The 144,179-nt window shown below is 40.5% G+C and overlaps 2 protein-coding genes and 1 long non-coding RNA gene across 4 annotated transcripts; 2 read left to right on the top strand and 1 right to left on the bottom strand.

Moving 5' to 3' along the window:
• Positions 1-54,920: 54,920 nt before the first annotated feature.
• LOC102550565 (uncharacterized) lies at positions 54,921-109,612 on the bottom strand. Of its 2 annotated transcripts, XR_010053423.1 has the most exons (4): positions 108,288-109,612; positions 82,640-82,805; positions 73,420-73,563; positions 54,921-58,173 (listed from the first exon to the last, which is right to left on the bottom strand). It is a non-coding gene; the product is annotated as an uncharacterized LOC102550565 (long non-coding RNA). The 2 variants fall into 2 exon arrangements; XR_593589.4 differs by lacking the exon at positions 108,288-109,612 and having other exon boundaries at positions 82,640-83,222.
• A 17,379-nt stretch (positions 109,613-126,991) lies between these two features.
• Positions 126,992-132,656, top strand: LOC134479743 (uncharacterized; the record flags this gene model as incomplete). The annotated part of the gene is made up of 2 exons (XM_063264441.1): positions 126,992-129,080; positions 129,267-132,656. Coding segments are annotated over 2 exons (3,432 nt in total), but the record flags the coding sequence as incomplete, so codon positions are not given.
• Positions 130,687-133,862, top strand: LOC102555324 (MLV-related proviral Env polyprotein-like). The gene is made up of 2 exons (XM_006231747.5): positions 130,687-131,950; positions 133,837-133,862. The coding sequence occupies exons 1-2, from the start codon at positions 130,687-130,689 to the stop codon at positions 133,860-133,862; spliced, it is 1,290 nt and encodes a 429-aa protein (XP_006231809.4).
• Positions 133,863-144,179: the final 10,317 nt, after the last annotated feature.

Below are 144,179 nucleotides of genomic sequence, written 5' to 3'. Positions count from 1 at the left end.
ACCTCTGAGAGGGAGGTTAGGTGTTCTTGGAGGTCAGCTAAAAAGTCTTTTTTTATTCTTTTTATATCTGAGTCAATGGCAGTTCTGAATTCTCTATAAGCCTTGCATTGTAGGGCAACAGCAGATGTCCTTGTGCTGCCCTTGTAGCACCTAGATAGCCTTAAATAATTCTCAACTCTCTTTTGTGTCTTATTAAGTCTTTAGCATCAGGATTTTAATCTGGACACTATCTGAACCTATACACCAAGGTCTTTTAGAACTTCTAAACTTATATAGATTGTGATCCCTGAGGCACAGTCTCAAGAAGTGTTAGGAGTACTAACATATGTAATGTTACATCATTTGCAATAAAAATCAAGCCTATCCCTATATCTATTCCGAGGGAACCCAGGGCAAACAGGCAAACATGAAATTCTTGTTTCTAAAACACACTCCTCAAGTGAGCATTATAGCAACCTCCCAATCACTAAGTCTAGGGAGCTTTTTGAAGATCTGAGTGTCCCTCTAGGTCCCAGCTCTCAGCTCCAACAGCTAGTACTCAGCTGGTGAGGGCTGAGACTTGATGGCTGTCAGGGTGGTCAGCAGCACCAGGTACGGTCCTTTCCAGCGAGGCTCGAGTGTCTGGGCTCAGTGTAGCTGTAGTCTCTAACCTGGAACTGATGGGATGTCTCGGGGGTCTCCAGGGCATAGGCTGCTGTCAGCTGTGAGCAGATTTCTTTCTGTATCACCTGTAGGTCTTTTAGCCTGGCATACAAATCATTATTACTATGACATGTTGGTTCAGTAACATCATCTAATATAGTCAGGGGAGCTGAGGCCTCATATAAGATCTCAAAGGGGGTAAAGCTGAATCTGGAAGGAATATTTTTTTGCTCTGAAGAGAGCAAAAGGGAAGGAGTGTCACCCAGTCTACGCCAGTCTCCATGGTCAATTTGGTCAGGGTCTCTTTTAAAATTTTATTTATTTACTCTATCTGTCCTGAACTTTGAGGTCTGTAAATATAATGTAATTTTTAATCAACCTCTAAATACCTGGCCACACCCTGGCTTACCTTGGCAACGAAAGTAGGGCTGTTGTCTGACCAGATTACCTTGGGCACTCCAGACCTGTGGAAGATTTCTTCTAGTATCTTCTTGATGACTATTGAGGCTGTCTCTTGCTTGGTGGGGAAAGCTTCTACCTATTCCTGAAAAGATATCTATAAACACTAGGAGACATTTATAACCATATTTTTCTGGTTTTATCTCTGTGAAGTCCACTTCTCAGTAGTATCCAGGCCATTCCCCACGGAGCCTCCTACCACAGTCAACTTTCCTGAAAACAGTTACCTTTTGGCATGGTATACATCAGTGTACTATCTGTTCCACGAGATACTTGAGACCTGTGACATAATATTTAGTTTTTGAAAACGTCTGGATGAGTTTGTTTACCCCTAAGTGAGTCCATTGATGTATTTGTTTTATCATGGCCTCTGCCTGTAAAAATTGTAGCAGGATCTTCTTTCTCGTTGAGGTGTACCAGAGTCTCTTCCTCGGCCTGGCTGGGTCATGGAGGGCCCTTAACATAGCCAGAATCTCTCTTTTTTTTTTTTTTTTTGCCCTCAGATGTCAGCAGGCCCCTCTGCTGATGGGCTGTAGCAAAGGCATACGTGCTGTCCACATAGATGTTAAGTCCCTTTCTCAGCCCAAGGGCTTTGGTGAGGGGAGCGAGCTCTACCCTCTGAGTAGAGGTGCCTTCTGGTAGGGCCTGAGCCCAAATGACTCTGTTTCATCTACCACTGCTGTCCCAGCCCATCTTTTTCTATGAACCAGATGACATCTACCCCCTCTGCTGGCTGATCAGTCTGATCTTTATGTCACTCCTGTGCTTTAGTGAACTCCTGCTGACAGTCATGAAGGGGGGTGTCTAGGTCGGGGTCCGGGAGCAGGGTTGCAGGGTTTAGACTCGTAGGGGCAGTCTGGAATCACAAGGAACAAGTGGGATACCCGGCCCACGCCAAGGTCCACCGTTCTTCGGGTAGTCCATGAGTATCATCTGTTGCCAGTAGCCCCTTATACTCAAGGTCTTTTGCTTGACACTAGCCCATTTGGGCGTAGGAGCACAGAGTGTTGGGCCCCCGTATTCACAAAACAACTGGGCAGGCTTCCCTTCTATCTTTGCGCATAGCCAGCACTCTAGGACCAAGAGGCTTGCCTTCCGGGCTGCTGGAGAGGTCCCTCTTGTTCTTCCTGGGGCAGTCCCTCACCCAGTGTCCTTTTTCCTTGTGATAGGCACACTGATCTTTAGCTAGGAATTTTCTTCTGTTGCCAGGTACTGTCTTCCTAGGTTCCCTAACTACTGTGGCCAGTATATATTCTTCTCCTATCTTTTATCCCTCTTTAGCTCTCTAGCTTCTTCTTTTCTTCTTTAGCTTCTTGTTCTTTTTACCTTCTTTCCTCTTTCTCTTTCTCAGTCTCTCTCTCATATCTTCTGCATCTTCCTCTACAGCCATTAGATGCTGTCCACTTATGTAACTACACTTCAACTTTACTTTCTCTGTAACTTACACTAACTCTCAGCAACTTAGCTTAACCCTTTAAATTTTTGTAACTTTTTCTCTTTATATCTTTTCCTTATCTTAGCCAGATTGGTGGGGCATTTTCTAGCCCCTCAGAGACCCACCCTTGGAGCCTGGTGGCAGACCTGGAGCACTCCCTACCTTCAGGGGTATTCAAGTCAACAGTCAGGAATGAGGGTCTTCTATCCATGTCTGGATTTATCTTTCTGGCCTCTAGTAGGATTCCGTCTTTCCTCAGTGGTAAAGAAGACCTGTAACAGTTACTAACAAGCATCTCAAATGGGATGGTGAGAAAACAAGAGAATCTTGAGAATAGAGGTCCACTGAAGAGGACAAATAGCATTTAGTCACACAGCTAAGCCAGGAGGCTTTCTTGGGACAAAAAGGCCATTGTAAAAATAAGCACAAGCTTTGTGTCTGTGAAACAGAATGGCAAGCAGAGAGGGAACTGATCTGTTACCGACTATCTCTCTGGACTTAAGAACTAATAACAAAAGGATGGAGAGATGGTTAGGACCTGGGTGCTAGATGCCAAGTGGCTGACAAAAGAATTGTAACCAGTTTACCTGGGACTTTCAGGACCTCAGTAGCAGCCCTTTACCAAACTGTCTCAGTGGGCTAAAGGCCCATGGAAAAGAAAACATTAATACTGACCTTGGCCACAGCCAAAGCCTGAATTCTAAATTTTGACTGGCAAAACAAAGTTCTTCACAGTTTGTTGTAGATTCTTTTTGAAACTATTTTAGGGGCTTCTCTGTCCCCCAACCTGGGGCATTTTGACCACAGGGGCAGGAACTGGCTGCTGTGGGGATAGGATCAAAGGCACTCTCCATGTCAATGATGACTAACAGGGAAGGTTACTTAATGTTGGAGATCAACTCCTCTCTTGGAATAGGGCCAGCAGATAAGGCAGGCTCCCTTAAAGAACTTCTCTTAATGAACACTCTCCTTCTGTGAGCAAGTGTTGAAGGTCTGGTCACTGAAGGCAGCAACTGGAATTATTATTTTTTTAGGGCCAAAAGTCTCATAAAACAACCACTAACTCTACGCTATCTTCTTGTTGTCAAAGCCGGCCGGCCTCATCACCTTGAAACTCCTCTTACGCTGACTTGGCCAGAGCTACGCCACTGCCCACGCGCAGCCTGCAGCTTGCTAGCAGGCCTGCATGCTTGTCACCCTCAGCCCCTACATTTTCCTACTCTGTGCTGTCCCTTCCTTAGAAGCTGTGAATGTTTAAGCAACAGGGAGAATTTTTCTTCAGGATCTAAGGTAAAGCTTTCAGGCTCTTGTTAATACCTGCTTCAGACAGGGTCACTCACTAACCTGGAGTTCTTCATACACAACTGTTAAAGGCAGCTAGACTGGACAAGGGGAGCAAAGGGAGGGGCATCTCTCCTTGGGGAGGAGGCCCAAGAGAGAAAGATAAAACTCCCCAGCAGAAAACAATTTTTCTCAAGCAAATTATTTCCAAGTTAAGCACCAAGAGGACCAAGTAAAACTCCTTGACAAACAAAGCAAACAGTTTCATGATTTTAAACACAGTCGTCTGTCCAAAGTCCAAAAACGAAACAAAAGTCAAAAAGACACTCGACAATACCACAGAAACCAACCCAGACAAACAAGACCAAGACAAAGCATCCTATAACCAATTTCTACAGATGTTTAAAGAAAATTAAGACACAAAGAAGACAAACAATTCCAACAGTCAGACAGACAGACACACCGCACGGCTTCGGTGTCAAACTGAAACCAAAAATTCAGACAGAGGCGACGAGGGTCCGGATCCTTCAGTGGATCCAGCTCTCTCTCCTCTCTCCTCCGAACCAAAACCACGTATCCTTCCGATACAGGCTGAGCCCCGAAAAACCGGGCTCTAAACACCCTTGGAACGTCTTCCAGGGCTGCGGGGGAGAAGTCCGAGCTCGTCAGCTCCTTCTCTGGCCTGCCCAAATGCAAACGGTATAGACCCAAGCCAAGTAACTAAGCATTTACAGAACAAGTCACAAAGCAAGACAAGACAGGACAAGACAAACACTGGCCAGCTTACCTCCTGGTGGGTGGTCGGTGGTCTCTAGGCAGAGGATCTCCGATCCCGGACGAGCCTCCATATGTAAGACTCTCAGAGAGAATCTTCCCTCAGGAGGGAGATCCTCAAGCCCCAATGACCAGTCCGAGTCCACCGGCTGTAATCTGTAAGAGGATTTTTATTGATCAGGATACACAGGTATCTGTGGGCGTCCCAGTCAATTTGGAAGACTGGCGCGCCTAGCAGAACCAGGGACGGATTTTTATAGTGTATTGGGAGCAGAAGCAGGCTTACAGAAGCAGATGTATGGTTACAGGGATGTGATTGGTGGAGTAAATGAGGCATACGTGTATGTTACCTATTTTGGCTATAATCAGAACAGTGAGTTAGCAAAAAGTACATGGTGGTCAGGGCTTCCGGGGGGTCAGGGACTTTTTCTTTTTCCTGTCAGGTGGCCCATGGAGCAGTGCCCATAATTTAGTCTGGTTTCTGCATTTTGTTTTCTTTTCTGGTCTGTTTCGTCTAAATGATGGGTCAGCTTGTCCCACATATCTAAAAACTTACTTTTTATTTCTATAGTTGAGGGCCTTGGCTTGTACAATTCCCTTTTTGGGAGGGGGTCTTTCAATAGGATACAGGGTGTCATTTCAATTTTCTTGCTAACTCTTGACCCTGACTTTATGCCCAATTATGGTTTAATTTTGAAGAAGGATTCATGAACTGTAGAGAAGTAAGTATATTTTTTGTGTGTGTTTGAATGAAATGCTCTGTAAATATCTGTTATATCCATTTGGTTTATGAAGTAAATTAGCTACAGTATTTCTCTGTTTAATAAGGGAATTTAAGTCACCTGTTCTCCATGTGTAATGATCAATATGTAAGTTAAGCTGTAGCAGTGGTTTTTTTTTTTTTTTTTTGTGAACTTGGGTGCCTGTACATTTACAGAATAAATATTAAGAATTGTAAAATCCTCTTGATGTATTTTTCCAATGATATAAATGTCATGCCCTCCCCTATCTCTTCTGATTAGCTTTGATTTGAAGTCTACTTTGTAAGATATTAAAATGGCTATATTACCTTGCTTCTTAGATCACTTGCTTGAAATATCTTTTTTAAAAATCCTTTTCACCCTGAAATAATGTCTATCCTTGATGTTGAGATGTGTCTCTTGGATGGATCCTGTTTTCAAATCATTTTTCTTAGTTTTTGTCTTTTTATGGGGGAATTGAGAACATAAACATTGAGAATTAACAATGATTTTGCTGTGGTCTGAGTTTCCACATTTCCTCTTAGAATTTATTGCTCTTCTATTTATTTTTGTGCCTTCTTGTGTGTGGTTAACCTCATCAGTTTGAGATTTTCCTTCTGTTGTCTTCTGTGGGGCTGGATTTGTATATAAATAGTCCTTAAATTTGTACTTTCCCCTCCTATTGTGATTGAAAGTTTTACTGAATGTGGGAGTCTGGACTGTGATCTTTGGTCTCTTAGAGTTTGTAGAACATCTGTCCAGGTCTTTCTGGTCAGGCTTTATATGTTATTTTGTCTTTACCCTTTGTGCTTTTTAATATTCTTTCTCTTTTTTGTATACTTAGTATTTTTATTATTATTTGAGAGAAATTCTTTTCTGGTCCAATATATTTGTTGTACTATATGCTTCTTGCACCTTGATAGGCACTTCCTTCTCTTTTTTCAATGGTTCCATGTGGAAGAGGTTTATTGGGGATGATGGAGACAAGAGGAGGGCAAGAGAGGAGAAGAAAGAAAAAGAAGAGCAGCACCTCCTCCTTTATGTTAAAGAAATATTCTTTTTTATTTTATTAAGAATTTTTTTGTTTTGACCGACATTTTTCTCCTTCATCTATTTCTATTATTCATGAATTTATTCTTTTCACAATGTGCCAGATTCCATGGGTATTTTGTGTCTAATTTTTTGGTTAGATTTAACATTTTCTTTTACCGAGGTATGCATTTCTACCATTGTGTTTTCACTGTCTGACATTCTCTCTTCTGTCTCTTGTGTTCTGTTGGTGAGGGTTACCTGTGAGATTTCTGTTTGAGTTACTAACATTTTAATTTCCAGTATTCCTCAGTAAAGTCTTCTTTATTGATTCTGTTTCCACTTTCATGCCTTAAACTATTTTCTTCATTCTATTTTACTGTTTGTGTGTTCACAGATTTCTCTAATGGATTTGTAATTTGCTTCCTTTTTTAAAAAATTTTTATTAGATATATTTCTTTACTTACATTTCAAATGTTATTCCCCTTCCTGGTTTCCTGTCCATAAGCCCCCATTCCCTCCCTTCCCCCTCTCCCATACGGGCCATATGGGTATTCCCCCTATATTATTCCCCCCCCCATATTCCCCTGCACTGGGTGTTCAAGGGCTTCCCCTTCCACTGGTGCTCTTACTAGGCTATTCATTGCTACCTATGAGGTTGGAGCACAGGGTCAGTCCATGTATAGTCTTTTGGTAGTGGTTTAGTACCTGGAAACTCTGGTTGGTTGGCATTGTTGTTTTTATGGGGTTGCAAGTGCCTTCAACTCTTTCAATACTTCCTCTAATTCCCCCCAAAGGGGTCCTATTCTCAGTTTGGTGGTTTGCTGCTAACATTGACCTCTATATTGGACACGCTCTGGATGTGTCTCTCTGGAGAGATCTATATCTGGTCCCTTTCAGCATGCACTTTTTAGCTTCATCAATCTTATCTAGTTTTGGTGGTTGTATATATATGGGCCACATGTGGGTCAGGCTCCGAATGGACATTTCTTGAGTCGCTGCTTGCTTCTCTAACATATTCCTAAAAGCTAATTTGAATATTCCATTGCTCACAGCCAAATGCATTAGGATTTCTGGTCTCTAGTGAATGCAGAGATTGTCCTGGATGTTATTGACTGTACCTTAACATTTAAGTTTGAGTATTTGGGCATGGGATTATTATATTTTCAGGTACTGATCTCAGGTCTTGTCTTCGCTGAACGGATGTCCCCTTCCTTGTTTTCAGTCAGCCTTTCCAGTTCTTAGAGTGTACTGGCTGTGGGTTGCCTGATAGGAAAATGCTTTTGAGATACTGCCAGGTATAACGGGCTCACTTCTAGTTCCTGGTAGAATATGTTTCTAGGTATTGGGGTCCTACACTTAGGAATTGGGACGAGCTAGAATGGGGCACTGATTGGGTTCACTGAAAAGAAGAAAGCAGGGTAATACCACCAAGATCTGTTTAATTCCCTAGGAATAAAGCCAGAGAGAGTAGAAAGGGGTAGAGAAGCCACAGCAGATGGTCTGCTACAGAACAGAATCAGGGATGAAGCTGGACAAATGGATTTCAAGGAAAGGATAGTGAAAATATAAAAATTGCCTACCTTCATGAGTACCTCACCTTGCATATTCCATTTTAATGTGCACACTTATACCCATAAACTTATCCCGTGGGTTTGGATATATTGTATTTTAATTATCATTTTTCTTCCTTCTAGGAATTTTTAATTTCTGTGTTGGTTCCATTAATGACAATTTCATTGTTTAAGAGTGTGTTTATTACTCTCATGCAGTTTGAACTTTTTGTGTTTCCTCTCCTCTTGATTTATAGTTTTATTTCATTGTTTTCAGGTAGAATGTACATTTATTTCAATTTTCTTACATGTATGAAAGTGTGCTCTGTGCCCCATCATGTGCTTTATTTTATAATACTCTGAAAAGAATGAATATTTGAATTTTATGTGCCACATTATGTATATTCTGCCAACTCCATTTTAACTGTCATTTAACTATCATGTTTCTTTTTGATGTTTATTTTGTCTCCTTATCTGTTGGTAAGGTCAGGGAATTGAAGCCACTCATTACTATTATGTTGAGGACAATCTGTAACTGTAAGTCATACAATTTTGTTTTGAGAAATCAGGTGCACCAATGTACATTGTGTATATGTTTAGAATTATTACATCTGTCTGTGTTACTACTCAACTACTCAATATGAAGCAACCATTTTTATTTCTTCTAATCTATATTTGTTCAAAGCATAACTTGCCAGGTATTAGTATGGCCACATCTACTTTTATTCTAGTTCTGTTTGTATAGAATGCATTTTTTCATTCTTCCAGCTTAATGCTGAGTCTTTCCAAATAAACCTTACTTCTTGGGTGCAAGAAATAGTTGGGTCCTCTTTTTAATACAGTTCTGCTAGTTCGTGTATTTTTGGCTGGAGAAATGAAGCATTTGACAAAGTCCAACCTCCCTTTAGCATGAAAACCTTGAGGAAAATAGGAATGGAAAATGACAAACCTCAAAATAAATAAAAGATTCTACACATAAAAATCTATAGTCAACTCTATGTTTAATAGGGAAAAACTGAAGCATTTCCTCTAAATATGGGTGGAAAAAAGAGTATGCCCTCTCTTCACTTGTGCTCAAATTCTTGCCTAGAGCAGTAAGACAAGAGAAAGGAATAAAATGATGCAAATGAGGAGGGAAAAGACAACTTCTTTCTATTTGCAGAGAAGTACCTAACTTGCACTTTAAAAGCCCTCAAGATCTCACTAGAAGAAGGTTCTGTTTAATATGTAGAAGCATATATGATCACCTGTAAGAATTTCTAGCTTTCCCATATTGCTATAAAAATATAGTGAAAATATAAAGAAAACAACCCTATTCTTTCTCACTTTGAAACAAACAATGAATAAGAATTTCCGTGGAATTGAAAAGCATCTATCATGAATTTAAAAAAAAAACTGTAGAATGAAATTGAAAAGTAGTAATACACTCATGTTTATGAGTCATCACAATTAATACTGTGGAAATTTTTTTATACTAAAGCAAATCTACAAATTCAATGTAAGCACTCGCCCACCAAATTCTAATGCCATTCTTCAAAGAAAATGAAAATAAATCCTAAAATTTATATGGAAGCAGAAAGACCCTGGGTGGCCAAAGAAATTGTGAAGAAAAAAATGATAGAAGTAATAATATACCTGATTTTAATACATTTTTTCAGAGTCACAGACATGGTACTGGCACAAGACCAGGCATTTACAGAATTAGACTAGAAGACACAGATATGAATGCACAAGTACAAATAAAGTAAAACAAAGAGCCATAGAAACCTGCTTTTGAGAAAAATGCTTTAAGAATGCATTAGAGAAACAGCATCGTTTTCAACAATTTTACAGGACAAACTGAAAATTCCCATGTGGAAGAATTAAAATAGGTCTTTATTTTTCAATGAGAAATAAAGACCTTTAAAGTATGACCTGAAACTATGAATATGGTTAGAGTAAAATGTACAAAAATGCTACAAGATGTAGGCATAAGCAAGGGCTCTGACATGAACCCTAGTAGTTTAGAAAATAAAACCAAGAACTGATAAATAGATTTTCATGAGACAAAAGGCCTCTGCATGCTAAAGAATCAGATAGTTTATGAATGTTAACTGTATATCTATCTTACTTGTAAGAATACAAGCAATCTGACCAATAAATACAATAATGAGATGAACGAATCTCTTAAAAGATGAGATATAGATGCCAGTGTAAAAGTTGTTGAAAATCTTTTAGGAGCCCTAAAACACTGAAATTCGATTTCACCTCAGTCCAAATGGATACTTACTACTAAGAGAACTAATGCTGGCAAGGAGAGGAGGGAAAAAATTTATTGTAGACTGCTGACTGGAACATAGACTGGTTAAGCCACAGTGCAAGACTGTGTGGAGGATTTTTAGAAAATGAAAAGTAGAACCCACTCCTGCTACATTCCTGATGGGCTCTAAATCATCCTCCCACAGAGAAAGTTGCACATGTGTTTATTGTAGCCCTATTCACAATAGGCAAGTTTTGGAATTGGTCAGCAGATGAATAGGTAAAGACATGTAGAATATATGCATAATGGATTTTTCCATATTTCCTTTATTGAATATATTTTTCTCATATAATATATCCTAATTATAGTTTCCCCTCTTTCTACTCTTCCCAATCTTTTCATACCTTCTCTCCTCTCTAGATTCTGCCCATTTCTGTCTCTCATAAGAAAAAAACCATGATGCTAAGAGATAACAATGGAATGTGACAAAATAAAATATAAGATAGATAAAGCCAAAGCTATCATATTTAAATTGGATGCAGACACTTGACATGAGGAAAGGAGGCTCAAGAGCAGAGTCAGAGTCAGAGTCCCATGCACTGTCACAGTCATGTGTCCCATGAAAATACTAAGCTAATAGCTTTCATAGATAGGCGTAGGACTTGGTGCAGAGCCAGCAGACCTGTGCTTGGCTGTCTCAGTCTCTGTGAGCTCATATGTATCCTGCTTAGTTATATATGTATCCTTGTTCTTCTGGTGTCCCCATCCCTTCTGGTTCTTATAAACTTTCCACTCCTGTTCAACAGAGTTCCCTGAGCTCTGAGGGGGAGGGATTTGATGGAGATCTCCCATTTAGATTCTCTCTCTACCTAATGTCTGGCTGTGGATCTGTACGTCTGTTCTCCAAGAGGAAGCCTTACCAATGACAATGAATAAGGCACTGATCTATGAGTAGAGAAGGATAGCATGATGGAATTTTACTTAGCCATGAAGTAAAATAAAATTACAGTATTTATAGGAAAATGGATACCAGTGGAAGAGTGACATATTAAGTTAAATAAGTAAGACTTAAAAAGACAGATATCATGTTTCAGCTCAGTTTTCACTCCTATTTTATATAAATACATAAAACCTGGCTGTGGTTATATATTTGTATAAATATATATCTCCCCGATACTATTATTTTCACCCACTCACACAAATGGTCTCACTTCTCCCTTCATGTCTTATGTTCAAATGATTGTATATGTGTGTGTGTGTGTGTGTGTGTGTGTGTGTACGTGTATGTGTATGTATTTGATGTATATATGCATTCCACTTATAAGAGAAGAGTTTATGTCTTCATTATTATTTATTTTTATTGGATATTTTATGTATTTACATTACAAATGTTATTCCCTTTCTCCCCTTCTTCAGCCCTCCCTCCTCCCCTCTTCTCCCTGCATCTATGAAGATGCTCTCACTTACACCCACCCATACCCACTTCAACACTCTGGCATTCTCCTACATTGGGGGAATGAGCTGAGAAGAGTTTTTTTGGAAAGAGTCATTTAAAAATTTTAATTATGTATACATAAATGTGTGTTTCTATGAAATGAGTACTTGTGCACCCTGAGACTGGAACTCTTGGAAATGGAGTGATTGTGAGATACCCCTCCTGCAGAGATGGATGCTGGGAACTGAATTCTGGTCATCTGCAACAATTTCATGCACTTTCAACTACTACTAATCCACCTTTCCCTCTTCAGTAAATGTCTTGAAAGACAAGTTGCTGAGGCAGCCTGGTCCTTTATTTTGCACTTTTTTAATCTATAGCACCTTTGATTTTCATGATAGCTGTCTTAGGCTAGGTGTGGCGGTTCCTGCCCTTAATCCCAGTACTTGGGAGAAAGAGGCAGGCAAATCTCTCAGAGTTTGAGGACAGCTTGGTCTCTATAAGTCAGTCCAGGATAGCCAGTACTGTGTTGCATAAAGAAACTCTGGAAAAAAACAAGTTATCTGTCTTATTCTCCATAAGGATCATTTTATCGTCTGCAATGAAGAAAGAATGCCAATTTAACATTGTTTCCCTGTTCATTCTTCAGGTTTTGTTTGTTTGTTTGTTTGTTTGTTTGTGTGTGTGTGTGTGTGTGTGTGTGTGTGTGTGTGTGTGTTCAGCTTCTCGGCTCCTCTGTCTAGAGTTCTCAGATTTTGCCATGCTTTGAAGGGACAGGTATTGGAGACTCATCCAATCAATTTCCCTTTCTGAAATGGCCTGAGTTCCCTCTCCCAAGGCAGCTCTATGATGCATCCAAACTAGTTATTTTTATAATTCATCCATCTCTTTCTTTATGTTCTCAGCAAGAATTTTGGAATAGTGTGATCTACTCTTCACAGCCAGAGGCAAAATGGGCTTGTTCATTTGGATTCGGCTTCTCGAGTTGAACCAATAATTCACTTAATTCCCAAATTGCTTGTTCTCATAAATAAATGCTATTTCCCTTTAAGTATCATATTAACTTAATCTCTTAGGTTTTCATTTAGTATTTTCACAGTTCTTCCAAAAGAGTTAACAATTTTCATTGTGATATTTTTCCTAATTCATGAGTAGTTAGACAGAAAGCATTAAAAAGATTTAGATACAGTTTTTGTTATTTCTCTTAAAGGCTATTTATTCTTTATGCATTCTGAAGTATTACAAATTGCTGTCAAAGAACTGCTTCCAGAGGGTATGAGTAACACTAAAGACCTCTCAGAAAGCCTACTACTGTAGAAGCTTCCTAAAATATACAAATACAGAAGGAATTGAAATTGAGTCATCTTATAATGGGGGTGGTGGTGGTGGCATTTTCCTGACTAGAAATCTTCTGCCACCAAGTAAATCTAGTGTCAAATACCAGGAATGAACTATATCTTGTTGAGTTGTTGCCAAAGAAGTCCCACGGGTCCCATTTTCTAGCATCATAGACAATTGCAGTTTTTATATTGTTAAATTTAGAGAAATAAAACTAGTACCCTAGCATCCATGGTGATGGGCAGCATTTTCCATGACCCTGGTGAAAAAAGTAATGAGCAATGTCACCCAGTCACAAATATGTCAACCTAAAACAATGACCCGCCTGTGAGACATCCATAGAACAGAGCATTGCTCAAGACTCATCCAGGAAGATTCTTCTTACAGTAAATGGTAATTACCAAAGATATTTACAACTGGAGGATGTATAGAGAGTGAGAGGCTTTGTAGCCCATAGCCCTTACTGGGATGCCATTACCAACCCCATTCCCAAGGCTCAGGGATCTATAGTAAAGAGAAGGTGAAAATATTTTAACAGCCCGAGGTATGAATCCGAGGAAAAAGTGTCTTGTAGATACAACAGGCTGATAAACAGAGACTGTGACAACATGCCAAGACCTTCACAAGTTAAAACCAAATAAAAATCCCAGCATGGAGAAGGGGAAGTGGAGACAAAGTCTTACTACTAGCCTAGTACTGATTTGCTATTGATACTTGGTAGCTGCTGGTAAAGGGAATATCACTTTTCTCAATGGGGTGTCATTGGGTATGTCAATCACACTACAGAACCCTGAGCTCAGGAAGAGTTAGCAAACTCAAAATGTACTCTTTTTTCTCTCTATTGTTTTGTTTTGATATTTTTGCTTTGTTTTACAGGGATTTTTTTGACCTTTGGGTTTTTATTGTTGTTTTATTTGCTTATTTTTGAGAGAGAGAAAGAGAAGAAACCATGAATTTGGGTGAATAGAAAAGTGAGGAAGATCTGGGAGGAGATAAAAAAAATGTGTTAAAAGAAGAATTGTCCCAGAACTAGTACCTTCTGAGAATATTTTAGAAAATCAGATTCTTAAACCCTGCTCCAGATGTGTTGACTCATTCACTCGAGGGACTGAGATCAAGTGTCCTGTAATTTAATAGGCTCATTAGTGTGTTCTTATGCACAAAAAATTTGGAGGGGGGGCCTACTGGTCCATGAAATATGAATTATTTGAACTTCTAAAGGCTGCCAATAGATAAACCATAGCTGTTTTGTGAAGTATATCAATACATAATGAAAACCTGCTATTCTCTCTCAGCTGGGTGCAGAATCTTACAATATATTAACTTACTCCTTCATAAAATGTCTCTACTTTATAGTTCTCCAATATTTTATTTCTGCCAAAAAAGTGCCTTATTCTTTGTGTGTGTTTACTTATTCATTCATGAAATGTTTATTGACAGCCACTATAGGCCAATCACAAGGCTGCTTTAAGGGAATCAATGGGCACCTTTGTTCGTATTATTACTGCTTATTATGAATTCCTATTTTTCCAAATATTAGTATTTGCAGGTATTCATTCTCTTTCCTAGAAATTTGTGTGAATGTGATCTTCTGTTCATGGATAAACTTATTCTTCTTCAGCTGTCTCTGGTGATTTTCACAGATTCTTGCTATTGTTTTGAGAGTCTCTATTATGATCACTGTTTATTCAGTCTTAACTACAAAATAGTCTTTTCTACTGTTTTTGTCCTTTCTGTGTGCCTTTCTCCTATTATCCTTAAATTGATAGTCACTTAATTAATTTTATTTTTCTATGATATTTCACTTTTGTAATATTTATTTATTCTACATGTGTACACATATGTGCTAATTTATATGTTGTGGTGAATTATGTACACATATGTACACATACATGGACATGGGAAGGCCAGAGATCAATATCAGGTGTCCTTCCTGAAGAGCCATCCATCTTGCTTGTAAACATATTGGGTCTCTTACTGAGACCTGGAAGTCATTGATTAGGCTAGCATGACTGGTGAAGCTATCTCAGCCTTCTCGGTGCTGGAATTACAGGCCTATGTTATGATGCCTTATTGTTTACATGGATGCTTGGTGTAGAACTAATATCTTCATGCAAGTATTTTACAGACTGAGCTAACTCCTACAACTCATATTTCTAATATTTTTGCATTTACAATATAATGTGTATGTTAATATATTTGCAGAGTCCATATGGCACCAATTAAATTATTTTTGTAGTGTTGAAAACTTAACTCTGCAGGTTATATCCAGTTGCACTTATTTACTCTTCACTCTGCTCTTCTCTTGAGTATAACATCAGTGGCCACGCTCAGGCTTTCTGCTAATTTCCTCATCCAAATCACTTGGAGACATTCCTCCGATTAACCCCCATACTAACCCAGGCTACATTGCATGCTTTATTTCTCTAGTGTGCATTTTTTATGGTATCTGGCCTTTGGTGTGTGATCCAACATATAATCCATTTGATTTTGCTCTAAAAGTGGCATTTTTATACAGAATAGAAAACTTTAAGGGAATCAACTATTAAAAGCCTAAACATCTTGAATTTTGCAGGTCAATGAATGGCAGTTGAGAATATCTGTTCATGGATAAACTTATTCTTCTTCAGCTGTCTCTGGTGATTTTCACAGATTCTTGCTATTGTTTTGAGAGTCTCTATTATGATCACTGTTTATTCAGTCTTAACTACAAAAACAGTCTTAACTACAAAATAGATGTTTGCTGAATCCTTCATAAAGAGATTCCTAGGGACAATTTGACACTCAGATAGTTTTTCCATCTAGATAAAATCCTGGTCCTTCAGGGTATTGTTGTTACAACTCTTCTGTTGAGATAAGCACACTGATAACATCTATGCCTCCAAATGGTTTGGCGACCCAGTGCTTTTCATTTCCAATAACTCTTTTGTCTCTAGACAAAAGGACACAGACCAAAATGTTTGTTTGTTTTTACTTATTCACTTTACATTCCACTCACTTTTCCCATCCCTGTTACCCCCTTCCTCTCCTCATTTCCCCTGGGCAGGTGGGGGCCCTCCTGGATATGGCCCCAAACCTGGCACTTCAAGTCTCTGCAAGGCTAGGTGCTTCCTCTTCCGCTGAGGCCAGACAAGGCAGGCCAGCTAGTAGAACATCCCACATACAGGCTACCGCTTTTGGGATAGCCTCTGCTCCATATGTTCAAGACCCACATGGAGGTCAAGCTATACTTCTGTTACATATGAGCAGAGAGGCCTAAGTACAGCCCGTGTATGTGCTTTGGTTGATGGTTCAGATTCTGAAAGCCCCAAGGGTCCAGGTTAGTTGACACTATTGGTCTTCCTGTGGAGTTCCTATGCCCTTTGGGACACACAATCCTCTCTTCTTTTCTTCCATGAGAATTCTGAGCTCCATCTACTATTTGAGGTGGGTGTCCATATCTGAGTTAGCTGCTGAGTGGAGCCTCTCAGAGGACAACATGCTCCTGGCTCACTGAGGATGATATTCTCAACTGCCATTCATTGACCTGCAAAATTCAAGATGTTTAGGCTTTTAATAGTTGAATAGTATTCCATTGTATAGATATACCACTTTTTTATCCATTCTTCAGTTGAGGGATATCTAGGTTGTTTTCAGTTTCTGGCTATTACAAATAAAGCTGCTATGAACTTAGTTAAGCAAGTGTCTTTGTGGTATATTGGAACACCTTTTGGGTATATGCCCAGGAGTAGTATAGCAGGGTTTTGACGGAGAAATATTCCCATTCTTTATTCTTTATTTCGTACTCTACTTTCCTTTGTTGTCATTAACCAGAATAGCAGGCCAGACAACAAGGGCTTATTTTAAGTATGAGACAAGGTATGTCAAAATTCAAACTTCATGGCGAATACTTGATAGGTAGCCATTGAATTCAGATGTAGAACTATCAAAAATGATATTGCAAAGAGTGAAAATCACACTCTGAGTTTAAATAATAAAAGCTTTCTGATAGGTTGTGATTATGACATTCATGGATTTATATTCTAGTTTATAAAACAGAAAAATATTAACCAGCATGTGGCCAAAGAGGGGGTTATTGAAGCAATTACTTAAAATGGAAAGGCCCAGAGGCTGGAGAGCTGACTTAGAGATCAAGAAGACAGTAGAGGACCCTGGTTCGATCCCCAGCACCTACATGACTGTCAGCCACCATCTGTAACTTCAGTTCCAAGGTCTCTTATGCCCATTCTAGCCCTCAGGGCACTAGACTAGCATATGGTATAGACATACATGCACAAAAAAATACCAAGACACATAAATAAAAAACAAACAAATTCTTAATATATGGCAAAGCCTAAGTCTTCTATCTTCTGTATGGTTTTTATTCAAATATGCCATGTACCACTAATTTTTTGATGTGCATTGTCATATACTTGATTTTGTTTCATCTGAACATTTAGAGCAAAAGAAAGGTACCTTTCCATCACACACACACACACACACACACACACACACACACACACACACACACACACACACTGCTTCTTTCCTTTTAAAAATCTTCCTTTCTGCTCTAGGCTCAAGTGGATTAACTACTTCTGAGCATCAGAGACTTAGCTGAATCCTCACATGGAATCTCATTGCAGATGGTTGGAACCACGCTGATTAGAGTGTTTACTGTTCCAGCACTAAGGCACATTTAGAGGTGAGAAAGATAAAATTATTTCTTGTTTAAGCTGAGGATTTCCCAGAAGGTAATAGGAAAGGAATCTAAATCAAGGTTAAAACATGAATACATTATCTGTTTGATGTTTACCCATTGACAGGTCTTCTACATTAAGAAGAAAACAACACCTTTTAGGAGGGTTTCATTTAAAATCAGTTATCAACAAAATTGATGGCACTGGGTGTTTGCACTAGATAAGCCCAGATTCTCCAAAAGCCCAATTCTCAAAGTCAAAGGTTTTATATTTCCATTACTTTCCCACTAATATTAAAAAATAAATATAAAAAAGACCTGACAGGCTGAGTATGTTGTAGCGGTAGCCACCTGTTGACCTGACATCTCAGCCAGTTTCCATAAACTCTGTAGGTATTCCCCCTTCTTTCAAACACTACTCTTCTATTCTGTTTTGGGTCCCTGATCCTACTGCCCAGGGCAATTTCACTAGCTCTACTACCTCTAATATTGGTCCTCCTGTCCAATCCCCTGCCTTGCCTCTACAATTGTAATCCTTTAAAAAAAAACATAGGTCTTGGACAATGGAAATGATCTTAAACCACCATCACTCTGTTGGACCCAACTGTCACACATAAGCCCTTTGGTTATATTGAAACAGATTTTTACATTAGTTGCAATTGCAGACAAGTGAGAGCCCATGGAATCCCACTGCGTAGTATGACCCTTCTCAGTCTCCCTATAATCACTTCCAATGGCAAATGATTCACCCCAACAAATGTGTGCCAAAGCCAATGCTCTTCTGAATCACTTCTGATTCAGGTTTAATGACCCTGATGATCAGGAGTCTCTCCTGACATAAGTACATGAAAGTGGGGCTGTTCTATACACATTGGGCTATCTATCCGTGAATGGAATATAGGCCTGAAGTATAATTCATAATGAACATTGGTATTCCTTTGTTGTCATAACATGATCTAATTCATAAAATTTTGAGTGCTCTCAAGTTAAGAGGTTTCACTTCAAACATCTGATTGCTCTCGTTATTGGAGGAACTATTGAATATCACATGCTGTGTTGGAGCAATCAGAAGATGACTCTGTGCTGTGACTGTTTCCTATACACACTATACATAAGACGACTGGTTGGCACTATCCTCCTCCTAAGGTCTGTCCATCTGACTGCCTATTCTCTGTAACTGAGTTTGTGGCTTCTGGTATGTCACAGATAATGCATAGTGATAAACAAACAAACCTGTCTTGATTTCTCCGGGTTAAAATTTACCACCAACTAGATAACATCGCACAACTTGCACTTGCTCAATAATGTCATTGTGGTCCAGTCCTTATATGACTGTGCATCCTGTGCTCTCTGCCAGTAAGGCCTTCACCACCCTATTTTTGGTAGATGCTTCATTTTTTTAATATCCACCTAATGCTTTACTTCCTCAGGAAATCTCTTCTGCATCCTTCTTGCTTTTCTCCCAACCAAAAAAACCCCTCCATTGTTGTAACTAACCTTTTGCTCTGTCTTAGTCATTTAACCATCATGCCATAGACTTCACAGGAACATACCCGATTTGTGCTACTAAATTTGCTGCTAAATTGTGGAATTTATTTTTCTTACTTCAAAGTCATGTGTGCACATGCTAAGTACTTGGTAGTGCATAGATGTTCAAGGTGAAGTGAATAACTGCCATTTCATCTCAGCATTTGGAAACAGCCTCTACTGATACAACTTCTGATTTTATCCTAATGTTGCATAGAGTTAGACACTTTGTACCACTGGTCTAAGTCCGGAACTGAAGCTATATTTCTTGATTTATTTTCTTCCTTCTCACTATATCCTTTTCCAGATTTTGACAGGGCCATTGCTATGCTTTAAGTTCTACTGGCTGCTGGAACTCTAGGAAGCTTAAAGTCATTATTTGTTTTGATGATGTTTATTAAATATATCTTTTTCTTTCATATCTTCCCCCTCCACTCCCATGGCTTCACTCTGCAGGCAACATCTTATGCTGCTAAAATGTTCATATCTACATTATAGTCTTCATCTTAATATAGTCTATGATTTATTTACTCAATCTCAATTTATTTGTTATAATTCAACAAGTTGCCCATTCTGAAAACACTCTTACATCTATCTCCTGACTCTTAACTCATGCCTTCCTTTTAGCTCTTTATTGTCTGACCTGTCCTACAAAAGCAAAGGCAGCCTCTCCTTTGTTTGGAAGGACATCTTTTAGCAAACTCTGCTTTTTTTCTTTCAAGTTTCCTTTCTTTACAATTTCCTAAATCATCATGAAAGAAGAGTAGCTGAGAGCTGACTCAGGGACTGTCCTCACTCTCTGTGTATAAAAAGATATATTGCCGTGCAAGTTAAGTAAATCAAGTGGCAACATTTTTCTTTGTAGACACAGATTAAACATAATAAGCTGAATTAGTAAATTCAGAATTGGACCTGTCTTGGAGCCAAGACTATCATTTTTGCAACAATAGGGTGTTTGTAAAGCATCATTCTTTAGACCGTAAATCAGAAGTCCCAAGCTTACTGGAAAACTGTCGCTGCATAGATCGGTCAGAAAAACAAAATCACCTTGATTTTTAAATAGCAATAGGAAAACAGAGAATGGTAGGACTCTTGGGTTCCATTCAGCTTTACAAATCTTATCATCATTGCCTAGACAAGCTAAAGTAAGTTAGCCTAATCGTTACAATTCTCTAAAATGTTGAGAAGTTAGTATGAAAAAAATCACTTCTATTTTCTCGAATAGGCAATGATGTCACTCTCTAGCAGACATTTATGCTCTCCTAACGGGACTCTGGTGGTATCTTATTGAACATGTATTGCCTATTAAGAAGGATGAGTATACAGATAGAGAGAAATTGGGTATATTTCATCAGGCCTTCATATTAATAAAAGAATTATTGAGGGTGGATAAGCAGGATCATAGTTCACATAAGCATTATGCACACAAGATTTATAGGATTCGTAGATTCATAGTTCACAGTCTGTGGTCAATACCTGGTCAAATATATATATATATATATATATATATATATATATATATATATATATATATCATGACTGAAATTAACTCAATCAATGTTATATGAAAACCTAGACCTAGACCTAGAAATTATATGTTTGCCACATTTGAATGCAGAATCCTTGATTATGGGAAATATGTTTTCAGTATCTTGTAATTAGCACAGTCTTGTCCAGAGTATCATCTGAAAAAATATGTTGACAGGATTCTATGATTATGTCTATGTAGAACACATTTATCAAAGAAATAGATGGTCCCTATCAAGAAGGAGTATGAGAGATAGGCATGAATGACAACTGGCTAAGAGGAAGGATTAGGGGATTAGGACTGTAGTGTATGGTGACATAGAAATAAGAAGGTGGGGTAGAACTCTGAAGACAATTGTAGTGAGTAGCATGGATAATGAAAACTTCAGCAAAGCAAGAAGAAATGGCCTTTCTGGGTTTGCTCCAGATGTGTTTACCAAGTAGAACATGCCTAAGAAATAGAATGCAGGGAGAAGTACTTGTTGCATTTAATAACAACAACAACAACAACAACAACAACAATAAAGAATGTACCTTCTCACACTAGCACCAGCTACTCTCTGGCCCCAGTGGTCTCAATGCCTCCATGGTTAGCCCCATTGGTCAGCGACCACCCATCTCGTGGTTAGCTGTCACAAATTCCTACAACCTGGTAAAATAAAACTCCCGAGACTTGTAATTTATCAGCCAGATTTATATCAGTAAATTCTCAACTCACGAAATGTCCAAATAAAGAACTCAGAGCCAACTGATATTGATATAAGCCACCTACTGAGATTAGACAAATTGTCCTGTAATAATCCATCCCTTATATGATTTTCATAGCTATCTTTAGCTATTTAAAGCCACATAGATCTGGGTCGTCCTTCTCTATTGCTGTAAAATTATAAAAAAAAAAAGTGCTGTCTTTTATCCCACACTAGATCTATACCATAGTTCCCCCAAGATCTGGTAGATATCTTCATCAGTCAGTAAAGCATCTCAGCTGTTTTGCTCTATCCCTTATCACACTGGCAATGGCTACTCTCTGAGCCTGGCAACAATCTCTACCCATCTAGTTCCCAAGGCGGATTGCCACCATGATGGACAAACTCATCCCAATTCCGTGGTGGCCCAGTGTCTCCAGCCACCACATACTCTCTTGAATTCAATTAAATTGCCGCATGAAAGAACACACAACACAAAAACCTCTGATCCAATTGATAATATATAATTGCCCACCTAGACATACAAAGACCTATGCATATCCATCCCTTAGGAATATTCATAACAACCTGTAAATATGCAGCAAGGAATCTTAACATCTACCTCCATGTTCTTTCAGCTGCTCCTCTCTTCCTCTCGCTCTAGCCTCCTCCTCTTCTCTAAAACTTTTCTCCTGCCCATCCTTCCTTCTCATCCAATGACAGGCCTTGTTCTATCTTGTACCTGCCTTCACCTGCATAATGACATCATCCTACATTTCACCTTTTCTGTCTAATTAAAATTTTTTCTCTCAAATATAAGCTGAGTACAACTATTATCATTTTGTAATTAAAAGTATAAAATATTCCTGCTTCCTGGTTGCTGCCGCTGCAGAGAGCCCCTGGGCAGCACCCCACGAGCGAACTTGAGCCTCGGGACCACAGGTAAGACCAAATTTTCTGCTGCAAGAAAGCTGCCTGGTGAGCTTGGGACACACGGAAGCAGAATTTCTCTAGAACCGGGCACGTTCTGTGTTTACCGGAAGTCCCACACCCGCGGATCCCAGCACGCAGCAGCTCTCTGCTCCCAGACCCAGTGAGAGAGAGACCCAAAAGCCTGGTCAGGTGGGCACTCCTGAGGCTGCAGAGCGGAAGAGACCACCAACACTGCTCACCCCTGCCCACATCCCTGGCCCAAGAGGAAACTGTATAAGGCCTCTGGGCTCCCGTGGGGGAGGGCCCAGGAGCGGCAGGACCCCTTCCGAAGACACCGCCGGACCCTGAAGGAAACAGACTGGATAAACAGTTCTCTGCACCCAAATCCCGTGGGAGGGAGAGCTAAACCTTCAGAGAGGCAGACAGGCCTGGGAAACCAGAAGAGACTGCTCCCTGCACACACATCTCGGACGCCAGAGGAAAAAGCCAAAGACCATCTGGAACCCTGGTGCACTGAAGCTCCCGGAAGGGGCGGCACAGGTCTTCCTGGTTGCTGCCGCTGCAGAGAGCCCCTGGACAGCACCCCACGAGCAAACCTGAGCCTCGGGACCACAGGTAAGACCAAATTTTCTGCTGTAAGAAAGCTGCCTGGTGAACTCAAGACACAGGCCCACAGGAACAGCTGAAGACCTGTAGAGAGGAAAAACTACACGCCCGAAAGCAGAACACTCTGTCCCCATAACTGACTGAAAGAGAGGAAAACAGGTCTACAGCACTCCTGACACACAGGCTTATAGGACAGTCTAGCCACTGTCAGAAATAGCAGAACAAAGTAACACTAGAGATAATCTGATGGCGAGAGGCAAGCGCAGGAACCCAAGCAACAGAAACCAAGACTACATGCCATCATCGGAGCCCAATTCTCCCACCAAAACAAACATGGAATATCCAAACACACCAGAAAAGCAAGATCTAGTTTCAAAATCATATTTGATCATGATGCTGGAGGACTTCAGGAAAGACCTGAACACACTTAGGGAAGCACAGGAAAACATTAATAAACAAGTAAAAGCCTACAGAGAGGAATCGCAAAAATCCCTGAAAGAATTCCAGGAAAACACAATCAAACAGTTGAAGGAATTAAAAATGGAAATAGAAGCAATCAAGAAAGAACACATGGAAACAACCCTGGATATAGAAAACCAAAAGAAGAGACAAGGAGCTGTAGATACAAGCTTCACCAACAGAATACAAGAGATGGAAGAGAGAATCTCAGGAGCAGAAGATTCCATAGAAATCATTGACTCAACTGTCAAAGATAATGTAAAGCGGAAAAAGCTACTGGTCCAAAACATACAGGAAATCCAGGACTCAATGAGAAGATCAAATCTAAGGATAATAGGTATAGAAGAGAGTGAAGACTCCCAGCTCAAAGGACCAGTAAATATCTTCAACAAAATCATAGAAGAAAACTTCCCTAACCTAAAAAAAGAGATACCCATAGACATACAGGAAGCCTACAGAACTCCAAATAGATTGGACCAGAAAAGAAACACCTCCCATCACATAATTGTCAAAACACCAAACGCACAAAATAAAGAAAGAATATTAAAAGCAGTAAGGGAAAAAGGTCAAGTAACATATAAAGGGAGACCTATCAGAATCACACCAGACTTCTCGCCAGAAACTATGAAGGCCAGAAGATCCTGGACTGATGTTATACAGACCCTAAGAGAACACAAATGCCAGCCCAGATTACTGTATCCAGCAAAACTCTCAATTAACATTGATGGAGAAACCAAGATATTCCATGACAAAACCAAATTTACACAATATCTTTCTACAAATCCAGCACTACAAAGGATAATAAATGGTAAAGCCCAACATAAGGAGGCAAGCTATACCCTAGAAGAAGCAAGAAACTAATCGTCTTGGCAACAAAACAAAGAGAATGAAAGCACACAAACATAACCTCACATCAAATATGAATATAACGGGAAGCAATAATCACTATTCCTTAATATCTCTCAATATCAATGGCCTCAACTCCCCAATAAAAAGACATAGATTAACAAACTGGATACGCAACGAGGACCCTGCATTCTGCTGCCTACAGGAAACACACCTCAGAGACAAAGACAGACACTACCTCAGAGTGAAAGGCTGGAAAACAACTTTCCAAGCAAATGGTCAGAAGAAGCAAGCTGGAGTAGCCATTCTAATATCAAATAAAATCAATTTCCAACTAAAAGTCATCAAAAAAGATAAGGAAGGACACTTCATATTCATCAAAGGAAAAATCAACCAAGATGAACTCTCAATCCTAAATATCTATGCCCCAAATACAAGGGCACCTACATATGTAAAAGAAACCTTACTAAAGCTCAAAACACACATTGCACCTCACACAATAATAGTGGGAGATTTCAACACCCCACTCTCATCAATGGACAGATCATGGAAACAGAAATTAAACAGTGATGTAGACAGACTAAGAGAAGTCATGAGCCAAATGGACTTAACGGATATTTATAGAACATTCTATCCTAAAGCAAAAGGATATACCTTCTTCTCAGCTCCTCATGGTACTTTCTCCAAAATTGACCATATAATTGGTCAAAAAACGGGCCTCAACAGGTACAGAAAGATAGAAATAATCCCATGCGTGCTATCGGACCACCACGGCCTAAAACTGGTCTTCAATAACAATAAGGGAAGAATGCCCACATATACATGGAAATTGAACAATGCTCTACTCAATGATAACCTGGTCAAGGAAGAAATAAAGAAAGAAATTAAAAACTTTTTAGAATTTAATGAAAATGAAGATACAACATACTCAAACTTATGGGACACAATGAAAGCTGTGCTAAGAGGAAAACTCATAGCGCTGAGTGCCTGCAGAAAGAAACAGGAAAGAGCATATGTCAGCAGCTTGACAGCACACCTAAAAGCTCTAGAACAAAAAGAAGCAAATACACCCAGGAGGAGTAGAAGGCAGGAAATAATCAAACTCAGAGCTGAAATCAACCAAGTAGAAACAAAAAGGACCATAGAAAGAATCAACAGGACCAAAAGTTGGTTCTTTGAGAAAATCAACAAGATAGATAAACCCTTAGCCAGACTAACGAGAGGACACAGAGAGTGTGTCCAAATTAACAAAATCAGAAATGAAAAGGGAGACATAACTACAGATTCAGAGGAAATTCAAAAAATCATCAGATCTTACTATAAAAACCTATATTCAACAAAATTTGAAAATCTTCAGGAAATGGACAATTTCCTAGACAGATACCAGGTATCGAAGTTAAATCAGGAACAGATAAACCAGTTAAACAACCCCATAACTCCTAAGGAAATAGAAGCAGTCATTAAAGGTCTCCCAACCAAAAAGAGCCCAGGTCCAGACGGGTTTAGTGCAGAATTCTATCAAACCTTCATAGAAGACCTCATACCAATATTATCCAAACTATTCCACAAAATTGAAACAGATGGAGCCCTACCGAATTCCTTCTATGAAGCCACAATTACTCTTATACCTAAACCACACAAAGACACAACAAAGAAAGAGAACTTCAGACCAATTTCCCTTATGAATATCGACGCAAAAATACTCAATAAAATTCTGGCAAACCGAATTCAAGAGCACATCAAAACAATCATCCACCATGATCAAGTAGGCTTCATCCCAGGCATGCAGGGATGGTTTAATATACGGAAAACCATCAACGTGATCCATTATATAAACAAACTGAAAGAACAGAACCACATGATCATTTCATTAGATGCTGAGAAAGCATTTGACAAAATTCAACACCCCTTCATGATAAAAGTCCTGGAAAGAATAGGAATTCAAGGCCCATACCTAAACATAGTAAAAGCCATATACAGCAAACCAGTTGCTAACATTAAACTAAATGGAGAGAAACTTGAAGCAATCCCACTAAAATCAGGGACTAGACAAGGCTGCCCACTCTCTCCCTACTTATTCAATATAGTTCTTGAAGTTCTAGCCAGAGCAATCAGACAACAAAAGGAGATCAAAGGGATACAGATCGGAAAAGAAGAGGTCAAAATATCACTATTTGCAGATGACATGATAGTATATTTAAGTGATCCCAAAAGTTCCACCAGAGAACTACTAAAGCTGATAAACAACTTCAGCAAAGTGGCTGGGTATAAAATTAACTCAAATAAATCAGTTGCCTTCCTCTATACAAAAGAGAAACAAGCCGAGAAAGAAATTAGGGAAACGACACCCTTCATAATAGACCCAAATAATATAAAGTACCTCGGTGTGACTTTAACCAAGCAAGTAAAAGATCTGTACAATAAGAACTTCAAGACACTGAGGAAAGAAATTGAAGAAGACCTCAGAAGATGGAAAGATCTCCCATGCTCATGGATTGGCAGGATTAATATGGTAAAAATGGCCATCTTACCAAAAGCAATCTACAGATTCAATGCAATCCCCATCAAAATACCAATCCAATTCTTCAAAGAGTTAGACAGAACAATTTGCAAATTCATCTGGAATAACAAAAAACCCAGGATAGCTAAAGCTATCCTCAACAATAAAAGGACTTCAGGGGGAATCACTATCCCTGAACTCAAGCAGTATTACAGAGCAATAGTGATAAAAACTGCATGGTATTGGTACAGAGACAGACAGATAGACCAATGGAATAGAATTGAAGACCCAGAAATGAACCCACACACCTATGGTCACTTGATTTTTGACAAAGGAGCCAAAACCATCCAATGGAAAAAAGATAGTATTTTCAGCAAATGGTGCTGGTTCAACTGGAGGGCAACATGTAGAAGAATGCAGATCGATCCATCCTTATCACCCTGTACAAAGCTTAAGTCCAAGTGGATCAAGGACCTCCACATCAAACCAGACACACTCAAACTAATAGAAGAAAAACTAGGGAAGCATCTGGAACACATGGGCACTGGAAAAAATTTCCTGAACAAAACACCAATGGCTTATGCTCTAAGATCAAGAATCGACAAATGGGATCTCATAAAACTGCAAAGCTTCTGTAAGGCAAAGGACACTGTGGTTAGGACAAAACGGCAACCAACAGATTGGGAAAAGATCTTTACCAATCCTACAACAGATAGAGGCCTTATTTCCAAAATATACAAAGAACTCAAGAAGTTAGACCGCAGGGAAACAAATAACCCTATTAAAAAATGGGGTTCAGAGCTAAACAAAGAATTCACAGCTGAGGAATGCCGAATGGCTGAGAAACACCTAAAGAAATGTTCAACATCTTTAGTCATAAGGGAAATGCAAATCAAACAACCCTGAGATTTCACCTCACACCAGTGCGATTGGCTAAGATCAAAAACTCAGGTGACAGCAGATGCTGGCGAGGATGTGGAGAAAGAGGAACACTCCTCCATTGTTGGTGGGATTGCAGACTGGTAAAACCATTCTGGAAATCAGTCTGGAGGTTCCTCAGAAAATTGGACATTGAACTGCCTGATGATCCAGCTATACCTCTCTTGGGCATATACCCAAAAGATGCCTCAACATATAAAAGAGACACGTGCTCCACTATGTTCATCGCAGCCTTATTTATAATAGCCAGAAGCTGGAAAGAACCCAGATGCCCTTCAACAGAGGAATGGATACAGAAAATGTGGTACATCTACACAATGGAATATTACTCAGCTATCAAAAACAACGAGTTTATGAAATTCGTAGGCAAATGGTTGGAACTGGAAAATATCATTCTGAGTGAGCTAACCCAATCACAGAAAGACATACATGGTATGCACTCATTGATAAGTGGCTATTAGCCCAAATGCTTGAATTACCCTAGATCCCTAGAACAAACGAAACTCAAGATGGATGATCAAAATGTGAATGCTTCACTCCTTCTTTAAATGAGGAAAAAGAATACCCTTGGCAGGGAAGGGAGAGGCAAAGATTAAAACAGAGACTGAAGGAACACCCATTCAGAGCCTGCCCCACATGTGGCCCATACATATACAGCCACCCAATTAGACAAGATGGATGAAGCAAAGAAGTGCAGACCGACAGGAGCCGGATGTAGATCGCTCCTGAGAGACACAGCCAGAATACAGCAAATATAGAGGCGAATGCCAGCAGCAAACCACTGAACTGAGAATAGGTCCCCTATTGAAGGAATCAGAGAAAGAACTGGAAGAGCTTGAAGGGGCTCGAGACCCCAAAAGGCAACAATGCCAAGCAACCAGAGCTTCCAGGGACTAAGCCACTACCTAAAGACTATACATGGACTGACCCTGGACTCTGACCCCATAGGTAGCAATGAATATCCTAGTAAGAGCACCAGTGGAAGGGGAAGCCCTGGGTCCTGCTAAGACTGAACCCACAGTGAACTAGTCTATGGGGGGAGGGTGGCAATGGGGGGAGGGTTGGGAGGGGAACACCCATAAGGAAGGGGAGGGGGGAGGGGGATGTTTGCCCGGAAACCGGGAAAGGGAATAACACTCGAAATGTATATAAGAAATACTCAAGTTAATAAAAAAAAAAAAAAAAAAAAAAAGAATTTTCAGTGAGTGAACAAGCCTGTAAAAAAAAAAAGATACCGTAGTGATTTCATGTTCCACAAAAAAAAAAAATCTAACAATGGTATTTCAAATGTTTTAATTGTTTGAAATAATAAATGGGATTGCTAAACACTATGAGAGAAGAAAAGGAAGGTGCTACACCTGCCCTTTTTGGGGGGCGGGGGATGTGCCAGGATAACTAAGATTTGCACAGACTCCTCCAGAACTCAAACACTGCTGATGGAATCAGTAGGTAGATTGAGAAAGAATTATTTGAGAAGTTATGAAGTATATTATAAAGGCAGAAATTTGATTGATGAACATTATGAAGGCAGAATTTGATTTATGACAGAAGGATGGAAAAATTGTTCAATAAATCATGCCTGGGCCATCGGCTGAAAAAAAAAATATTCCTAACACCCAGTCTAACATTTTATCAGTTAAACAGAACATTTAGATTTAGTTATCCATTCCAGTTTAAGAAAGGCTTAAAATCTATGTTATATCCTGGCTAGGCTGTTTACTATCTGATAACTATCCATTAAAATATGTATTTTCAAAGTTAAACAGCCTGATAGGCTACAAAACTATAATCAGCTTTCAAACCCATCAGAAATCTAAGAATGACCAAATATCTATAAACGTAAGAAGCCTAACATAGCTTCCAGAACTGAGATGTTGTAGAGATAAATCTCTACTAGCATGGTCCTCTGTTAGCAACCTATGAGTGCAAGTCTTCAGCCTTCTGGCTCCAAATCAACTGACAGACTCTTAAAATGCAGAAACCTTCAAAGACTGATAATTCTGACTCAGCAAAGATTATCAATTGCCTATTCTGCAAAAGGTGTCCCTTTTTGGACAGTATTAATCTGTACATGAAATAGGTAGTTTCTGCCCAGTGACTGCCTAGCCACAAAGTACTGCCCCACCTGGAGGTGGAGATGTTCAATTTTTTCATTAAATCCACCAAAGGGAAACTGTTAGGAGCAGATGTGTCTCAACAAAAAATAAATAACTTTAAATCTCATATTTTTGTGGATTTCTGATGTTTTTGAAAAACATCTATCTATATAAGGTAATCTTACTGTTTTCCTTTTAACTATCTTAATATATTATCTTGAAAGTACTTTAACAAACTCAGAGCCATGAATTTGCTATTTGGCCCTTAACTCACATGTGTAGTTAACTCATAAGTTTGTAGTGGCATCAAAAGAAAGACTGGGTCTAAACCCTGTACTTTTAAATTTTTTAAACAAATTCTATACCAGAGTAAAGATATGGTTTTAGCTTAGTTACCAAATGAAATTATAGCTGTACAAGTCAATCTAGCTAATTCCTCCCTGTTGAATTACAACCATTTCTAAATTCCTCATAAAAACAACATAGAATAACAACTTTCAGCCCCCCAAAAGTCCAGAGAATTGGGGCGATGACTCTTCCATAACTTCTTCTAGCTGTATATGGGCATTAAGATATCCTTGGAAGTTAGGAGGGAGGGAAAATGGAGCAAATTGTACCCTGATGTGCCTGTCTTGATTGGAGCGAGCTGAAAGTACTTGATATTAGGAATCCAAGCAGGTACATTCTGGAAAATATAATTCTCAAGACAAGAGTTTAGAATCGAGATATTTTTTGTTTGAATCTCTTGAATTTAGTTCTTCAGGAGGTCTCTCTCTATCAAATCTAATCCATATGACTCTGAAAGGTATCCAGAGCCTAATTACCCTTTTTAAAACACAAAGATAAAGCCTTGCTCCTAAAATACCATGATCCTTAGTCTGTAACCAGAAAAGCTTGTATCTTGCACTCTCTCCCAGAGGAATAATATAAACATAAAACTCAAAATCATACCCATTATGAAGATTAAACAATTTTTTAAAAAGGAAGTAATCTAAACAATAATGTATGAGCCTGATAGACTTTTCTAATCTCATCTATCAGGAAATTAACCCAAAATTCCTGTGGAGTTCCACATTAAGAGAACCTGAGCTTCCTGTTGGGGTAAATATAAAAAGTAACCACAAACCCGCACTAGCCTGCATCATCAAGTCATACGGCTTTTAGCAGGTAATTTTTAATACAAATTAAACACTTTCTATCAATTTTAATACCAAAAAGTAAGCAACTTATCAAACCAGGATTTCAGCCCAAAATATATTGATCTGTCAAACTCTCTATCTGGAGTCTCAGATTTTATTTATTAATAACTTCTATAATATATGTCTGTATTCACTCTGTCTGGTGTTACAGACTTCTATCACAACTCTCTACTTGGAGTCAGTGACTAATTTTCTCTAAGTTCCGAACCATGAGTGAAAATCCCCACATGATTCAGTTAATCTCTGTACTCTCTTCTTATAAAAACAAACTTAATCACCTTCCAATAATACCTGTCATTAAAATGTAGCTTGTCAAATGAGGATTTTAACCCAAAATTCCTGTGGAGCCCATGTTAGAAGGAATATGAGTATCCTGAAAGACCTCCTAAACAAACTTTGTTTTAAAAAGCATCTTTTAATCTCTAACTCTCTGAGCTACCACTACTTATCACAGCAGGCGACCTACAGCCTGCAAGTCTAGGCTACTTCTGGGTTTCTTGGTTTAAGGTTCCCATGCTTGAGACATCACTTGACTCAACATGGCGCTGGCCCCCTCTTACTTAGAAAATAAAACTTCCTCCCAACTCTTAGGCTTACTAGTAGAATCTTACCCACTATGTTGGTTCACCATCTGTTGCTATAAAATTATAAAAACAATGCTGTCTTTTCTCCTGCACTAGATCTGTACTATAGTGCCCCAAGATATCTGGTAGATATCCTCATCTCAGTCAGCAAAGCGTCTCTCCCACTTTCCTCTATCCCATATCACACTGCTGATGGCTACTCTCTGAGCTTGGCAACAATCTGTCTACCTGTCTAGTTCCCAAAGCAGGTTACCACCATGCCAGATATACACATCTCAATTCCGTGGAAGCCCAGTGTCTAACCTCTGATCCAATAGATAATATATAATTGCCCACCTAGACGTATAAAGCCCTGTACACATCCACCCCTTAAGAATATTCATAACCACCTGTAAATGTGCAGAGAGGAATCTTAACATCTGCCTCCATGTTCTCTCAGCCGCTCTTCTCTCTCTCTAAAACTTTTCTCCTGCCCAACCTTCCTACTCATCCAATGACAGGCCTCATTCTATCTTGTACCTGCCTTCACCTGCATAATGTCATCATCCTACACTTCTCTTCCTCCATCTTCCTTCCTTGTCCCTTCCCTCCTATCTCTCCTGCCTCTTGGAAACTATCAGCCCACCCGCCTTTTCCACTGTCCAATCACAGGTTCTAGCCTTGTCTTTCACCTGCTTACAGGGAGCAACCTACACTTCCCTGTTTTTGTCCAATTAAAAAGCTCTTTTTACTCAGATATAAAATCAAGCATAACTATTACCATTCTGTAATTTATAAAGCATAAGATACACCTAACACCCAGTGTATAATTTTATCAATTAAATAAAGCCCTCTGACATCTACACTTACTTTAAAGAACTTATAATTTTATGTCTGTTATGTCCTGGTGTAGCTTGTATACTGTCTTAAAATTATCTAATTAAATAGGTTTACTCAGTGCTAAATAGCCTGGGTTAGTTATGAGACTATAATTAGCCTTTCACCCCCATCAGAAATCTGAGAACAATCAATACTATCGGAAAATATAGGACGCCTAACACAGCTTCCAGAACTGAGTCAGGTCGTAGACATAGCTGCCTACCTATACAGTTCCCTGTTAGCAACATGTAGGTGCACCAGTCTTCAGCCCTCTAGCCCAGGATCATCCGACAGACCTCATGAACCAGGAATTACTAAGGACTAGCTTATTCTGTCGCAGCAGAACTAAGCTGTCCTAACCTGTAATTTGTATCATTTCAAGAACATTACAGGTCTGTAGGAGAAATAGGCAATTTCTGCCCAGTGGCCACCTAGTCACAATGTACCTCATCTGGAGGTAGAGATGCTCAGCTGCTTCTTTGAATCCACAAATGGGGAGCTGTTAGGAGCAGCTTTGTCTCAACAAGTGAATAAATAATATTAAACGTCACATTCTGTAGATTTCTGATGTTTTTGAAAACTATCTATATAAAGTATTCTGCACTGTTGTCCATTAACTACTCTCCATTATCTAGCAAGCCCCCTAGCAATTAACTCAGAGCCAAGAATTTGCAATCTGGCCCTTAACACATATTGCTTAATCATCTAAAGACAGTTTGTTACGACATTAATAGAAGGACTGGGTCCAAGCCGTGTACTTTTAAAATTTTTGTTACAATAGAGGAAATTTAAACCAGTGATAACCCTGATTCTGCATCAAATTAAGTTCTGTGCCAATGTAAGAGAGTATAACCTCAACTATGTATCAGTTGCAAAGATTTCTACCAATGTAAGACATAGCCATGTAATGCTTTGTTTAAGAGTAAATTTGCTAACCTCTCCCTATTTGTCTCTTTCTCTAACTTCTATGATATGACTCTATCACCCTTTCTCTTCCACCCTCTTCCCCTTTACCTAAGAAGGAGGACTAGAGAAGAGGCAAAGAAAAGAAAGGTAGAAATCACTGACTTTAAACTCTCTAGTTTCCTCCCTGTCCAAAGCTCCATTTATAAATCCCTTAAATGACAACATATCTGTAATTTATAAAATAATCAGAACCATCCACCCCAACATAAGGAACGGGGATGATGATCTTTTGTCTGCTTCCAGCTGAATTGGGGCAAAGAATTCCCATCTGGGGACACAAAGAGAAAGAGAAAAATTGGCTTTGTCAAAGGGGAGCTAGCTGGCATCATTTGCCTTCCAGTCACTATGTGCTGAAAAAGTTAATTGCTTAGCTGACCTCTTGACTGTGACAGTCTGAAAGGCTGGATAGGCAAGCTAGCTGTTCTGGAAAAGTTCTGGAAGAAAGTCTTTAAAAGAAGCAGCTTCACTGTAGTTGAGGTAAAATCAAACACAAAACGAGAATGGAAGGTCGCAGAACCTCAGCACCCCGGAGTGCGGATCTTTCCAGGGCTGTCTTTCTCTTCTTTTGTCCTGTAGTGCACAAAACTTACAAACGTCATAAAGATCTGCAAAAACATTTACATGGAGTATGCAGGGTGCACAGATTGGTTAATGAAGATCAATTAAGAAAGCCTTCAGGCTAGTTCGATCATATAATCAAATTGTAATATAACTTTGTATACATGTCATCTTAAAGGATGGTATGTAATAACAAGTCACGAGAAATTCATACCAAATAAATATTAATGGTTTTAGTCGCAGCTGGTTCTAAAGCTGCCTCTACATAGAGAGAGACATAAACATTACTACCTACACAGCACCTATTTTGTTGATTGTATGAGTCTTCCTTTCCTTCACCGTAGCCAAGGTCTTCAGGTGTCTCCTTTTGTCATGTCTGATTTTTAACAACTTGGTAGGAACCCACACCTTTTTTTTTCTGTGGAGACATAATCATATCCCCTTTTCTGGTTTCCCCTCCAAAGACATGCTATCTCTACCTGCTTCTAAGAGGGTGATCTCCCACCCACCCACACACTCACTCCCACCTCCCCACCCTGACATTCTCCTACACTGGAGAATTGATCCTTGACAGAACCAAAGGCCTCTCCTCCCATTGATGCCCAACAAAACCATCCTCTGCTACATAGGAGGCTGGAGCCACAGGTCCATCCTTGTGTACTTTTGGGATGGTGGTTTAGTCCCTGGAAGCTCTGAAGGGTCTGGTTGGTTGATACTGTTGTTGTTGTTCTTCTTCTTCTTTTTCTTATAGGCTTGCAAAACCCTTCAGCTCCTTCAGTCCTTTCTCAAACTCCTTCATTGGGGACCACATTTTCAATTCAATGGTTGACTGTGAGCATCTGCCTCTGTATTTGTCAGGCACAGGCAGAGCCTCTCAGGAGACAGGTATATCAGGCTCCTGTCAGCATGCACTTCTTGGCATCAGCAATATTGTCTGGGTTTGGTGGCTGTATATGGGATGGATACCCAGGTGAGGCAGTCTCTGGATGGCCTTTCCTCTGCCCCACACTTGGTCTCCATATTTCCTCTTGTGAGTATTTTTGTTCCCCCTTCTAGCAGGGACTGAAGCATCCTCACTTTGGTCTTCCTTCTTCTTGAGCTTCATGTGGTCTGTGGATTGTATCTTGGGTAATCCAAACTTTTGGGCTAATATCTACTTGTCAGTGAGTTCATACCATATGTATTCTTTTGTGATTGGGTTAACTCACTCAGGATGACCACACGAAGAGCTCAGAGAACCCTCAAGGTAATCTTGAGAAAACTACTTGACCTTTCTGAATCTCAGCTTTCTTTGTCATACAGGACAATTATATCTACCTTACAAAGAACTGCTACAGAGGAACTAATATAAGGTACAGAGTAGATTCAACATAATGTCTTCTTAATGAAATAAATAAAAACCTACTATAAATAGGATTAGAAGAATGTTGCAGTGGGAAAGGAAGTGTGACTAGTTTGGAAAGTCTGAATACCCAATCATATAGTCTAGACTGCATATTGTGAGGGAAAAAATGATCATTTTCAAGGATGTGAGGAGCATCAGGTGGGCCCTCTTAAAAAGTTTTCTTTAATAAAAGTTTTTTTAAGGATTGAGATGAGTATTGGAGCTTAGAGCATGAAAATAAGGGGAACAGAAATGAATCTCAACTAAGGCAGAAAACTTTATCATATCAAGGAAGTAGTATATGTAGGGCTCATTAAAATGTGTTGTCAGATAAATGAGGGTGAGAAATCATCAATGTGGTGATTTACATCACACATGATAAATCTAGTCTCTGGGCTGGTGAATGGATTAAGAATGAACTTTTAGGCCAAGACATCAACAGGCAAAAGCTATTGAGAGGTTCTTCACCTCTGAAAAGATAATCCTCTTGTATTTGTTAATTATCCATTGTCTGTCTAATAGAAAACAATACTTGGAGGTGTTAAGGGCATATGTAGAGTTTTGTAGGAAAATCATGTATATATGCGCTTTACCTTGAATGTTGTAAATTTTTTTTAAATAATGAATTTCATAAGCAGCATAGCATAGGGCATCATGGATGAAATTTGCTTAATACATTGCCTATGAGGAAAAAGTCAATGTTAGCTAAACCAATGTTGGTTGATAATTGTTGATGATTAAACAGATGCAGTTCTCCTTACCCACTCCTAAGTAGAATATATTATTTTCTATTAATGCTGAGTGTGTCTGTCTCTGTGTGTGTGTGTGTGTGTGTGTGTGTGTGTGTGTGTGTGTGTGTGTGTGTGTGTGTGTGTTATGTATGGAATGGAATAATAATAAACTTGAAAATCCAAGGCTTTACATATCCTTGAATTACATTGTCTTTGCATGATTGGGTTCCTGTCTCTTGCATTTATGGCATTGCCATTAGAATATCTGCAAATGAATGAGAGAAATGTAGAGCAGAGCTTCTCCTACATCCTTTTGTACTAGGTTGGCTTGATATTCTGATGTTAATAATGGTTCCTCAAGAAGGGTTACTACTGACAAGAAGACCATCATACACTCAGGTGATATCATGTGAATCTTTTCTCCATTTTAACTGGTCAATTAAAGACTAGAGCCTGTGATTAGGCAGTGGAGGGGAAAGGTGGGATTAGGTAAGAGTGGGGAACAGGTAGAAGGAGAAGAAGAATGTGCAGGAGAGGGAGAGAGGATGGAGAAAGAGGAGAAGAAGATGAGATGGATCAGACCTGTGGAGCCAGGAGAAACCACAAGTAGCAAGGAGTATTATAGCTGGGGAGTAAGTTAGTATACTATTAGAGCTGTCCAATCTAGGCATATAGCTTATAAGTATAATATATGGATTGTGTGTTTGTATACTGGCTTATTAGAGTACGAAATTCCAGCAACTCCCTTTGACATACACATCAATGGAAGCCACATATAAAGTAGTAACCGTGAAGATGAAAACATGCTATATTATGATACTGTCCTAGAGAGATTGTTGTGTAGCAAAAGAGGACTAGCATAATTAAACTCAATCAAAATTTAATTGATGATTTTGATTCATTTATTATCTCAGTTACCACGTATGTGGCAGTTAAGGTAATGGGCTTGTGATTAAATTTATAAACATGACAAGAACAACCTTGTCAAAGAGTTCTAAACATAGTAAGGAAAGGGATTATTTAAATAAAGCTTTATGCTAATATTGCTAATACTCTAATGGAAGGGCATGAGAGGACATTGAAACCATAGAGTTGTGGGTCTGGGGGGAGATTTCTAGTTTAAGCAGGATCTCTGAAAGAACTCCAACTTAAGTGAAGAGGATGTCATAGGAGGACACATGGAGGAGTTAAGTGGTTGTGGAAGACAGCTGGGCAAAAGCAAGGAATAAAATAGTACATGCATTATCCCAGGGGAAGGAAAGAACAGAGACTACATGAGACTGTGGATATTTCCCAAGGAAGAGAAGGTAACAGGAGTGTAAAGGGAAAAGGAAAGGCTAAAGAGATGGATGAGCCAAGCCATAGAAGCCCTTGCAAGCTTATCTGATAAATTTGAATTCCATTCTGAAAGAGCTAGAGGGCAGGAAATTGTTTTAGTAAACTTTTAAAATATTCATATATTTCCCATTCCAACATCATTAATAACTTGGTATATGTAAATAACACATTTTTTAAAAAAATAGGGCAAAATAAAAAATTTTAAATATTCCTTCCATAATCAACACACCCACTCTAACAATGCATGCCAGAGAATTTCTAATCAAGCAGCATCTAATATTATACTCCTTATAAGCACACTCCAAGAGTCCTGTGGATAATTTAATGTTGGGGTATGAACATGTGCTTTTTTCAGCTCTTTATTACTTCCTTGAGATGTTGCTATGGGAAACAAAATTCTGCTCCAGAAATTGACAATATTTACAGAAAGGTAGACAATAGGAACAGAAAACAAATCTTCCATAATCTCATATTTTCCCATGACCCTTGTTCTAGAAATCTTTCAGGATACCAGCATACCATGAATTTTTCCACATGAAGACTATTAATCTGTCACACCAAGGACTTTTCAAACCTTCTTCAATAATATTAGCAATAGTGATGATTTATTAATTATAAAGAATTATCTTTTATTTTTCTTTAAAAGGAAATTAGTGAGAGGGTAAGTATTGAAAGAAAATAGTTTTGGATTCATGTATTCAGCTCCTGGAACATAGTAGGGGTGTTTATATTTTTCAAGTTATTTTATTATTTTATGTGTATGAATGTTTTGTCTGCAGGTATCATTGTGCACCATATATGTACATGATACCTGTGGAGAACAGGAGGATGTGTTGGATACCCTGAAACTGGAGGTACAGATGATGATGATGAGCCTCATCATATTAATGTGATATTTTAATTCTTTACAATAATGATGATGATGATCATGATAGTAATTCTCTAGATCAAAATATCTTTTAATTTTCCATCAAAGGCAGTCAAGAAGAGACAAGGGAAGGGCAAAACTAAGTTCTACTTTGCAGTTCTGGGGAAATGGCAAATTCTTTTAAGGAGTGTATCTTAGATGATCAGGGGTTACTAATATTTCCTGATGGTAGACCCCACCCATTCACCACGTGGCCTTCCAGGTTTTCTTCTTGAACACCCAGTGAGTCATATAACCATTTATTTAGGATTTGAGAGGTAACATAAAGTGCACCTACTGTGTTTTGATTGTCTAAGTCAGTGAGGAAGGTATAATTTAGCCTCACCCTAACATGACTTCTGGAAGGATGCTCCCAGGGAAGCCTTATATTCAATTCTTTTCTTCAGTTCTGGTAAGGTCATAGGAAGGAAAAAAGAGTCACCAGTGCAGAAAAATTCCAGTCATGTCTAGTCTGTGAGTTTTCCTTAGGTACTTTGTGGGTTATTTCACAATAAAGGAAATGAGGAGATGTCTCTGGTTTTATTTATAGTGTGACCTGTGTGTTCATTCATCCTGTTTAATTCAACTAACAGACATTGCCTCAGCTATAGACAGGAACATCTGCCTACCATTAATTCTGAGTTTCTCATGTAAGGAATGTAGGTCAATTCTGGACACCTGTAGTCCTATGAGGTATTTTATGACTCTCCCAACCTAATGACCTAGAATTCTGAGGACAGAACAGGTGGTAAGAGAATGCCTATCCTCCACTCTCTGTGATTATCCCTGTTGTGAGATAACTCTGAGCACATTATTGGGTTAATGATACTGGACAGAAAGAATAAATGAGAATGGAAAACATCTGCAATGTGACAGACATGTGTTTTTTCTTATAAACGAGATGCCATAGATATACATTGTTATTGTTTGTTATACTTATAAAAACTTATAGAACTATCTATAACTCCTTCAAGTTCACACTCCCTTGAGCTGAGATTAGAAGAAATCATAATAGGTTTGACTGACTCACATAGTTGACTGGCTGAGAGCTGAATCTTTGGTCTTAGTCCTCACATGGGAAGTTAGATGGTTCTGGAAAGGTTTAAAGAATTTCCAACAGCACAGATCTGATGTTTAAAGACTCCCATTTACCAGAGAATCAAATAATCCTATTTTTAAAATGGGGTAAAGAGCTAAACAAAGAATTCTCAACTGAGGAATACTGAATGGCTGAGAAGCACCTAAAGAAATGTTCAACATTCTTAGTCATTAGGGAAATGCAAATCAAAACAACCCTGAGATACCACCTCATACCAGTCAGAATGGTTAAGATCAAAAATACAAATAACAGTAGATGCTGGCGAGGATGTGGAGAACGAGGAACATTCTTCCACTGTTGGTGGGATTGCAAGGTGGCACAACCACTCTGAAACTCAGACTGGTGGTTCCTGAGAAAATTGGAACACTGAGGGCCCAGATATACCACTCCTGGGCATATACCCAAAGGATGCTCCAACATACAACAAAGGCACATGCTCCACTATGTTCAGAGTAGCTTTATTTATAATAGCCAGAAGTTGGAAAGAATGCAGATGTTCCTCAACAGAAGAATCTAGAATACAAAAATGAGGGGCATTTAAACAATAAAATTCTACTCAGCTATTAAAAACAATGACTACTGAACTGAGAACAGGACCCCCTTTGGGGGAATTAGAGGAAGAATTGAAAGAACTGAAAGGGCTTGCAACACCATAAGAACAACAATGCCAACCAACCAAGCTTCCAGGGACTAGTCCACTACATGGACTGACCCAGCGTTCCAACTGCATATGTAGCAGGGAATAGCCTTGTTGGGGCACCAGTGGAAGGGAAGCCTTTGGTCCTGCCAAGGTTGGACCCCCCAGTTCAGGGGAATGTCAGGGGTGGTTAAAGAGGGTGGATGGGGAGAATACCCTTATGAGGGAGGGGAAGGGGATAGGAGGCTTATGGACAGGAAACTGGTAAAGGGAATAACATTTGAAATGTAAATAAAGAAATATATCCAATAAAAAATAAATAAAATAAATAAATAAAAACAATGACTACATAAACATTTTAGGCAAATGGATAGAACTATAACATATCATCCTGAGTGAGGTAACCCATTCACATGGTATATACTAACTGATAAGTGGCTATTAGCCCAAAAGCTTGGAATACATAAGAAAACATTCACAGATCATATGAAGGCCAAGAAGAAGGAAGACCAAAATGTGGAGGCTTCATTCATGCTTAGAAGGGAAAACAAAATACTCATGGGAGGAAATACAGGGACAAAGACTGGAGCAGGGACTGAAGAAAAGGTCATCCAGATACTGTTCTACTTGGGGATCCATCTCATATGCAGCCACCAAACCCAGTCACTATTGTTGATGCCAAGAAGTGCTTGCTGACAGGAGCTGGATGTAGGTGTCTCCTAAGAGACTCTGCCAGAGCCCTACTGATACATATGAGGATGGTTACAGCTAATCATTGGACTGAACAAGGGGATCCCAGTGGAGGAGTTAGAGAAAAGACTGAAGGAGCTGAAGGAACTGAAGGAGTTTGCAACCATAGGAAGAACAATAATATCAACCAACCAGAACCCGCAGAGCTCCCAAGGACTAAATCACCAACCAATGAGTAGACATTGGAGGGATCCATGACTCCAGCCACATATGTAGCAGAGGATGGCATTGTGCAGCATCAATAGGAGGAAAAGCCCTTGGTCCTGTCAAGGCTCGTCTCCCCAGTGTAGGGAAATGCCAGGGCATTGAGGTTGGAGTGGGTGGGTGGGAGTGGGAACATCCTCATAGAAGGAGAAAAAAGTATGGGAGATGGGGGAGGGAATAACATTTGAAATGTAAATATATAAAATATCCAAGAAAAATAAAATAAACCTCCTATCTTCTATCTGAGAGGAAGATTCCATCAATATCTCTTATTCCTCCGCTACTACCATGTACAAGCTTTTGAACACTTCCCTGGATAACTCATCAGAAGACTGAGTATTATTTTAGTCTTTACTGCCATTCCCTTGTTCTCTGCTAATGGTTCTGAGTTCCTGATAATGCACCTATTCTGGTAGACATTCTGTTAATCACAAGTGATATTTAAATTGTCATCTGTAGGAGATGATCTCCTTAAAATAGGTGTGATGAGCATTAATATCCATCTCAAGATCACAGAGAGCACATGATAGTTTTGGTCATTCACTCCATTTTCATGGTGAGTGAAATCTAGCACCAACAGCAGAAATTGTTTCAACAAAGTCTCTCCAGAGATATTGACAAGTCCCAGGGATCTGTCAAAGTTAGGGACCTACAGCAATCCAATGTGCTTTTTGACTCCAGGACATTCACAGTTCAATGTGTGACTACTAGAGAAGCTTAAACTGCAAGGTTGTGTTGTTAAACCACATGCACACAGTAGCATTATTCACCCTACCCAGAGGCCTACAGCAACACAAGTGTCCAGAGCACAATGATTACAGAAACACATGATTGCACACAGACTGGAATGCTATTCAGCCTTAATAGGGAAGTGGGGCTAACAATGTATGCCAGTGTGACAATGCTTGCTTAGTGTATGTAAGACCCTGGATCTGTACTGCAGTGCAAAAAGCAATAAAAGGATGAGAGAGACTGAGACAGAGACACAGAGACAGAGAGAGAGACAGAGACAGACAGACACACACACGCACACACACACACACAGAGAGAGAGAGAGAGAGAGAGAGAGAGAGAGAGAGAGAGAGAGGAGAGGAAGATGTTCTAATGCATTCCAACAAGGACAGGATGTAGTACCTTATTCCCAAGGTATAGTTTTGAGATTCATAGAAACATATCTGTAAAGCCAGGGTGAGTCCTTGTAACATAAAATTAGCACAATGGTTCTTGAAGTGGATTCACATAATTGCTCAATAGATCTCCAGAACATTTTCACCTTCTAAGACTAAGGTTCCACACCTATTGGACAGCAGAATCCTACATTATTCTCTCTACAGACCCTAGCAAAAAAATTCTACTTTCTGTTCCTTGAATTCAACTACTCTAGGTACCTCAGGCAAATGGAATAATCAGGTATTTGACCTTTTATGCCATGCTGATTTCGCTTTGTATAGTGTCTTTAAGGATCATTCATGAGTTTTGTTTTTATTTTTAACCACATTATGAATGGGGAAAATTAGGTTAAAAAAACTCATTGACTTACCTAATATTGCACTGATAACAAGCTGCATAGCTGGCATCTGAATGAATGCAGGCATCAAAGATAAAACACTGTTTCTAAGAGATTGTACTCCAGAGGCTTCTCACAGTAGTGGGCCAGCACACAGTACATAGATTGAATAGATATATGACTCCCTGGTGTTTCTGAGTTGATAGAAATGGGTTAAAATATAGATGAAGAGCCTTAAACATTGAACAAGGAAATTGAAGCACACACAGTGCCTATAGAAGCCCAGATATAATTCTACAGTCAAAGGAGGTTCTGCCCCATCTTCCTTCCCTGTTTTTTTTATCTCGACATATCTCTGATCTTTAAGATTTCTGTCAGTCACAAAACATAGTGATGATCCACTAAACATTTAATCATCCTATTGTATTTGTTGCTGCTTATATGGAAAACATAATTGTCTTGCCTTTCCCCTGATATTTTAGACCCTGCCCAGGGCTCTGTCATACAGGAAAGCCTTTGTCACTTGAGCTTTCCAGATCCCTGCCACGTTCCAGAAAGATTGACCCTTCAGTGTTGCTTTGTTTGAGTTTATGAAAAGCAGCAATGTGGCTGCTTATCAACACAGCATAGTGTGGATAAGACTCAGAACATCTCAGGATGCCAGATGTATAGAACCCTTCTGCTAACATGCCTCATGTTATCCTTGTAATCATTATGAGATGGGGGTGATTAGGGCCCCTTTGAAAATCAGGAAACAGGCAACCAGAAGTTACATACTTTGGTTAAGAACACAAAATGAGTATGGGTAAGGACTGTCTTTTTGACATCAGTCCCTCACATTCAACTTCTGAAAGTAAATTATTATTGTACTTCTTTGAAGAGGACAAACCACAATGCTTAGGGTAAAACAATATTTGGTCTACATGATGTTGAACTTGGATAGAGAGTTACTGTATTTCAACCAATCCTTTGGTTTGTAACTTCCCATTCAATATTTGATTATCCTATCATACTTTGTGCTATTCATAAGTTAATTGCTGGTGACCTGTTGCATACGAAGAATTAAAGTTTGTCTCGTTTTCCTTTCATCTTCAACTTTTGCTTTTAAGTACTTTATCTAAAGGAATATGGGTAAATTTGCTCAGAGATGTTGACTCTTCTTATCTCACCATAAGAAAGCAACAAAGTAATCAGTATCTATATACACAGTTATTATGGCCCTGAAATCTACTTATAATTCAACTCCCCTGAAGCCTTACTATGTGTCATAATCATTTTACTCACTTTTGATAATTAAAGGTAATTTTCCTTAGCTCTGCCATGGTGGAAGAAGAGACCTCCTTTTTGTTTTTGTTTTTAATCATACTTTGATGTGTATTGTCAATTGCAAAGACTGCTTGGGAGAATGGAGAAATTAAGACTGGTAGACTTAGAAGTGAGGACATTTACCTGTCTTGGGATGAGTGGGTGGTACCCACAGTAGAGGTTCATGGAATTGGTGTAAAAAGACAGACATCATGGAAATAACCTGGGTACAGTAGATTCCAGACAACTGAGAACCTACTCCCTGAAGGAGGGAAGCAGCATCATGACAGACGTAGTCTTAGGAAGCAAGAGGGCAAAGGGCTGTGAAAGGCAAAGGACAAAGTTGGAAACTGAGTCACAATGTGCAAGAAAATGTACAGGTATCCAGGCTCTGCTGCAGGAGTCTTGTGTTAAATAAAATCCAATATCTTAGTCTGAGAGGTCTTCTCCAATGCTCTGGGACCCATCCACTGTTAGGGTGAAGATCACTTCTACTCCTATACACACTTTACTCCATATCAACACAGGAGGCAGCCAGGATAGCAAATGGCTCAGACAGGTGGTAGGTTTCTATTAAAAGTTGAGAGAGGAGAGAAGAAATGACACCTAAATCACTTGCCAGATCTGAATGTCGCACCCGGGTCATTGTTCTATGCTATACTACCCACCTGCCTAATACAACCATCACTTTGACAATAAGTCCAGTGACTTTAGACATGTTATCAACTGGGTAATCTCTTCATATTTCTGCTTTAGAAATGAAGTTCTGCGGCAACCAACAGATTGGGAAAAGATCTTTACCAATCCTACAACAGATAGAGGCCTTATATCCAAAATATACAAAGAACTCAAGAAGTTAGACCGCAGGGAAACAAATAACCCTATTAAAAAATGGGGTTCAGAGCTAAACAAAGAATTCACAGCTGAGGAATGCCGAATGGCTGAGAAACACCTAAAGAAATGTTCAACATCTTTAGTCATAAGGGAAATGCAAATCAAAACAACCCTGAGATTTCACCTCACACCAGTGCGATTGGCTAAGATCAAAAACTCAGGTGACAGCAGATGCTGGCGAGGATGTGGAGAAAGAGGAACACTCCTCCATTGTTGGTGGGGTTGCAGACTGGTAAAACCATTCTGGAAATCAGTCTGGAGGTTCCTCAGAAAATTGGACATTGAACTGCCTGAGGATCCAGCTATACCTCTCTTGGGCATATACCCAAAAGATGCCTCAACATATAAAAGAGACACGTGCTCCACTATGTCCTTCGCAGCCTTATTTATAATAGCCAGAAAATGGAAAGAACCCAGATGCCCTTCAACAGAGGAATGGATACAGAAAATGTGGTACATCTACACAATAGAATATTACTCAGCTATCAAAAACAACGAGTTTATGAAATTCGTAGGCAAATGGTTGGAACTGGAAAATATCATCCTGAGTGAGCTAACCCAATCACAGAAAGACATACGTGGTATGCACTCATTGATAAGTGGCTATTAGCCCAAATGCTTGAATTACCCTAGATCCCTAGAACAAACGAAACTCAAGACAGATGATCAAAATGTGAATGCTTCACTCCTTCTTTAAATGAGGAAAAAGAATACCCTTGGCATGGAAGGGAGAGGCAAAGATTAAAACAGAGACTGAAGGAACACCCATTCAGAGCCTGCCCCACATGTGGCCCATACATATACAGCCACCCAATTAGACAAGATGGATGAAGCAAAGAAGTGCAGACCGACAGGAGCCGGATGTAGATCGCTCCTGAGAGACACAGCCAGAATACAGCAAATACAGAGGCGAATGCCAGCAGCAAACCACTGAACTGAGAATAGGTCCCCTATTGAAGGAATCAGAGAAAGAACTGGAAGAGCTTGAAGGGGCTCGAGACCCCAAAAGTACAACAATGCCAAGCAACCAGAGCTTCCAGAGACTAAGCCACTACCTAAAGACTATACATGGACTGACCCTGGACTCTGACCCCATAGGTAGCAATGAATATCCTAGTAAGAGCACCAGTGGAAGGGGAAGCCCTGGGTCCTGCTAAGACTGAACCCCCAGTGAACTAGTCTATGGGGGGAGGGCGGTAATGGGGGGAGGGTTGGGAGGGGAACACCCATAAGAAAGGGGAGGGGGGAGGGGGATGTTTGCCCGGAAACCGGGAAAGGGAATAACACTCGAAATGTATATAAGAAATACTCAAGTTAATAAAAAAAAAAAAAAAAGAAAGAAAAAAAAAAGAAATGAAGTTCTGATGAAATGACCAAACAACTTTTTCCTCAAAGTATGATCAGGGGTTTAAAGATCCGAAACATTAGTATCTCCTTTGATCTTCTGAACTGACCCAGGAAGACCCTCGTGCTTGAATGACTTACACAGCACTCATCTAATTGACCCCACTCTGAGAAAAACTGTGCCCTTTAGTCTGCTGTCAAACACATCATCAATATAGCATGGGAGGAAATCCATGGGCACCAAAGACTTGAGAGAACATTTCTGTCATTCATTGTGTGTATGAGCTCTGGCAATTGGTCTCTATATGCCCTTATCTGTAAGAAACCACAAGGAAATTTGTTTTCTCTGTGTCAATATTACTGAAATGATGCCACCTATGTACACTGAGTTCAGACAGGGCTTCTCTGTGATGTGACAGGTGGCAGGCATGCATCTGAACAGCAATACTGAAGATAGAGCTACCCTACTGCCCCACTGTACCTTTCCCTCTTTGGACTCAGTCACAAGGCTTAGGCAAATCGCAGTGGTAAGACAGAAGGGAAGGAAGTGACAGGGCTGGGGATTAACTGTGTACAATTCTAATCACTAGTATCGCCTTCTTCTTCTCTGTGTTCCCATAGTGATGGACATTAATGCCTTCACCTATGGTCTCAGCAGGTTCTGACCCTATTCTACACTCTCCAGTCTTGAAGGACATGCCTTGAACAAGTCCAACTTTCTCACCGTAGCATTTATTCACCTTTTGCCTTACACCAATAGTCTCACCCTGTTAAGTGGTTGTCATTGGGGCCATGGGTCTCTTATTATTCACCAGAATCAGGGGGAGAGCTTCTACTAAAGACAAACTAACCATGGAGATTATGATTCTGTAGGTCTAGAATGGCACTAATGCTCCTAGACCATGGAACAAATTAAACACTTCTGCTATATGTGATTTGGAGAGCATGCTTAAAGGTGATCTCTGTAACTGTGAGCTGATTAGTATTGTCAATGGAGTTTGCCTGTTCTGTACACACACACACACACACACACACACACACACACACACACACACACACACACACAGTGCGCCAATCACTCATACCAGCTGAGCTGCTGACTCAAGCACCCAGGAAATACTTGTTTCATGAAACAACATCCTTCCCTTTCATCTGGACCCTTACCTTTACATGTTCCCTCCAAAATCAGGACCCAGGCTCATGACTTGTCTATTACTTTCCTACTGTGTTATTTCCTGTGGTAACAAACAGCTACATGGCTAAGAGCTATAGAAGTATATTCTCTCAAAACTTGGAAACCAAATGTCAGTAGTCAGTAGTGTTTCCCTCTCCTTCTCCCTCTCACTCTCCCTCTCTCTCTGTCTCTCAATCCCTGTCTCTGTCTCTCTCTGTCTCTCCTTCTCTCTCTGTCTCTCTCTGTCTCTCTGTCTATCCTCTCTCTCTCTCTCTCTCTCTCTCTCTCTCTCTCTCTCTCTCTCTCTCTCGTCTGCAGGGGACAATTCTTCCTGCTCCCTTCTGGACTTTCCATGCCTCTTTGGAACCTTTGGTGTCCCATAATTTGAAGTTATATCATTTTAACCTCTGTCCCCAACTTCTCATAGTCTCTTTGCTTGATGTCCATATCCTTTCCTTTCCTTATAAGTACCTCAGTCCTTGGAATAGAATACATCTTCATCTAGTGTGTGTACTCACCTTAACAAAGATATCTGAAGTGACCCTATTTTCAGACACTATTACTGCCCAGCATTTTAGCTGAACTTAAACCTGGGTGGGATGATAATCTAATACAATTCTCAATTCACTGTCCTTTTGACTGAGAAGGCCTGAACCATCCATGTAGAGTTTAATGCAGTCAGCTGGGACCCCACTTCCATACCCTCATCGCTACATATCCCTTCCTCTGCTAAGCTTCTAAGCTCAACAGCTTTAACCTGGATGTCTGAGGTTCTTGCTTTCTGTTTTACCTCCATTTTATCATCTGACTCTTCCAGGATATATCCTAAACTTGAATCTCTTTGCTTCTACTGAGGCTCCCTTGGAAGCAGACATCTTCAATCTAGAACATCAAAAAGATGACAGTGTACCAAGTTAAAAAAAAAACCCTAAATTAAGAGAAAGCACATCTTCTTGAGCTATACAGTTTTCTAAGAGATTTTGGAGCATATTCAATTTTAATTAAAAAGAAATGCAGTTGTGGTGAAGAAGTAAATCCTCAAGTTCAATGGCTTCTTATGAATAAGTACAGCACACTTCAAAGCCACTTAAACTTATATTGAGCCACTTACATTTCTTCTTCCCAAGATTTCTTATGCATGACCTTGTTCCTTTGATATGGCCCTGTCTACCCAGCTAGAATCACCTCTCCCTTTTCTACCTACCCAGCACTCCATGCTTTTGCAATCCTAAATTCCCTAAAAAAGTAAATGCTTTTCCATGATTCTGTGCCCTCTCTAGGCACTCTCCCTACTGCCTAGTGCCTTAGATCCTTCCCCTTTGATTGATACATAGCCATCCCTTCAGGCCTTCCTCAGAATTCACTTCTCCCACAATCTTCCCTGCATTGCTGGAGATACAATCGGGTTCCACCATTGGTTCCCTCTATACTGGGCCATGATTCTTTGTTTCCCACCATCTCACTGCTCCATATATATTTCCCTTTGCTTTTATCCTATTAACTTTCCTTAACAACTGTGAACACTGTAAAACATAAAATGCACTGCCACGCCTTCATTATCTGTCAGGTGCCCTCATGTGGGCCTTTCTTTATAGTTCATTTATCAAGATCAATGAATCAAAGACACTTCATTTTTTACTGTAGAACTTCCTTTCCTCATTTCCTGCTGCTCCTGTAACACATTCTAACACCCAGAAGTGGCATAAGACAACATAGAATTTATTCTCTTGTTCTGCAGGGAAAATTTGTGACATAGGTCTCAATGGGTAATGACGTGATGTGTCAGCAAGGTTGCCTCCCTTCTGAAAACTGTAGGAAGACCCAGTTAGTACTTTCTACGTTTCTTGATTCATGGTTTTGTGTTTGATAAGTCAGCTTTCTAACACCTTCAAGTTTTTCCCTCTGACTTTCCTGACTTCCTCTTCCATTCATAAAAGTAACTGCGATTACATTAGGAACACCTGGATAATACAGGACATGTCACTCATTTTAATTATATCTGCAAAGTTTCTTCAACCATGGGAGGAAATATTCACGGGTTTGGGGGCATCAAGATGTGGATATATCTTTTAGGGGGAAGCTTTGATCTCCCTCTGCTAACTCACATAGCTCAGTGTTTCCTCCTGAGGCTCTCCAGCCAATGACATAAAAGGATCATCCATCCTTCCCCTGGGTAAAGAAGCTCGGGCAATGTACAAAACTGTCACACTGGCTGCACTTCTGAGACCCACCCTGCATCTGACTGTGTGACAACCTCTTTCACAGCCTCCCTAACTGCACAAATGAGTGGGTCCCGGGAGACGCCATTAAGCTGCTCAGCAAATGTGCAAGTAAATGAGGTGCCAGCTGAAAATAGCTCCTCAGGTAAGAGAGTGAAATGCGTAGAGGCAGTATTCCACCCAGAAGCTGATCTGACAGGGGGATGTGTTCATTAGTATGGCAGCTGTGTGCTCTCAAGGAAAGGCCCAGGTGATATGTGACCTCTCACCTTGTTGCTTTTCGCTCAGAGCTCAGTATCTGCTTTGGAAGAGAACATTCTCAGAAGAATGTGTTAAGAGTTTGTTCTTTAGCCCATGGTGCTCAGGAAGCATGATGGAGCACATAGGAAGATGGAAACTTTTGGAGACAAGTAGACATAAGTTATAATACTGAGGACATTAGTTTGAAAGGGGTACTGTAATTTCAACACACATACACACTCACACACATGCACATTCTCTCTCTCTCCTCTCTCCTCTCTCCTCTCTCTCTCTCTCTCTCTCTCTCTCTCTCTCTCTCTCTCTCTCTCTCCTTCTTTGCCCGCAAGAGGTACCAGCCCTCTTCATCTTGAACTCCCCTACATGATGATCTGTGCCTTACAAATCCAAGGAGATTGAGCAATTCTTGCTTTATTTTCCAACTTGTTTTAGACATCAGCCACATGACAGGCACTGACTTTGGAGTTTATGAAGACATTGGGTCTTCATAGGATTTCATCATTGGAATGATGAAAGCTCACTTAGAAGATAGAGAGTGAAGAGATAGAAGTTAATGGGCCTGAGGGGTGGTGAGAACAGGAATGCTAAAGTAGCACTGAGGGCAGAAATGTTGTTCCAAATTTCAAGGTGGAACATTACTATAGCCGAAGGACTTTGGTACTTCACTTGGTGTGAAGTAGTTCAATGTTAAGAGTTCAAGGGCAAAGAATGAGCCCATGTAGAGACAGGCTTTAAATGACTTCACCATCCCCATCCATCAGCATATCCTAACAGCAGATGTATAGGGTGTTATCTCAAAATGCATAGGACCAATGCCTGTCTCATCTTGAAAACAAGCCCAGTATTGAAGTTGAGGCAAGCATTGGAGATAATGCGAGGGCAAGAGTCACACTCTGTAGGTTTAGGTCTCACCTATTTATATCCAGGACCTGACCCAGAGTTTATTGGGACACAGGGCGCTCTCTGTGGTCTTTGCTTTCATCCTGGAATTGTCCCTTTGTCAGAGAGATAATAGGAGACGTGTTTCTAAGAAAAAAACAAAAATACAAAACAAAAGCAACTGTTTATCTTCCATGCAATCCCATAAGGCCTTCAAAGCAAGCCTCAGTTGCTCTTCCCTTGCTATTAGAATTGGACAATGTCTGACTTCTCTATTCCTGGGACATATTGTCTAGGAATTCCCTAAACAGGCACAGAATGAATGAATGAGTTTGTTACTGTCTAGTACATTTTAAAATGTTTTCTCTCATATATAAGAAGTATCAGTCAAACATCTTTAAGTCATATGCATGGAATCCATGCCTCAAACAAAACCAAACCTTAGAGTATATGAGACCAATGACAATCAGAAAACAGAGTCCCTACAATTTGAGGTGACCATACTCAGGTGTGAATTCTGACTTTCTAGGGCTCTGACCAATAGGTTTATTGAGTACAGGCACCAGTCATGGCATATGCAAGAGAAACTAGCACTCAGCATTTGAAGAAAACACAATAGGACATATTTATGTCTCTCCTCTGATTCAGTTCTTACTTCTACTAGAACATTCCTTCTCAGCGACAAAGAAAGCCTGAGGTGACTTTCCAGCACCTTTTGCCTTGTCTTCCTGTTTCTTTTTATTTGAGGGGTAAGATGCATAGCCTTTACCCTGATTCTAATGAGGTTGGGTTATTTGGGAGCCCTGTCTTGGAGTCGAGGACAAGAACTTTCCTGGGTTCCCAGTTCCTCTTACTGAATGGATGCTAGATGTCTGTTTTGGAATCTTGTCTCTGCTTCCTACAGATTTCTTTGCTAGCATGCAAAAAAAGCCAAGAGCTCTGGCAGCTTACAGAATCCTTTGAATTTGCAGGAGGTGGTCCCTGATAACAAATTGGCCCACCAGGCTGGTAGTCTTTACCCTTATTAGCAAGAAGGAATCTCCAGCCCAGTCTCACTTCTAATTGCAGTTTTACTATCTGGGGCAGAAAGCTAGCTTTGGCACGATTATAGTGTCTGTCTGTTTATGCCCATTTGACTGTGATAGAAAAGCCTCTAATTTCCCAACAATGAAGCTGGTGGCCTCTTCCAATCATTCTCAGTTGATTCTTATGCCATTCCTTCCTCTCTTCTTCTCCTCTCCTCCCCCTTTATCCTAGTTCTGGTTGCTCCACTTACTCACAGAATAAGTGAGTATCCTGGTTATCCACCCTGCTTTTGTTCCTTCCCCCTCTGCAAACCAGTGGACCCTACCTTATAGTTTTGTCTTTAACAATAAATGAGAAAATTTGTGGGGTCTTAACAAGGTATGGAAGGGACTCCTAATAATTGAGACCCTCTATTCTTTCCAGTCTCTCCCTTCTCCTCTTTCTCTGCTTGGCTCTGCTGTTACTTACACTTAAATTCTTGTGTTTTCCCATTTCCTTCTAATATATATTAAATATTGTATATATGCACATTGTATATGTGTGTATAATATGTATATATATATATATCATGTATATCTTGCATCTCTTTCTACTTTATTAAATTATCCTGTAGAATTCAGCTTTAATGATAACCTAATGTTCACCTTGGTTAAATATCTTATTATGATTCAGCTGTAACTCACAGCTAAATTTCCAGAGCTGTTGTACTAGTGCACCCGAAAAGGATCTGACTGGGACACTTTGATATTTATGGTTTTAGGACATTATTACCGGTTTCCTCTCCAGCAGCCATTTGGTTGCAGAGATAATCACAAAGGGTTTGTTTCTCTAATCGGGATGTAACTCACCTCTTAATCTAGGGACAAAGCAAGTAAGAAATACGGTTATTGTGCCAGGATATGTGTCTTCTTCACTTCTTATGGAGCAGAGCCACATGAATCACTCTCCAGTGTTCCAGTGCCAGCTGCTACCTGTGTTTGCTGAGCCCCTGAATTATTGGCCAAGGAACTAGCACCTTGTTAATCATGGAAACATCCCTGTTACTTGTTTTGGCTGGAAACTCTGCTTCCTAAAGGAATATACAATTCAGTCATTCAGCCCAATTCCATGGAGGGGCCACTGGTTAGTTTCCTCCCTCTAACTTCCTTCAGAGGTATCACATTTGTCTTCTAATTGATAAAGTGTTTGCTAACATTTCCTGAATTTGAGAAGGTAGGGGAGTTTCTCAGAGTAACTTTTACTTTTATATGCCAGAAGAGTTCCCTATTTTTTCCTTGATCCTCTTTTCAAGTCTGTGCATATATCCATTTATATAAATAGGGACACTACAGGATATTCCTGTCAGCATCCAAATGCAGGAATCACTATCTTTTCAGTCACAGGACAATTACTGCCATGTCAACTTATAATAAATTTCATCCTGCATGTCATTAAACATTGGGCCTGACACAGTCCTGGTTTATTGCATATCCAATCAATCTGCACAGTAGCTCTGCCAGATAGTTGCCACACTGCAGATGAGGAAGCAGGGCCTCAGAAAGGTGAAGATGTCATTGTGAATAGTAGATGTGAATGGCCAATGGGCTGTAGAAATAGTACAAGCTGAGTTGTGAAGCCTCAGATGAGAAGTTCATCTCCTTGTTGCCCAAGATGCTCTGTGTGTGTGTGTGTGTGTCTTTGGAAGTGGTGTAGTGGTGTGTATGCCTCAGCCCTGCTGAACATACAGATTTGAGGTAAATGCTTGAAGAAATAACAGTACATAAAATAATATGTGACATTATAAAATAGTGGGGGGATATTAATAGTTATTGTCACAGTCCAAAATTTGCAAGGGTTCCAGGGAATCATTCATGAGGTATTTTATGAGATCTGAGAGGGTTCTATGACACCATAACCAGGTTATTTCTGATGATCTAAGAGGGTTTCAGGACACCATTAACAGTATGTTTCCTGTGGTCTAAGGTTCCAGACAACCATGTATGAGGTGTTTTCTGTGATTTGAGAGGGTTTCAGGAACCTTTGCCATGTTTGGAATCTTACATAAATGCAAATTGAAAGACCCTATTCTCTTCTATAGGAAGAGCCTCCGAATGAATAGTTGTTGAATTGCTCAAGCGTGCAGAGCATATAAGCAGCAACAATAGGATCTAAACACAGTTCGCAGTTCAAAGTCTTGTCCTTTCCACTGTACCAAACTTAAACCATCAAACACATTTCTTTACACAAAGCCTAAACAATAAAACAAACATCTCACCAAGGGATATCTTTATCAGAAACACAAAGATGCATGTGTTTGTTTCTATGTCTGGGTCACCTTACTCAGCATGAGTTTTTCCAGTTTCATTCATATATCTAGAAACTTCACCCATTCATATATGATCAGCACACACATACACACACACACACACACACACACTTCTTGAAAGTAGAAGAGGGGTGTATGGGAGGACCTGAGAGCAGTTTGAAGGAGGAATGGTGGGTGAATATGACTGAAAAATATGATATTCATGTATGAAACCAAACACTAAACAAAATTATATTTTTAAAAAGAATATAAATGAATACTTCAGTGAGTTTCTCAACTGTGCAAGGCTCTTTTTGAAACATTAGTGCTTTATATTCACGTACTGCATTTTCTATAGACCTCAAAGACTCCCCAGCTTCTCTGGACACTTTCAGATTCTGGGTGACTGCCTCCATTGGCCTCTCAGTTGTGTATAAAACACATGAGCATTCTGATTTCTATCAGGGATTCCTGGAACTAATCTACACAGAGATGGATTGGGGGGAGGGGTGTTTGTGTTGAAATGTTTGCCATCAAATGTGCTTGATGAGGTCACTTTCCAATCATCTTCTCCAGCTTCCACCACGCTCTTTGTTAAATGCATATCGAGCACCACTTACGTGGAGACTTCAGATGTTGAATTGTGTTTTCGTGAATGACTTACCTCCACTCAGTCCTGAGGTGATGAACACTGCAAAGAAATCAAGCAGGAAGTGGGGGATTCTGCTTGACCACAGAGAGGCTTGAGAATAGTTACAGTAATTGGTTCATTTTTACAGTTCTGCCTTTAGACTTCTAAAGGACCTGTAAATTGTCTACCTGGTGGGTTGGAAGCAAACAGGACACTGCGGGTGGTGACATCCAGGCTGTGTATTTAAAAAAAAATGGAACAGCCACTCACTGACTCTCAAATTTGTTATCTTGGCCCTTTCTTAATGAGCTCTCTCCTAACATACAGGAGCCTCAATTCCCTCAGCAAAAAGATGAAGACAATGGAGATTGCTTGGCATAGGAACAGTACTGAGAGAGGCTGACAGCAATGCCAGGGTCTAGATTCTAAGATTCACCAATGAAGAACTGAGCAGAGACAAAATTGCCAAATGAGCAGAGGTAGTTTATTAAAAGATCACAAATTTCCAAGAGAGGAAGCAAACTTAAGAAAAGCTAGTTCTATATAGCTCAAGTGTCAACAGAGAATTAAAATTTGGACAGTTGTCTAGTAGCTCAGATTTCTCCTGTATGTCCTTTACCTGGAACCTTAGGTCTCACAGGTTTCATTGGCATATTAAATGTGTGTGTAATGTTCTAATGGACCATGGGTCACATTCACACTCTGTAGTTCTGCTCCAGCAGTGACACCTGGGACTGGTTTGGGGTTGTTTCGTAAGGGAAAAGGAGAAAGAGCCCAACATTTTTCTTTGCCAACTAGTTTTCCATATACTAATTATAGAAGGCTTTGTGTAAAGCCTTCTGGTTCTCAGATCCATTCGTTATCATGGTGGTAGGACCTCAGATATTGGGTTTCCTCACATGATTGCTGCCTCCCTCACAGTTGAAAGATGCTCTTGGTGGAACTCAGGAGGTATCTTCATCTCATTCCTGTTGCTGCGATAAAATTCTCCCCAAACAACAGAAATTTAAGAAAGATAGAGTTTCTTTTAGCTCACACTTCTAGATTACTGTCTATCACAGTGGTGGAGTCAAGGCAGCAGAAACTTAAAAAGCTAATCACAGTAGACCCATAGCCACAGCAGAAAAAGCAAATGCATGTTTGCTGTTTAGCTCAGTCTCCCCATTGTTGTGTAGTACGGGACCCATACTCAGGGACTGGGGTGGCTCACGGTGAACTGGCTCTTCCTACATCAATTAGGATAATCAAGACAACTCCATAGACATCCTCACTGGCCAATCTGATCTTGACAGTCCCATGCTGAAACTCCCTTCCCAGGTGATTCTGGATTATATGGAGTGAACAACTAATACTAGCCAACACGGGATGGATTGCATTTCTTTGTTACAGGGACGCCTTCCTCTGGTGGAAGGAGCTTCTGATGGGACTCTGGAGAGATGGCATCTCATTTTTGCACATGGAGCCCCCAGGCTGTTTTTGGTGACTTTCCTCCACCTCGCTGCAATGAAGTGACAAACGTTTTTTCTGGTTGTTTTGTTTTTTCCTTTTCATAAAGTACCCAAGATAACAAACCTCATGCAAAATTGGCTCTGTAACACATTTCCATGCTAATTAATAGCAACCTCAATGGGGTGAGGTCTTGGGAAAAATAAATTACATATATTCAGGTGTCTGGATTTTATCACCATTAAACTTTACTACCCTGTTTGTGTCTCTTTATTGCTCTTCTTTTATAAAGACTATAAAAAAGAAGTTACAATGCTTCAGCCAGGGGCTGGGAGAGAGAGGCCTCTTTTCATATTTCTAATAGCTTCGAATAAAATACATTCAAGCACTTCCAGCCGTCTGCCTGGGAAAGGTTATTTGGAGAGGTCTCACCACCCCTGCCCTGATTCTTATAAGCATCAATTCTATTTCCTAATTCTTTTGCTGGATTAAATTTATGAACTGCTCTGCCCTTTGGGTGATAAATCTGTTGATTGTGACCACTTCTTCCTTCCAGTTTCCAATTAACATGATTGGTATGGAATCCTGCGAGACAGCTTAGACTCCTTCCTTTCATCTTGCAGCTCTAAGCTGAGTCAGCATAAATGTCAGCCTGCACCTCCCCCTCTTTACTCATTTCTCTACTCTCATGCCCTTTGGAGCATTTAACAATAGTTCAATATTATTTCCATTTATATGAAAGGAGAAAAAAGTCTTAAATTTAAAACCTGCAAGTACGAGTTATAATTTTCCTGTAAAAACAAAATCCTATTCAGTACAGGTCATTTTCTACAACATTTCCATATTGTGGGCAACTTCGTGTTTAAACAGGGAAATGGATCCGGCTTCTGATCAGACAATGTTACCAATGGACCACTATATAAATGCGAAGTGACATGTAGACAGTATGAGTAATAAGGATAAGGGAATTTGCTCCAGGGTGTTCATGCAGAGCAGACTGTCTTTAAATTCTACATTATTCTATTAATCCAAGTCCCAAAGAGGAGGAAGGCCTCAGGAAAGCAAATCTTGCATTCTCTCTCCTCTTCTCCCTCCTCCTTCCCTGTCCTTACCCCTTTGTCCTCCCCCTTGTCCTCCTCCTCTGCTTCTGCTTCCTCTGCTGCTTCTTCTGTCACCTTCCGACTCTCTTGACTGTCATTATCTTAGCAACCATCTGGTGGACGAGCTATTGAGAATGACATGTGACTTTTCCCTCCCCACCTGCAACCCCCACAAAAGAAACAGTCTAGACAGAAAGCCACTGAAATATTAAAAGTTGTTAGAGAGATGCTGGAGTGTAGCTCTTCACCATTGATGGCTTCTGGTGAAGTTAGGGATTAGGGGAAAGATACATTTTTTTAAGCTGGCCACCATGTGTTTGACCATGCTCCAGTGAATATATGAACAACACAAATTGGATTTGATTTCCTATTTTGTTTTTTGGAGGAGGGGAGGCCAAAAGGATCAGGGGAGGGGATTAGTAAGACTGGGAAGTGAATGTAATCTGGGAGAATTGTGTTAAATTCCCAAATAATCAATAAAAGTACTATGTTGGGGAGGCAGAAACTGGAGCTACAATTTGAATATGAAATGCTCTACACCAAAGGCTCATGATTAGATAGTACTTTATAGGATGATGGAAACTTAGGAGACAAAAGGAATTGAAGAAAGTGACTCATTTTCTCAAAGAAAGAGGGTTCTCTTATCTTTGGCTGTCCCCCATCATACTTCTTCCTGATTGATCACAAACTAAACAGTTCCATTCCTTGTTTGCCACAATATCCTGTTCAAGCACACAGAACCAAACAAATATGGGCTGATGCTTATGAAGCTATGAGTCAAATATCTCTTTCTCTCTCAGTTACTTGGATCACAGTAACCAAAAGCAAACTCATATAAGGTGGTAGAACCAAGTTTGGCTGAAATCTTAACCCTGCTCTTTATGTCCTTCATAATTTCTGGATACTTTTATATCTCAGTTCCAATTCCATAATCTACAGTAAGAGAAGAAAATACTACTTATTTATCTTAGATATATGCCAATACAACATAATTATTTCCATTCTAGCAGAAAGCTAGTATACTAAAAGATTCTGCTTTGTCCAGGAATGTACATCTGAGAGTCAGAAACTTGGAGTCCAAATAGTTGGGTTCAGATCTCAGCTTTATCTCTTCATGGAAATGTCCATTATGAAAATGATTTAGCTTCTCTCTGTTTCAATGCTCGTATCTGTAAAATGAAAATAATAATCATGGTATATACAGTATAACTGTGGGTTAAGTGAGAAGAATGTTTATTATTTAAAACAGTAACAGGCCTTTATTATTCCCTTGAGTATATATTTTTGAATACCTACTATGTGTCAGGTTCTCTTTTAGTAGGCATGGCCTAGAGGTATATTCGAGAATGGGAAGTTGGTCCACTTATCACACTTAGGGCTTAAGTGTGTGCCTAAATTCAGTTGTGGCCCAAGGACTGAGATGGAATGCCTCAGGTCTCAGTCTTGGGTCCTAACGCATTATAGTTATTGCCACTGCACTTGCTCAATAACAAGACCCATAGGCACAGGAATTCTATCTGTTTGGGCTCCATCTCCAACGCTTAGAGCAAGCCTTGACACATGCCAAGAGCTCTATCAGTATTTGTTAACTGTCAAATGGAAATAGTATTCCTACCCTGGAAGACTGCATTTTAGCTGAATTGTCGAACACTTCCTATAATAAAGCTGTATTTACAAAGTGCTACAGAATCTCTATGGCGAAAAGTTTACTCTTCCTTGGAAAGTTAGCATGGGACCTTGAAGAGTAAGTAAGAATATTTTAGGCTAAAAAGTGGGGTATGGCATCCATTTAAGTGGAAAAATCAGTGTGCTAGGTATATAGGTAGGAGAGAACATCGAGAATGATGGCTTGGCTAAAGTTGAGGTAATCTGTAGAAGGGGAATCAGGACACAAAGACTCTTAGAGGCCTGCTGGTCACGTGAGAACACAGCTCGATGTCTTATATGTCATTACTGATGCTTTCAGCTTTTTCAATAAATATTATAAGAGTTGATGCTCAAACATCAGTGGTAAGACAAGGCATAGAGCTGTTAATAAATAGGTCCAAAGATTGATATTATTTAAGACACAGGTTCTGGCAGTGCTAACAAAGCCTAAGCAGAAAAGTGATCTGAACTAGACATCTACATTTCTTTCCTAAGAGGCAAGAATGTAAGCATGTGGAGTAGTAAAGAGGCCCTTTGGGTGGGGGATCTGGACTGATTTTATATTCTTGCTCTTCCAGCTTCTATTTCAGTGTCTTAAATGGATAGTCCAGCTGTTGCCTATGTATGCACAAGTGGATAAGGAATGAAAAATAGGAGGTTGGTACATATTTCAGTTTGCCTCTCACACATTGACTAGCAACTAGCTGCAAGAGAAACTGGAAAATATAGTCTTGAGCTGGTAAACATATATGTATGCAAATTTTAATGACTTCAAATGGATTACAATTTTCCATATGGTATTTTTTAATTTTAATTTTAATTTATTCTTCTCTCATATACTACCCAACTGTCGCTTCTCCTTTCTCCACAGCTTCTAGCCCCAATACCTCTCCTCTCCCTCCACCAGCCATCTTTCCCCAGAAAAGAGCTGGCTTCCCAGGGATGCCAACCAAACACTCCACAACAAAAGACAATGAGACCAGGTATAAATTATCACATTAAGGCTTGGAGACACAGCCAAGTAGGAAGAAAAGTATCCCAAAAGCAGGCAACAAAGTCAGGGATATCTTCACTCCCATTGTCAGGAGTGTCCCCTCAAAACACTAACTCAAGAATCACACCATATGCAGATGACCTAGCCCAGATCCATGCAGGCTCTGGGATTGTTGTTTCAGTCTTCATGAGCCACCATGATTCCAATTTAGTTGCCTCCACATGCAGTGCTCTGCCAGTGTCCTCCACTCCTCCTGCTTCCACAATGTGCCTTTCCCCTCTTATGCAGGGTTTACCGAGCTTTGAGAGGAGGGACCCATTGAGGACCTCCAACCTAGGCTTGCTTTCTGCCTAACATTTGACTGTGGGGCTCTGCATCTGTTTCCATCAGCTGCTGGAGGAAGTCTTTCAAATGATGACTGGACTAAGGCACTGATCTATGAGTATAGCAGAACACCCTAAGGAATAATTTCATTGAATGAATCTAGAAAAGGGGGATTCTTGGGGCTTTCTGGCTACCCATTCAGTTAAGTTGGCAACCTCCAGTTTCAATGAAAGACTCTTCTCAAAAGTAAAGTGACGAGCGTTAAGAAAGACACCTAAGACTGGCCTTTCTCTTCTCCCCGCACCTGTAAATAGACAGACGCACAAAAAGAAGGAAGAGAAAGAAAAGGGTCAAGGGAGACAGAGTGGAAGGAGAGAGAAGAGCTATTAATCCCAACTAAATTTAAGAGATAACCTGGTAGTGTTGTTATGTGGGAGGTGAGAGATAACTGCGGCTCTTTGAGTTTTCTACAAAGTGTGACTCTCTTTCAAATGTTAAGTATAACAGCATCTCAGACCCTTACAACAAAAAAATACCCAGAAAACATTCAGTCCAGCACCTCTCCAATTTACTGCACAGAAGGATCACTCAGAAGCACAGCTCTTGAAAGCAGCCTGAGAGACTCAACTCAGTCCCCAGTTCAATAGGTCTGGTCTCATGGCTAAAAATCTGAATATCTAACAAGCTATCAAGAGATGCTGATACCACATGCTCACAGACAATAGTCCTAGTAAGCGAAAATCCACCATTAGAAACCTAGGGCACACAGTGTGGGGGGAAAAGCTGGATTGAGAACCACAGCAAAAACTGAGTCACATTTTGCCATGCAATTCAGAAATATTTCAAGTGTAGTATTCCCAGCATTCATCACTGGACATCATGTGCTTCTCTTAGGATCAACAATCATCTTCCACAGAATGCATTTCTCCATAGCATGCATCTCTCCCAGTCTACATCTCCTTCCCATCCCACAACATGTATGTCTGCACAGCATGTGTCTGTCCTCAGCGTGCATCTCCTCACAGCAGGCTTCTCTTCCCAGAAAGCATCTCTCCAAGCATGTATATTCCCCACTGGTCATCGCTCCTAAAATATCCATCTTCCCCATCTACTCCAGTATGTGTCTCCTCCCAACATGCATTTCTCCCCAGCAGGCATCTATCCAGCATGCATCTTCCCAACAGCATGTGTGTCCCACACAGAATCCTTTAAGACTTGCTTGGATGTGGTGTCAACTATGTGGCTCAGTGGATAAAGCTGCTTGCCTTTCGAGCCTAATGATTTGGTTGAGTTCCAGCCTTAGAACCTAGGTGAATGTAAAAGGGGAGAACTAACTCTCCAAAGTTATTCTCTGAGCTCCAAAGAAGTGATGTGGCATGAACACACCACACACACACACACACACACACACACACACACGCTTCCATGTGCACACACACACACACATGCTTCCATGAGCACATACACACACACACACACACATGCACACACACATACACACACACATGCTTCCATGTGGGCGCACACACACACACACACACACACACGTTTACATGTGCACACACACACATACACACACACACACACACACACGTTTACATGTGCACACACTTGCACAAATAAAATACTTTTAAATGGTTGCTTTGTTTACCCCAGTCTTCCTGCGCACTAATAGCATCTGTTTCATATGGCATGCACAAGCCACCCTCACCTCCCTGTGCTGGATGATAAAAGCTTAATTGGCTAATCACCAGCCTAAATGAGGGAGGCCTGGGAGAAGGTTAAGTGGGATCAAAACTACCATTCTGCCACCATTGAAGAAGAAAATTGATTTGCAACAAAAATGATGTATAGTAACACCCACTGTCACCTCTGTCCTTTATTGCTCAGCTCACTGTCATCTTTTGTCCTTCTCCACTTGGCTCTACTCACCTCCCAGGTCAATCTTTTCACAGCTAGTACCATCACTATAAGGTCCACCAAGGATAGCCTATGAGTTTTTTCTAAAGCCCCTACTGTGGGGCCTCCTATCAGAGACATTTTCGGTAAAGGCCTAGTTAAAAAATATGTATGAACAACCTGGGGATGGTGTAGTTTTTTTCTGTTTTCTGCTTCTAGCACAAGGTCATGGTCCTACCTAGTGTGTTAGTCACTATCTGCTGGCACACAGAATCCATTTGCAGAGGTCAACACTGGAAATAACTGCAAAGATGTTAGAAAGCAGGAATCAGATGATGAGACAGTTCCGAAGTTAACAACCCGAGGAAACAGTTACCTTAGAACTGTTTTACACAACTGAGAGCTAGTACTGGCCCTAGAGAGCTAGAATCTTTGAAGTTGGCTGTGACAGTTAATGATCATTGTAAATTGGATTGGAAACCATTTAGGGGAGTGAGGCAGGACTTTGTTGTATGTTTATAAGGACATGTCAGAATAACCTGAGAGCCACAGACTTTCTCTGAATGTGAGTGGCACCATCTCATAGGATCTAGGATGAGGCTAAATAAAATATGGACAAAGAGAAAGCCAGCTGAGGAACAGTACCCCCTTCTCTCTGCTTACTGATCTCCTGTGATGCATGGTGGGTCTGATACATGCTTCTGCCACTGTGAACAGAACCATAATGGACTAAGATGATTTAAAACCATGCTCCAAAATAAAAGCTCTCTTTCTAACATTGTTCCATGGAGCATCCTGTTACAGTGACAGAAAAGTGATGAGTCCACAGGCCCTCCCAATGATCTAGACTAGTTGAGACACATTGGAAGATGTAGAATGGAGTTGCAGCCATGGAGAAAATCTCGATCTCATTGGGTCAGAATTGGGCATTGGGGAACTAGAACAAGCATGAGTTGCCAGGGAAAGAGTAGAATGCTGAAAGAGCAAGAACTGAAGAACAGACCCCACCTGAAGCCATAAACCGGACTTCTCTCTTTCCTGCACTGATTGTTCTCAAGCATAGCCTGAGATGGAGTTGTATGGAGGCGTTTACTAACTCCAAGGAATCCCATGAAGAGGCTTTGGGTGTTAAGTGCACCCCAGTGTCTCTCCTGCATTGAAACTATGAAGATTAGATTTTGAATACCTTGGGCAAGTAAATTGTCAGGTACAGTTTCCCATGGGTTTATATAACTACAAGCCATCTCCAGGTAAGATGGCGCTAGCCATAAAGGGGAATTTTGAAGTGCAAATTATAGGTTGGGGATTCAGTAGCACTCTCTAAAAACCCACATTTGCAAACTAGCAGCAGTCATGTACACTGCCTATTCTCCTGTATGCTCCCAGGCTCCTGGTTGGTGGAATTTAACTTATGAGGTAAAAAAGAGATGGCTTTTTCGAACTGGTAAGTCAATCAGTGTGCTCTTCCCAGGTTTTCTCAGTTGCCTATTGTTCTTTGTGTGGAGCTGAGGCCTTGGCGGCTTTCCTTTGACCTGTGTGGCACATGCAGCTCCCACTTGGGTAATCATATATGTATGTGGTTACAGTTCTGTTTTAAGAGGTCATGGATTTGAAGGAGAGTTGGGAAGGAGACATGAAAAGATTTGGATAAAAGAGAAGGGTAAGGGATAAATGTTGCAATTAAATTATAATTTCAAAAATAAAACAATAAAAATAAAAATGCAAGGGAAGAGGGGTGAATCTGAGATCAAGTAAGCAATTTTAGGGTAGTAAGTGCTCAGTGACATGTGCTGAGCTTGGTTTCCCTTCCCCACTTATCCCAGACGTCTTGATGCTTTGCAAAAATTGAATCTGTCAGCACCCGTTGAAGATTTATCATCACTAAGGAAATAGTTTTCAGTGGAAATTATCGTTTGCCTAAGAGTGCGTGACAGATACTGATTTAGTGTCTAGCATACTACAGTTTATTCACTGACCTACAGGGAGTTTGAGAGAAAGTGAGATTCAACCATGAGTCTGATGGGGTCTGTATACCTCCAGCTATTTTCCAAACTGGAATGTACGTTTTAAAGAAAAGTAAAACTTAGCTGAAGTCTAAGCATTATGAAATTTTTTTTCAGTTAAAATCCTAGCGGAGTATGGTTATTTACTAATTAGTAAGAGTCCTTTACAACTTCCAATATTTTTATGTTCCACATAAGAACTCAGAAGGACTTCCTGTGTGGACTGTGAGTTTGATGTTCTCCTGCAATTTTATAGACTATTTGTTCAGCTTCTCATAGCTCTTGGCAAATATTGGCTGAGGGGAGAGATCTGTTGTCCAAGGAGATGGCTGAATCAGAAAATGACAAACGTTAAATGCTGAAGAAGCTAGAAAGAACACGTGTTAACACATCTTAGCATTGCACACATGCTAGGTTCTGTGCTTCTGTCAACCTCAGTTCTTCCCTAACCCTGTGAGGAGAAAACAACACAGGCTCCAGAAGAATAGGAAACATTTCCCAGGCTACCTGCCTGACAAAACCAGAATTTCACTGCTTCTAAAGGCAAGTGAGGAAACAACAGTGTCAGTAATGACGGACACCCTTCCTACTGTTCACATTATGGCTGATCACTTTCTTTCTTCTTCTAAAGTCCTATCTACCAATCTTAGGTTCCTCCAGTCTTTCTCCAGAGATTCACAATGAGTTGAAAATTCTTCTTTTTCCCTACCAGCTACAACTGGTCTGGTAAAACCAGTAGCACAAAGTGACTACTTTGTGATTGGATTTGAGCTCTGTTGCACAATATAAAACCCTCACTTATCATTACTAGGGTCAAGAACCTTGACAAGATAGATCATAAGCCTTCCAGGAGAATCTACCCCTATTATTTTGCTAAATGGATATAGTGCTAAATAGACTTCCAATTACTTATTTTTATAACCAAAAGGATGTGAATGGGGAACAAAGAATTAGAGTTCTCCTACAAACATGTGTTTGAGCATTCTTATGTACATGATATTCTCTTTGAATCCCTTTCTAAGGTAGATACCATTAGCAAGATGGTTACATCCATACCAACCTTTATCTCCTCCTCTAGTATATGTCCTGTGAGATCAAAACACATGCCCACCTTCTCTTGTAGTTATAGGCTCGGCAAACTAAACCCTAATTATATGCCCACTAAAGGTTTGGAGAAAGTTTTTGCCTCCTTGTTAAGGGGCTTTTGCTTCCCTCTCTGTCTCCTCCATTTCTCCTTCAATATTCCTGAGTTGATGTCTGTAAGCAATGATTATTTTCTGACCTTTATAAATGAAAGTTCAGGGGATTTTCATAATTTTATCACTATGGAGCAGATTAATAAAGAACAATCTCACAGTAAGCCCCTTTTGCTGTTTATGAAGGAAAGAAACAAGGAAGAAAGAAAAAGAGAAAGAGAGAAAGAAAGAAAAGGAAAGAAAAGGATAGGAAAGGAAAGGAAAGGAAAGGAAAGGAAAGGAAAGAAAGCTTTTCTGTAAGGCAGATTTGCTCTTACTTGTAGGTGAATTCAATCCAGTTTGAAATAATAATTCCACATTATTTCCAAGTCTGTTACAAACCATGGTTCTTTAGAGTCTCTTCAAGGAAATAGAAGAAGAGTGAAGAATACAATGTTTAACCAATGATAGTTTTCAGGATCCATATAGGGGAGGCTAAGGCTGGCAGGTAACTTTCCTGGAGGTGGCCCATTGTTTTTGCATGGCCTACAATGGGTGAATTCTTTGAGGCAAGGTCACAAGAGACTTCATCTTAGGGATGCTTCTTTTGGTTGATATGCTATTTCTTGTCATTGTAACATAGTCTAAGGTTTCCAGGCATTAGCCCACCCTATCGGGAAGACTTTCTATAGAAAAACAAAGATGTATCATCATGTAGTAATGCTGTGTAAACAAATTAATGAATTCACAATTCCTCATAATGATTTCATAGAATTTCTGGTTTGATGCAAAATTTTACAGAGAAAGTTTTAAGAGATGATTTTAGTTGTTTTGCCAGAAAGATATAATGAAGGTAGAATCAAGAATGAAATGTGCCCACTCCTCATAGTATGTAAAGCCTAATTAATAAGGGATACAATGAGCTTTCATAATTACACTAAAAATAGAAATAGGTTTGGGACAAATTTGTGATCAAGGAAAAATATTCATTTTAACTCAGATCCAAGGATGAAGCCATAGGTGTGCACTATGATAAAGTGAAGCCATGTAAAGCTTTGAACTTATGAATGAAACAGTGCTTTAAACTTAACTATCTTCTGTAACTCCCCTTTTGTTAATTTTACCTATGAACTAATTTTCTTACAAAAAAATCTTTTGTCTAAGAAAAGTATAAGGAAGCCAGAAAAAAGAGTAAAGTGTGTCATCTGGGCCTCTGCTCCATCAACCCATATATATATATATATATATATATATATATATATATATATATATATGTGTGTGTGTGTGTGTGTGTGTGTGTGTGTGTGTGTATACATATGTGTGTATGTGTATATATGTATATATATGTATATATATATATATGTATATATGCACATGTTCATATATAAGTACATATGCATCAACAATTGTGGAGTTGGCAAGACAGGTGGTTTGGCTCAACCAGAATATTTGTGTATATGAATGTGTGTGTACCTGTGCATATTGCCTATGTAAAAGAGTTTCTTTCTTTTCTTCTCCTTTCTCCCTGGAGCACAATGAGTTAAAGACTCCAAGCATCTCACCTGGCCAGCTAGAGGTCCTTGAGTGGGAAAGAAATAAACTAGTGCTTTTTAAAGCACAAGTAGTAAGAGAGTTACATAGTAAGAAACCTGTGCTTGCTAAGGCACAAATACTTAAAAGCCAGCAGTTATCAAGGCATAAATAAAAAATTTATAAGGCCAGGATCATCAGTCTTTAGTCTTATGCTGTGTCCTACCCAGTACCTGAACCTCTAGAGTATGAGGCAGGCAGGAATCCACCAGATATGAACAAAGGAAATAGGAAAATGAGTGAGAAGAAACATCAAAGATTAATGAATGTAAGGATGTAAAAGACAATGAGTCTCTACACACATAACTTCAGAGATACACTTCTACACACAAACATACTTGTGAACACATGCATATACATATACATATGTGTTCACTGAAGTGAAAACATAAGGGTTCTTTGGAAAGTCAATTGTGTTGTTCGGTGTTTTGCTGGGACAAATACTTGAAGTAGTGATTTCCTGAAGCGGATACAAGTAAAAGACTAAAGCAGACTCGTGAAGGAATGTTTGCTGAAGCAGACACAGGAGAGAGGATGTTCTGCTAAAGCAAGTATGTGAAAGGACACACGAACAACTATGCAATGTAAGACAGAGCAATACATGCTAACAACATGCATGTATTGGTCTGTCTTACATTGCATAGTTGAACTGCATTTGTCCAGAGTCCATAGAAAGAAACATACCAGAAAACTTCTGGTGGTGTGCTACAGTTTCTTGCTGCTTCTGAAGACTCACATTGATTGGCAAAGTGATGTCAGCTGAGATAGACACATGTGCTGAAGCAAGACCCGTGAAGGACACACAATGTTTGGAGGGTATAAATAGGACTCATGGACAGTGATGAGGACTGAGCTAAGCTTGCAGATAGAGCTAGCTGTGCAATGCTTGTTGGCCTCAAGTCTTTGCTGATCTTTAATTTCCTGAGAGACACACAGCTGAGAACCTCTCCTGGCCTTTCTCCTGGTCCCTCCTGCTGACTTAAGCCGAGGCTGAGACCTGGCTGTAGTGTCACCACTGAAGATTTGTGTTTGCTATCCTGACTCTACTGAACTAGACTGTTGATATATCTGTGAAAGGTTTGTGAGTGGCTTGCGCTGCTGTTGCTAACCTGTAAAACAAACTTCCAATTTCCAGACAACGCAGATAAGAATTGCTCCAAGAAACCCTTCTAAATAGATCTACTTGCCCCTCACCCCTTCACCCCCATATCCTTTCTTTTCCTTTACCTCTGGCGGGTGGTGGAATAAAATGGAAGTTAAAGTGTTTAAGAACCATCATTAAAAATAGGTTTTGCAAAAATTAAAGTTACAGTTCATCCACCTATGTCTCTTTACAAATGGGTATGCATGCATAAATACACATAGATAAACATCTGTAGTTCATTTTCCTACAAACAGACGCACAGGTCGTCCTAAGTAAGAAATCCATAAAGGAGGCTCACACTATGGGAGCATTGTTTAAAGAACCTGCAAGTCACTTAGGAACTCCACCTATTTTCTTTTCATATAGATTTATTTTTATTTTTATGTGCATGGGTGTTTGCCTGAATATATGTAAGTGAATGGATGTGTGTGCATCACCCAAGAACGACACAAAGAAGAGGATTATAGTCCCTGAGAGCTGGAGTTACTGAAGTTCTGGAGCTGCTGTGTCCTCTGTAAAGGTAGTAAGCACTCTTAACCATTGAGCCAAGTCTCTGGCCCTATGTTTTTATTCCCTTAAGCACAAAATCTTTGTTGCTTGTTATTGCAAACCAAGACCAAACATTTCCTGTGATGATTAAGAAAATGGCATAAAATTGTGTCTCATTTGTGCATTTGAAAATATATATACAAAATTATTCATAAGCAGCTTAATTGGAACAAATAAGCAAGGAATGTTAAATGCGATCCATAAAACTTTCTCTTTTACTTGGGACAGCAGTGCAGGCATGATCTTGATTTTTTTTTTCTGAGACTACTTTTGCTCTAAGCCTTAAGCCTCTCAGCCATGAAATACTTTATGATTGGTTTGTTCAGGATTGTTTTGGGGTATGCAAATGAAAAGGTTTATTCAATTTTAAAAGAGATGTGATTTTACTCATAATTTCATTCTTACTGTTAAAAAAGTGATGTTTAAAAAGGTTAAGGTGTATATTATGTCCCAGAGGAGAATACTTTAATCTGCAGAGGAAATGCTGTACTGTGTATCTGAGAGACACAACTAGGCAAATGAAGAGAAAGGCAGAGGGGCAGAGTGAATGCTGGGAGCAAGATGAACCTTTGAGTCTCCAGTGGGAAGAAGTCAAATACCTTAGGTAGATTGACAGTTATATAAAGCATTCTATAATAATCAGGTGAAGAGGTAGCCTCCAAAAGGATTACAAGATGTGAGAAGCAGATGATCCTCTGAGTTCCTACACATCCATTTCCCACAGGGTTCCTCAAATATCACTGATTTCTAGACACGTGACGAAATGGCAGCAAGCTGCGCTTTGTTGCCCCTGTTACTACCTGGAGCTTATGTGGTGCCTAGTCCTCCTTGCTAAGTGCTGGATGGGGCTCTAGATAAAGAAGCCAACTTCACTGAAGTTGCTTAGGATTTTCAGGGTTTTACACATGAAATCCTTCATCCTAAGAAAATCTTCCATTGGAGACACACTGGAAAGCTGGTCAGTCCAGTTCTGTTCACCTCAAGTTAGAAGCGTATGGACCTTACATATACAGCCACCCAATTAGGCAAGATGGATGAAGCAAAGAAGTGCAGACCGACAGGAGCTGGATGTAGATCGCTCCTGAGAGACACAGCCAGAATACAGCATATACAGAGGCGAATGCCAGCAGCAAACCACTGAACTGAGAATAGGACCCCCGTTGAAGGAATCAGAGAAAGAACTGGAAGAGCTTGAAGGGGCCCGAGACCCCATATGTACAACAATGCCAAGCAACCAGAGCTTCCAGGGACTAAGCCACTACCTAAAGACTATACATGGACTGACCCTGGACTCTGACCTCATAGGTAGCAATGAATATCCTAGTAAGAGCACCAGTGGAAGGGGAAGCCCTGGGTCCTGCTAAGACTGAACCCCCAGTGAACTAGACTGGTGGGGGGAGGGCGGCAATGGGGGGAGGGTTGGGAGGAGAACACCCATAAGGAAGGGGAGGGGGAGGGGGATGTTTGCCCGGAAACCGGGAAAGGGAATAACACTCGAAATGTATATAAGAAATACTCAAGTTAATAAAAAAAAAATACCTAAAAAAAAAAAAGAAGAAGAAGAAGAAGAAGCGTATGGACCACCTGATGGTACTACAGAGCTTAGCTTCAGGGCTGTGTTGCAAAAGTTTCACCTATATAGGAAACTTGTATCTCAACCCTTTCTCTGCAAGGCTCAGAAACATTGTGAAAGTAGTGGGTGACTGATAATAAGAGTCAGAGTTTAGGAAGGACAGAGATTTTCTAGGCATGATAGGATTCATGTGCTCATCAAGATTAAGCCAGTCAACACTCTGGCAAGGAGGTAGAAGGTGCTCAGTGGCCCCCATTTCAAGTTGAATGCCTACTGATAGTTGATGACTACTGGACAGGAAAAACTTTTTCTTCAGGGGTGTGGCTCCTTGCAGGTTGAACAAGTTCCAATGAATGGCCCCATATCCATGTGTACATGGAAAGCACAAATTGGATTTGGTTGGTTACAAAAATAAAAAATAAAAGAGGATGTGAAGTTTGGAGTATATGCAGCTGACCTGAGAAGAGTTAGGAGGGAAGAATGGGAAGATAAATATGGCCAAAATACATAGTATGTATTTCATACTATGTGTGTATAATAATACATATGTATGTTATTCTCAAAGGATTGATAAAATGTTATTAAAAGGAGCTAAGGCAGTGTTCTGTGTTATCTAGGCTCAAATTGTGAGACCTCATTATACAGAAAGTTACAACTGATTTCCTTAGAAAAATAGAAGCCAAGTTTATAATATGTAATAAAAGATGTTATAATAATTTTATTGTATTTATACAACTAACAATAAAAGATGTTTATAAGTATTTCTTTACAAAGATTCAAACAGAAAAGGGCAAAATAAACAATGAATTAGTTACACAACATAAAAATTTAAGAGTGTGAACATAGAATATTATAGGTGATTTCCTCCTTTTGTTGTATATAACTGGAGTTTTTAAGCTAAGTTTCATTATGGCATTTCCATGTAGATTTTGTATTGGTTTGCCCCTTCCCACGCTTCCCTCCCCTTATTCTCACCTTCCCCTCACTATAACCCCTTTCTGCTTTCATATCACATCTATTTCCTTATCTTCCCCCTTACAATCTATTTTCACATCTCTTGTGGTCTTTTTTTCTAACTTTATGACCTATAAGTTAATATCTAGCATTCCACATATGAAAGGAAATGCAATTGGTCTTTCTGCATCTGGGTTACTTTTATTTACATAATTTCTAGTTCCATATATTTTCCTGAAAATAATTTTATTTTGCTTTATATTTGAATAAAATTCCTTTGTGTGTATTCACTTTTTGCATTCCTCTGTTCACAGGTATCTAGGCTTAATCAAATTTCCTTACTTTTATGAAAAGTATAGCAACAACCATGATGTAAAACTGTGTCCATGTGATAGAGCTCAGAGTCCTTTGGTCATATTATAGTTCTGTTGTTAGGATTTGGGAAATTTCCATGCTATTTTCTATACTGTCTGTACCAGTTTACATTCCTATCACCAGTGAATTGTTTGTCTTTCCCAATATTCTCATCAGAAGTTGTGACAATTTTTGTGTTGATTTAGTCCTTCTGCCTGACATGATATGGAATCTTCAGTTTTCAATTTTCATTTTCATCGTGGTTAAGAAATTAAGTAACTTTGTAAAATGTTTGTCATTCATTTGTGTTTCTTATTCTGAGAACTGAGTAGATAGTATTTTTTCCCTTGTCTCAACAGTTTTCTTTCTTTTTTTTTTATTAACTTGAGTATTTCTTATATACATTTCGAGTGTTATTCCCTTTCCCGGTTTCCAGGCAAACATCCCCCTCTGCCCTCCCACAAAGTTTTCTAAAGGAAAACTTGTATCTTTGAAAGTGATCAAAAGCAAGATTGAGTGTGAGTTTTAAATGTCTCACCAGAAACTTAAGTAAATGATTAAAATCTCTCCAGAAAATGAAAAGATTCATACAAAAAATAATTCTAGTAGAGAGGAATAGTATTTTGGGGACATCAGAGAAATATCCCCACCAATAGCACCATAAATTTTGCCCCTGAAGAGCCAAATGGTCCCAGAAGATAAAGCTTATCTAGGAGAGAAGAAGCAAAGAGGTCTTCTTGCTCTTTACAAAGTCAGCAGGTGTTCTCCTTAAGAAAATACTTCAGAGGTAAGAAACTCAGGCTGTAAAACTGGGCACAGAAATGCCAATGAATTTCTAAAAGAGGATGAACACATCAGATCCGCTTTTAATTAGATATTTATGCTTTCATGAAATATCTTCAAGACCTTATCAATTAAAGGCCAACATCTGGCAGGGCTGTAGAACATAAAGGAATCCTCGGGAAAGTCAAATCTCTGAGAAGGGGTCAAGTCTAGTTGGTAAACCTGGGATATTTAGGTTCCGAGATGTGTAATATGGGTCACAGGCTATAGCAGCCATTTTCACCTCCAAGGTTAAAGATCTCTCTAACAAGGCAAATTTAACCTGGAGCAATTTCTCCTCCTCCTAGAAAAGACAAGATTTATCCATACTCCTAAATCTGTTTGTGTCTCCAGACTAAGAAGACTTTGGGCTTCAATGAAGCAAGTGCCCAGAGGGCTTCAGAACAGTAGCAATGGCTCTTGCTGTTTTGAGGTCTCTTAATATATGCCTCACACTTGATGTGTATTAACTTGATCCAGGATTAATCAATCTTTCCCTGAGCCCATCAGAAACACCCCTGGAACTGAATAACTTCTTACTTTTCTCCAGTCCCAAATAACTTATATGTGGTCTCCATACTAGTTGGCTTGAGTTGCTGTTGAGATCATATGGCTTAACCCATAAAAACTAGGTTTCCTTAAGACTAAGTCATAATAATCTCAACATTGACAGCCCTACACAGTTAGTGTCAAAAGAAACTTCTATAAAGCACAAATTGATGTCCTGTCTTGGTTTGGGGGTGGCAGCAGGTGGGAAGACTAGAGGAGGGAAGAGAGAAAATGAATTCATAAATTTTATGAACACTTTTATTTTATGGTTTATTTATATGTTATGAATATATATATATATGATTATATATATGGTATGTTGCAAGTGTGTGATTATGTGTAAGGTGTATTACGTATTCACACACACATGTTTGCACACATGTGTGCCATGCTGCATGTGTAGAGGTCAGATAACAATCTTGGATGTCACTCCTCACTTTCCACCCTTTTTGAGACAGGGTCCCTTTGTTGTTAATTCAGCACTGCATATGCCATGCTAGCTGCCCCTCAAATTTCCAGGGGCTCTCTTGGCTCCACCTTCCATCTCATCACAGAAGCACTAGGATCACAGACGCATGCTACTGTATTCAGCTTTGTATGGGTTCTGAAGATACAAACTCAGGCCCTCACACTTGTACACCAAACACTTTACCCACTACGTTATCTCCCTAGCCCCATATCTTCATTTCTTACTGGACTCCATTCATGCCACTGTATGACCTTATTTTTCTTACCTCTCAAAAGGCCCTGCCTCAAAATTTTGCACATAGGCTTCAACAGAGGAGCTTGGAGATCAGTCTACCAGAGCTTTAAGTTTGCTTTCCATCCAAGGACTTACCTGAGCCATTTCACCTTCCAATAGCAATGAGGAGCTACACAGGACTGTCTGTGTCATTCTTGTCCATATCTCTGCCACTGATTCTTGTGATAAGAGTGAATCTGCTGTGCCGCTGGGTCCACCCTCAGGCTGACTCCTGAAAGTCTATAACCAAAGAAATATTAAAGTCATTTTGAATTGTCTTCCCTTCTGTTGACCTCCTGGGGCATAAAAGACTGTACAATTATTCAAATTGATCCTTAATAGTCTTCTAATTCATGAGGCTGTAGTCTTAAGAAGAGATGCTATCTAAAGAGTCCTATAAATTATTTGCATTTTATGATACTCTAGGTAGTACACACATTGTTTTTGTTTTGCATTTTGATTTCATTACTTAGGCTTCCATAAAACCACTGTAACAGGCATTTTGCACAAAGCACTACAGCAAGTACAATTCTTTGAAATTTTAAAGACTACATTGAACTGCTGGGAAGTATACTTAATATTATATTGTTAAAAGTCAATTGTGGAACAACTTGTAGTTTACCTAAATAAATTTGCATTGGTTGAAAGGACTCAGTTCAACATTCATGAGTCAGTTAACATAATGATAATGTACCACATTAACAGAGTGAAGGGAAAAGACAAGAGCATTCCAATCTATGCAGAAGACACATTTTATACATTTTGGTGTCCATTTATAATCAAAGAATTCAGCAGCCTATGGATGGAAGGAAGTCACTTCAGGATAATAAAAGCTACACATGAGAAATCACAGCCAGTATTGAGCTTGGGGTTGAAAGATTGAAATTGTTTCATATATGTTGCAGCTTAAATGAGAATAGCCCCCATAAGCTCATAAATTTGAATACTTGTCCCTCAGTTGGTGATTGTATTTGTGAAGGATTAAGAGGTGTGGCCTTGTGGGAGGATATGTGTTACTGGGGACAGTATACCCCATCTCTCTGTCTTCTTCTCTCTCTCCCTCCCTACCCCCCCTAATAGCTGTGTCTCAAGATATGAGTTCTCACATACCGCATCAGCATCAGGCCTACCTTTTTGCTTCTGTGCTCCCTGCTATAATGGTTACAGCTCGAACCTGAAATGGTGATTCCCCAAATAAATGCTTTATTTGGTCATGGTGCTTGATCACACTAATACAAATGTAACAAAGACACTAGAGATCAGGAATTTGGTGAAGTTGTCCTGGTTTGTTACTGCTAGAAGTCCTATTTGGACAAATTGGAAAGAATAAATAGACAAAAAAGTAGAAATTAAAGGTTTCCAACTCCTACTTAGAGAAATTGGAAAGAATAGGCAAACCAAAATTAGGAATTAAAGTTTCCAAAGTAAGAAGGAAAACATTAATTACCTTTTTATATTTTGAGAGTATATTATCTGAAGAAAACTCAAAGCACTGTGTACATGGGAGAGAGGGAGTGGGGGTAATGAGAAGAGAAGAACAGAGAGGGGGTGAAGAGGGAGACAGAGGAGGGGAGAGAGAATAAAATTAGCAAAATTTTGCTGTATTCTGGCTGTGTCTCTCAACCTCATAGGTAGCAATGAATAGCCTAGTAAGAGCACCAGTGGAAGGGGAAGCCCTTGGTCCTGCCAAGACTGAACCCCCAGTGAATGTGATTGTTGGGGGGAGGGCTTAGGGGGATGTTGGTCCAGAAACCGGGAAAGGGAATAACAATGAAAATGTAAAGAAGAAATACCCAAGTTAATAAAGATGAAAAAAATTAGTAAAATTTTATAATGTCAAATAACAGATACAAAGCAGTTATTTTTAGGCAGTAAACATAAACAGCATACAGAAAGAAAATTATGAAAACAATTATATTTTAAACAGCACTAAATAGAAGAAATACTCAATAATATTTTAATCAAACAGATAAAATTCTTCTTACATGCTGAAAATTCTAAAGTGTTGGCAGGAGACATTAAAGGCAACTGCAGATAAAATAAGGTACCATGAGCATGGGTTGGAAAACTTAACATCTTTATGAGATCAATAATGCCCAGAGCAATCTAAAGATTCACTGAAATTGCTATCAAAAGCTTCCAAAAATTTGTATTGAAATTACAAATAAATGCATTCCAGAATTCAGATGGGAACTAAACTGGCAAAAATAATCTTAAAAGGAACACAGTTAGAAGTCTCATATTTCTTGATATAAACTTCCTAGAAATCCCTGTAGAGTGCTTGAAATCTAAAAGGTCGATCAGTACAGAGTACAAAACACAGAATCCAGTGCATGTAGTTTATTGTTGTTAGAGTGATCAAAAACATCATTGACTGGAGAAGAGCCATTTCTATTGACAAGGGGTAGTAGAAACAGCTACCCATAAGCAAAATAATGCACGTAGGCTCTTATGCTTCATACAGAATTCATCTTTGATTCAGTTTTCTGTATGTTTTTCTTGTATGTACTTGTGATACACACATGATATACACTCATGACATATGTGAGTAGAAGAGAGTGTTAAATTCATGGAGCTGGAGTTAAGGATGATTGAGAGATACCATGTGGGTTCTGGGAACCAAACCTGAGTCCTTCCCAAGGACAATAAGTGTCCTTAGTCTTTGAACCGTCTTTCTTGCTCTACAAAATTAATTTAAAGTGTTTTTAAAAATCTGACATGAGAACTAAAACTAAGAAATTCTTAGAAGAACAAAACAGTGAACTCTTTATGACATTTGATTTAAATAAGGGACTAAAAGCACAAACAACAAAAGAAAAGATTCTTTAACTTCATTAAAATTAAAATATTAGCATACATTTGAGGGCATATACAGAGTAGAAAAAATATCAAGAATGAGGTCAAAATATTTGGGAACTGTACCTAACATAGGATTAAAATTCAGAGTCTATAATGAACACCCATAACTCAACAGCAACACACATAGACACCAAGAATCTATTCTAAGTATAGGCAAATGGCCTAGACAGACATACAGATTACACAATAAGATCTATAGATTATCAATGAGATATGAAGAAATGTTAAACAGCATTAATAATTGGAAAAAATTGAAAGTCACAATAAGGAGTCTTCTTCCCGCTGGTGTGAGTAATGCAAAGAAAGAAAGAAAAAAAAAGAAAACCAAACAGAAGTGTTGGTGAGGCTGTGTACTGCTGGTTAGTGTGCAAACTGGGAAAGCTACTGTGGAAAGTCATATGGCTGGTCTCCAAATTAAAATAGAATTACATATGATCCACATGTACTTTAGATTTGTGTCAAGAGATTTGAAGTAGATGACAGAATTGTTGGATGTCATACTAGTTTCAAGGGCCAAACAAGTAAAGTAACTTCAGTATTTAAATGAATGGATAAAAATAATGAGAAATACCTGTAAAATGGGAATATTGTTCAACCTATAAAAGGAAAGAAATTCTAATGTCTACTATAGTGTTGATGAACTGGGGGACTGGATGCTAAGTCTAATAAATTAATCCTAGAAAAGCAAGTGAAAACTCATTCCATTGCTCTGAGATCACAGAGAAACCAAAGAAAGCAGAGGAGAGACAGAAATGGTAAGGGCAGTTACTGGGCTGAGGAGAAGGCCCCAGAACGAGTTGCTTGACAAGTAGAGAATTTCAAACTACAGACATGACAAAAACTGAGGGGCTATGGCGTAGTGACAAGCACACAAAGATGTTCAGACACATTTTGTCGCTGAACTGCACATTTAGAATCAGTTACGGTGGTAAATTTTGTTATTTGCACTTTACCACAATCAATGGACAATAAAAAATAAAATATGATTCTCTTTTCTACAACTGCCTGATAAATATTTATTTATTTGTTTATTTATATTTTTGTTTAAAAAAAGCATTCTTATGTGACTGTTGAAAAGATTTTTCAATCAGTTCATACCTTTTCAAAGCTTAATTAGATTGCCATGGCTCTTAGAATTGGTTTTATTTCCTTAGCCCCTTGCTTTAGGCGCTCTATCCCTCTACAGTCTTCTTGCATGTACATTAATTGGAAAAGGGGACACAGCTGATTCATGTGTTTTTATCTCTAGATGTGGAGAGCAGAGGTGAAGTGGAATTAATCAAGCCACTGTTTAATTTCCAGGGCTTTCTTCAGCCTCTTTGATTGCAGACTTCTAATGCACATCAACTTACTAACACAGATGGGGTAAGAGCCACTCAAGTTTCAGGAAAGGCAGGCTCACCTTGAGTGTGATGGTGGTGGTGGTGATGGTGATGGTGATGGTGATGGTGATGGTGTTTTTTTTTTTTGTCCTGATGTGTGACTGCTAGTCATTCTCACCTCAGTCTGACTTGCTGTGCACAAAGGCCAGAGTGAGCCTCTGCATGCTGAGAGTTAAATCTGCTCATGAGAGCTGCTGCAGAGACTGGACTTCCGGGCAAGCAGCCACACTTTGAGCCAACCTCTCTTTATCCTGGTGCTTCTAGGCATACAAGGGTGCAGGTATGAGTGGTGGAATCTGGCCTCAGACAATGGTACCAGGCCAGGTCAGAGGCCATCACCTGGTAGGACTGGAGAGTGGCACCCAGAAACCTCATCAGTTTTGGACCAAAGTTCATCTACCCCTTCTCTGGAAGCTGAAGCTGTGATTGGGGCTGGGATAGACTGGAGTGATTGCTTTATACCTGACCGTAATCATCCAGACACTCATGATGCCCAGGAAACATTAATCTTCTCTCTTTCTCCCATTTATCAAGATGATCTGGGTGGAGAACTTAGGTTCTACCTGGACCTTCATGCAAGCTTCTCTGTGTTTCCAGGACATCATCTCCTTGCTTTTCAAACTGTTATGAATGCTTTACTCTGCTAGTCAGATGCCATTTTCCTATCAGCAGTACTACTACACTGCTTTCTCTATAGAGGTGAATGACACTGACTCCCTTTCTGTCACCTGCACTCCTTCCTTTTCTTGTGATTGGAGTGTTTCTGTCCAGCCCCTCTTTATGGAATTGATTTGTTGTTTCCTGTACCTATCTATCTTTTTATTCTCATCATGACTCTTTAGAGTCGGTATGTATATCTCTGTCTCTGTCTCTCTCTCTCTCCCCACCCCCCCCCCATGTGTGTACATGTGTATTAGGCATGACTATTATCACTTTTAGCTTTGTGGGCTGGCCTTTTAACAACTACTTCTGCATTTGCAAAACCATAACAGACACTACAAGTCCAATGATTGACACTGGCAGTACTCCTAACAAAACTATGTTGAAAAGTACCCAGTGGGCTAGGTTTGGCTTCATTCAACTGGTATAGATGCTGGTATAATAAACATTGAAAAATGACTTGTATCAAGCTGGTTTCATTTGTGATGAGTATACCACACAATGAAAATTTAAGGTCCCCCATTCCATATGTCATCTCCAGAAGCCTGGTGCTGTGTTTTCTTACTTAAGCCTAAACAGCAAATCTATGTGACAGTGGAAAACAGGATGCTATCCATGCACTCAGAAATGAGTTGTTCCTTTAGTAGTTACTGGGGGATTCTGGGCTTGTCATATCATGCTTCTCGGCCTCTGACCTCTAATTTAATGGGTTAGCTGCCTGTACTGGAGAACTACAAGCAAAGGTCAAAATGCTATCCCTACCTTGGGAAGTTTTATGACCTAACATGCTAGTTTGTTGTAGTATGCTTTATATTGCTGTGATAAATACCACATCCAAAAGCAACCTTGGGAGCAAAGGATTTATTTGTCTAACACTGCAACATCACAGTCCATCACTGAGGAATGTACGAGCAAAAACCTGGAGCAGGAACTGAAGCATGGACTACAGAGAAAGTCTGCTTACTGGATTGTTCCCGAAGGCTTGCTCAGGTTGCTTTTCTTATAAAACCCAAGACCACCTGTCCAGGGTTAGCATTGCCCACAGAGGGATGAACCCCTTCCACATCAGTCATTGATCAAGAAATTTCCTACAGGTATCCTTATGGACCAACCTAATGGAGGCATTTTTCTCAATTGGGATTACCTCTTCTCATATACCAGTTTAGATCAAGGTGACAAAGACCAAAGCAGCAAGTATGTAATATATTCTGTGTGGTGCTATGTTGTTGTATTGTTCTGTTGTGCTCTATTGTGCTGTGTTATGCTGTACAGAACTGGGCCAGGTTATGTTGTTGTGGCCTGATGTTGTGTTATGTAAAAGTCTCTTTTCAGTCATTGAATTTTTGAGCCTGTTCACTAGAATATTTTCCTACGAAAATACTGTAATGAGATGTTTTCTTCTTTCCTTTTATTCTTTCTTTCCCTCTACCTTTTGACTGCAAGTTCATGCACCAGATTTCACCAATCTATTATCTTCAAGACAAGTTATGCTTTGGATTCAAACCTTCAAACTTTACAAAGTTTGGGTGATACACAAGGGCTGACCCTTGGAAAAGCCCAGCACTTACACCATTTGAGGATCTTCTTCAAATAAAGAATTATGAGGCTTTAAATACAGAAATTGGATTCTATAGCCATGGAGGTCAACCTTAATCTTCCTCAACCGGGGGTTTGTTCTAGTTCACAGCCTCATTGAATGTCTCTATCTCCCTGCACAAAACACGTATACATTCTTCCTGAGCCCAGCGATGCTATGCATTGCCTTCGGTAAGTTAGATGGAATTCCCCCCCTAAATTTGTAAAAAGCTCTTTTGGTCATTCAGTCAAATACACTTTTAAAAATATAACCCTTGGAATTTTGGGGGTTGGGGAGTTATGAATATGCAATTTGAATAAGAAATAAAACCTGTTTGGGGAGGAGACTGCCATATGTACCATCTAAACATCTTCCTCTAAGGATTTTTGCAATCTTATCAGTAAGCATGACATGAAAGAAAAGTGCTACAGTGGGATTAGTGGAGAAGAATAGCTTATCTTGATTGAGTGCAAGAATTGTGTGGCCAATGGGAACCTGTTGTTAATGACACCAAGGTTGTTCTCAAACCCTGTATTGTCCCCAGTGCTCACCAACATGATAGGCTCAGTTGTCCCTATGGTAAGCCAGTTAGAAGGAAGAGAAATGGCTATAAGCATGAACAGTAATGGTTCTAGTTAGGCATTGTGGTCATAGGTAAATTATGCTGCTTTTTGATTTCCAAGTACAACTAGTGTGTGTGTGTGTGTGTGTGTGTGTGTGTGTGTGTGTGTGTGTGTGTGTGTGTGTGTCTGTCTGTCTGTCTGTCTGTCTGTCTGTCTGTCTGTCTTGTATTTCAGACACTGTGGCTGGTGCTTGATCAAAATGACATCATGACATTGTCTCCATAAACAGATAGATAGACTGATTATGATTTTAAGAAAATTTTTCAAATCTTATCTGACATTCAGATCTGTCTGAGCTAAAAGTGCAAACAGGAAGCTACTTTTATTCTGTCTTCCTTAGAGACAAGAAATAATATAAAAATAACCCAGAGAGCCACAAACATAAAATAGAACTTTGTGCTGACTTTCTCTTCCTGTGCATTCGAGCCCTATGCTTGACATCCTCTTTCAGCCTGGCCTTAAACTTGCTAGGATAAGATCATTCTAGATTTTAGAAATAAAATGGAAAACAACAACAACAACAACAACAAAAGTCAGAACCAAACTAAGAGCGACAACGGTGTTCTACAGAACATCTTAAATGTTTTAGAAGTTCAATTTGCTCATTTTTGTATGAATCTATTAGTCTTTGGGAAGAAACCAAGACATATTAAAATGCTGGCCCTGCATTAGTTCTTGTTTGTCAGTTGAAACCGTCCAGAGCTTAAGTAGTTCCCTTACTTCTGAAGCAAAATTAGAGTTTATCAAGAAAAGGTCATAACATATATTGAAGGTCAACATTAAGAGAGTAGAAAGAAAGAACAATAGAAAGAGACAAATACAGAGAGAAGAATATAACTTAACAGCACATTCCAAACACAGAACTGAGCTTCTCAGGAGAGTTTAACAATGTATCTATATGTGATTTGGGTAGTTTTGAAGATATAGTTTTCAGAGTCTTAAAATATTAAGCAAAAATACTTTGTCATCTTATTTTTATATAAGATACTTTCTTTAGAAAAATGGGATTATAGGGTGATTTTTGCTATAAAATGGTCAATATTAATTTTCAACTTGACAAGATCCAGAATCAACCTAGGCACCAAGCTTCCTGCACACCTGTACAAAGTTATTTAGATAAAAGTGGTCTCTGGATATGCCTTGAGGGATTATCTTTATTTAGGTTAATTGAGGTGAGAAGACCCATACTACAGACACTATTCTCTGAGTCTCTACCCTGACCTGAGGAGAAAGGCCAAAGCTGGCTGCACAGAAGCAGTCACTGCCTTCTGCCTTTAGACTGTGAAGCAATGTGACCAGCGGCTTCAAGCTCCTGATGCCTTGACTACCCCACTCTGAGGGGGTGTGCCTTTAAAGTGTTAACCAGAAACAATCCTTCTTTCTTATGTTGCTTTTGCCAGCATATTTTATCCTAGCAACAGGGAAACTAATATACATCCCAGAGTTAGTGTTCCTATAAATGGTGATTAGATAAACACTTAGGACCAAAGACTTGGAGGAAACTCAGATCCACAAGGCCAGGAAGTCAGGTGTGTATTTTGACTGTAAACATGGTTGATAATCATGATTGTCAGTGAGCAGGGATGAGAGGCAGCTTCCTGTTGCCATGCACTCTTGGTTATTCTGTCCTTCCCACCCTTATGAGATTTCAATTCTACTAATATTAAGATTCAATGATGGCCAAAGTTTACTTCTCTGAACTTCTTACTCTGAAAGGTGGAACAAACCATTTTGAAGCAAAAAGCCCCAACCTGAATAATCTAAGGGGGACATGAAAAAATCTAAACTTGAGGATTTCATAAATATGGGTAAAAAAGCACACATGGCTTATTGGAACACCAAACCACATAAACAATAAAGACTAATCCTAACATAGAAGGATTTTATTTTATCATGAGTTGCTTGAGAAGCATTGTATTAGAAATCATAAAAACTGAAGGTAGCATCTGAGGAAAACCATGGCTGACTGTAACACACTGAACAGTTATCAATATTTAGTTATACAGAATTCTGTTTCAATAATGACACAGGTTCCCCTTCATGCTCAGTACAAAGCACCTGATGCCATCTGGTTTTGGAGGATGACTGTCCTCATCTCAACATTAGAGCTTAAGAGTGAGGTCGCTGGACTGTAAAATAAATACAAGCTGAAACAAAAGCACACTGCTTTTATATAGTTAAAATATAAGAACACACAGAAGAAGCTCCGTGCTTACCTGATTTCCTTTAATTTAGTTGATAGTTTTGTGGTGGTTCTTGTGAATACACGTAGACTGCTCGTTCTCTTGATTAAGATGGCCCATGATTCTCTCATATTCCTCCTCGGTGACTAACACAAAACCCAAAACATACTAGCACTGGTTAAAGACATAAACCTGTAGACTAATAAAAAAGGAATGTCATTTGTACATAGCATGTTCACGTTGCCATTTTGAAAACTGTAATGATAGTTTGTCAAGCCTAGCCCTTCAAGAACAGAACTGTGTCTTTTTGAAGAATTGAACCACACCAGTCAAGAACGACTGCTGCTTGGTCTGAATATTGGAAGTATAATGACTTTGAAGTGGTGTCTTTCTTCCACTTAATGATCCTAAACATTAAAGAAATTGGAATTGGCAGGGTCTATGGGGCTACTGTTCTTTAACATCCTGGGGCTTCCAAATGGTGGCTTTATGCTGCCAGTTAGTATAATATTAAAGATTAATAGGCAATAAAACAGAGACAGGTGACCAACCATAAGTTGTCATGAACAGCACATGGGAAACAATTTCCAGTTTATGTTGCTGGATAAGACAGTGATTGGCCATAATGGCACCTTGGTTTCACAGACTGGCTTCCTCAGAGAACCAAAGGTCCTTGAGCATAAGGCTTCCGATCTTACTAACAAGCATCAGTGATGACACTTTGATGATAAGAAAAGTCCCCTGTAAACCCCTATGAGCTTAGCATATCCGTCCCCCACTGTTTATGGCCAATGGTATTTGAATGAGCCCATTAATCTAACAAATTGAGCAAGTGTCAAGTCCAACACTGTACACAGGCATAGCTACTGTTACAGAGTTATGAAGGGCTTTTTGCAGCTGACACAGTATGCATTTATTTTTCAAAATAATCATGTTATCTCCCAGAGGATGACAAGCATCTTTTTTCCAGTAGAGTCCAGGCATCTTCCCCAGTGGATCTCAAACATATCTTCCCAACAGAACCTAATGGAGCCAGGTATTTCTCCTAGTGGAACCCAGACATCTTCACTCAATGAAGTCTAGGCATATATTCCAATGACTCTCAGGTATCACCTCCCAATGCAACCTAGGCATCTTCCCTCACTGTAGCTCAAGCATCCTCCCCTACTGTAGCCCAGGCATCCTCCCCAGTGGAACCCAGACATTTTCCCCTAGTGGATCTCAGTCATTGTCCATCAGTTCAGCCCAGGCATCTTTCCATATTAGAGCCCAAACCTCTTCTCTCTGTGGAGCCAGGTGTCCCCTTCCAAGAGAGCCAATGTTCCTAGTATCTGGCTGATATTACATGTAATTGGCCTCATGTAAGATTCAAGCAGTCCTACCACATTGGAGAGGAATGAGTAATCTGAAAGGATACACATGGATGAGTCTTGTACCTACCTACCCTGGATGTGTGAAAGAGAATACCAATGTTTTGCCCTCTGTTTCCATGATCCTCTTTAAATGTAAGAACAATTTGTTTGATTTGCATAATTGTGAAGAATATTTGGAATATTGTATGGAAAGTGCTTTAGTATGTAGCTGGTGTTAAATAAATATTTAATTCTTACTTGTTTAAAGTGCAGGGTCATGTGCTCTCCTTGTTCCTTTTAGCTCTGGGCAGAGTTTCTGCTGAATAGAATAAAGCAATAAGGAAGAGAGGGAGGAAAAGTCAGTATCGTTAAGTCATGTGAGTCATTTTTTAGTAGCAGAAAAATAGGAAATCTAGAAGTAGTCAACTGGAATCTGAGAATGTTAGATTTGAGACATGTTAATAGGCATTCCTTATCCAAGCAAAGGAAGGTGAATGTATGAACAGTAGGCTGAGAGTGAAGGTCAAAGCTTTGCATCCTATGCCTGTCATTTCTTAGCTCTTTAATACATGTTTGTTAGTTTGTTTGTTTTAATACATAGCTAATCAGAGTGTGTCATCTTTTGGGGTTTCTCGGGTTTTAATTTTTAAATTTTTCTCAACTACAAACTTTACATCTTCATGTATATTCATCAATATCCGTCTTTAAAAAGCAAGAATTTGTTTTTCAAAAGATCCACTTATAGCAATCAAGTCTGTTGGCAATTGATTAAAGAGTCACAAGCAGTCACGCAAAGTAGTTACGGGGACAAGTGCCTTGTATTTAGTGCTGCTGGCACAAACCTTCGGGAGCCAGAACTGTTTTTGTATATCTGGCGTCAGTGGGCTAGGACGCAAACCTCTACCTCACACTTGGGGAGAAGAACATCTCGGTGGACGTAGCCAGAGGTTTAAAATGCTTCATGGGCTAATTAGTTTACACAATTTTAAAATGCACTCATAAAATAACAATTTTGGACATTTGTGAAAACAATCAAGTATCAACCTATAACAAAAATATCATTTCATAACCAAGCAATGGCGACACATGCCTCACATGAGTTCCAGAACTCGGGAGGAAGAGGCAGGTGATTCTCTGAGTTTGAGGCCAGCCTGGTCCAGTGTGTTCGTGGACAGCCAAAGCTACACAGAGTAACCCTGCCTAAAAAAGCTGTGTGTGTATGTGTGTGTGTGTGTGTGTGTGTGTGTGTGTGTGATGTATATATGACCACATATGCGTGTATATAGATATGTCATAAAGGGCATTTGGTTGAGAGTTGGTGCCTAAAAATTAACAGAAGGAAGCACACATATTTCCCCTCTACAGGACAGCCAAGGTTGCTCTTCTCCACCCCTGACCACAAACCTTTCCATGATGAGGTCCTCCCACACAGCCATTAGGATAGACTCTGCTGTCTCCCATGATCTTGGGGGCTGTGAATGTGGCTGGTCTACCAGATGCTTTCCATTCTTGGGGGTTTCTCAACCCATTCTGCCCAGCCCACACTTCTACAGTTTCTCACCCAGCTCTCCTCAGTCACTATGGTGGACATGCCATCTGTTTTCAGATAGTATTGTAGCTGTTCTAACCAGATTTAATATGCATTTTAAAGAATTATATGTATGCATGTGTACATATATACATATATGTGCTCTATATGCATGTGCAAGGGCATGTCTATAATTTCTAATCAATTCTCCTTTATTATTTCTGATGTCAGAGTTCTCATTATCTCCTGACTCTCAGATGCTTTTTGCCTGGTTTCTTGAAGCAGGAATTTGAGCAAGGAGAAATCTTATTTAGAAAAAAATGATATCCAAGTTCTTAAATAATTTCAAAGAAAGGTTACATAATTTAGAGGAAACACAGTTACGGGAAATGTAATAGGGAAATGGACTAGAAACTATTTCTGAACTAGATATAAGGCAGACATAATCCAATGATCAGAAATACTGAGTGTAAATCAATCCTCTGTCCTAGCAGAGTTTCTTTAAATGCTTCGAAGTCTTTTCCTTTCCAGGGCAGGCTGAACTTTCTTCTTAAAGTTTGCGTTTGCCTTGCCCCCTATAAATACAACTTCCTTCATGGTTTAAAATTTCAATTTATTGTTTATCATAAGTCAGTCACTTCTTCCTGTGAAGATGTAGAGCACTACAAAGTTAGTAAGCACATCTCCATCTAAAGCAATGGTTCTCAACCTTCCTAATGCTTTGACCCTTTAACACAGTTCCTCCTGTTGTGGTGACCCCAAACCATAAAATTATTTTCATTACTACTTCATAACTATAATTTGCTATTGATAGGAATTGCAATGTAAAGACCTGTACTTTTCATGCCAGGATCATTGGCCCTCAAAGGGGTCATGACCCACAGTTTAAGGACATCTGATCTAAAGTGAGAGTCTCAAAATTCATAGATCTGAAGTCACAAACTCTGAGTCTCAAAGCTGAAGAATCAACAAATTTCTCAGCAGGAGAGAGATTTTAACATTAGCCTTTTGCCATTAAGTCAAGCACCCTTGTCAAAGTATCAGATGCTTAACAAATTAAATGCTCTTCAAAAATTCATGAATATTTAACATATATCGGTTTTAGGCAGTGTGAACTGATGTTTCTGCGATGTTCAAATCCAGTCTCGGAGATTTAAAAATTACTTGATGCGGAATAAAAAGCCAAATACACTTAATTGGAGGAGAGTTTATAAGAGGAATGGGTACCATGTTTAAATGAAACATATTTACAAATCCTTCACCGGTAAAAGCAAGCCTCATAAAACCAGATGAAGAAGCAGGTAATCAGGTGCCCCATACTAACGTCAATTAAAATTACTAGGGCAGAAGGATGGAAAAAGTTTGTGGGGGCTGCTGGAAGTGGATACACTAAATGGAAGACTATGTAACATCAGCAAGTCTATCGATTTTTGGAAAGCTAACAAGAGTTAATGGACCAGAAAATGTGTCTTCATTTCCCTCATTCTGAGAATAATAGACTGTACAGTAATAGAAGCGTTGCTCAAATGCAATATGAAAACTCATGGGTGAACCTCATCTGAAGCAGTGTTAGGAAAACATATGGTAGTTATGGAAATGCTTCCCTTTGAATGCTCATAATTACAGAGTTCAGCTCCTTCCATGCGATACAAGCAAGTCTCCAATAAATAAAGAAGTGATAAACCAATCTGCCCACACTGCTCTGCACAGCAGTGTTAGGAACAGCAGCCATTGTGAGGAGGACATCTCTGGTGACAACATCTGGAGTACAGAGCATGGGATGGAATTTAATTCAAGTTCAACACTTCCAAATAATTTGTTCGGAGAGAACAACAGAGTTCATCAAATATAATGACATTTATGGGTGCACAGAATATATGGATACTTCAGGTTATAATTCTACAAAACTGGCAACTTTATACTATAACCAAGTCCTTTTTTTCTTTTTTCAATTCGGAAGGGCCTGCCTTTTCTGTGAACTTATCGCCAGATAAACAGGACCTGCAAAGGGCAAGAAAATCATCAGTGGGACACAAAGAACCTTCTAAAAAATATGATTCTGAAAGATTTCTGCTCCCTAAGTTCAGATAAAATGAACCTGGAAAGCAGTGACCAAACTCCACAGTTATGGAGTATAGAGAATATGACCTATGGAAAGCCAGAGTCCCTAAAAGGCTCAGAGACAGAAGCGTGAATCTCCAGAGAAACCTGATGATCTGCTGGTCATACAGCAGCCTTCTAGAAGCTGACAAAGTAGGCTGAGTCCTCATTCTAGCTGAGCCCAGTGGGTTACGATTAGTCTGAGATAACCAGCAAGACCCTGTTCTCCTCTCTAAGGATCAAATCTGAGATATTGATAGCTGACCCCATGGACTGAATGATTAACAGTGGCAATCCACTAAGGAGCTCGTACTAGCTCGAGGAAAGAAGTGCAAACACATGCTCTGAAAGGATATCTACTGGCAAAACAAATGCTGAGAACATGGGAAACTTAAGCGTGAGAACAGAATGATGGCCTCTAAGATTGCTTTCAGCAGAGAAAAAAACATCAGAGCAGCAGATGCAGTTGACTCCCATTACTGGAGGTAGTTTGCTTCCAGAATAGCTGTGAGCAGTTAATGTTGAACCATTATGTCTCAGTGTTAACTGTTAAGTTCCTGGTCTTGTATAGCCATGCAGAACCTTTATGAATCCATTTATGTTCATTGCATGTTTCTGTTTAAAAGCACCTTATATAGTAGATACTATAGATTCACTGGCATTGAGTGCACGACCAATACAGTTGATTTATGAACAAAACTAATGGGATACTATGGGCAGTGATGGCAATTAAACACTGTGATCAGGGCTATTCTAAACAGGAACACACACACACACACACACACACACACACACACAAAGCATAAAAGCAAAACAGATCACAGCACTAATAGTCATAAAGAAGACATTTATTAACAGAGGAGTACTTAAACAGGATGGCAGAACATGGTACTGTTTCATATTATCTGTGGGGGTTGTGTGCCTCAAAAGACTAAAATTTTTCTTCATTCTGCATATATGTGCTTTAATTATAAAACTTACATTCTGAAACAGAATTTATGAATAAAGAGACTGAATTTCATATAGAAATATTTTTTTAAAATGAAGAAAACTGATTCTGGAGGAGAATTACTTCTTAAGAATTCGAATGACCAAGTAGAAGAAATAACTTACCCCAGCATAAAATGGTGTAAACATTCAATTGTGATACAAAAGTTAAAAATGAGGATGGGGTTAACTTGCATATATTGCTACTACTATTAACAGAAGAATAAGAGACAGAAAGGGAGTAACGATAGAACGGGTAGAGCATCAGGAAACAAATGTATTAAGTCGAAAGTTCTATGCATGACTGACAAGAGAATACATTTTCACACAGCAAGCCAGGATTCTGGCAATGTTCTTTGTTTTTTAACCTCAGAGACAATGAGAAAATGTTTCAAGTTTCCATATAGAAAGGGAAATATAAAAATAAAAACATCAAACTGAAAGAGTGCTTTTCACTCTCAGCACCAAGTTACAGATGAGGCTTTGTCTGGCTGCTCTGAGAATGAACTCTGACACAGCTACAAGGAGAGAGATTTAGTTGTTGGTGGGAAAGAAAGATACCCATAGAAACGTGTAGGTTCAGAGAGCATAATATTCATACACCTCGGCTGGAGGAAGTGCTAAGTTAGAAACTCTAATCAAATAACGAGTCAATCAAATGGAAGACCTTAAGGCAGAGGAGGGATAAAACTGAGTAAAAAACAAATAAAGATGAGAGAAGAGAGAGAACTATGTAATTCCCTAAAGTCTTGGAATAATAGCACAAATGCCAAAAACATTCTGAAATGAAAGTCACATGCTACGATGAAGAATGCATAAGTTAGTGAGGACCAACTCCTTCTGTTAATGAAACTCCAAAGCATGAAATGTACCAGAGAGGACTAATAAAATGGCTCTTAATTCTTACCCTTAAGTTAAAAAGAAATCTCTATGGAACTGTATTAAAGGGCCTTAATGAGCAGAAATAATTGATGACATATTTCAATATTACAGTAGAGGAAGGGGTATTTTTAAGCTTCACAAATAAGAGTTGGTGCTGGTATCAATGACAGCAGTGTGTATTCTAAAATATCAAGAGGCACTGTAACAGCACCAGAACAATATAAACAAACAGAAGGAGGCTGTGAAAATAAAACAAAAAAAAAATAATTAAACGGTGAAAGTAATAGGTAGGTACTCTGAAGTGAAGCATGCCCTCCTATAAGGAGGATGGAGTTTTTGAAGACTCAGGGGGGTAAAAGAATTCTAGAAACTTGGAATGCTCAGGAACCTTGCACAATTCAAAAGCCACAAGGTCCTCGATGCTCCTTCTAGGGTTGTATAATCAGTAAACAGTTTCTGGGCGATGAAAAGCTCTCTTGCCAGGCGGTGCATGCCAGTTGGAACAGGAGCTTCATGGATGTCGCTTTTCTGGGTCACCACCCATGCTCAGTGGATCTTTCAGTTGTTCAGCTGCCTTTGAGTTACACACACTCATATACATCATCTTCCCTCTGTATAGTAGGGAATCAGACATTTGTTCACAAAGCTAGACTTGGTTAGAGTTGTTTTGTTAATCTTTCATCAGTGCCCCATCTGAGGTGAATAGACACTTGTTTACCTATTCCCAGAAAAAGTTTCACAATGCACCCGACTGGAACACTGACAAAACCAGAGATGAATTGGAGAAGAACAGCTCTGGAGTGCATATGACATTCAGCTGAGGCTTTCCATGCTAGAGGCTGAGTATCTGGAGTGGTGGCTCTTTTACTCTGTGATATGGAAAAAAAATGCATCCTTGATGTAGAAGTTACATGTTCCCTGCTGTGAGTGATAAGATATGTAAACAAGGCTGAGCTGCCCAGAGGGGACATGGGAAGCCCCAGAGTGGCTGCCTTCTTCTACATGGTGTGGAGTGACATGGCTTCTTGGAGAGTGGGGTCTTGCACATGACAAGTCATAGAGGGGGAAGAGAAGATGGGACAGCAGTTGTGTCTTCTTTGCTGAGGCCAATAAAGGAACAGAATGGAGATTAAGGTGTTTAGCAAGAAAGAACTTGTTTATTTAGAGAGACTGCAATGGGCAAAAAGACATACAGATACCTGCTTTCTCACCAGGCCTTGCTTTAGCAAGAAAGATGAGGGTAAGGAGCCTGGGAAATGTTGCCTTTCTACTTTTTGCCATTGACAGAACACAGCAAACAGCAGTATATATTAGATCTATTCTAAACAGTCTTTTCTGGGACCCAAAGACTTAGAACTTTTGAAAGCACTGGACAATAAAGAGGAAGAGAAAGATAAAATTTACAGCATTAAGAAAATCCCTCTCAGGTCCAACCTTTAGTACAGAAGAAAGGAAAATATATGATCCTCACATTTGGATAGGGATCTTAATAAACGCTAACTGCTCGAGTTGGGAAGATAGTTTTAAATAAGACATGAGAATACACAGGAGAAAACTGAGTTCTGCACAAACAAAGAAACTGACAATTATAACCGTTTACCACATCCTGACACAAATGTTCCACAACCTTAAGCAATAGGAAGATCAACCCTGGTGGGCAGGATCCTAAAATACTTTAGATCTTAGCTCTCATTTTTTGAGGTCTCTACGAAAATTAGAGACTAGGAGATAATGACAGGAAGTGACATTAAGGAGGGCACTGGGTGTGTGTAGAGCAGTGTCTGATCCCATGTCACTGGCTCTGAAGACTTAAGAGAGAGAGAGAGATGTGGTTCTTCAACAGTGCCCTAGGAAATGTATATTTGGGGAACATTATGATGGGATGCTGACTTCATAAGTCTAAAAAGGGTTCTGTTAACCTTGTTTACTCAAAGGCAAATGTGGACTGATTTGTGCCAAGCTAAGATTCCTGGGGGAGAAAAAGAAAACAACAGAAATCCAGATGCTGTGCTACTGAGCCTCTGAAGTCTTTAAAGTCTAGTGATGGTTGGCTGAAGAGTGAGTAGAAGAGCAGGACAAGTGAAATAATTACAATTTTCCTAGAGGGAGACAACTACGCTCTCTCGTTCGACCTTCAGAGGGTGCTGTGTACATTTCACCCCTGCAAGAAAATATAATAGCAGTGAATTTTCTTCATCTAACCTGGGGCCCTTTTAGCAACTACACAGGCTCCGTGGAGAAATAGTAGGCATGAAATGTGCTAGAGCCAGGAAGCCAGTTCCAGGAGTAGCCAGAGCACATAGTGGTATCCAAGAAGGGCTCTTGGATAATAGAACAGCTGTGGTTTAAAGCTAGAGAGGGTAGTAGCTTCTGCCAATTCTGATTTCTATATGCAAGGTGGCTTTCTTGTGTGAAGAAAACAATTGACATAATTGATGGTGGCCTTTTATGCTATACTGGATCTTGCTGCCATCATTTACTTTACCACCCCGTTTTCCGCTGAATTCCAAGACCTACTAGTATTTTCTTAAAGTGCGTGACAGTGAGCCTTTAGACATCCTCTTCACCAAAAAAGGGCTTTCATTATATAATACAAACTGCCGAGTGACTTACGATCTACAAAAGTACCTGGAAGAACAGTAAAAACAACAATGAAAATTTGAATAAAGGTACCATGTATGGTGGGAAAAAACACCCCCAAGAGCTATAGAGGTTATTTGATTAAAAAAAATCCCAGCATTGAGGTGGGTTACTTCCTATTAGGTTATTGTCCAGGTAAGACTTTGAGACCTTCCTCATAATGAAAGCTATTAGCAGTGGTGTAGATTTCATGAAATAACGACACAATAGGTCGCTAGTGCTGAAAGGGCCATATCCCTTGGTGAAGCTGAGACTGAACTAAAAGTATCCTTTATGTTGGTTAGCTCTTTCATAATGCCAAAAGTTGGTAAGTAGCCTATTGGAAGAGAACTGTTCATTGACAACTCTGGTCATGTTTAGATCATCCCATATACTATACTACCAACATGTTAGGCAGAATGTACCCATTAGTACAATAGTGGCACAATTGTTGTGGATCCACCCAACTTCCCTACACTGTGATACAAGGCCTACTTCACCAAAACACACATGTCTGATACTCTCATCCAGGGCAAAAGCCTGGGAGGCCTTGAGCCTTGGTATAGAAACAATCTACTATTTTTTGTCGAGTATGATAAGTCTATCAAATTGCCTTCTAAATAGTTATATTTATACCCATTAATTCTTACTGCTGTTAGCCTCAATCACAGTGGGCAAACTTCTTTTTGTAGGGAGAGGTTATTACTATTGAAACTCACAATTGCTCACCCTCCTAAAAATATCTAACTTGTAGCAGAGTGCCTTAATGTTTAGCAATGATTTGAGGAAAATTATTAGACATCCATATCACTTCCTCCAAAGCTTAGTGAGTGTTAGAAAAGAGGGAGCAGAAGAATGAAACCGACAGAAAAAATGAAGGGGTGATTTGTAGCCAGTTTCTTTTTTTTTAATTTTTTTTTATTTTTTTTATTAACTTGAGTATTTCTTATTTACATTTCGAATGTTATTACCTTTCCCGGTTTCTGGGCAAACATCCCCCTAATCCATCCCCTTCCCATTCTTTATGTGTGTTCCCCTCTCCACCCTCCCCCCATTGCCGCCCTCCCCCAATAATCACGTTCACTGGGGGTTCAGTCTTAGCAGGACCAAGGGCTTCCCCTTCCACTGGTGCTCTTACTAGGGTATTCATTGTTGTAGCCAGTTTCTTGCATTTAAGCATTCTGTCTTGAAGGAAAGAGGAAAGTTTGTAAGACCCATGGAGCTATCAAAAATCTGGAAGCTCACAAAATGCCAAAAATTAGAAGCTTAAGAGTTACAAGACTCAAGAGACCCCTGAGACAGACAGACAGACAGACAGACAGACAGACAGACAGACACACACACACACACACACACACACACACACACACACACACACTTAACACGCAAAATTAAGAGCTAAGATGCAGCTTCTTTCTGAAGGAGCTGCCCACACATTGAGCAAGGAAGTCTGGGTAGGCACCTTGCCTGAATAATTATCCTTTGTGGTATGGGCCCTTTGATGATGAAGCTGCTTTTGAGGAACCTGTGATCACATACATAGCTCTTCACCCACTTTTCTTGTGAGGAATCACCATGATCAACTTGAGTTGAATTGTTTCCTTTGTCATCAGTGCTCTATCTATTATTGATCTATGTTTTTCCTTGTCTCCCACTGGTGCTTTTTTCTATGCTGTATGTGGAAGGGCAGAGGTGGTCAAGCTTTTTAAAAAACTAAAACCCATCTCTATATTGATAACAGAAAATAAATTATACTTAAAATGGAGCTTAAAATAATAAATGAGTAGACACACCACACACACAGTAATTAGTCCATAAAAGCAATTGGAACATAACTAGCAGAAAAAATGTCTGCTTACAACCATCTGTAACTCCAGTTCCAGGGAATCAGACACCCTCTTTTGGCCTTGTCAGGCACCTGGCACTCAATGGTGCACAGACCTATGTAAAAGTTAACATTAAGAAGAAAATACAGAATTACTAGATATGTAATTTCTATGTAATAAACAGAAGAACCTACCACTTCAAATAATTTGAGTGACTTAACCACATAGAATTATAAGGGAATAATATATGTAATTGTACAGAAAATAAGTAAACATGTAATAAATCTTTAGAAATGAAGGTCTCTTGCACAAAATGAAAACCACCAAAACAATTCAGAAACAAGCAGAAAATCCAAATGGACAAAATACCCCTCAAAAGATGAGAAATGCTGTTCGAGGTGCATTGTAAAGTCCGTCAGAATTAGTTTCTTTCACAGCTGGGTTCTTTGTGGTCTGCACAGAGCATGTATTTTCAAGGCTTTGCAGAAACATCTGATGTTTTAATAAACATAGAAAGCCCAACAATAGAGAACTCTCAAGCCAGTATACCCAGGATAGCTGTGAATGCAACCCAACACTGAATTTATAAACTTATTTAAAACATTTAAAATTTTTGCCTTTTCTTTTAAAATTGTAATTCCCTCTATAGTTCTCAGGCAGGAACTTTGTAAATGACATCAGGGTGCAATATCAAAGGTTAGACATACTTGGAACCTTACAAAGTCCTGCAGACTGTACAAAAACAATAATTATTAAAACTACACATCACTCTTATATAGGACCTGGTGTACAAATTTTACGATATTAAATAGTAAGCTCCAGCAAGGAATTATTCACTCCTAGTGTGCTCTACTATGGAATCTAGTGGTGCAGTAATAATAGAAGTCTTCATACAAAATATATTTTCTGCACTGACTCTGTACCAGGTGCCCTTCTATATAACATATACATACTAGCATATGCTCTCTCCTGTAGTCCTATTTCATTATTGCAATCATAAATATCATAGAATTGTGAAAGCAAAAAGCCCAGGTTATAAGAAGAAAAGCTAAGATCCCATCATTACACAATGGATGAGGCCAGGACCCTGCCTAATCCCTGCCTAGAAGTGTAACTTGCAGCTCTTGCTTAGGTCTGGTAAGAGAGAGGAAGGAGGAGTCACATGAATAGCTGCTGGAGAGGATTCGACACACTTCTGTCACTACTGTGACTTTAAGAAAAATACTAACTGAAAGTAGGCAATGATTCACTATGTAAATCCATTCCTTCTCAGAGGATGTTTAACATGATGAAACTGTGAAGGCATTGCTCTGAAATCCTGCACAAGATAGGAGGCCGATTAATCCCATCAATATTCAACATTTTGAGTTCTCACAAATGCAGTGTGACATAAAGTGACACAGTAATTTAAAACACTGTAAAGGAATCCTCGGAGACAATGCCTCAGCAGCTCTAAACTCATTCTGACACGTGGCTGTTTTTCCTGTTTCTTCCAGCATCAGCACCACTGGGATCCTGTCATGCTCACTGCCTTTGCTCTGATGCCACTTTCCACTCCAGCAATCATAGTATGCCTTTCCTCATCTTTGCACTGAAACACATGGAACCAAGCTGATAGCACAGATCTCTGATCCTACCACCAGGAGATGGATCCAAGACAGTTCTGAGTTTAAGACCAGTCTAGGGCTATGAAGGGGGAAAAAAGTATATTATTAGGTAGTCCTGTAGATTTGCTTTTTCTCCTATCTCCTTCTACTTATTTATCCTTGCCACATTGCAGGCTAGCTCTTGTTCCTACTACTCGGTCCCAGAGGATTTATATCATGATCACAACACCTCACTGCCGGTGAATCCTCTCTCTGCCATCATTGCCAAATATGAGTGATGTGGCTAGCAAATGCAGTTCTCCTAAGACACAGGACTCATCTCTATAGCAGCCTGGAGTGTTGGCTGCTCACATTTGAGTCTCTTACCAGGAATTTCACAAGGAATCTCATCCAAGATAATATCCCCTTCCTAGAGATTAACCTTATCCAGTGACTGATACAAATGGATTGTGAAGGCTAGGATCTTTGTGTCAACCCAGGAAATCCTTATCAAATATCCTTTGTTCTCATTCAGGTATGGTTCCTAAGAGTGTACTTCAAAACCTTCTTCCTGAAAACATGTCTCAGGGTCTGTTTTCCAGGGACACTGACCTGTGACAACCATCCACAGCACTGAGAGTGCTGGTCACCCCTCCTTGCTGATACCGTATTGCTTAGTTGTAATGGTCTCCTCCTACAGAACAAGCCTCCTTTTCCTATGTCTCCTTTGTAGGGTTCTTCGCTTTTTTTCTAGATCCTAAGGTCACAGCTCCTCCCCAAATCTGACCCTGTTCTCTTTCCATCTGCGTTCCTTCCTTGCTGATTTCATTCCCTTCACGGCTTAAAAGATCATAGGTATGCTGAAAACCTTTAGGTGTCTATCTTCAGTAACCCCAATTGCTCATCTCGCAGTGTCCCCATCTCAGTTAATGAAAAATCCATTCTTTTAGTTTCTCAAGCACAAACCTGATTTCTAATCAGTTTGGACACCTCTATGTTTTTTAGACTCACTGTCCAATGTGACAAGAAATCTCCTGGGCCCACCACTAGGGCATGATCCAGATTCTGGTCCCTTTTCGCCCTGCACTCTGCTCAAGGCTATACACCTGCAAATCTTTACTTTTATTGTTTCAACAGAGCAATCAGAGTAAATCTTTTCAAACATAAGTTATAAGGTTATAAGTTATACATTATAATGGGCAGGCAAATATGGCAATGACCACACAGGCATTCAACTGTAAATAGCACCTCCTTGACGTCACCATTGCAATCAGTCTTCTAAATGCTTCCCTCCCAGAGCAGAGCATGCTGACTGATTTTCTGTTGTAGTCCAATGGTTACAATAGGTCTCCAAGATGGTCCAGTGCTGGTCTGCACGGTGAATGTGTACCAAGATGTATAGTAAAACTAGTCAGGAAGGCAGGGAAGAGGTGAAGGAAAGGAAGGAGTGGGCTACAACATTCTTTGTCTGAATAGAGGCATTTTTACTAGTTAAGATGTGGTGAACACCAAGCATTTCCTGTGTGAGTTCCTGTTGTTCTGAGTCTTCTTGTGTAATTCATACTGCTGATATTTTAAAAGTTTGCCAAAAAATTTCCTCTCTATTAAGTTCTCATCATCTGCCTTTGCCTCCCCTTCTTTCTGGTTCCCTTTGTCCTCCATCCCCCAGCAAATCCCTTAAAAAGAACTGTTGGGTTCACCATGTTCTCTCCTGTTCCTCTATCTAACTTCTTCTGTTCCTAGCCCATCCACCATCACAGCATTCCTACCAGTTCTACAGAGACACTTTATCCAGTCCTGTTCTCCATTCTGTAAATTTCCTGTGTTACAGTTTTGATCACTTTACAGTGGTCACTCACCCTGGCAGTCTATCTGTTCCAGAAACACAAACACCTTGGGCTGTCCAAACTCTCAACATGTAGGAGCCTAGAGAAGCCTTGCTCCTAACGCAACAGGGACGCTGCTAACAGCATAGGTTTCCATACTTTTCACACTTTTGCTCATGAAGGAAGGCTCATATTGTGGATCATGGAGCTCTTAAAGCTTAGATGTATCACTTTCATGTAAAGAACTACACTTTAATCTCACAGAAAGCCAGCTGCTGTTATCAAGTCAACAAAGATTTATGACTGACACCAACAGGAAACAAGGTCTTTTGAGGATTAGGTAATATATAAAAAATTTAGTAGCCCCAAATTCAATGCATTACTCTAGCACTATCACTTAAAACTTCCCATGGAAAAAAATAAAGCATATATCTGTATTCTATGTGTATGGTTGTAATTATGAATGCATATATGTATGTGTCATAGCGTCTACTATATCTATATGGATGATGAAATTCATAAAAGAATAAAAAAGAGAAGTGATGAGGGAAATGTCTCAAAACATTTGCCCTACAAGCTTGTGGACTTGAGTTTTTTCTCTGGAATCCATATAAAAAGCTGGAAGCAGTGGTCAACATCTGTAACCACAGCAAACCTAAGGTAGTAAAGGAGACTGAGATATGAGAATTCACCTCAAGCTCATGGGGTTGCTAGCCTGGGATACACAGAGCAGAAACAAACATTAGAATACCTGTTTCACAAACAAAGTAGAAAAAGGGAACTGACTCCTGAAAATTGTCCATTCATCTCCACATGTGTGCAGTGGCACACACACACACACACACACACACACACACACACAGAGAGAGAGAGAGAGAGAGAGAGAGAGAGAGAGAGAGAGAGAGAGAGAGGCACACACGTAATTCAAAACATAAATATTCTAAGTGAGGTAACCCAGACCCATAAAGACAAATGGCACATGCTCTCTCTTATATGTGGATGCTTTGAATCTCTAGACATACATGTTTAAATTGAAGTACACACAGAAGGCAGGGTACTAGAAAGGGCCACAGAGTGGGGTTGTTTCAAGAGAAGGAGGCTAGACACAGATTGCATAATGGGGAAATAATGGAACAGAGATAGGGATAAATGGGCTGGTGATAGGAAGGCAGGATAAAGAGAAGAGTATAGGAGGGCATCACTAACACTGAATGCTTTTGAAAAAGCTATAAGGAAACTTACTAATATAGACATGTAAGAGAAGTTTAAATAGAATTACCCTGTAGCAGAGAAAAAATGTCTCAAATGGGCACCATAGACTAGCAAATAAAAAACCTAGTACTGGGTAAGTGGTACCTCTTTTGGAGGCATTGGTCAATGGGGTTTCATAAATTGCCCCCTCAAACACTACAGGATATTGTCATTGCTCTGTGTTAGTATCCATAACATAATACAAGAATCTACTGCTGAAGTCATCATATACTTGAATCACAAGACATAGAAAAATCAAGCTGGTATAAACTTAGAAGCTTCACTTCTATGCACTACCTTCACAGTGCTGAAAAGTGCTATATACATTACCCAGAGGAAATAAGTAATAAACAGCTTATCTAGCTGTGATCCCTGTGAGCTACAACAATAGCTGCCCTAGCAATATCTACCTGATGCTACAATAGTGACATAAATGTTATAGGACTAACCAAACACATTCTGCTTGGATTTAAAGTTCTTCCGATAAGACCAAACTCATGTTGGCCTGGTTAACTGGGTCTAGAACCCATAGCTGCTAGTCTGAGAGAACCCAATACTCTGATTCTACAAAGTTGAATAGTAATGAACTACACCCTACGTTCTATTCTTTATACCAATAAATTAGTGCACCTCTCAACTCTCATTAGAGAAACTTCTTTTTGTAGTATATGCCAATGACAGAGACCCACAATGGTCAAAATGCAGAGAACAAAAAACCATGGAGTGTTCAGCTTTAAATGGGATCAGGAATCATCATGGGAAATGGGACAGAAAAAGCATAAGAGCCAGATGTAGTGGACATCTGCAGTGATAGAGAATTCCTCAGACATGACAGGCTCATTGTACCCATGAGCTCACTGCAGCTATGACTACATGCAAAGGAGTTGAACAAGAGCAAGACAACTAAGAGTCTACAGGGATGGGGAAGGTACCCATGCATGAAATTCCTTGTTCCTACCTCAGGAGCCATTGCAATGGATGGCAGGTGGGGGAAGAAGAATCAGTGTTCCTTAGGAATGCAGCCCTCAAAAGGCTATCCATACTCTAGTAAATGGTCCTATACCCAGGGGCACATAGGTAGCATTAAATGGACTCATTTGTTTTAAGAGCATGTGAAGTTGGAAAGCAAAAGTTGGGGAAGATAGCAGAAGAATTGGAGGAGAGGAAAAGGAAGTAGATTTGATTTAAAAAGAAACAATATATGTATACATTTTTAATCAAAGCAATTATTAAAATCTAATATGTGGATATCCTTCTTATTACTGAATTAATTCATTCAGCAAATATTTATAATGGCCCATCATCATTCAATGACCATAACTGTTTTTTTTTTTTTGAGGGAAACAAGTCTACTTTTTCTCACTTATATTATAGCTAAGAATTAGCATGAACACAAGAAAAAGCTTACTGGGTCATTGTTCACTGTTGCAGAACATATTATAATGAACAGCAGGATACTATCCAGACAGTAGGAAGTGGGAAACTAAATAAAGGCTATTATGTGTCTCTGATTATACCGTGTTCAGACATAATAGTGAAGTTTATTTCGAGACATGGTGAGTGAGAGTAGGTTCCCTGCTTTGAACTAGGGCACATGAGAGCAGTATGTCAAAAGTGTTTAGAATTCCCTTCACCTGGAAAATACTCATGCAGGCTTTTCTGAATGTCGTAGAACACCCCCAAAATGTTCACCAGTAAGTCAGAACTTAAAGCTCATAAATTCCATTGTCTTTCTGTTTGTCTTTTCTTTCTCTGATCTCTTGCTGATAGTTGCTCTTTAATCATTATACGATGGTGGGGAGAGGGGAGGGTACCATTCCCACCACTAAGTCTAACCCAGGGTAGCTGTCTCCTGATACCTCAGATACCAACATACTCCCCAGAAATGAGGAAGGTCCAAAAGTTCTAAATACCCAATATCTTTTGTACTTCCTTAACAAGAGGGGAAACGATTCTTCTCATGAAAGTTCCCACTGACAATCCAAGACAGATTTAGCTGCAATGTCCCATATCTCTTAAATTCAGTCCTAAGTGGATGTGGCTATCCAGAAAACTTGAAAGTCCTTCTGCTGCTATGTCCCTTCAGGTCTCATTATCTGTTTCCTCTCCCATTGGGTTCCTTTGGCCAGCAAATGATGCATGCCAACATATTTTTGGGTCTTCTCCCTACTCGTTTCTCAGGAAACACCCTTGGCCTTGCCATAAATTGCTGATCAAGTCTCCTAAAACACATGAAAACAGACTGTAAATTATACTCACAAATTCTTTTAGGAAAAGCTAAAACCTCTTAAGGTATTTTGTATAATTATGTTGAATACATTATATAGATTAAGTATGGATGATGTATTTCAATAAAATTTCAATTTTCTCATTTTTCTAATAGTGAGCATAAATTAGGTTAGCAATATGAAAAGAGCAACAAAAAGTGGCTGAAAGATAAAAGCAGTGTCAAGTATAATTCACTTGAACATCTATTTCTTCTCCAATTCTACCCCATTTAATTGGAAACTTCATAACCTTTGGGTGAGATCTTTCTCCCTCCATGCAAACTATATGCTACAATGGGCATTGTTATTAAGCCTGCAAAGTAAAGTCACAGAGCCAATGTGAGCAGAACCCACTGGACAACAGAGTCTGAGATAGTTGAATTGCTAGGGACAAAAATTAATTCTTCATTAATAGAAAATGTGTTTCTAAAGGCAAAGTCCATAGTTCTTGAAAATATCATATCTAGAAGACTACTATGGGATGCAGGCTCATTTAAATCAATTATTTTGAACTTTAAGATTAAAAGGAATATAACTGTGCCTCATCCTCGATCAAGCATTCCACATCCTCATTTCCTAGCTCTTAGAGGTTTCCAGATCAACTGTGACACATTCAGAACCTTCCCTTAGAGCAGCCCAGTGGTGCAGTAGAAGCATGTGATGCGAGCAAGCAAACACAGGCTCAGAGACAGGCTCTTCAGGAAGCTACTTACTCGACTTCAAACAAATGACTGGCCTGCTTTCGAGCTCTGTTTTTCTCTTGCTGCTAAGAAAACATCAAGGACTCTGTCCTGGAAATTTCCCCTTCCTGCTATTCTTCCATTTCTGCCTGAACTACCAACAGACATTTGTTTAATGTGCCTGTTGGACACAGTATTTTATTGTGTAACAGCAAACAGAATGGGGCTCCGACTACCCTACTAAACATTATGTCATTTGGGATGGTATTTATCCAGTTAAAACCTGCATGATGTGCATTTTTCATTTCTGTCTCTCCTACAGCATGTCATATAATAATGGTAATAGCTAACGTACAATAGGAGAGAACTAGGATACCTTTCATGGTTGAAAATAACTAATTTGAATGAGCCTGCATCCCGTCCATGGCGCATGGAAATTGGAAAAATCAATAGAGTCATGGACAGCATTCTGCAAGCTCTATCCTTGCTCTGATCTTCTGTTCTTTCATTTTTAGGGCTGCTGTGAGGGCTAAATGAAAAAACACTCACATGATAGCCACACAGTAAGTGACCAAGTAATAAGTGCTCCGTTGCAAAATAAAAACATCATGGCAACTGAGTAGTAACTAAGTTAAGAATAACTTTTAAATATTATTTCCATTTTCTTTTTGCTTAATCATCTTATTGTCTTCTCACTCCATGCATTTCTGACTATTGGAGACTGAATGGAAGTGTGTTTAGGTGCATAAAATAGCTGAGTGTTTTTTTTTCTTTTGTATTATTAGTGTCTGCATAGAAAGGATGAGGTGAGGCTACACTAGACACTTCTATGTTTAAAGGGGCAGGAGAAGAAGACTATGTTTATACAAACAGTGCAGCAGTCTCTCAGAGAAGCTCTGAAGGGTTGTAATGGCCATGTGGCAGCCTCTTGGGAGGTACCAGTCAAGAGCAAGAAGGCCAATACCCATGCTCCTATGGAGTGGAATGTAAACACTCTGGGGCTGAGGAGATGGCTCAGTGGATAAATAACTTAGTATGCAAATGTGGGAACTGGAGTTCAGATTCCTAGAAGTTATATTAATGCTGGATGGACGTGGCAGCCTGCCTGTTACTCTAGTGCTATTCCAGAAGGCAGAGGTGATGATCACTGGAGCAAGCTCAGTCACTAGACAAGCTGGGTGGGTGATCTTAGAGACCCTGCCTCAGTGAATAAGGTGGAGAATAATGAAGACTCCTAACATCAACCTCAAGCCTCCACATGTTATGTTGTTATGGAGGGGCCACCAGATACAACCACTCAGACATAGTTTATGGTCGACTGAAAATCTTTATTCTAGCTGGCTGGGACTATAGTCAGATATTTAGAACCCAAGTACAGTGCCAATGGTTTACGGTAAGGGGTTTTTAAAGGCAAAAATCACATACTGCTATTCTGCTAAGCAGCTGTACAGGGAGGTTAGCAGCAAGCAATTGGTTTAACAGAAACTAAGATATGTAGTTAGTTGGAGTGGGAGCTTCTGCACAAGGAATCATTTTAACAGAAGCTTGCATAAGTTAGCTGGGGCATCTTGACCTCAAATTCCTAGAGTTGAGTAATTTTCACAGAAGTCTACATTAAGAAGATCAAATTCTAGTAAAACCTAAAATAGCCTCAGCAAAAATACAAGATGGAGGAATATCTGCACTGTCACACAGTTACACATACATACATACATACATACATACATACATACATACATACATACCTGTACACAAAATTGTGTCCAACCTCAGGAGAACATCTATACATACACATGAAAAAAAATGAATAAAGGTATTTGTCCTTGAGGTGTATCCTCGGAAGACAGTGAGATCTGAATGGTAAAACAGAATCAAAGCTGGCAGGTCCCTAAGCTAGTGGAAGGCATTTACATGCCGATGTGAGCACACTCCTTGGCCAGATAGTCAAAGGAAAGATGATTATGCGAAAGAAGCAAAGAGGTAGAACAGTGTCCTGACTACATAACTAGAATATCACCCTCAATTCTGACTATCTATGGAAGATGGATATTGTATGGAGGGTTAGTAGAATGTTGAAGAGGGTCCAAAAGCATACGATAGGACAAACACTAAAAGTATAACCAATTAACATTAAGGAAATGGTTCAGGTACACCTATGTGTTTAAATTATCTTAATAGCCGCTATGGTGAGAACACTATATTTATTTAAACTGTACCCAGATGCAGGTTTGTGATGAATAGATAGAATAATGGGGGAAGAAATCTGCCTCAATTACAGGAAGATTTTTTTTAATCTCATACTTACCCAGGAATGAGTTGAACTGATTCAAAGGGTCTGAGTTGACGTACTGGCTCCATACACACTTCATGAACATAAGAACCTAGATTCCACACCCATGTAAAAAGCTGAACATGGCAGTGTATATTTGTAATTCTAGCACTGGGAGGCAGTGGTGTAAGGGTCAGTATGGCTTAGTAACCAGCTAGTCCTGAAAACTTGGCCTCAAAAAAAAAAAAAAAAAAGAAAGTGGAAAGTAATAGAGGAAGACCTGTGGCGCGCGCACACACACACACACACACTCACACACAAATGCACACATACACACATATATACACATGCACACATACAAACACACATACACACACCCGCACACATGCACACACGCACACACACTCACATACACACACATACACACACACATACACGCACACACATACACACATGCACACACACAAATACACACACATATACACATGCACACATACACACACACATACACACACACATGCACACACACACACTCACATATACACACATACACGCATACACATACACATATGCACACACACAAACACACATACATATACACATGCACACACACAAACACACATACACACACCTGCACACATACACACCCGCACACACACACACTCACATACACACACATACACGCATACACACACACACCTGCACACATACACACCCGCACACATGCACATACACCCACCTACACACACATACACGCATACACACACACCTGCACACATACACACACACTCAAATGCACACACATACAGGCATACACACACATACATACATACACACACACATACATACACACACACACACACACACACACACGGGAGTGGGGGGGCTACTTGCACAGCACACCCGCACTCATATTCCACACACATACACTTCTGAGTCCCATCAGTGGTGTAGCTCACATTGAGGATCTAAGGAGTGAAGATTCAGACACTGCTCGATGATAAGATCTATAAGCTCTCTTTTACGTCTTAGTATTTGTGACTTTACAGAAAACTCCTCAGTGGCAAATGATCCCCACAGCCTGCCTTCAGGGCTGAAGTTTTGTTGTTCAACACTATGGGAATCTCTGCTGCTCCAACATCATGAACTTAGCTATCTTAGCTACTGATAAAGATAAAAGATGTATTAGTAAATATGTAAATGGATAAATGTAGATGATGAATATGACAGCTGAGGACCTGTGGTCCTTAGAAAAGGATATTATCATCTTAGAACCCTTCCTGACTGCAGGAACTCATCTTCCACGATAGCTACAACTACTGCCCTTTGTGGTTACTAGGTTTTCCTTCCTCTCTGTGGATTTTCCTTCACAAACAGAAACTTTTTTCCATTTGTTGTACAAAGCAACTTTTCATGTTGGGAGCTGGCAGTTAATCCTAGTCAATGTCTAGTCAACATGGACTGTAGAGACTGGCAGAGACTGGACTTACTTAGGTTCTTTCTGATTTATCAATCCATAGGAAAGCCTTTCTTCACAAAGACACTTGTACTTACCACAGCCTCATGAATAAATGCCTTATTCATGAATAAATGGAAATATGCCCATTGCTGGTTATTTTTGTGGTTATTTGTGAATGTGTATGTGTGGCAAAGGTTTACTACGATTCCTAATGGAATGAGAAACTATTTGCAAAAACCAAATGGTTATCACTACCTGGACTTGAACTGACAGCTACGGACATGTGAGGAGGTTTATTTTAAAGGTAGGAAATAATCTGTTAATAAAGTTGTGAGTGGCTCATGGGAGAATTGGGCAGAGAGCAGGTAAGTGAAAAGATAAACCAGCTGAATCATCCAGAGGAAGAACCAAGAGACTGAAGTGCATGGGGACAGGCTCTTGTTGCAGAGCCAAGCACGTAGGGGTGGGGGTGAACCCAGAGCAGAGCTGGTAATCATGTGAATAAAGACGGAGAACCCTTCGCCCTTCCCAGAGGCAGAGACTGCATAGAGATGTCTTGAATATGGGACCTGGAGGGCCTCTCCTATAATAAGAAGCATTACATGGGGCAGATGAGGCTGGCACAGTGACCAGAGGGTTCACCCATGTTCCAGAGAAACCAGATTCAAGTCTTGCTAATTCTACCCTTTGAGAAGATCTCAAAGAAGCTGAATCGATATCAATGACCTTACATACTGCTTGACCTTGGCTCAGTACAACAGCTCAACTACAGGGACAAAATGTTGTAGGTCAGGTACCAAAATTATCCTTAACTATCTTTTATCTCCTTTTAAGAGCAATTTACAATCAACCTCTGTATCTGACCTTACATCCTCCAGGCTTTCTCTAAAACTCTTAAGCTTGGTATACCTGCCTGCCCCCTCCTTCAGCTCTCTAGCTAATAATGTGATAAAAGTAATACTTAAATAGCATAAATGTCTCTGATTATGAGCCTGCTTCCTCATAATCTTACCTATGCAGTTTGTCAAAACATTGATTCCTGACTTCTTTTACTGAAGCTTCTTTTGTCATAGAACTTGTTGAGGAACTTGTCCTCAAATCTCTAATTCTGAGCCATGGTCACTGATGTCTGGCTCAGAGTAAATGATTTTCAAATACTAGAGATAGACTATAAAAGCCAGCCATCCATTTGCAAAGTCCTTCTTTGCAGAAGAAGCCAAATAAGTAGAATCTCTCCAAGTCTACTACCAGCAAATATGTTTAAGTGTGAAAGCTGTGTGCAACAGATGTGACAGTGAAACCAGCTTGGAATCCCTGCATTTGGGAAGCTTGAGTGGGGGAATCACAAGTTCAAGGGAGCCTACTCTGGAAAGCCAGTTCCAGGGAAGAAGCCTGTGCTTTGCAGTAAGATTGCCCCTAATTTTCAAAACAAAACAGAGCCAATTTGGATAGCAAAGTATGAAATGTTTAGGCATTTACTATCCAGATTCCACAGCAAATGTAGAATGTCCTGCAGTTTTCAAAAACAAAGGATTCCTACTCACTTGAGCTGAAGTAACAGGTATTACCTTTCATTAAAGATGAAACTGTATAAGGGCTACACAACAGTGTCTGCATAACAGAGCTGCTGTCATGGGAGTGACATGTTGCCAGATCCACTCTTTAAAGTTAAGATTTCTGGACCTTGGTGTTGCAAAGATGGCTAACCCATTAAGAGTGCAAACTGCTCTTGCAGAGAACTGGGATTTAGTCCCTAACACCCACGTCAAACTTGACCTCTTTTGACTTCCGTGGGCATCTGCACATACATACATATCCACATACATATACATAATTCAAAAATACAATAAATATATTTTGAGATTTTTGTGCCCATTCATAGGTCTCTGACTCAACAAAAAAGGGGCAGACTCAAATACCAGTGTTTGTTGATGTATTCCAGGTTTCAATGGACAGATTAATAGAATGATGCTATATTTGGTAATCTCCTAGGTTCTTTCTTTGAGACTTTCTAGACACGGAGCATAGGCAGAATGAAAGATTGCTTATGCTGTCTATTGCAGTGCAACACTATACAATTAGTTACTACATTGTAACCAATTTAAAGAATATGAAGGGAGAGTGTACACTTTCAGCACCAAGAGTTTTCTAAATATTTTGGCATCTGCTTGGCTGAATCTAGAGCTATAGAACATCTAAATGAAGAGCTAACTACAATTATTCGCTAGTTAGATTAATGTATCTTGTTCCTTTGTAATGTAAATTGCATAAAATAAGAAAATTAACTGTACTATTCTCTCTCTTCCAGGCCTAGGAACATGAGACACTTGAGACCCCAATGAGTAAATATGAGAAGATACTCATTAAAGGATCCAACCAGTCCATAGAATTTAGGCAGCTCTACATACCTGGGGCTTGGGCACTATAGCCTCGTGTTTATTAGCACAAAAATCCTGTGGAGAGATTTTTACCACAGTGGTCTCTGGGTCAGAATTTGATTTACCTCTTAGGTATCAGTAAGATGTGAACCATTACTCTACAAAAACCAAGGAACTGGGCAACAGCTTGATCAGGCTTGACTCTCATGGAAGGTCTTTGTAGAAAACAGACACAATTCTTAGCAGACCTCTTTGGATAGTGTTACCATCAGAGACTCTGGATGCTAAAAAGTAGAACTCATGCCCTTTTCCTTTGAGGAAAAGGACGTTGCTATTTTCTTTTTTAGCACTAAACTTCCAATTTGACCACTTCCTAGATTCTCCAGTGGGAATGAATGTGTCCTCATATGATGAAACAAATGAGTGAGAGTATAGATAATCCCTTCCAGTCTTTTTCTTTTTAACTTTTTTATTTATTTTTACACTCCAGATTTTATTCCCTTCATGGTCCACCCTTTGACTGTTCCACATCTCTCTCTCTCTCTCTCTCTCTCTCTCTCTCTCTCTCTCTCTCTCTCTCTCTCACACACACACACACACACACACACACACACACACACACACACACACACCCTGTCTTCACGAGGATGTCCCCACCCCCCACCACCAACCTCTAAACTTCCTGGGCCTCCAGTCTCTTGAGAGTTAGGTGCATCTTCTCTGACTGAATACAGCACCCTCCAGCCCCCGGGCGGGGTCCTCTGCTGTATAGGTGTTGGAGGCCTCATCTCAGCTGGGGTATGCTGCCAAGTTGGTGATCCAGTGTCTGAGAGATTCCAGTCTTTTTCAGAAGGTGCTAAACTCATCATTGAGGGTGGGGCCCTCATTGCCTGTCTGCCTAAAGCTCCACCCGTACTGATGTTCTAGGGATTCAGTTACAACATAATTACCTCAGAGGACACAAACATTCAGACCATGGCACCTCGGGTTCCGCCTTAGTCATTCTGAAAGTGAAGTGTTTTTCTGAGGAACTTGGGAGCAGTTCCCAGGCTACACCCTGCATGTCACTTGGCTTAAACTGTAGGAACAATGAAACTGGCATGGGGGTTTCTCAGGAGAACCAAAAGTCAGCCAGACCAAAGGGCCATATCTAATTAATAAACATGGATGGAGCAATAAAATAGCATGCAATAGGCTTTCTGAATAACATCTATTTCCACACTTTAGGGAACAGGGCAGGGAGCTTTCCAGAAAGTGTCTATGCTTAAGTGTGTCAACCTTGGCTTTTTCTCTTGACTCACTGCCTTCTGAAAGTTTACTCCCACTGAACTCAGAAAAGCATCCCCTTCTCCTTATCCCACCAAGTAAATAGGACAAGTATGGTCTTGAATCATCTGAATGTCTCAGTGTAGTAAATAGAATTCCTAAGACAAGTGCTTATATACATAGCATATACAGGTTTATACAAGGGAATACAAGTATTTCCCATCTTGCCTGTCACTTTACCCAGACAGCATCTAACCTTCAGCTTATGCACTCTTGCCACAATCCTCCACCTACCTTCCTCCATCCCAACCCCTGTACCACACAGGACAGAACACCTTGATTAAATTTCCCAGTAAAATCTGGAAACTCTTGAATGCTACTTTCTCTCCTCATATGTTTCTCTGCTCAAGACCCAGTAGAAAGTCATACTAACCTGAGGCCCAGAGGCTATGGGAGAAGTCAAATGCAGGTTAATATCAAAAGGGGTAACAGAAACAAGAACTGTAATGTGAATGATGTCACTCCATCTGTCCTCACAAAAATAGCTCTTTCCTCAAGTGTTCTGAGGGGCAGGAAATTGTATATTAAAGTAACACACAGTGACAGCTGTAGCCCCATATCTTCATTCAAACCAGACATTTTCCCTTTATTCACTTATTTTTATTGATTTTTTATTAATATTTCAAATGTTATCCTCTGTCCCCCACCCAACCACCTACCCCTTCCAGCCTCCCCATCCTGACATTCCCCTACACTGGCAGGGTCCAGCCTTGGCACAACCCAGGGCTTCTCTCTTTGATGCTCAACAAGGTCATCCTCTGCTATATAAGCAGCTGGAGCCATGGATCTGTCCATGTGTAATCTTTGGATGGTGGTTTAGTCCCTGGGAGCTCTGGTTGCAAACTAGACATTCTTCTTCCTCAGGATTGTAGGAGCCAGAGGGGTTGAGGACACCACAGAAAAAAAACCCACAGAATCAACTATCCAGGGTTCAGAGGGTCTCACAGGGCCTGAACTTACGATCAGGAAGCCTGTAAGAGTCTGACTCCTCCTATGCGTATATGTATGCTTGCATAACTTGGTGTTCTAGTGGGACTCCTAATTGTGGCAGCAGAGGCTGTCTATGTCTCTGGAGCCTGCTTTAGTGGCCCTTTCCTTCTCCTGGGTTCATCTTAATATAAGGGGAGGTGCCTAGCCTTATTGTAACTTCATATGTTTGTAACTTGATTTGGTTGATATCCCTGGGAGGCTGTTCTTTTCTGAAGAGAAACAGAGGAGGAATTGATCAGGGGAAGAGAGGAGGCTGAGGGGATCGACTGGGAGGAGTTGAAGGAGGGGAAACTGTTCAGGATATAATATACAAGAATATGTTTTTTTAAATATGCATTTCTTTAAAAAGAAAAAAATTATTCTTCTTTGCAATTTTGACCACAAAGGCTCCCATTTCTCTCTGAGACTCTGGAAATGGCCCCACCTATGTGTTTTATTAATGAAACCCCAACTCTAAAACCCAGCTCTGTGACTTGTAACCTGAGAGAATCACTTTAGCTGACTTAGCCTGTTTCTTACATGTAAAATAAAAATGAAGAATAATTACCTTATGAGGTTGGATAGATAAGATACAGTGCTGTTATAGATCACAATGCTCTGTGAAAACAGCACATTTAATATGGATGCTATATATCACTGAATCAAAGAGACTGCACTTCTTCCCTTTGCTATTACCACCTGCCAATCTGTCAGAGATATGGGGCAAAGGAGTATCTTAGAATAGGGCCTTTCCTAAGGCATCCTCACCACATTCAGAGAACTGAATGTCAACTGGAGAACCAGAGCTTGGCACTGAGCCAGTGGAATTTCTTTCTTGTGATGCAAATACTAAAGAAAAGGTAACTAAGCAAGACATGCAATGAGAAAAAGTGGATTGTCACAAGAAGACATGCAGATAAAGCTCAAATTATCCAAGGTCACAGTCATTCCACAGGGGATAAATGATGTTTGTGGCATCATTGGAGTAAGATGTCCATGGCTAGCTATGACGGTCAGTCTCAAGTATCCACTGGATTGGTTTTTAGGGTCACCGAGGAGATTCGTAAAGCATATCTAGTGTGTTTGTGAGGGACTCTCAGAGAGGATTAGCAAAGAGAGAAGGCCTATGCCAAATGTAGATGACATGACCCCGGTAGGCTAGTACTCCCAAGAGAGGTCTTTCTCTGCTGCCTGCCCCAGCATGATGCTACCACTCAGTTCCACCGTAGCATTCATGATAATACATGAGAGAAATAAACTCTCTCTTTCTTAAAAACTTCCACAAGTATTTTTCTCATGGATGAGGAGAATAACAATACACAGCTTCCCACTAGGCTGAGAAAGTACTAGAGTATCCCAAGTCAAGAGCGATTCAGAGATCATTCTTCTCAATGGTAAGTCACTTGCCCAAGCTTCCTCTCTATGCATGTTTCACCTTAAAAGCAACATTTAGCAATAGAGTTTATAGTCTTAGACATGTTGGATAAGTCTCCCCTACTCCCACTTCTATAAGGGGGCAAATGAATGAGAGAATATCCTCAGGTGTGGGTTGAGGTAAGAGGCTGTTCAGAAACTGATGCCCAGTAAAAAACATGCACCATCTAGGCTTCTTTGCGTATGGTCCCAAAGCAGATGTTTGCTTTTCCCACTAGTGGTGGTTGAATGAAGCACTTATGGACAAGTATATATAGCAGCATGGGCACAGGTTATTGGAAAAGCATGGTCCTTTATCTAGGTTGACTCAGTTACTGCACAGGGCTTTGTGTCTTCCACTGTGGAGAAGACAACCCTACAGTTTTTATAGTCTTAGTCCATGAATGGACCAGACATTTTTTATGAGAAGCAAACTAATGGAAATAAATTCCATTCATTTAGGTGAGGCAGAAATTTATTTATCCTCTCTGTAGTCGATAACCTGTTGGAGATTTGAACTGCCTTTGCCAGTGTGATGGCTCGCTTTAGTGTCTGCTTGACATAATCTAGATTCACCTGGGAAGAGGGTCTAAGTGAGGAATCGTTGAGATTAAATTAGCCTTTGGACAAATCTGTGGAGGATGGTCTTAACTGACTTAATGGAGGTGAGAGATCTATCTTGAATGGAGGCAGCACCATTTCATGGACTGAATGCAATGGACAAAGCCAGCTGAGCACTAGCAATGTGGCAGGAGCTTGAAACAGACTGTCCCATCCATGTAGTCATATACTCATTTCCTCTGTTCTTTTGACTGTACAGTTGTGACTGTCTGTTTTAATATCTCCATAGGAATGGACTGTAACCTGGACCCATGAAATAAAGTAGAGCTATACCCCCACCAAGTTTCTTTTGCTAGGATATTTGATCACAGCAACAGAAAAGAAAGCAAGACAGCAAAGTCCTGCTGGTTCTCAGTTTAGCCACTGAACGAGTGAGCGTCTAAAATCATAAACCAAGGAACAGAGCCATCAAAGTAAGGGAGGCTATAAAAGCATGCCCATGTGACTCCCTGCCCCAAAGTAGGCATGTGATTTTATACAGAGGAGAGGCCTATTCAGGGCGCAGGCTTTGAAGTCGCATGTGAACAATGTCTTGTAAGGATAAGGACCATCTGGCAGAGATTACACATGCTCATTTAGTGCTATTTCTCCTATGAGAACCAAGGTACAAAAGCAGTGGTACCATGATTCCGATTTTCCCTAAAACCTGTTTTACAAGGTTTTGGTTTACTATTCCTGTATTAAGGGCTCCCTTGAAGAAGTTTCTGTATGTCTTTTAATGAAAACTTCACTAAGAAGAGAGAACTGTGCAGATAAAGAACATTCAGGTAGAGTTATTTACTACAGAAGATTACTAAGAAATTGTGACAGAATGTAGGAGGACCACAGGGATAATGAAGGACTCTTGTTTCTACAGTGCTCACACTTTTATTACTTCTAAATCCAAGAAAATTAAAAGGTGTCAGAGAATAATCTCTATAGAATAACCTTTTGAGAGGAACTACTATTCTGTTCAGAGACTTGGCCTGGCAGAAGTCAGAATTAGAGGACAACACACTTCAGCAAGAATGTCTGTCTCAAAGTACAACAATGCCAAGCAACCAGAGCTTCCAGGGACTAAGCCACTACCTAAAGACTATACATGGACTGACCCTGGACTCTGACCTCATAGGTAGCAATGAATATTCTAGTAAGAGCACCAGTGGAAGGGGAAGCCCTGGGTCCTGCTAAGACTGAACCCCCAGTGAACTAGTCTATGGGGGGAGGGCGGCAATGGGGGGAGGGTTGGGAGGGGAACACCCATAAGGAAGGGGAGGGGGGAGGGGGATGTTTGCCCGGAAACCGGGAAAGGGAATAACACTCGAAATGTATATAAGAAATACTCAAGTTAATAAAAAAAAAAAAAAAAAAAAAAAAAGAATGTCTGTCTCCTCGAGCCCTTCCTGAAGGCCTCCTTTTGGCCAAACTTTGCATGAGCTTAAATCTACTCTACCCTTCGAGTAGAATCCAATAGGGAAGTAAAGAATGGAAGATAGCCATTTTCCCATACGGTATCTTGGGGCCAGATGGAAGTGGAAGCATTTGTAAAGAGTCACTAAGTGCTAATCAAAATTCTTTAAACTAATTTTTATATCATAGCCAGGAACAAGCAAAAAAGTAAATTTATACATACACGCATGCAGTACATAAAAATTCCAAATACCTAGAATCAAATCTAACTGGAGATGTCCAATTCTTAGGCAAAGAAAATCAATGTCAATCATCCTGATGCTGTGAACATTTAACATAGTTCTTCATGTTGTGGTCACCCCAACCATAAAATTATTTTCATTGCTGCTTCATAACTGGAATTTTGCTACTGTTTGAATTGTAATGTATAAATTTTTGTAAAGGATGGCTTAAGAAGTTGCATCCCACAAATTAAGAACCACTGCTGTAAAACAGTGTTGGGATGAATTAATGAGAAATCTAAATAAATGAAAGGTTGCATCACATTTGTGACTTGGGACATTATTATATTACCCATAATTACCCAATAGACTTAATGATATCCTACTCATAATTTGGCTGGCTTTACATTTATCTATTTGTGTGTTTGTGTGCAGGTAAATGTGTACCACACCGCCCATGTTAGGTGAGAAGAAAACTTAAGGGAACCTGTTCTTTCCTTCCATCATGTGGATTCTAGGGCTTGAACTCAAGTCTCTAGGCTTGGCATTACCCGAACCTTTACCCAAGCTATCAAACCAGTCCCCCTTTTTAATGGAAAGTTAATTCTGAAATATACCTAAATATAAATGAAGAAAGTAGAAAAACTATTACTTGCATTCTTTCCTTCTCTTCTTCTCTTTCCTTTTCAGACAAAATCCCACTACACAAACAAGACTACCCTCAAACTCTGTATCCTCCTGCCTCATCCATCTGAGTGTTAGAACTGCAGGGATGTGTCACCAACCCCAGCTATAAGAGTTTGTTATAAAGCAACTGCAGTGCCATCGGGGTGGGCCAGGTAAAAATAGACACACAGGGGGACCAGACAGGAGTCCAGAGATAGAGAAAGCCATGTAAGGATATTTTGTTGGGACAGAGGTGACCCAGAAAAGTAGTGACTAATGGTCTTCTCAGGAGACAGCACTGTGACAAATGAAACTCATAGGGGAAAAATGAGTTTTGACTCCTACTTTGTCCCTTACAGAAAGATTATATATATATATATATATATATATATATATATATATATATATATGTATATATATATATACATTTATATATACATATATATATATATTCCATGAGGTTTATAATATAAATGGAATAGCTTTAAAATAAAACTTCTAAATAGCTCAAGTGGATCATAGATCTTAATGTAAAATGAAAAGTTATAAGATTTCTAGAAGAATTTATAGAAAGACCCTATCTGACCTTGGCTTTGGTGAATGAAATTTTAGATAAACACCCAAAGCTGTTTTCAAATGGGAAAGTTAAACTTTCAGGCTAGAATGAAAATAAAGATGAACTTGGACTCATTAAAAGAAAATGCTTCTACTCATTGAAAGACTTTAGTAAGAAATAAGAAATCACACATTTTTCAAGTTGTACCTCTCCACCCATTGCTACTGCAGATCGCAGGTCTCATCAGAAAGCTGTCTTCATATAATGCATGGCAGTTAATACAAAGAGTCTCAGAAAGCTGCCTAGATTTTCAGTGCCACACAAAATGTCCTTCCTGTTGAGAGGACTTTAAGTCACATTTCCCAGCTGTTGGTTACTACCAATATGTGAGTGTCACTTCCTGCACTCCTGCCATGCTGGTAATTGTTCAGCTTCATAGGTGTTGCAGCTGGGTAGGGCTGTGTAATTGCTTCTCTCCCTTGGCAGCTTGCATAGGATTTTCTCAATCCATGGAGGCTAGGCTGAAAGAAAGGAGCTTTTGGGTCAGAGCAAGCTCTAATCCTTGCAGTCTTGTGTCCTAAGTGTGCAGTATCTTCAGTAATAGTGGCCCATGCTCAACCCCTGAGAAGCAACCAAGGGCTACACTGACAATCTCTGTTCTTTGGAGAGTCATTTGGGCTACCTTTAAAGGGAGAGTTAGCATGCCTGGTACTGGAGTTCTAGTTAGTCTGTGATTCTTGTTGGGAGCATTATCAACCCAGTGGCTTAACTTTCGTGTGTGTGTGTGTGTGTGTGTGTATACATGATGAAGCATGTGTATATATTTATATAAATGCACTTATATAATTTTAGGTAAATATCAGAGGATACGAGAATTCGTCAAACTATCTTGTCATCTGTATCCTCGTCCCTCCTTCTTCTGCATTATTGACCTTTTTCCCTCTTCTCCAGTTTAAGTACCATCCTCATTCCATTTCCCATTTCACACGTCTTGCATCCTGCTATTCCCCCTCCTAAGCACCCCTATATTCCCTTTATGCTATTCTGGTTTTTCCATGTTGTACCCCTCACTCTGAGGATTTGGAGCTAAGAACATCAAATGAGAGAACATGCAGAATTTGTCTTTCTGAGATACATCACTCAAAATAATCCTTAGTAGAGCAGAAATACTATAAAAAGGCAGAATACCAGGAGGTCTGCTGTGAAATAGTCCTCCCTAGAATGGTTGCACAAATAAGACCAGAACAATGACAATGTCAATGGACATGTTAACACAGAACAGAGAATATGTCCCAAAGATCCCACCCTTTGACAAAGAACTACAGCTAACTATTTACTTCTGTGAAGAGAAAAGCCTATCCCAGGCATGAGACCCTTGTTGGCTATCCAACACAGAGTGCTCAATTCTGAATCATATAGACACAAACAACACAAACACATAAACACACTAACAGCAGCAAGTTATTCATTTGTGCATATGCTCATGCATATGCATGTGCATATGCATACTTGTGCATGTGGGTACCTGTCTGTATGTGTGTATAACAAATGTAATTTTTTAAAAAGTTCATTGGCTTGAGAATGGCTCACAAGAAAGTTTAGAAGGTATATAGCTGAGAGAGACTGAAGGGAGGAAAGTAGTGAAAAATGATTTATTCTCTTTCAATTAAAAACATAGCTGCACCATGACACACATCTGCTTATGTGTACATACACACATATAAATAATTGATAAAAATGACACATGTAATTTTAAAACTTTTTACCAAGTCTAACTCTGGTTCAAAGGAAAAATTTATTCAGCAGTTGAAATTTTAGATGGTTCTTATTGATTATCAACTTTCTGGGACAGAGATCAAGAAAATATACCTCCAAATGTGTCTGTGATGTTTATTTCTCCAGAAGGTTAGATCATGATGATTCTGACCTACTGACTGTGTTTGAAGCTGATATTGAGATCAAGGTTACCAATGGAGAATGGTTTCATCTGTTCTGAACTGGTCTCACTAAAAATAAACAAATGATACAATATGAAATATAACCAGATTCATAGGACCTCTGGTACCCAACACTAATGCATCTACTGGACATGGAAAATGATGATGGAAACAATAGCATGGGAGGTGAAACAAAATGAGTGGAGAGAAGTGGTTAAGGGACTGAAGAATGGCTCAATGGCCAGAGTTCTTGCTGTCCTTGTGGAGGACAAGAGTCCCCAGCATCGAAACCAGATGGCTCCAACTGCCTGAACTGGATGTCCTCCTCCTGAAGGGATGCTGTCTTCTGGTCTCTGAGCTAATTCCATATATGCATACACACACACAAGTAAAATTTAAAAAATGAATAAATAAAAAGAGAGAAGTGATTAATAAATTGAATCTTGGTAGTACTTGGGGAGACATGGAAAAGCCTTGTGAGTGTGTGTAGAACCTCCCCAGATGTCTTTGGATCAAAATAAGGGTGCCAGAGAAGCCCAAGCATGAACTAAGACACAGTCACAGAGCTTCACTGTAAAGAGGAAAATACAGGAAAAGCTACTGTGGCTGAGGCAAAGGTTGAAGCATAATGAGCTAATGGATATGAACTGCCAAGTGTAAGAACTTACATAAAACAGAGATTTTAATAATGACAAATAAAAGTTCTGTCCATGTGGACAGAGGAGCGAAGTTGAAACTGTAGTGAAATTGGTATCCTCCTTTACATATGAGCACCGTGGGTAAAGAAAAAAGGAATATATAGAGCAAAGAAAGATACTTCAGTAAATGCTATCCTTGAAGTAGTACAGAGTACACAGTATACACACACACACACACACACACACACACACACACGCACACACACACACACACACACACACACACACATTATAAATCAGTGGACAATACAACTGGAAAAATAAAAGCAACAAGGAAAACATGATCCATGGTCAATGAACATGAGAATGTGTTCAATATTATCAGTTGCCAGAGAAATGCAAATTAAACTCATTGACCAGAATGGCTAAATTTTAAATGACTGAAAATATCAATAATATGAAATGATGAAATTCATTGTTCTACTGGTAGATTTATAAATTGATAAAATTTTAAATTTTTCTCAGTTTTTAAGGTTATAATACAATTATATCATTTTCCCCTTTCCTTTCCCCCTTTCAAGCCCGCCCATGTACTTCCTCCCCTTCTCTCTTTAAAATTCATAGTCTCTTTTCTTTTTTTTTTTTTTTTTTTCTCGGATCTGGGGACTGAACCCAGGGCCTTGTGCTTGCTAGGCAAGCGCTCTACCACTGAGCTAAATCCCCAACCCCCATAGTCTCTTTTCTTTAATTGTTGTTATAAATAACAAAAACTTTCTATAGTTGCCTGCTGGAATATGCTTTTGTAAAACATATAGGCACTACCTACTGAAGCTCCATTTATACCTACTCATATACCTGATGGTTATGAGGATAATACAAACTCTACTCAGCTGTGCTCATGTACATAAGCATCAATGACATAGACAGACAAATAATCATAGCAAAAGGCACTGGAGCAGGCTGAGGCACATGAGGAGTCCAGGATACAAAGTGTAAGAAGTTCTCACTCTCAAGATCAGGTAGGTACGTGCTGACCATAAATTCTGCACCACATCTAGAGTGAGCCCTTCAAATGTTGCCTTTACAAAAAAAAAAAGCATCTGATATTTAATCCTATATCCATGATTTGAGGTAGCTTTGAGCCAGGACTGACTACTGCAGAGTTTGAAAGCCCCACTCTCCAGCCTCGAGACAGGAGAGAGTTTGAGCTGATACTTATGCTTATCTTGTTTTGTTTTGTGAACTCACATTTCACATTAGCTTCTCTCTGCCCCAGAATTCTCTCCATTTGCATTCCCTTCCCTTTTATGGCTTTTTGGGAAAATACCATTTAGTGAGTCACTTACATAAAAATTCTTGCCTGAAATTCTGCTTCTAAGAAACGACTCACAAGAAGTTTCAAGGTGCTAGTAAGAGAGAGAACTGGGCTTGTATCTGTGGAACAATGAGGGAGAAACAGAAGACAGCCTGAGAGGGGCTTATGGGATTTCATGATTTCCCTGTTTCTGGGGTTTGGTAGAAAATACATTACTCTACACTGCATTCAGATAATGGCCAAGCTCAGTGAGGAAAAAAGATACTTGAAAGGGTTTTCATAAAAGAGACTGTTACTAGGCATTCTGTAGGGAGCACTTGGATAGCTTCCTCCTCACCTGGCACCCTGCTTGCAGCAGGCAGGGGCAGAACCCCTAATGTTCTTATTAGAGCTCTTATCTTTTGCCTTGATAATCTACTGTTTGCACCTTAGTTGATAAAGTTATCTTCCCCAGTTACTTCAATCAAATTGCAAATTGAATGAAGTTTACAGAGCAGGAGAATTGTACTTAAGGAGGACTCTTGAAATAATGGTCCCTTTGTGAAAGGAAAATGTGACACAACCAAAAGGACAAAAAGAAACATCTGAGAGCCATGCAGACACTTGTAAAGTCTCATTATCCACAGCTAGGAAGTCTTTCTCTACTTTGAAGGCAGAAATGTCAGGTGCCAAGGAGAGAATGGGAGGAGAGTGCTTGACATTTTCCCCTGCCTTTAAATCATTACAATTTTGTTTCAGTACTGTGACTAATATCTCTCTCTCTCTCTCTCTGCACAGTGATGCCTCAGCTGAAAGAGCATGGCCTTTAGACTTAAATAGAGTGTGTTTGCTTCTGGACACAGGCTTTCCTGCTGTGTGCCGATGGGCTTTCTCCACAATGAGGCCCATGCTCAGGTCTACAAGAGATATTTCCATTTGAACCACACACAATGACAAGTGATGGACTATGGCATTTACATACATACACACACACACACACACACACACACACACACACACACACACTTGTATAAATGCATTATGGCTTGTTTTGTATTGTTTTTTAATTCATCCCCCTCCCTGTGTATTCCTCTCCTCTTTTCCGCCAAATAATCCTCCCTTTTGCTTGAATGCCACGCAAAATACATTACTCTGGCTTGCCCTGCCTCCAAATAACTGCCACAAAATTGTACACAATGATAAAATGCGAATCCCAGCCCCCAGAGAACTCACTGTATCAATGAAATACAATGCCTGACTGCTGTTGGCTTTGTCTAGACAGCCTGCCTGCCAGTGTCTTTTCCTCTGCCTTGCCTTCTGGACAGGGTTTCTGCTTCCTCCTCACATTGAGTTTGTTTGACAGGAATTGTTCCCAACTTGGCTTCTTTTTGTCCTAATTCTCACCTATCCCATGTATGTGTCAGTTGTCCGTCACTGTCATTGTGAATTCCTGACACCCTTTTCTTAGATATGTGTTCTATTCTTACACTGAATCTTAAGAAGACCACAGGGAGGTAATGCCCCCTCTTCCATCTCACCTGGAAGTCTGAACCTTAGTTTTAATAGAAGAATATAGATAATATAAAAACAGCCCCTATGTTGAAACAAAAGATGATACCACAGAGTAGTGAGAGTTAGGTCAACAATAATCTTGGTCTTGTAACAGAAGAGTGAATGGAAGAAAACTCTTGAAGATAGATGTGAAGATGCCCACACAGGCCTCTTTAACAAGATACACGTGCACTCGGCCCTGAGTGGTGAAGAAAACAAGTCTGAGGAGAACTGCAGTTGAGGTGAGGAGAATTGGTAATGTTCAGGGACCAGTCAGAAGATCAGGTTGATATGGCAACATCAAGCACTGAGAATGGTCCAGTGTTCAAAAGGGATATAGACACAGGACACAGTGGTTCCTGGCTGCTGTTCACCTGTCTGGGTCTTAACATGAAATAATAATGCAATGTCATAAGAGGTCATGACGTGTCATATAACTGGGTGTCGTCATTGTATTGTAAATATCATTGTACTACATGAAATTATGAGGCTGTATAAACAAGGGCATGAGAGCCTGTTAAAGATTCTTTCTGCTATAGACAGAAAGATGGTGTTTGGGCTGGAGATGTAACCTATTGTTCACGCACTTGACTAGCACGCAGGAGACTCTAGATTCAATGCCCAGTATGTAAAAACAGAACAACGAATGATGAGAAAGGAAGACGTAATGGTTTAATTACAGAGATGGCCAAAAGTAGAAGAATTTGAGCATCTGCTTAGAATAGAGTCAGACATTGGTGATGAAATTTATTTAGGGTTTGAATAAATATGTGCAAAGAGGAAAATGATTTTTATAGTTTTGTCTTAAGTGACAGGATGGTGACATGTTTTGAAAAGAATGCCATGAAACAATGCATATATCCTGTTATGGCAGAAGGTAATGCTATATGACCAAAGCCAAGGGAGCTTATCATAACAATAGTATGCTTCACACAGTAGGTATGGAAAGTCAGGCCGGTCATATGTATAAATTCATCCAGGTCCTCATCAGGTAATGGTAAACTTTATGTTCCTCATTGTTTAATTTGGCACTGGGCTCTTCCTGCCCAATGAACAATGGCTGTAAGCCACCCCAAGCCTGAGTCCTACAAGTATATCCTAATGAAAAAGGAAACAGTTCCACTTCCAGATGTCCAGTGCTACGGGCTATAGAATGAGCATACTTCTAGAGTAGTATCTCTCTGGGGTCTACATTTTGCAACCAAAAGGAATGACATGGTGATTAACTTCCCTGGAGTCAGTGGCTCTCTCTTATGAACTCACCTGTCTATGGCATGGATCACCATCATTATTCTCTTCCCTGTTTGCATATATTATTAAATAGTACATTAGTATTTTGTGTCTTAAATCTAGGATGTTCCTATAACTTACAGTCTAAGCATTCAGTGCTTGTTTATCCTCTATTTCTGTGCTCTAAGCAGAAAGCCACTATGTGAAAGAACTTGGACTTGATAGCTTATTACGATACCATGCAAGAAAGAGCCCAGGAAGTCCCAAATGTTTATCTGCTTTCCTGAGGTTCAGAATGTGGGAGTAAAGCCATGTTAAATATTAAGGACCAGCCTAAATCCTACAATTGCACCCTCAAAAAAAAAAGCAAAAAAAGGAAATGTTCTCACTTCCAGAAGCTAAGGGCTAAGTACCGCAAACAGATTTGCATGAGTCCTGTCCTTCCTGTACTCGTCTTGTGCCTAATATATGCTCCCTAAGGAAAGCAATGTGGTAATTGTCCAAAAACTGATTCCAGAATGAAGTACAAAATGAAAGTAAAGACTTGCTTAATTTAAAAAAATTAAAAAGTATTACAAAATGTACAAAACATAGCATCTTTATCCCCTTCTTTCTCAGTTTGTGAGAAATTAAATTTTAATATTTCATGTTCTTTTTACAGAAAACTACAATTCTAAGTTATTGACTAGGAGTTTATTGTGTCTACCAGCTACTTTACTCATTGCCGTGACCAACTATCTGACAAGATACAGTTTAAGGGTAGAAGGATTTATTTTGGTTCATGCTTTCACAGGCATGTGTCCATGCAGGCAGGGAGGGAGGGCAGAGAAGAGGAGCTTAGATTGTGAGAGTAGGGGTTGTATATGGAGAGACAAAGGTAGTGATAACGAAAGTATGAGGTGGTAAGTTTCCACCTTCTTGACTTTCCACTTTCTTTTCATTTTTATTCAGCCTGGGCCCCAATATATTGGATAGTGCTGTCCATATACAGGGTGGGTTTGATTCCCCCTCAATTATTGCCTACCTGTCAGTTATCTCTGTGAAGTGTCTCATAAATACATCTGGAAGAATGCACTTAGATAACTCTCAAACAGTCAAATGGATAAGATTATCCATCACATTAGACAGTTACCTATGGAACATAGTTATCCAAGAGGACCTAGACAGTCAGCAGATTAAAATATAAAACATAAATTGGTGGATATAAACTAAGCACCAAAGGTGGAGTACAGGTCACTATACCTGGTTAATGAGCACTAAGGACACTCCTTAGTCATCCTTTGTCCTTTTATGAAAAGCACTGCTAAATGCTTTTATGAAAAGCACTGCTAAATCTGGGCCTATGCCATCATTGCTTAGTGGGTGTATGGGTGGAAAGGCTTTGTCATAGGTCTTGGACCTCTGGGTGCCTAGGAACCGCACCTAAGGAATTGCTTTCAAATAATCAAGCTTCGGACACTGTTGAGGTTTAGTGTGTTGCTATGTATGTATGATAACGCTAAATTCTGTAACCCAAGGTCTAATTGCATCAAGATGAGGAGATCCTCACATATACCAGCTTTTATTGTATAAACTTTGTCCCCCAAGTTATCCCTGATTGGGATACAGCCTATACCTGGGCAGAAGAGAAGTAGGCAGGGCTTAAGTTCCTGACTTAGGGTCTGAGGCAGAGATGACAAGGGAAAGGGAGAAGAAGAAGGAAAAGATGCCATGGGACAGTTGCATTATGAGTGCATGGCCATGTAAGCCAACCTGTTGGAGTGGCCCAGGAAGAACATGGCAAGTGGTATCTCGGGGTTACTGGCAGGGAAGTAGACAAATAGCATATAGGGTTTATATCTGCCTGGCACTATATTATAGTGCTTTGATGCTTATAAATATAACAGCTTTCTGTATTTTATTTGGGAACTAAATTATCTAAGGTGGGTAGAAACCGCCAAATAATATTTACCACAACAAAACACATTATCTGTATCCAAGCCTCACTAGGCAACAAGAATTTGCATTTAAAGCCTCGCTTGATGACAGGATTTAATGAGGTTTTCACGACCCGGGCATAAGAAACTCAAGGCATTTTGCATAGGCACACATGTGGGATGTGAGTCTTCAGGGTTTGCCAAACTTTCCCTCTCTTCATTATCTGTACACAGTGCTTTTCCCACTGGGCGGAGAAGCCATTATCCTCTTTCTGAACCTGAACTCACTGTGATGCATTTGGCCATCATAAAGTAGCTATGGTGACATGGTGCCGTACTGGAGTTCAGGGCTCAAGAGACCTCACTGCCTCCTGTTCCTTGTTCTTGATGGCACCCTGTATCTTCTAGGCTCTGAGTCTCCTCAGCAGAATGCATCCACACACACAGGGCAGTAGAGGGAAATTGGGTCCAGACAGACACCGATGATGGTTTGAAATAAGTGATAATTGTTTTAAGCTACAAACTGTTTGAGGTTCTCGGTTAAGCAGCCTTTGGTAACCAAAACCCATTGTAACTTATAAAGGTACATTCTAGAGGACAGCCTCAGTGTGTGTAGATGGATCCAGGAAGCAGAAGAGTAAGCCTAAAGAGAGGAAACAGAAGAGAAACCATAGCACTGCACTCTATCTCTTGGCCTCCCTGTGTGCCCCCAGGAAGTTCTCCATAAATATCAAATGTTTCTTCTTGTACAAAGGGAACTGTTGAAAGACCCCAGCTTAGCAGCAGTAACGCCATTTTGCAAGGCTGTACTTAAGATGACTGGTTCAGGGAAAGGTTAGAACACTGAGTATACAGCGGCTGCCAAGCAGGAGATGTTTGGTTGAAGGCCTGGCAACAGGATGACTGGGGTTGAGCACCTGACAATAAGAAAAAGCCCCGGGAGAGGTCCCACACCCTGGTGGGGGGCCGAGTCAGTTGTTATGTTTCAAGAAGGTAGCTTGGAAACTTGCCCCCAGGCTAAACTCTTGGGGGGCCGAGTCAGTTGTTATGTTTCAAGAAGGTAGCTAGGAAACTTGCCCCCGGGCTAAACTCTTGGGGGGCCGAGTCAGCCGTTATGTTTCAGGAAGGTAGCTAGGAAACTTGCCCCTGGGCTGAACCCTTTGGGGGCCGAGTCAGCCGTTATGTTTCAGGAAGGTAGCTAGGAAACATTAGAATCCACCAATGATATCCCTGTAACCATGCATCTGCTTCTGTATGCTTGCTTCTGCTCCCCAAAATCCTATAAAAAAGCCCATCCTTGGTTCCGTGGGCGCGCCAGTCCCCCGAGCGACTGAAGCGCCCACAGGTACCTGTGTATCCCGACAATAAATCAAATCCTCTTGCTGATTGCATCCTGTGGTGTCTCGGCCTGGTCATTGAAGTTGGAGGGTCTCCATCCCGAGGGAAAGTTCTCCCTGAGAGCTTTTCATTTGGTGCATGGGCCGGGAAAGGAGATCCTCCACCCAGGGACCACCGACCACCCACTGGGAGGTAAGCCGGCCGACGTCTGTCTGTCTGTCTAATTTTGTCTCGTTCTACCTTATTCTGTCTGTTCTGTGAGCGCTCAGCCAGGTCTGTTCTGTGGGCGCTCAGCCAAGTCTGTTCTGTGAGCGCTCAGCCAGGTTTTGTGAGCGCTCAGCCAGGTCTGTTCTGTGAGCACTCAGCCAGGTTGTTTGGAATTTGGGCGGGACGAAGAAGGAGCTGACGAGCTCGGACTTCTCGCCCCGCAGCCCTGGAAGACGTTCCAAGGGTGCTAGGGGCCCGACTTTTCGGGCCCCAATCTGGGAGAGGAGAAAGATCCGGACTAACGGCACCTCTGTCTGTACTTTTGGCTTTCAGAGGGCCCCGGACCTTTGCCACCTCCATCTGAGAAAGATCCGGACTAACGGCACTCTGTCTGTACTTTTGGCTTTCAGAGGGCCCCGGACTTTTGCCACCTCTATCTGACTTTTTGCTTTCAGTTTGGTACCAAAGCCGTGCAGCACGCCTGTCTGTTGTTTGTTTGACTGTTGGTGTTGTTTGTTTTCTCTGTGTTCTAATCTTCCTTAGAACTAACATGGGACAGTCCCTAACAACGCCCCTAAGTCTCACTCTTGATCATTGGAAAGACGTCCACGACCGGGCACACAACCAGTCCGTCGAGGTTAAAAAAGGAAAATGGCAGACTCTCTGCACATCCGAGTGGCCCACCTTCGGAGCCGGATGGCCAGTGAATGGCACATTTAATAAGATCATTATTTTACAGGTTAAAGATCGGGTCGTCCACGGACATCCTGACCAGGTTCCTTATATTATCACTTGGGAGAGTCTTGCCTTATACCCCCCCCCTTGGGCGGAACCCTTCGTGGACCCGAATTGGCCTCCCCTCAACCCCCAGCTTGTCCCCTCGGCCCCGCCCGGTTTGCTGGCCCCGTCTTCCTCTCTCTACCCCACTCTAATTAAATCAGAGCCTTCTAAGAAACCTGTCCTCCCGGCAGACTCAAACTCCCCTCTCATAGATCTTCTCTCTGAAGATCCTCCTCCCCCATATCGTTTACCTACAGGCCCGGCTGAAACGGAGGAGGCAGAGCTGCCGGCCAGATCAGTTGCCGGGCCACAGTCTGATAAGGGTTTCTCCCCTGTCGCAGGGAGATTGCGCAATAAGCGCGAGGTGATGCCAGATACAACCTCCCAGGCTTTTCCACTTAGACAGGGAACCGGTGGCCAGACCCAATACTGGCCGTTTTCAGCAGCTGACATTTACAATTGGAAACAACACAACCCTTCTTTCTCCAAAGATCCGGTGGCACTCACCGACCTAATAGAATCTGTTTTACTTACCCACCAGCCTACTTGGGATGACTGCCAACAGCTCTTACAGGCTCTCTTAACCTCAGAAGAAAAACAAAGAGTGTTCCTAGAGGCCAGAAAGCATGTTCTGGGAGATGATGGGCGTCCCACCCAGCTGCCTGAGGAAATTGATGCTGCATTCCCACTTAAGAGACCAAACTGGGATTTTAATACAGCCGAAGGTAAGGGACACCTACGCCTTTATCGCCAGTTGCTTCTAGCGGGTCTCCGAGGGGCTACACGACGCCCTACTAATTTGGCTCAGGTAAAACAGGTATTACAGGAAGCAGGGGAAACTCCCTCTGCCTTTCTAGAGAGACTTAAGGAGGCCTACCGTATGTACACTCCCTATGACCCAGATGACCCAGGACAAATGACGAGTGTCTCTATGTCCTTCATCTGGCAGGCTGCTCCAGATATCAGGACTAAGTTACAGAGGTTAGAAAATTTGCAGGGCTATACATTACAGGATTTACTTAAAGAAGCTGAAAGGATTTTTAATAAGAGAGAGACACAAGAAGAAAAAGAAGATAGAGTTCGCAGAGAGAGGGAAGAGAGAGATAAAAAAAGAAACAAAGAACTAAGTCGAATCTTGGCCGCCATAGTTCAGGGCCAAGAAAGGAAGGGAGATAGGGGGGGAGCTCGAAAGGGGCTGAAGCTGGATAAAGATCAATGTGGCTATTGCAAAGAGAAAGGGCACTGGGCCAGAGAGTGCCCCAAGAAGCCTGGCGGACCCCGAAAGCCTCAACCACGAACCTCCCTCTTGGCTCTAGATAAAGATTAGGGAGGTCAGGGCCAGGAGTCCCCCCTGAGCCCAGGGTAACGCTTAAAGTTGGGGGGCAGCCGGTTACTTTCCTGGTAGACACAGGAGCCCAGCATTCAGTCCTCACTCAAGCTTCAGGACAACTCAGCGACCGGACGGCCTGGGTACAAGGAGCTACTGGTGAGAAACAATACCGATGGACTACGGACCGCCGGGTTCAGCTGGCTACCGGTAAGGTGACCCATTCCTTCTTACATGTTCCGGACTGCCCGTACCCTCTGCTGGGCCGTGACCTGCTCACCAAACTAAAAGCACAAATTCATTTTGAGGAAGGAGGGGCCCAAATAACTGGCCCCCACGGAACTCCCCTTCAAGTTCTAACCCTACAATTAGAGGATGAATATAGACTATATGAACTGGGACAGGACAAGCCACAATCCCAAGAAATAGGCACTTGGGTCACGAATTTTCCACTGGCTTGGGCAGAGACTGGTGGGATGGGGTTGGCGCTCCAACAGCCCCCCTTAATTATACAGTTAAAGGCCACTGCAACTCCAGTCTCCATAAAACAATACCCTCTGTCACATGAAGCTTATCAAGGCATAAGGCCTCACATTACGAGGCTTCTGGATCAAGGCATCCTAGTTCCCTGCCGGTCGCCTTGGAATACGCCTCTTCTGCCTGTAAAGAAACCCGGCACTGGAGATTATAGGCCAGTACAAGACTTGAGAGAGGTCAACAAGAGGGTAGAAGATATTCATCCGACTGTTCCAAACCCTTACAATTTGCTCAGTACACTGCCCCCTACACATACTTGGTATACGGTTTTGGACCTGAAAGATGCCTTCTTTTGCCTCCGGCTGAGCCTGAAAAGCCAACCCTTATTTGCCTTTGAGTGGAAAGACCCTGAAGTAGGGCTTTCAGGACAATTAACTTGGACAAGACTGCCTCAAGGGTTTAAAAACAGCCCAACGCTCTTTGATGAGGCCTTACATCGGGACTTAGCTGACTTTAGGGTTCAGCATCCCACCCTCATACTCCTGCAATATGTAGATGACCTCCTCCTAGCGGCCACTTCTGAAACTGCATGCCAACGGGGAACTGAATCCCTCTTACAGACTTTGGGACAATTGGGCTACCGAGCCTCTGCCAAAAAGGCTCAAATTTGCCAGACCCAGGTTACTTATTTAGGCTACCAGCTACGGGATGGACAGCGATGGCTGACCCCGGCCAGGAGACAGACTGTGGCCGGCATCCCTGCCCCCAAGAATGGCCGACAGCTACGAGAGTTCTTGGGGACAGCGGGATTCTGCCGCCTCTGGATTCCTGGGTTTGCTGAAATGGCAGCCCCTTTGTACCCCCTCACTAAACCGGGGGTGCTCTTCCAGTGGGGACCAGAGCAGCAAAAAGCATTTGAAAACATCAAACAGGCCTTATTGTCCTCCCCTGCCTTGGGTCTCCCTGATATTACCAAACCTTTTGAACTGTTCATCGATGAGAAACAGGGGTATGCTAAAGGGGTCCTAACACAAAGGTTGGGACCCTGGAAACGCCCTGTAGCCTACCTGTCTAAGAAATTGGACCCTGTGGCCTCCGGCTGGCCACCGTGCCTAAGGATGGTGGCTGCTATTGCTGTCCTGATCAAGGATGCTGGAAAATTGACTTTGGGACAGCCACTCACCATCCTAGCACCCCACGCAGTGGAGGCCTTGGTAAAGCAGCCCCCAGACCGCTGGCTCTCTAATTCCCGCATGACCCACTACCAAGCCTTGTTACTGGATGCAGAACGGGTTCAGTTTGGGCCCGTAGTCGCCCTCAATCCTGCCACCTTGCTTCCTCTACCAGAGGAGGCAGAACAACATGACTGCCTACAAATCCTCGCAGAAGTACATGGAACCAGGCCGGACCTATCGGACCAGCCTCTTCAGAATGCTGACCACACATGGTACACGGATGGCAGCAGCTTCTTGGCAGAGGGAGAGCGAAAGGCTGGAGCTGCGGTCACTACGGAGGACAAAGTAATTTGGGCAAAAGCCCTGCCTGCTGGTACCTCCGCACAACGGGCTGAACTCATCGCCTTGACTCAGGCGCTCAAGATGGCAAAAGGTAAGAGGCTAAATGTATATACAGACAGCCGCTATGCCTTTGCCATGGCACACATCCACGGGGAGATCTACCGGAGGCGGGGGCTGCTCACATCTGAGGGTAAAGATATTAAAAATAAGGCTGAAATTCTGGCCCTCTTAGAAGCCCTATTCTTGCCCAAAAGACTGAGTATTATGTATTGTCCAGGACACCAGAAGGGGCACAACCCAGAGGCACGAGGAAACCGGCTGGCCGATGCCACGGCGCGAGAAGTGGCCATGAGCAAACAAATCTTACCCTTAAATAGCCCAGACCAACCCACGCCCCCACCAGTGGGACAAACCAGTTGGGTTTATGCCCATGAGGACATAGAGCTCCTAGAAAAAATGGGGGCCATCTACCACCCTCAACTAAAACAGTGGGTCTACAAAGGAAAGACAGTTATGCCAATAAAAATGACTTTTGAATTGATCTCTTTTTTACACAAATTAACCCATTTGGGGTTTAAGAAGATGAAAACCTTACTAGATCGGGAAGAGATAAATCTGTGGTTTTTGAATCGGGACAAAGCGATACAAAAGGTGACTGAGAGTTGCAAAGCGTGCGCTCAGGTTAACCCGGGAAGGACCATGATTGGACAAGGAGTTCGTCCTAGGGGACACCGTCCCGGCATCCATTGGGAAATTGATTTTACTGAAATTAAACCAGGTATGTATGGATACAAGTATCTCCTAGTGTTTGTAGACACCTTCTCAGGATGGGTCGAAGCCTTCCCCACAAAGCACGAGACTGCAAAAATGGTCACCAAGAAGCTCCTCGAGGAAATCTTTCCCAGGTATGGCATGCCTCAAGCGTTGGGGTCGGACAACGGGCCCGCTTTCGTCTCCCACGTAAGTCAGTTGGTGGCCAAATTGCTGGGGATTGATTGGAAATTACATTGTGCCTATAGACCCCAGAGTTCAGGTCAGGTAGAACGCATGAATAGAACAATTAAGGAGACTTTATCCAAACTTACGCTTGCAACTGGCTCAAAGGATTGGGTGACCCTCCTTCCCCTAGTTCTCTATCGGGCCCGGAATACCCCGGGCCCCCATGGTCTAACTCCTTTTGAAATAATGTATGGAGCACCACCCCCATTTGTCCATTTCTTTGATTCAAACATTGCTGATTTCACTGACAGCCCTTCTCTGAGGGCCCATTTACAGGCCCTACAGATTGTGCAGAAAGACGTCTGGAGACCTTTGGCCGCTGCTTACCAGGACGAGCTTGAGCATCCGGTGGTGCCACACCCGTTCCAGATTGGAGACACCGTGTGGGTGCGCAGACACCAGACCAAGAATCTCGAGCCACGGTGGAAAGGACCCTACACCGTCCTCCTGACTACCCCGACCGCCCTAAAGGTAGACGGAGTCGCGGCTTGGATCCACGCATCACACGTCAAGGCAGTCCGGTCTGAGGAATTGACTAATCACAACACTACACCCCAGACATGGAGAGTTCAGCGCACTCCAAACCCCTTAAAGTTAAAACTCCTACGTGGCTCCTCCTAGTCCTTTTGTGGCCTAGAGTCAGTGGGGGAATAAGCCCCCACCACATTTATAACATTACCTGGATAGTCACTAATCTCATGACAGGAAGGCTGGCTAATGCTACCTCCGTAAGGGGGACACTGGCCGATGCCTTCCCTCCCTTATACTTTGACCTTTGTGATGTGATAGACTACAAGTGGGAGCCTGGCACTACCCATAATTGGCATCCCTCAACCACCTACTATGGTTGCGGTCCGGCTTCCCACAGCAAAGAGATCTACGTTTGCCCTGGACACAGAGTGAGCCGGCAGTGCGGAGGGCCGGGGAGTGGGTACTGTGCCCAGTGGGGATGTGAGACTACTGGGGATGCGTATTGGAAGCCATCCTCATCTTGGGACCTGATAACTCTGAAACGAGACGGTCGGCCTCCTTACACCTTGTGTAAACGGGACGCGAAATGCAATCCCCTCGTCCTCCACTTCACCGACTCAGGTAGAAGAGCGACCTGGGACGGGCCCAAATCTTGGGGCCTGCGCTTATACGTCACAGGGACCGATCCGGTGGGTCTGTTCTCTCTAAATAGACAAGTCTCTCCCCTGGCCACTCGACCCATTGGACCCAACCCAGTTCTACCAGATCAGAAGCCTCCCTCGCTCCCGGCACAAGCCCAACCCCCGTCATTGCCTAAGGTCACCCAGGCCCCTGGTAGTACTCCCACAAGCCCCTTCTCCACAACGGGGGGCTCCACCATTTTGATCTCCCCATCGCCAGGCACCGGGGATCGATTATTCAATTTGGTGGCTGGTGCATATCTGGCTCTCAACTATTCAGACCCTTTTAGGACTCAGGAGTGCTGGTTGTGTCTCGTTTCCGGTCCGCCCTATTATGAAGGGGTAGCAGTCATTGGAAATTACACCAACCTGACTGCTGCCCCAGACAGTTGTGCCAATACCCCCAGCCACAGACTAACTCTGCCCGAGGTCTCGGGACGAGGGCTCTGCTTGGGGAATGTACCCCCCACACACCAGACCCTCTGCAACACCACTCAGAAGATTCCCATCGGGAACTACTTCCTGGCAGCCCCAAAAGGCACATACTGGGCCTGCAATACCGGACTAACACCCTGTATCTCAGCCACAGTCCTCAACCAATCCTCTGACTATTGTGTATTAGTAGAAATTTGGCCCAAAGTCACCTACCATGAATCCGAGTATATATACTCGTTTTTTGAGAAACAGACTCGTTTTCGACGAGAGCCTGCCACCCTGACTTTAGCTTTACTCCTAGGAGGAATCACCTTGGGGGGAGTGGCCGCGGGTATAGGGACCGGGACCACTGCACTCATTGAAACTGGCCATTTCCGTCAGTTACAAGCAGCCATGAATGCAGATCTTAAAGCTATAGAAGAGTCTGTGAGTGCATTAGAAAAGTCCTTAACATCGTTGTCTGAAGTGGTCCTCCAAAATAGACGAGGGCTAGATATGTTGTTCCTCCGCGAGGGTGGATTATGTGCTGCTCTAAAAGAAGAGTGCTGTTTCTATGCAGACCATACTGGAATAGTAAGAGATAATATGGCTAAGCTTCGAGAACGCCTGGCCCAAAGACAAAAACTGTTTGATTCCCAACAGGGATGGTTCGAGGGGTGGTTTAACCGATCCCCTTGGTTTGCTACCCTCCTGTCTACCCTGATGGGACCCCTACTTATTCTTCTCCTAATTCTTCTTTTTGGACCCTGCATCCTTAATAGGCTGGTACAGTTCATGAGGGATAGACTTTCAGTCATTCAGACCCTCGTACTGACGCAGCAGTACCATAGGCTGAGACAACAAGAGACAGAAATTTCTTGACCAAGTTGAGTGAAAGATTTCACTCAAAGTTAGCAAAAAAATGGGGGAATGAAAGACCCCAGCTTAGCAGCAGTAACGCCATTTTGCAAGGCTGTACTTAAGATGACTGGTTCAGGGAAAGGTTAGAACACTGAGTATACAGCGGCTGCCAAGCAGGAGATGTTTGGTTGAAGGCCTGGCAACAGGATGACTGGGGTTGAGCACCTGACAATAAGAAAAAGCCCCGGGAGAGGTCCCACACCCTGGTGGGGGGCTGAGTCAGTTGTTATGTTTCAAGAAGGTAGCTTGGAAACTTGCCCCCAGGCTAAACTCTTGGGGGGCCGAGTCAGTTGTTATGTTTCAAGAAGGTAGCTAGGAAACTTGCCCCCGGGCTAAACTCTTGGGGGGCCGAGTCAGCCGTTATGTTTCAGGAAGGTAGCTAGGAAACTTGCCCCTGGGCTGAACCCTTTGGGGGCCGAGTCAGCCGTTATGTTTCAGGAAGGTAGCTAGGAAACATTAGAATCCACCAATGATATCCCTGTAACCATGCATCTGCTTCTGTATGCTTGCTTCTGCTCCCCAAAATCCTATAAAAAAGCCCATCCTTGGTTCCGTGGGCGCGCCAGTCCCCCGAGCGACTGAAGCGCCCACAGGTACCTGTGTATCCCGACAATAAATCAAATCCTCTTGCTGATTGCATCCTGTGGTGTCTCGGCCTGGTCATTGAAGTTGGAGGGTCTCCATCCCGAGGGAAAGTTCTCCCTGAGAGCTTTTCACTGTCTTTTATATTAGTGGATGGACCAATTTTGAACCCACAAAGACGATGGGAAATGCTTCTGGTTACCTCCCTTAGTTCACACCTACATTTCCTGGATGGACAACCCCCTCCTCCCCAGTTCTCAGGAGTATTTTTTATGGCCTATTAACTTACAGATGCCATAATAACTCATTGTGATACACAATAGACAGCGGTAAGAAGAGACACAGAGCAAAGCCAAATGGCCCCTCCTTTGTACAGAGAAAAAGAGGTTGGCTTGTATGTGTGGCTTTCCTGAGGACAGTATCCTTATGCTAGGCTGTCTGCACAGGTCAGGGAGTTTCCTCCTCAGTCCATGTGGCCTGGCCATTCTGCTATGTGAAGGGATACCCTTTTTCTTTACTAACCAATTTGAAGAGGACCTGGAGAGGATGTGCCTACAGCCCCCTCCCCCAGCCATCACTTGGCAACTTCTTTGTGCCATCTCAGTGTCTGAAGACTTCTGCAACCAGGGACCAACATCTACCATCTAGTTAATCATGCCCTTAATTCTGAAGTCTGGGTACCAGATGGTTGGTTTGATTTCCACAAACATTACTGGCTAGCACTTTGGTCAGATTTCACCAGTGTGGACACACCCTTATCATTTGTGTTCTTTATTATAGAGTCTCAGAGCTCTGACCCTTCTTGATTCCATAGCGGGCAGAGAGATGCCAGTTCAGAAGGGACAGAGCCCATCTGGCCTGACAGCTGGCTCTAGCTTAGTGTGCATCCAGAGGATTTCTCCTGAATAAGATGACAGGTCCAGTGGAAATCCAGAAAAAAAAAATCCAGCTGTGGACATACCCAGCTCAACGGCTTAGCTGATGGTATCAGTCTCTGTGTTTCTGCCTTTAGTGTTCCCGTTTCCATGAGATGCATCATTCTCCACTGATCTATCTGCAAAAATAATAGAATTGATACCTCTAAACACCCCACTATACATTTTCGAGACAGAGCATCACTGTATGGCCCTTACTATCTTGGAACTTGTTATGTAGAACAAGGTGGACTAATTCTCACAGAGATCTACATGCCTCTGCCTTCCTAGCACTGGGATTAAAGGTGTGTGCCAAGCTAGACTTCGGCTTCTTCAAGCTTAAGGCAGGCTTTTTCTAAGTTATATGAACTACATTCCTCAGGCACCCTCTGCCCAGATGCCTTCTCACCATTAATCCTATAACAGACACTTCAAAGTTGCTTTTGCTAAACTGAATTGATTCTTCACTTGGGCTCATAAGTTAACTAAACACTGTGACTGCCTGGAGCTTCTGACTTGTAATTCTGGTTTGAAATCACATAGGCACTCTTATCACTAAGGATCACTGAGGAGGGTCTGTCTGCTCTGCCTACCTCACACTCATTCAAGGCTGAAGGAAGAAAAACAAGTCATTATCTCAAACCCCAGTCTCCTTGGACCCCAGGAACAGCAAATCCTTCAGGATAGACCATCTACAAAATGAGTAACAGTTATCTGTGATGAGAAGATGGTGCCCTGCAGCAGATCAGCTTGTAGGAACCAGGTTAGTCCCCTTGTGCAATGGTATCCTTTACAAATTAACAATGTATAGTTCACCTAGAGAGACCAGAGTTGAGACATTAGCTCATCTCACTACCTGTGATGAACTCTGGTTCTTTTCTTTTCTGCCTCTCTTTCCAGCACAGTGATTGTGTCTCCCCTTTTTCCTTTTCATCATTATGCCTCTCTTTGATTAGTTTATTGGTATAGGTGTTCAAATCTAGACTACATCTTGGCTAGGACTACATAATTACATATATCCCTTGCTCTCTCTTCCAATTCATTCCTATTTAAATATAAAGCTCATCTCACTACCTGTGATGAACTCTGGTTCTTTTCTTTTCTGCCTCTCTTTCCAGCACAGTGATTGTGTCTCCTCTTTTTCTTTTCATCATTATGCCTCTCTTTGATTAGTTTATTGGTATAGGTGTTCAAATCTAGATTGCTGAGGCTGCCATGGCTGGGTCGACTGCCCAAAACTCCTGTTATGTATGACTATATTTGTAGATAAATGGGTCCTCTCCAGACTTCTGCTCCAAAGGCAACTGTTGCCTGTGGCTATTTCTAGCACCAGGAAATTTCTTTGTAGAGACCACCAACCTCTTCTTCTCAGAGCCTGGGACAAGTTCCAACGTCAACTGCAATGTCCTTGGTGGGGCTTCTAACTTGAAAGGCCCTGCAGAATCTGTGGCTAAGGACTACTTTGTTCTCAGAAATATTTTCCTCAGTGTTGTTTTAGTTTTCACTCTACATGTTTAATGTTGGAAATATGACATATAGAGAAAAGGGTGAGGTCACTGGAACCTTACTAGCTTTCTTGACATGTCAATGGGTTTCCTATCAGAGTGACTTGAAAATTAACCAAATGTCTAGAAAGAAAGGGAGTAGACAAGAACTTTGGATGAGGAGTCTATAACCATATTTTGGGTGTTTCTAGGTTTTTTCCCAACATTCCTTTTGTATCTGGAGCTGTTTCGTCATGAACTACTTTACTGTTCATCTCCAGCAGCAGAGAAGAGCTACCTGCATCTCAAACCTTCAGTCTTCTGTGGTGATGGGCTCAGCAGATTCTGGCACAAAGCCAGAAGAGGACATGAAGGCAACTTGATTTATCAGCCTTACTTGTTAGAAAGATCCCTCAGTCTGGATGGAGAGTGTATAGGAAAGCAATAGCTCTTAGCTGTTAGGACTCATTTTCAACCTGTGCCTTATATGAATTTTATAGCTATGGAGGGATTTATTAATCCCCACATTTCTTGTATTTATTCTTTGTTTCAAGGTTTTCCTCAATTAAAGGGGAGTACTTTCCAGGTTGGTTACTCAGGGGTTTTGGTATTTTACCAGACCAGATGAGGAAAGTCCCAGTGTAAGGATGAGAGTAAAGAGGAGATGTGCCAGTCAGAGAGGCCAGGAAAGGAGAGTGTGTGACAAGCTGAGAAGGGGAGGCAGTCAGGGGACCTTAGAACAGATGCTCCAGGGTTAGGCATGGGAGAGGCTCTGGAAGAAAGGGGACTCAAATCAAGAAGACTGTGAAAGGCTGATTTTTGTGCATTGCAAGTCAGATGTCTGTGTAGTTTCCAAGAGATAACAGAGAAGCCTGGCGACATTTGCTGGTTGTCCTGAGATTCCTCAGCTAACTTCACACAGTAACCTGACGACACAGGCACACTAGTTAGACTCAATTCACAACGAAATGTAGGTAATCTCTTTTTTTCTTTTGGAGAAAAATAAGACCTTAAAAGTAAAATTTAATTTGTCTACGGATAATGTTTAGGGAAACATCTTTTATGTCTGAGCCATCATTTTTCACTCAATCTGAGTGAAGACGAAAAAACAGGACCATGTCATACATTTTTGATAGATAGATAGATAGATAGATAGATAGATAGATAGATAGATAGATAGATAGGTAGGTAGGTAGATAGATAGATAGATAGATAGATAGATAGATAGATAGATAGATAGATAGATAGATAGGAGGGTGGGTTGATTAACTAAAAATAGTTTTTTCTCTCATACAATATGTCCTGAAAACAGTTTTCCAGCTACAGCTTTTCCCCTTATAGTAGAACTCAAGAGTCTTAATAGTGTGCCCTGAAGCTAGCTATTCATTCACCCCTTGTTTTTACATGGCTGCAGCCTAAGTCTGAAGGTCACCAAGGGAGCACATATTAAATGCTTGCTCTCTAGCTTGTGCCTGTTAGAAAGTAGGTGAATGTTTCAGGACTGGGTCACTTGTGGGAGGCCTTCATGTCCTTGAAAGGACCTGTGGGGTCTCAATCTCATTCTATTCTTTGCATTCTGCTTCTTTGTTCCATCCACACTACAGCTATGATGTGAGATACCGTCACAGTTTCATAGTGATAGACCACTGAACTTGAATTGATATTTCTGAGACCATGAGCCCAAATGAATCTTTCTCTTTACAAGTTGATCTTCTCTTATACTTGCTTTGATCACAGGATGCTGGATAGCCCATGTACTTTGCCTCGTCCTATGTAAGTCCCAACACTAAACAAACAAGGACATGGAGGAGGCTGGTCCTTTAATGGTTGTCAATTCATGTTTCACACAAAACAAGTAGATTCTTAGGTAGTGAAACCCCTATTGCACAAATTGTGTTTAATTTGTCATTAAGTGCACTTTTCACTGACACATATGCTCTTACGAGGTAGGGAGGAGCCAGGCAGGGACAACAACAAAACACAGCTGAACAATAAAACACATTTCACATTGTGGCAGGACACAAGTGTTCATAAACACAAGAAAACATGGCTCTTTGTCTATCATGAGGTGGTGGTATAACATGGCTCATAACTGAAATTCAAGTTCAACCATTTCTTGAGCTCATGCTTGACAGAGCAAACCAAAGACTGGGTGCCTAGCCTGGCACAGAGACTCATTTCCTTATTCAGAAGCAGGCCTTTAACATGGCTCTCCTCTGATCCCACAGCTAAGAGTTCTGTACATACAGTTTCACTCAGTCTTCCAACTATTATATTATGTATCTAAACCTGAGGGCCACATCTGTAAACACAGATCCAAAGCTCCTGCCTTAAGACTGAAACTCAGGCCACTAAGTGCTGATTCACTACTTTATTTGATTCCTGTGCTGTGCTGAAAATCAAATGACTGCCCCTCTGTGAGATCTGTGAACTAACACACACAAAATGGTTGAGACTCTTGTTTTATGGTCCCACAGTCCCAGGCAAATCTATGTGAAATTGTTAATATTATCGACACTCTCAGAGGTTTATAAGTTACTTATGAGCCAAGGACTAGACCTTATTCAGCTTCCTACCTTAGAGCCTAACATGTTTCCTTAGTGTGAGGTGAAAAACACAAGTTAATTAAATATGGAGGTTAGATTTGGTACAGTGATCCATCCACAAGAGCTAAACATAAAATCTAGACTCTAATAGCCCAAGGAAACTACAATAAGGCAACCCAGGACCTTCTGAATGATTAAATTTCTCCAGTCTTTTGGAATTTCCATTGTATACATGTTAATATAAATGAATTATTAATATAGTAACAGAGTTATTTTACCATGCATTTTTATGTGTGTCACACTTTTGTCTCACAAGTAGAATGCATCTATCTCAAGGTAGTCTCATCTGCTAAAATCTAGAAGCATTGCCTTTGACATGGCTCATGGGGTTCTGTCAAGTCTGAAGCACATCTCCTGTATTATGAGAGGTATGCTGAAGAAAAATAATAATAATTATGCTCCGAAGCAGAGTAAGACTGCATATCTTATGAATAGCTGAGATAAATTGTGTAAACCATTGCAGTTCAGTTGATAACCATTCGTCAAACCATTGTTAGTAACATCTTAAAAAGCTGATGTGAGTCATGGGGAGCTATTTTGCACAAGATTTTTCACCTTGATCAGAAGAAGAAATGAATTACTAAATATAAAATGCCATTTCACTGTGATTCATCGCTCTCTCAAGATGACAGATGTCATGAAGGGATGCAATCTTTCCTCTCTTTCTCAAAAATGCAGTAAATGATTTGTGCCTTCATCTCTTATCAACTGAGGAGGGATCAGAGGAATGCCAGAAAGTGAACCACAAGGAATCTATGTCATCTCTGCTTTCTGACAACATTCATGTTAGAAAAGAGGGCATAATCCACACTCACGGTTTCCAAGAAAGTGGCAGCTCTCAAATGTCATTATCCTCCCTGTAGGATGCTATGAATAGCTGTTTCCTTCCCACAATACACAGAAACAATTACATGAGAAAAGTGAATGGAACGTATTGCACTCTCTCCCCTCCCACCAGTGCACTTCCTCCATAATCACAGCATGTAGAGATTATCTTCTTCTTACCTAAGTGTTTGTTTTGATTGACTTTATGCAAATCTCAAGGCATCCCCTAATAATGCTTGGGTGAGAAATGTAGAAATATGAATGTAAAGCTCAAAAAGTGCTGAGCAATTAGTCAGAAAACCAGAAGATGAAGATTAGCTCTTAATGTGTGCATTCCTGGTCAAGAGTGAGTAGAATACCTTAAGGACCTAGCTTTAAGGGAGTTATGTCCCCAGGACTCTCTGGTGATAAAGAAACTTGTTACTAGATACTTAGGACTTGTGTGTCATGATATAGGATCAGGTATAAAGTTTTACATCTTCTCCTTAGTAGTGACCCAGCCTAGACATTAAACTATTGCCAGACTCTGCTGTGTGTGTGTGTGTGTGTTTGTGTGTGTGTGTGTTTGTGTGTGTGTGTTTGTGTGTGTGTGTGTGTGTGTTTCATTTACAGTATTCCTAAAAGCATCATTTTACTTTGCTCATTCAACAGAAGAGAACTTAGCATGTCCTAGTTAATGTTATTGCAATGAATAAAATATGCAAATAATTTTGCATAATGCTATTGCTTTCAATAGAAAACACTAACATACCGTTTATATAAATGACACAAAAACCTCAGCCAGTATCTTTCCCTCCAATTCAAACTTCCCTTCATGTACCATGGACATGTTTTCTCAACCACAAAGTTTTTACCATGAGAAATTGGAGCCCTAGATCCCTAATGATATTAACTGGGAAATAAACCCTTAAGGGATTTCCATTTACCAGTTGCTGTTTGTTTCTATGCTCTAACTCCCCCAGGCAGATTCACAACTCTAGGTGTCCTTTGCCTTTTCTTACACTCATCTGTCTCTACTTCTGTATAACAACTCCTCTATTCATCACTGTGATCCTGCTAATCTCCTGCTTAGTGATGGGGAGAGGGTATCCTTTGTGACTTTACCACTGACAGGCTGATGGGTCCCACACTTGTATCTACTGGCTAACCTTCTTTTTAGCTTCATTCCATTCATTATTTTATAAACACCTCCTGCCAGGATGCTATAAGGGAAATTTCTATTAGCTTTTCACTGTATCCTTCCCATCACCTCTAGAACTATCATCTACTGCAGGTGACCTGAAGGACATCTCTTTGCATTTCCTGCCTTAACCTGCCACATCTTCACCTGTCACCCACAAGATTCTATCTTACCCCTACATATTTCTTTAATTTATCCTAGTTCATCATTTCTCCTACAAAAACTCAAAATGAGTATATTTGCCTTCAAACCAGCCTTCTATTTTTCCTTCTGACATGTAGTCTTCTAGCTTATCCATTTTTGCTCCTTGGAAACCACAGTAATCTTTCCAACACGGAAGCAGGATTGAGTCACCATCCCTACTTTAAGCCTCATAGCAAATCTCATATCCTGTGACCACATTTCTCTCATTTTTATTCTTCCAAAATCCCAGAGTGAAGCTGCCATGGGCAGCCACACTGGATGACAAATAGCTATGAAGAATGCCCCAGGCTAGACACTTCCCTCTCATCAAGCATTGACTACATGGTATAGTAAGAGCCTATTTAAATTCTTAGCCTTATTGCTCTCAAACTTTCCCAACCCGGCATTTTAGTTCCAGTGCCTTGGAAACCTCTGCCCTGTGTATTAAATTGGTTTCTGGCAGGATTTAATTTTCTGGTGGTCCCTGGGACTCTTGCTTGTCTTCTGTCTCTCAGCTTACATTATATTAATTTCTGCTCAGCACTACATGCCAAGAAAGTGTTCACCAAGAATGGAGAGTCAGTCTGTTCCATGTCCTCAACCTATCAGTTAGCATGGTGAGAACATGACTGTTCTACAAGAGCCAACATACAGCAGTGAGGCATGAGGGCACGAGGCAAATATAGAGATCGAACTGGATTGGCTACTGGGGGCGACTTACTAGACCTTTCCATGCTCTCATTCTGTCAACTGAGGAAACGGTAAAAAAGCCTACTTCCCTGAGCTTGTTGTAAGTATTAAATTGTTGTTGTGAGGGTATACATATGTGTGCATGTATATATGTATGTATGCATTCATTAGAGTATATCTTAACTGATTAAGACTTCTACATGAGCTCTGGCAATGTTACAACTCAATAAGAAAACATCAAGGCAAAGGAGAACATGCAACCCTTATCTTAAAGTTCTCTAGAGTCATAGAATTTATGAAATGAATCTCTCCCCCATTTCCAAATGTGTGTGTATGTATATGTGTGTATGTAAGTGTGTATGTATGTATATGTATTTGTGTGTTTGTATGTATACATGTGTATATATATATGCCTGTGTATACATATATACATGTACATACAAACATGCATTTACATATATATGGAATTTATTGGAGTGACTAACAGGCTGCAGTCCAACTAATCAAACAATGGCTAGCTGTGATTGGAAAGTCTAAGCATCTAGTAATTGCTCAGTCCCACAGGGCTGGGTGTCTCAGCTGGTCTTCAGTATATGTTGGATCCTGAAGAAGTAGGCTTCAAAACCAGTGAGGAAATGGATATGTTAGTAAGTTGTGTAGGCAAAGAGCAAGAGTTTCCTTCTTCCATGTCATAGGCTTCCAGCAGAAAGCATGGCTCACATTGAAGGTAGATCTTCCTGTCTCAAAATACAGATCAAAAGCGTGTTGCCTTCTGACCTTAAAACCTGGATCCAAGGTGTTTCTTCCTACCTCAAAGGTCCAGACTAGAAGTGGATTCACTACTTCAAACCAAGCACATTATCTCTCATAGGTGTACCCTCCATTTTTGGACTGTAGTTCATTCCAGTTATACTCAAGTTGACAACCACGAAAAATCATCACAACCACTTGACAGGTTATGTAGATCTCTCGGGTAGGTGTAATGTAAAATTCACACCAGGCAGATTTTTAAGAGGAAAGCTCATGATTCATTCATTTTTGTATACATGTGTACATTGGTAACACATAAGGACCTCTGAAACATCAAAATATATTGGTGTCACACTAAGGAAAGAGATCAGACTTCTTGGCATAATTCAGTTAAGACCAAGTCCTCTTTACGGTCTGTCTGCCATCTGTCTGTGGCTTAAAGTTGATAGCCTATCTGTACTGTTTGTTGTATAAGTCTGAATCTATATATACCTGAATGCTGTTTTGGAAATCTTTCCCTAAAGGACTTTGCTCTGTATTTACTAAACAGCACAGAAGGCTTTACATGGGAAAAAACGAGGGATGCTTTAGAGAGATCTTTAGCAGAGTTATAGTGGGGATAAAACTTTACTGACTTCCACAGACCCTAGATAACCCAGACAATGAGCCATACAGCAAACATCACTGCAGAGAGACTAAATCACAATGCTTTCAACATTTAACAATATTTGTTCTAGAAGACCACTTTTGATCTGTTTGCTGTTTTCAAATTTTAATTATTTTTATTTCAACATACACAAGCACATACACATCACTCTCTGGGTCAGGTACTCCCTGGATCAGGGGTATGCAAAAAACCCAAGACAAATAAGACTGGTTGTAGCATTGTTCTCTTAAAGGCAGGTTAAACATACAGGCTGAGTACGCAGTAGGATAGCAGTCTTAGGTCTTAAGTGACTCAAGGTATATTATTAGCTCTGTTATGAGGGCTACTAAAAATTCCACTCCTTTGAAAATAATAAATATTTTCATATTAATTGTCTGGAGATACACATATGTATCTCCAAAAGAATGAATTCTGAAGAAATGGTAAGATGATGTGATGCTTTCTAGACAAAGACTGATGGATGAAATCTCATGACAAAAAGACTTGTGCAGCAGGAATATAAATGGTCACTGGAGAAGGCTTAAGAGGTTACGTGCACTTGCTGATTTCCCAGAGGATCACAGTTCCTAGAACCCATGTCAGAAAGCTCACGACTGCCTGCAACTCCAGCTCCAGGGGATCCAACTGGTCTCCACAAACACACATGATATACACATAAATCAAATTTTAAAAATAAAAGTCTAAAGACTCACTAAGAGATAAATAACAGGATATGAAGCTGCTTGAATTTAAGGCTAAATCAGAGAATTTATTTATTCAGGCTCATCACAGACCTAATTATCACTCTCTGGGGATGAAAGTGAATTCTTGCCATGGAACTGGGAAAACAAAAATCTCATACAAAGGAACCTTGATTGTTGCTCTTGCAACAGAGGAAAAGACAGAAAACACTGCTGAAGAAATGATTCCTTGTATGATTTATAGCCTCAAATAATCAACATGACAGCTTGCTGTACATTAAGAAGGTATATCCTGTAACTCTTTTAAAAGAGGCAGGGACAGCCTGACTGGAAGTCCTACTCACTGACTTTTGCATCCTCTCACTTTCCCTAAAAATACAACTAATGTTATAATGGGACTAGAAGAGCCCAGCTTTCAGTGTGTTCGTCTCCTTCTATAGACATCCCAAACAAAACCCCATGTGCCGTGATAGATCCTATTCAATTGTCCCAAGCCACCTCTTCCCTTAAGCACAAGGGCTTCTTTTGAGATAAGCTATGCTGTCCCTTCTCTCCCCATCCCAATTACACAGCTTTGAGAGCTTAAGATAGGAGTCAATTAATTCCATATTCTCCACCTGTCCCCTTCTTCAGTGTGTGGTTCGACATGGTTTCAGTCTATGGTCATCCACTGGATGAATTCAGCTTTGAAATACATTAACTAGCCACGACCTACAGGCTACTCCCTAAGCAGATGATCTTAAAATCATGTTAGAGTTTAGTTTCTGGAACATTTAAAATAATATAGAAAGAGTGTGGAATGAGAGGGCTGGAGGGAGAGAGCAAAGGAGAAAACAAGAGGGGAGAACATTGTATAATGTTTTATAAATCTTTGCATATAACTATATTTTTAATATAGATTGTAGGATAAGGTGATTTTAAAAGCGTTATTCTTAGTCTTTAAACAAAATAAAGCATTAGAGTCTTGCTAATAAATTATTCATCTCTCTTCTTTTTAATACATTAGACTATTTTGTTTTATTTTGAGTTGATTTCCTTGTTTTTGAGATGGAGTCTTACTATGTAGCTTCAGCTATCCTAAAATTCAGTATGTAGACCAGGCTGGCCCCAAACTCACAGAGATCCACCTGTCTCTGCCTCCTGA

Source organism: Rattus norvegicus, chromosome 7 (assembly GCF_036323735.1).
Source record: "Rattus norvegicus strain BN/NHsdMcwi chromosome 7, GRCr8, whole genome shotgun sequence".
NCBI lineage: Eukaryota > Metazoa > Chordata > Mammalia > Rodentia > Muridae > Rattus > Rattus norvegicus.
Note: the sequence above shows the minus strand (reverse complement) of the source record. Positions and strands in the feature narration are given on the sequence as shown.

Coding starts and splice junctions, on each gene's coding strand:
- LOC102555324 (XM_006231747.5), top strand. CDS start 130,687: ATGACAGGAAGGCTGGCTAATGCTACCTCCGTAAGGGGGACACTGGCC. Junction 131,951..133,836: donor CATTGAAACTGGCCATTTCC/GTCAGTTACAAG, acceptor TCTTTATTATAG/AGTCTCAGAGCTCTGACCCT.